This window comes from Meles meles, chromosome X, assembly GCF_922984935.1.
Source record: "Meles meles chromosome X, mMelMel3.1 paternal haplotype, whole genome shotgun sequence".
NCBI classification, from domain to species: domain Eukaryota; kingdom Metazoa; phylum Chordata; class Mammalia; order Carnivora; family Mustelidae; genus Meles; species Meles meles.
In genome coordinates, this window is record NC_060087.1 from 835,106 (window position 1) to 974,975 (window position 139,870).

General features: G+C 57.2%; 5 protein-coding genes and 1 long non-coding RNA gene across 10 annotated transcripts; 3 read left to right on the top strand and 3 right to left on the bottom strand.

The window, feature by feature from the left end:
• Positions 1 to 6,198: 6,198 nt before the first annotated feature.
• Positions 6,199 to 26,046, top strand: LOC123935128 (interleukin-3 receptor subunit alpha-like). 3 transcript variants are annotated; one of them, XM_045995611.1, is made up of 12 exons: positions 6,199 to 6,418; positions 8,657 to 8,750; positions 12,807 to 12,925; positions 15,880 to 16,000; positions 16,391 to 16,523; positions 16,610 to 16,785; positions 20,126 to 20,241; positions 21,774 to 21,800; positions 22,826 to 22,937; positions 24,441 to 24,546; positions 25,438 to 25,511; positions 25,793 to 26,046. In XM_045995611.1, the coding sequence occupies exons 2-11, from the start codon at positions 8,687 to 8,689 to the stop codon at positions 25,487 to 25,489; spliced, it is 1,026 nt and encodes a 341-aa protein (XP_045851567.1). In that variant the 5' UTR covers positions 6,199 to 6,418; positions 8,657 to 8,686; the 3' UTR covers positions 25,490 to 25,511; positions 25,793 to 26,046. The 3 variants fall into 3 exon arrangements, with proteins under 3 accessions (XP_045851567.1, XP_045851566.1, XP_045851565.1); XM_045995610.1 differs by having other exon boundaries at positions 6,201 to 6,418; positions 16,694 to 16,785; positions 25,430 to 25,511; XM_045995609.1 differs by having other exon boundaries at positions 6,202 to 6,418; positions 25,430 to 25,511.
• A 1,523-nt stretch (positions 26,047 to 27,569) lies between these two features.
• LOC123935384 (ADP/ATP translocase 3) lies at positions 27,570 to 30,943 on the bottom strand. Its single transcript, XM_045996139.1, has 4 exons — positions 30,731 to 30,943; positions 29,652 to 30,138; positions 28,685 to 28,825; positions 27,570 to 28,144 (listed from the first exon to the last, which is right to left on the bottom strand). Exons 1-4 carry the CDS (start codon positions 30,839 to 30,841, stop codon positions 27,987 to 27,989), a joined length of 897 nt encoding a protein of 298 aa, XP_045852095.1. The 5' UTR covers positions 30,842 to 30,943; the 3' UTR covers positions 27,570 to 27,986.
• A 1,882-nt stretch (positions 30,944 to 32,825) lies between these two features.
• LOC123934861 lies at positions 32,826 to 35,334 on the top strand. The gene is made up of 3 exons (XR_006816837.1): positions 32,826 to 33,335; positions 33,906 to 34,037; positions 35,248 to 35,334. It is a non-coding gene; the product is annotated as an uncharacterized LOC123934861 (long non-coding RNA).
• A 692-nt stretch (positions 35,335 to 36,026) lies between these two features.
• LOC123934859 (probable bifunctional dTTP/UTP pyrophosphatase/methyltransferase protein) lies at positions 36,027 to 57,691 on the bottom strand. Its single transcript, XM_045995002.1, has 13 exons — positions 57,502 to 57,691; positions 55,186 to 55,317; positions 53,712 to 53,759; positions 53,510 to 53,574; positions 52,763 to 52,824; positions 51,698 to 51,806; positions 50,343 to 50,739; positions 47,886 to 48,048; positions 45,500 to 45,675; positions 43,388 to 43,505; positions 42,374 to 42,517; positions 41,391 to 41,513; positions 36,027 to 37,645 (listed from the first exon to the last, which is right to left on the bottom strand). The coding sequence occupies exons 1-13, from the start codon at positions 57,592 to 57,594 to the stop codon at positions 37,425 to 37,427; spliced, it is 1,851 nt and encodes a 616-aa protein (XP_045850958.1). The 5' UTR covers positions 57,595 to 57,691; the 3' UTR covers positions 36,027 to 37,424.
• Positions 57,692 to 60,270: 2,579 nt separating this feature from the next.
• Positions 60,271 to 107,396, bottom strand: LOC123934860 (P2Y purinoceptor 8-like). 2 transcript variants are annotated; one of them, XM_045995003.1, is made up of 2 exons: positions 107,114 to 107,396; positions 60,271 to 66,517 (listed from the first exon to the last, which is right to left on the bottom strand). In XM_045995003.1, the coding sequence occupies exon 2, from the start codon at positions 66,483 to 66,485 to the stop codon at positions 65,409 to 65,411; it is 1,077 nt and encodes a 358-aa protein (XP_045850959.1). In that variant the 5' UTR covers positions 66,486 to 66,517; positions 107,114 to 107,396; the 3' UTR covers positions 60,271 to 65,408. The 2 variants fall into 2 exon arrangements, with proteins under 2 accessions (XP_045850959.1, XP_045850961.1); XM_045995005.1 differs by lacking the exon at positions 107,114 to 107,396 and adding an exon at positions 84,576 to 84,679.
• A 19,189-nt stretch (positions 107,397 to 126,585) lies between these two features.
• LOC123934866 (A-kinase anchor protein 17A-like) lies at positions 126,586 to 135,240 on the top strand. Of its 2 annotated transcripts, none has more exons than XM_045995019.1 (5): positions 126,586 to 126,718; positions 128,634 to 129,411; positions 129,875 to 130,023; positions 132,701 to 132,941; positions 134,161 to 135,240. In XM_045995019.1, the coding sequence occupies exons 2-5, from the start codon at positions 128,650 to 128,652 to the stop codon at positions 135,106 to 135,108; spliced, it is 2,100 nt and encodes a 699-aa protein (XP_045850975.1). In that variant the 5' UTR covers positions 126,586 to 126,718; positions 128,634 to 128,649; the 3' UTR covers positions 135,109 to 135,240. The 2 variants fall into 2 exon arrangements, with proteins under 2 accessions (XP_045850975.1, XP_045850974.1); XM_045995018.1 differs by having other exon boundaries at positions 126,595 to 126,664.
• Positions 135,241 to 139,870: the final 4,630 nt, after the last annotated feature.

Below are 139,870 nucleotides of genomic sequence, written 5' to 3' on the forward strand. Positions count from 1 at the left end.
CTTGGTGTCTACACTGCACGGTCGAGCCCCAGCGGCCCCGAGAGATCCAGACTCTGACCCCCAGGCCGCCTCTGACGCAGGGGGGCACTTGGAGAGGACCTGACTCCCTGGACTGGGCCCTCTGGACCCCGACGACCACACAGCCTCTGAGCTGCACAGATGACGTGACATTTAGTGACAACCCCAGGAACACGGACTCGGCTGCTAAACAATTAAAATAAAATAAAAAGCCAAGCAGGCTGGGGAACAGTGGGCCGGTGACGGCGGCAGGACCAGGATTCCGGCGGTGGCCGCAGACAGACCCGGGAGCTCCCAGGACCCGTTTCTGGGGGCGGCATCTGCCTCGGGACGGCCCCGCAGCATCTCAGCCGTTAACAGAAATTCTCCAAGGATCCCGCCGGCGACGCCTTCCGGACGCTGGGCAGACGCGTTGCCCGTTTGGGTACTCTGCGGAGTGGGGACAGGGAAACGCGTGTCCACATGTGTGGGAACACAGTCGGGGGGGGAAAGGGATGGGGGAAGACGGCCACCGGATGCCCACCCCCCAGGGGCAGACGCCAGGCAGTGGGACTCGGGGGGTGGCGCTTCCCGTCACCTTTCAGCTCGGGGCTCACGGGCGCAGAGGAGGGGGAAGGCGCGCGGTGAACTTAGCCCAGCGCCCGTCTGTGGGGCGCTGCATGGCCATTTACCAAACATCGGGCTTCGGCTGTGACCACTTCAGGAGCAAAATGCTGTCCCGGGCCGCGTGCGCTCATTCGAGGACGAGAGGAAGCCCACGGACAACGCTCACGCACATCCGGGTGGGGAGATGCTCGCTGTGATTACACAGAACAGCCCGATCCACTCAGAGTCTATACTGTGGGGCGCCTGGGGGGCTCCATCGGGGAAGCGTCTTCCTTCGGCTCAGGTCGTGATCCCGGGGTCCTGGGATCGAGCCCCGCATCAGGCTCCCCCTCAGCCCGGAGCCTGCTGCCTCCCCTCTCTCTGCCTCTCCCCCTCCCCCTGCTCATGCTCTGTCTCTCTCTCCTGCAAATAAATAAATAAAAGCCTTTAGAAAAGGGGGGAAAAAGTCTGCACCATGAAGAAACATGTTTCACAAGAGGCAGTGATGGCTGATAACGAAGGTTTGGTTGAAAAACATCCATATGGCTTGTATCGGGGCTTAAGTACACGGAGGAGGAGTCGGCATCTTTCGAAACCCGTGCACGCAGCGAGAAACAAAACCGAGTCGTCCCGGCAGAGGAAGCGGCCGCTTGCTATCGGCTGTCACCGCGGTCCCCGCGGTCGGCTCTCACGGCGGCCGAGATACCCGAGGGGCCCCGTCAAGGAGCCGCTCCGTCAAGGTGTCGGGGGTGATAAGCAGACAGGGCCCGAGATGACAGGAAGGACTTTGCAACCAGGGGGGCGCGGGCGTGGGAAGCAGGGAGAGAAGTTTCCGTCGTAAACACCTGGTCTGCTTCCGCCGATGAGCGCCACCCGGGAGCCTCCAGTTTCGGGCACGGATTTGAGTTAAAAACTGGAACCGGGGAATCCAGCCCTCGCCGGGTCGGGCGCCTGCGGGTTCTGGAGTGGACGGGTCATTTGCGTGTGCCTCTGTAGGTTTGGGACCCCAGGCAAGGCTTCCTGGGACTCAGGGGCAGAGTGAGGAGCCAGGGCTCACTGTTTAGGGTCGAGAGAAGAATAAGGAAGAACGTTATTATGATACGAGCTTAAAGCCACGGGGTTCATCCTCCCCCGGCTCTGGACACCAGAGTCTGAGATCCAGGCGGGGCAGGGATGCTGAGATCCAGGTGGGGCAGGGCTGTGCTCCCTCCTGAGGCTCCAGGGGAAGGTCCTTCCTGCCCCTTCCAGCTTCTGGGGCTCCAGGTGTCCAGGTGCTCCACCCATCTGTGCCTCCGTCCTCACGTGGCTTCTCCTCTGTGTCCGTGTCTCCTCTTCTGTCTCTTACAAGGACACATGTCATTGGATTCAGGGCCACCCCGATCCAAGATGAGCTCACGTCGGGTCCTTTATCATATCCGCAAAGACCCTATTTCCAAATAAGACCTCCTTCGCAGCCTCCAACGGGTATACCTTTGGGGAGGCACCATTCGGCCCAGCACGGTGACCGAAACTGCTTATTTTTGGGGGCGCCTGGGTGGACAGTCACTGAAGCTTCTGCCTCTTGATTCTGGATCGGGTCATGATCTAAGGTTGTGAGATGGAGCCTCGTGTCTCACAGCGGGGGCCTGGAGCCTGCTTGAGATTCTCTCTCTCCCTCTCCTTCTTCCCCACAACATGTAAGACAAAAATGCAGGTAAATGAAAAGAAAATGGAAAGAGTTTCTTTTGCTTGGTGAGCCATTCGCGGAAGAAACTGCAGAAAATTGCGGAAGAGATTTGCATCTCCTCGGGACAGCGTGCTGGTGGAGGGCACGCCCACGGCCTCCGCAGGAGAACCAGCGTCTGCACGGAGCAGAGGGCGAGCCTCAGTGACGCGGGCACAGTTGTCCCAGAGCAGCTGCCTGCACATCTCAGAGCAAGAAGCACCTTCCCCTCCGAGGTGAGGGGCAGAGCGTCTGGGGGTTCTGTTTTCAGCCAGGAAAGTGGACCAGCGAAGCCTCTTATTTAGGGGAAACCCCCTCAATGAGGACTGGGATCCTGCAACCAGGCCCACCGGGTCCCAGGGCAAGGCCATCCTCAAAGCAGAAAGTGGCTCTGAACGTCCCCATGGACGCCCAGGGGTCCTCGCGGCTGGGCGTCTGCGTGACCTCAGAGCCGACCAGGTGTCTCGGGTGAACATTTCGCCTCTGCTTCCCCGCTGGACTCTTGGAGAAGCAGGACTGGGGGTCTTCCCCAGTCCCCAGCACCGGGAGCGGAAAGGATGCCTCCATGCTGGGTCCCGGGTCCTGCTGCAGCTCCGGGGCACCAGGACCACCTGCTTCTCTCTGAGCGGCAGACCGTGACCCACGTGCGCACATTGAAGGGTGCCTCGAGGGGGGGCAGCCAGGAGTCCGAGACCCCCCCCCCCCAGGCCGAGTCCTCCCTCCGTAAGAAGCCCTCACGGTGCCCCGTTACATCCTGAATCAGGCTTCACAATGGTCCTGCCCAGAACCGACAGCCGACCCCCCAAATAATGGGACTTCTTGGTTCGGAGGTAGATGGTGCGAAGGAGGCATTGTCCTTTGCTAATCTGCAGGGAAGACGGGGTAAAATTCTCCCGCTCCCTCCAAGAATGAGGCTCCGGAAACACTCCTGAACACCAGGGGCGGCTGCTGTTTCTGTAACAGAGTCCGTGGGAACAGGGTCTGGGGTTGCCTGAGAAGGACTCACCTCCCGCCCCCTGGACAGAGCAAGTGAACTCGGAATAGTCCACACAGCTGGGCTACGGGGACGCTCGGACTATCCTGCTCCTTCCGGCGCCCCCCGCCCCCCGCCCCACTGGGAGCACGTGCCTGGCCCCAGCACGGCCGGTCGGGAAGACAGAGCCTTTCCTCCTAAATAAGCACATCGGCCGTATTAATGTGCGTGAACACAGTGGTCCATGCGTGTGAATTAATAACATTATTAAGAAATTCAGTCAAATAAAATGCTCGTGTTTATAGGTTAATGAATAGACATTCATTAATCTCAACATGAGTGTACACATTAATGTGTACGTCATATTGTAATAATGTACTATAATATACGTGGTTGATGTTATCTAGGATACATTTCAACATAATGCAATCATAGATGACAACATAATATAATAATACACCATGTGATACAGTAACATGTAACATGATAATGTATCACAACATAATATAATAATACACCATGTGATACAGTAACATGTAACATGATAATGTATCACAACATAATATAATAATACACCATGTGATACAGTAACATGTAACATGATAATGTATCACAACATAATATAATAATACACCATGTGATACAGTAACATGTAACATGATAATGTATAATAATATAATTAATATAAAGTTGGCGCACCTGCCGCCTGCATGGGCCCCTCGGAGGCACCCATCTGCCCCTCGCTGAGCACCCACCTGCGCCCAACAGCCATTAGGCTAGAGCTTTCATGTGCCATCCCTGGGGCTAGTGAACCCAAAAGTTTCTCTTGTCCTCCTGTCCTCCTCCCTGAGCTGACCACACCCCTGAGCGAGCATGCTGTATCCAGGGGCTCCGTGCACAGGTGCATCGTGCCGGGTGGAGGGACTACTCTGGGCTCCCGTGTGCAGGGGCTCCGTGCACAGGTGCGTCGTGCTGGTTGAGAGGCTCTACCCTGGGCTCCCGTGTGCATCGCTGGGTGGAGAAGGTCTATTCTGGGTCTACCCAGCCGGCATCTGTACCTCCTGCCTCACCCACTTTCCCTTCCCGCTTCCCGTCTTCTGTTCCTCTCTTCTCCAGGTGCAGACCCTGCCCTTGGAGGGGTGCCGTCTGAGCTCACGATGGACGCTCTCCCCACCCACACCCCACACCCCCATGGCTTGCTTTTGTCCTGCTTCTCCACTTCCTGAAACCTGGAAGTCTTTTGTCCTCTGGCCATTCGCCTGCCTGGGGGACAGGCCAGGTGTTTGGGAAGCGCAGAGCAGGCAGGTGGTGTAGAAACGGGTTCCCGAGAGCCACGGTAAAGACGGTCTAGACTCCAGAGGTCTTGCATTCACATGGACAGATGCCTTCCCGGCTGGTTTCTGGAAGGGACCACCGTCCTCAGCCCTGCCAGGATCCCCGGTCCAGGGACCCTAAACGTGCAGTTTTGTTCCAGGTTAGGGCGGACACTAGCCTGGCCGCCGGCCATGGGGAGGGCAGGACGGAGGGAGACGCCAACAGAGAAACGGACCCAGAGCCCTGCTCCGACTGTGGGAGCCGACGTCTGGCCCCTGCGGAGGGATCCGAATCCGTCCCTGTCGTGGCCACAGCGTGCTGACCAGAGTCCTGACCTGCAAGGAGGTCAGTGCGCTGTGACCCAGGGAGCACACTCCCGGTATCAGCTTTGCCTTCTTAATAACCCTGGGCAGCCTGCAGTTCTGCCCTCGGAGAACGCTTCTTCCCACAACACTCTCCGGCCCCCACAGACGCGGACGTCCCCCACCCCAGCCCTGTCTTTCTCTGGCCGCTCTGCCGCCGGCTCTGGACCTCTCTGCGACTCCTCTCCATGCCCGGACACCTGCCCAGCACATGCCGTGTGGGGCATCCTTGGGAGCGGGCTTGAAATGCCCCCACCCTGACCTCTGCATCTTTTTCAATATATATATATATATAATTTTTTTATTTGACAGAGAGAGAGCACAAGCAGGGGGAGCAGCAGGCCGAGGGAGAAGCCGGCTCCTCATGGAGTAAGGAGTCTGATGGGGGACTCCATCCCAGGACCTTGGGATCATGACCTGAGCCGAAGGCAAGAGGCTTAGTGGACCGAGCCTCCCAGGTGCCCGTCCAGATCCGTGCATCTAAGCTCCGTGCCCAGGTCATCTGGGTGCACGCTGCCCTGGAAAGGGGTCCACCCCGGGGCTCAGCGAGGGGAAGGTGGCCGTCCTCTCCTCTGCGTCTGTGTGTCGTCTTCTGTCTCCTGGAAGCACACCGGTCATTGCATTTAGGTCCCCCCTGATCCAGGATGAGCTCAGAGACGTGTCAGGGATCAGAGTGGGGTCGCGCCAGCCACACAGCCCATATCGCGGAATCCTGCGCCGCGGTCGTCACACTGGTGGTCACAGGTAGGAGTGGGGTCAAGCCAAGGGGTCAGTCCCTGTCCCTGAGCGGGTTCCTTCCAGCAGGGGCTGAGCCCAGGTCCACTGCAGTGGGAAACAAAGCCGGAGGCCGCTCCCCCCTGGAGGACTGCGTTTGACCCTGGGTGGCGTCCTCCGTGGGGACCCAGGGTCCTCCCCAGGGTCTGTGTCCCGGGGGCACGGGGCAGAGCGTGTCCCCGGGGACCCAGCGGGAAGACGGCGGAGGCGCCGTCCACCCGGCCCATGGCGGAGCACGGCGTATCACCAACGATGCCAGGAAGTTGCCCAAGCCCGCCCGGGATGGCGCGCGCCGCAATCAGGGTTCTAACAAAGAGGAACACGCGAGCAGAAATGAGAACAGGAAAAGAGCAATTTTGAAAGAAAGGGGACTCATTCCAGGGAAAGTACAGGGCGGCTGACCCCGGCTTCGAGGGAAGACATGCAGAGAGACACGGGGACGGCGTGGTCGCCTGGGTCTCTGACCTCTCCCCTCCCTGGCCCACCCGAGCCTCATTGGGTCTGGGTTTTAGGGGCGGGGCCCCTGGCCGTGGCCATAAAGCTGCTAAGAAGGGAGAGGCACCTTTGGTTTCTCTTTGGGGACACTTCCTGGAGCACAGCTGGGAACAGGACTCGGAGAGAGGAGTCTGGGGTCTTGATTCCGCCCAGGGCCGGGTGCCTTTCCCACGTGGGACCTTCCTCAACACCCAGGTAAGACCTCCGACCCCGGGAGGGACGAGGGGTATCAGAGTGGGGCTCGTTCCAGCTGCGGTGCATCTGCCTTGGGCACCGCACGGGGATCCGGAGGGTTTAGGGCATGGAAGGATGCTGGGGACGGCACGGGGAGCCAGCGGGGACCGTGAGCCCAGGCTCTCACGCTGGCGGGCTGGAGGGGCTGAGCGGCCCAGGACAGAAGATGAGAATGGCCGTCGTCTACCTCACTGTCCCCGTGTTTTTTGGAAAAGCGTGAGCACACGCGTGAGGCTGCCATGCCGAGTCTTGCACAGAAGCTCGGGTCCGAGGTGGGCACGGCGGCTGGTTCCCGACGTCTGGCGCGGCCTGGCGGGGAGCTGCTGGGAGCTCGGATGGACCATGACGCACCGATCCCTTGCAGGTGCCTGACACACACGGGCCCAGATGTGCGCAAAACGTGGTCCATCCACGCAGGGGACTAGGACTCAGCTCCGGAAAGGAGCTTGAGAACACGATACACGGGGACACAAGCAGACACACGAGGGCTCCTCGTGCGTGATCCCGTTTCTGGAAAAATGGGCACGACGGGGAAATGCGTGGACGGCACGTGGCTTAGGGGCTGCCCGGTGCCGGGGAGGGGACGGAGAGTGAGCGCTCATGCTGATGGGGTTTCCTTTCTCTGGATGGAATGTTCTGGAGACAGAGAGGTACGGAGAATGCCCCAGATGGTCCCTGAGTTGCATTTTATTTCATTTTAAGATTTTATTACTTTATTTCTCAGAGAGAGACAGAGCACGAGGGGGGACCAGGGCAGCGGGGGAAGCCGGCTGAGCACGAGCAAAAAGCGTGACTTTGATGCAACGTGCGTTTCGTTTCCACGCAGAGTTAATGAACCGATACATTATATGTTTATAAAAAATAAAATAAAATAAATGCAGATGCCTGAGAGTCTCCCCAGGATCCCCTCTGGGCAGGTCCTGTCGGGATCAAGGTCTTATAGGGGATGACGCCAGGCAGGGCACACGCCTCGCTCCTCTCCTCTGGGCCAGCTGCGGGCTCCAGCCGAATGCGGGCTCCAGACCCCTGGACATTCGTGTCCACCGTGGCGCCCGCCGTGTCCGACCGCCTGCAGTCCCATACCGGCTGTAACTAGCGGCGAGTCCCAGTCCCCACCGTGGACTTCCCGCTCTGACCTCTGAGGCGCACGGTATGCGGTGAATACGGGTTGGGGACCCCCAGCAAAGTTTGAGCCTCCTGCCTCCCTGCCCTCACCGGCGTCCCTGCATTACGACGCCGAGACACCTGTCCCGGGTGCCTCCCACCCAAAGGCGATCCTGGATCTTTCCATCCCCCTGTCCCGGGGAAGGGGTCTCTCGGGCGTGTTCCCCGAGGTTGGCAAGAGCCACTTTCACTGTCCGATTGTACAAAAGTGCACATTTGCTGGAAATTGCCCCCAGTCCTGCTGTCGAGACGGGAAACCGGCTTGGAGCCCCACGGCTGGACCAGGGGAGCAGGTGAGACCCCCGCTGGGGTCCTCATTGGGTCCTGTGCTGGGGGCTGTGAATGCCCAGGACTGACGGGGAAATCTGAGGTCCCACTCCTCAATCCCGGCTGAGATTTTCCAGATGGGATAGTGCAAAGGGGGCACGTTTTGTGGACAGTTCTGAGGGGCACAGAGTGCTGGTCCCAGACCACGAATGCTGTTTGCCAACGGTGACACGGTGTGGAGGACGGGGGCCCGTCAGGAGACCGAGTTGCTGAGAGTCCGGGTGGGGGAAGGAGGCTGGCCACGCAGGCGAGGGTCCTGGAGAACCAGCCTGAAGCCGGGGCTTCCTGGAGACCCCGAGAAGGTCCTGGCTGGGGCGCTGGGACCGTGCAGGGTTTAGTTACCGTAACTCTGCCCGTTCAGGAAATTCGATGTGGGCCGGCTTCATAGTTTTAATGACACTTCCTTCCCACGCTTTGTCATGGCCGCGCTTCCCGGCACCGTGCGCGGCGTGTGCTTTCCCGACTTCTGCCTCAGGCTGGAGCCAAGAGCACGCTCCGACCTCAGGGTGCGAGTGTCTCCAGGCGACGGGCATGCACACGGGGACGCCCACACCAGCACACACACGCGGGACGTGAACGCACGCACTGGGCATAGGCAAATGCACATACCCAGAGCCTGTCCTCCTGCAAAGACCCCGTGCTCACCAGCAGGACCTCCCCGAAGTCACCCTCCTCCGTCCCACACGCTAAGCGTCCCTTCTTTTCCAGCGCGCGGCCTGACGTGGGAGCTGCCTCGCTATGGCCGTGCTGTGGCTCGCCGTGTTTCTGACGTCCGCGTCCGGTCTGTCGCCGTCAGAGGAAGGTAGGACCGAACCCCAGGTGCGGTCTCAGGGTGTGTCCGGTGTTCTGCTGTTCCGTTGAACTCGACGTCCCGTGCGTGACGGATGCGGTGGGAGCGGTGAGCGGGGATACAGAGAGTGCCCGTGTGCCCCCCACCCCGATGCTGCCAGCGGGATCGTCCGGCAGGCCTGTCTCGGCCCAACCTCACAGCCAGGACGCGGGGTGGCTGAGGGCCGACGTGCTGAGCATTTCGATGGCGCTTGAATGCAAGGACCCATCGCCTACTTGGGTTCTGAGTCATTTTTCCAGGGCGAAACCGCGTTGACCCGTATGTCCCTTTCCTGGATAGGGTCGTGGGCAAGGCCATGGTTAGGGGCTAACTTGTGTCCCCACTAAACTCCTCCCTAGAACCCCTCGCACCCAGACCCTATAAATGTGACTGTGTTTGGAGACGGAGTTTGCTGAGATGAGCCCGTCCAGGTTGGCTCGTAACGCAACAGGACTGGCGTCCTTATAGGGAGGGACCTGTGGCCACGGACGTGAGCCCGCGGGGAAGACCACGTGAGACGAGTATGGTCTCCTTGCCCTCCGTGTGGCTCGTATGCTGGGAATGAGATCCCAGAGGAACCAGAGTCGATGAGAGGAGAAGAGGCTGATGATGATCCCGAGCCTTCCGTGCCCACTTTTGTCACCGTCCGGTCAGCCTCAGGGGACGGGGGCGGCCAATGAGTGTGCCGCAGGGAACGTCCTGGGGAACCCGTCGGCTGCTGGAGAAGGCATGGCTACCAGAGATGCCCACGCCTCCGACTCTGGTCCGGGACACGGCGTGTTAACCGAGCCCGGGGGTGGCCCCGAATGCACCAAGGCCACGAGGAAGACGGGATTGGTAATGTCTCGCCGTCAAGAATTTTCTGAGTAATCAGCGGACCCCCGAGAGGGCCATCTGCGTGTTTTCCACATCGGGTTCCCGGGTTCACGGCACAGGGTTGTGGGGCGAAGGCCGGGCCGCAGGCATGACAGGTCCGGCAGGAGTGCCGGAGACTACCCACCTGGGGGTTGCATCCGTCCGCTGTCAGCTGCGGTGACACCCACAAGATTTCACAACCCGCTAGATGTTGATTCCTTCCTCAAATAGGGGCGGAATTCAGATGCTTTTGTCGGGGAGGGAGAAGGAGGTTTTGGTCTCCTGAAGGCTGCTGCTTGAGTCTGCGTGGGCGGACAGAACAAAGTACCGTCGCCTGGGGGGCGCAGTCTATGTCTCCCAGCTCTGGAGACCGGACCTCTGAGATCCAGGGGGCAGGGATGCTGAGATCCAGGGGGCAGGGATGCTGAGATCCAGGCGGGGCAGGGATGCTGAGATCCAGGCGGGGCAGGGATGCTGAGATCCAGGCGGGGCAGGGATGGGCTCCCTCCTGGGGCTCCAGGAGAGGGTCCCTCCTGCCTCTTCCAACTTCTGGGGCTCCAAGCGTCCCTGGGCTTATGGCTACGTCCCTCCCATCTCTGCGTCTGTCCTCACCTGTAGCCTTTTCTGTGTCTGTTCGTGTCCAAATGTCCTCCCCTATGTCTTTTCGTGTCCAAATGTCCTCTCCTAATAAGGACACCGGACACATCGTGTTAGAGAGGTCCACTCTATTCAAGGATGACCCCATCTCAATTAACATAATGGGACCCATTTCCAGGTCCCATTGTGAAGTCCTGGGAGTTGGGACTCCAGCATGAATTTTGAGGGGACAGAGGAGGGCTCACGACAGGTGGTTCTGCCCCAAATATTTATCCTGAGATCCAATGTCCTCCGGCTCCCCCAGGAGCATTTATGGGTGAGAACTGGAAATACCGCCATGTGTCGTGTTGAATTTCATGGACTAGAACCCAGTGATGTGGCCACACCTCCCCGTCCAGGGGGCCGGGAGATGGTGGGATGTCAGGAAAGGGAAGGTGCCTCGTCCACTTCAGCTGGCCACCCTCAGGTCTGAGCATGATCTGGTCTCGTCTCCCAGTTCCCACCTTGGTTTGCCCGTCTTGGCTGGGGACAAAGCCTGCCGCTGCCTTTGTGGTCACTTCAGGCCTGAGAGTGCTCTGGGATGCCTGACCACAGGTTGGAAGTGAGCTGCTTTCTAGGAACAGAAGGCTCCTAGAAGGAGGCAGCTGACGCAATCCGAAATTTTCTCATCTTCCCTCGTAAGCGGGACGCCCCCTAAGACTTCAGCGTTGGCCAGACTGCATTACGAGGGGCCATTGGTACACACGGTGGAACAGAAGCGTTGAAACCAGATGCCTTGCCTTGTTCTGGTCTTAAGGAGAAGTGGTTAGTCTTTCACCATTGAGTCTGAATTAGCTCAAAGATTTTCATAGATTTATCGGGGTAAGGACGATCTCTTCCTTTCCTAGTTTACTAAGATTTTTAAAATTCCAAATGGGTGTAAGTTGGTCAGTTTCTTTTTTCCTGCTTCTATGGAGATGATTAGTTTCTTGTTAATGGGGGTGAATTACATCCACGGTTAAAGAAAACTTGCATTCCCAGAATAAATCTCTTGGGTCATGAGATATTACCAGGTCTATGTGTATTCCTGGATTTTGTTGACTAATACTTTCTGAAGGGATTTTGCGTCTATGTTGATAAGGGGTGTTGGCCTCGAGTTTACTTTTAATATCTTTGATTTTTGATAATTGGGATAATGCTGGCCTCCTAAAGTGAATCAGGTAATATTTCCCATCGTCCCCCCCCCCTTTTTTTTGACTTTTGTGCCCATGATACTGTTTCTTCCTTAAATATCTGATAATTTATATATATTATTAGTTATAAAAATAAAATATGATAAAATATGTTAACATTAGTATTTCCTACTTTTTCTCTCATATCTGCTTTAACGATATTTAATGTTGTGTTGGCAGAACTGAGCGTAAATTTTGAGGCATAAGAATCTGTTAAGAGAGGGACGTCTGGATGGCTCAGTGGGTTAAGCCTTTGCCTTCAGCTCTGGTTATGATCCCGGGTGCTGGGATCAAGTCCCGCATCGGGCTCCCTGCTCAGCGTGGAGCCTGCTTCTCCCTCTCTCTCTCTGCTGCTCCCCCTGCTTGAGCTCTCGCTCTCTCTCAGGCAAATAAATGAATATAATCTTTAAAAAAAGAATTTATTAAGAGAATGTCCATAAATTATTGAACAGTACATCTGAAACTAATGATGTACGGCATGTTGGCTAATTGAATTTAAATTTTAAAAACTCTTAAGAAGTACATGTTCGATGTCTAAGAAATTTGCCTCAATGCCTTTTTTTTTTATTATTACCATGAAGGAATACATTGTCCTTATATGGTAGAAGAAAATAATGGCAGAAACCAAGGTGTTGATACGGTTTGGTCTTGCTTATGAAACTAAGGCTGTTGATCTTGATACGGAATCACGATACTGACAGCTTATCAACTCGGTGAACGTTTATTAAAGTCACACCCTGCAAGTCCTCGAAAGGGGTCACAGATGAAATCTCACCGAGTGTCCGTTGTAGCTTTACAGACGGACGGTATTGGAAAACATGACTCAGTAGCGCCTTGTACCTGGGCAAACAAGTCTTGGATGAGATATGCTGAGCCCTGTGGTCTACCGCTGGAGACCCCCTTTCCCAGCAACTTGTAACGGGAATGCGTGACCTTCGATTCTGTCTCAAAACAGAACCTGATGTGCTTGGGGAGCTTCTCCAGCAATGTAGAACTGCTCCAACCGCCCGTGAGCCGTGAAAGGCCATGCATATCAATCTAATGACCATGCCTTGTATTTTCAAAATAAAGCAAAAAAAAAAAAAAAAAAAGCAAGTTTGATGGCTATTGGCAACCAGTCCCAGAAACCCAGACCTTGAGAGACTTATGCAAGCCAGATCTGTTCCCGGTTTCTCCACAACGGGGATGGCAGGCTAAGGAGAGGAACAGGGCGCTGTTGATGGAAGGTTTCTTCCTGTGCTCAGCAATTCCTCGCCCGTGCTTCCCAAGGTCGTCGGTGAACTCGGAGGGAAGAGGAAGCTCCCACGGCAATAAGGGTTCAAGCTCCTGCAGTACTTCTCCTAACTCTGACCTCTACCCATTTCAGATCCTGACTCACTGATTAAGAACCTAAGGATAGAGCCGGTGGAAAGGAGACTGACCTGGGACCTCCATGGAAATGTTTCGGAAATTATGTGTTTCATAAATTCAAAATTTATCACTAAGGTAAACCATCTTCCCCGTACTTGGCATAGTTGAGGTTTCCATGACGTTTGGCGACTTAAGAGCCAGCAGAGCCCAAAGGCCAAGACAGGTTCTGGCATCACAGAAGCGGAAATTCTACTCTGGGGTTGGCTGTGGAAGGTGGGATGAAAGACTACTGCAGACACCACAGCTCAGGGTTCACCTTCTGTACGATGTCCAAGATGGTGTCCCTGGAGAACCTTGGTGAGAACATGTCCTCAGGGATCCGGGTGGAGAGCCAAGCCCAGAAGAAAGTGAGCTTGCTTTCCCACCATCACCCGCCCCTCACCCAAATCCTATACTGTGTCATCTTCTGAGCTTGAGAGGTCTTGAGAACTGTGACAGATCCCATGGGTGGGCCATAATGAGAATATAAGATGTTCACAGCTCATAGTGTCTCATGAGGAAGAGGCACCTGTCAACTTCCTTGACAATAAATTTGGTGTTTTAAGATTATTCTTGATTGAATACAGCACAGGTCACCACCTGGGCCCCCATTACAAATATTCCTCCCAGTCCTGGAGGCTGGGAGTCGGAGATCCAGGCGGGGCTGAGAGTGGGACTGTGAGATCCAGGCGGGGCTGTGGCTGGTTCTCCTGAGCCCTCTCTCTTGGGTGTGTAGACACTCTGTTCTTTCTCTGTCCTCATGTGGTCATCCCTTGATGTGTGTCTGTGTCCTGATGTCCTCTTCTTCTAAGGACTCCAGTCCTACGGGATCAGGGCCCACCTTACTGACCTCATTTTACCTTAATCCCCTCTTGAAAGACCCAATGTCCAAATACAACCACTTTCTGAGGTCCTGGGGATGAGGGTTTCACCATACGAATGTGGGGGGACACACCAGTTCATGATGAGCCTAGGTGGGATTTCACTGGGACGTGTCCAGATGACTCTAAACTCTATCTGGAACAATGCAGGCTACAAAAAGAACCAAGAAATGTTGATAGAGAACACTAGTGATCAGGAATTTGCCTTTCCATGACGTCTCCAAATGTACCAAGAAGCTATGATTATCCAGGGTTGGGTTGATGGAATGCGTGGATAGATAGATTAAAGAAATGGAACAATCCAGAAGCAGAAGCATGCATTGGTGGCGCGTTGGGTAAGGAGGGTTTTCTACACCACCAAGGTGCTATTTCAAATCGTTGAAGAAGACATGGATGGTTGTTCGCATGGAGCCAGCACAATTTCCAAAATGCACTAAAGTTAAGTTGGGTTCCTTCTTCCCAACGTCCATGCACATAAATCATATGTAGGAGAGATATAGAGATTTGTCTGGATCCTGAAGATGTAGAAGGAATTGCTAGAAGGTCTAGTTCAAGATACTGGACCCTGTTGTCATTCCCTCATCCACTGTTGGTTTTCCCTAAATTGAATTTATTTCCGTTTTGTTCATGGGTCTTTGTGTGTGTGTGTCCTGTTTTCCCCATGTATCTACGCTACTTCAACATTACACTCTTGGCCAAGTGGGTAAATATTGGGTTGAACCATCCGGTTGGTGTGTTTGTCCTCAGCGGAGACGGGTTCTCCTTCTCAGGGGGTGAGTCTCTTCCTTCCCTGTTTCCATGTCTGCCTACGTGAGGACCCCCAACCTTGGGCTGCGTGTGGTGTTCAGAGGCAGCACTCAGCACGGTGATGGCTGGTTTGGGAAAACACCCATCAACCCCGCATTCTGTTGTTCTTTTCGAACTTCCTTTGAGAGGCATTTATGGAACTCGTGTTCCTCGGACGAGAGACAGTGACCAAGTTTACGAGTCTCACCTGAATCACCCAAGGAAGCTTTAGATCAGTGCCCAGAAATGCCCAAAGATGCACATTTTCCCAGAGCCTCGAGATTTGTTGTGTTAACATGTATTTAGCAACTAGTCTGGTTGAATCTGTTATAGACATGATTAATTAGACAGACGTCTTCTTCCTTTACAATTACAATTTCCACCTGTTGGGGATGCTGGCTGGCTCAACTGGTTCAGAGCGTGAAACTCTTGACATCAGGGTGTCATGAGTTTGAGCTCCGTGTTGGGCATGGAGAGGACTTAAAACCTTAAAAAAACACAATCTTCTCCTTATTAAACCATTTGGGGCTCCACATCGTTAACTTATTATATAATGCAAGTAAAAAGTCAAAATTCATCATGAGCTTGATAAATATCTTCCTCTCGTTTTTGTTTCATGTGACAACTTTTATTTTATTTTTATGTGACATTTTATTTCCCCATTTTCCCAGCTTTTCTGTCCCAATTTCTCTTATCACTCGATCCTCAGAAAAGGATTGATTTATTCACCATGGAATTCATAAACGGAATATTTGTTTATAAGCTGATTATTTATTTATTCATACTTGGAATTATTTTATATAAATTTTTGTACAGTTTTTAGAAAATGAATAAATTTCCCTTTTTTCCCAGAGCAGTGTGGGGTTTATATACAGTAAAATTGAGAGGAAGGTATAGGGATTTCCTGTATGGCCCACAGTCCCCAGCCCCTGCACGCGCACGGCCTTCCCACTAGGAACCCTCCGACCAGACGGCACAGTCCATACCACGGATGAATGTGCTTGAACACGTCATCTCACCCAGAGCACACAGATGACCAGATGGGTCACTCTCGGAGTGTGTGTTTGGTGACTTTAGACAAATGGAGAATGGTAAATGTAGTACACAGGACAAAGTCACTGCCCTAAAAAAAAAAAAAAATGCTGTGTTTCATCTGTTCCCCTCTCCCTCCCTCTCCACCAACTAGTAATTTATACACCATCTCTGGTCTGTCGATTGCCACAAAATAAGTGGTTGGGGTTTTGATGAAGATTGCTCGGACTCTGTAGAGACTTACGGTTTTTTGCCGCTGTTATGGTTATCGTTGTTATTCAATCTGGATGTCATCACCAAGGCACCACGTGTGTTCTCTCAACAATGACTCCATGGTTCTTTCCCTCTCAGGCCGTCAACAACAACCGTTACTGCCAGTTCCACGTCCTTCCCTCGTGTGAAGTGAAATACTTCAGCATCTCCTTGACCAAAGGTCCGCCGTTCTTGATGGGGATTCAGTATCCTCTGCAAGGTGAGGGGAATGTGTTCCTTATTGGGTTTTGTTTGCTCTCAGTCGCGGGCTGGTCGTAGGGATACAAAAACCATGAGTTTTAGCTTGGGTGGACCTGCAGGGAGTAGGGGGAAAAAAGCATAGGACCCTAGGACATCACATATGCAGGAGGATGTCATTCATAAGACTTTCTTGAGTTGATGATATGTGCAAAGGCAGAACAGATCAGTGGTTGGCACGGGTGAGAAAAGAAAAGGAACATCTGGAGGGTTCTTGGGGGATGAGACCACACTGTATCCTGACATTATGGACGTTGACCTCTGCAACTGCGTGTGAACCCACAAGAACTGGAGATCCTCACGTCCCTCTTAAAGGTGACTTGCTTTTCTTCTCGTCTCCTTGGAAACGCAGAAGGAAACCCTGAGGCAGCCGCACGAGGTCTGGACTGCTGGGTGCACGACGTGGACTTCCTGACGTGCAGCTGGGAGGTGGGCAGGGAGGCCCCCCGCGACGTCCAGTACCACATGTACTGGCAGGAGCTGAGGTGGGTGTGGTCGCCGGCACATCCGGGCTCTCCCTGGGCACGTGGGGCCGTTGGGTCATTGCTGGGTGCCCCCCTCCTTGCCGCAGGACCCACAGGGAGTACGAGTGCCCGAATTACAAAATGGATAATCGGGGGAAACTTGTTCGGTGTCATTTCAATGATGTCTCCAGATTGCCGAAACACCTCCAGATCCTGGTGAGGGGCACAAGCCAAGGTGCCAGGATCCCCTGCTCCGACCGTACTGTCGAATTATCCGAAATTGGTGAGTACGGGTCGAGGACACGGCTCTCAGGCTGCACCCTGGGCTCTGGGATGCTGGTGTCTGAGCGCGGGGGACCGTAAGAAAATAACCCCAAGCGGTCGGCTGAAAGGACGCGCTGATTTCTCATGGCTCTGGAGGCTGGAAGCCCGACCTCAAGGGGCCGGCAGGTTGGGTTCCTGGTGAGGGTCCCTCTTCCCGGCTTGCACATGGCAGCCTTCTCACTGTGACCTCACCCAGGGGTCGAGGGAGAGAAAGAGCGCTCCCTTCTCTTCTTCTGGTGCCGTCCATATCCCCTCATGGGTTCCCACGTAATTACCTCGCTTCGAACGCCATCCCACTGAGAGTCAGGGTGTGTGCTTTGGGGAAGACACGCGTGCAGCTCCAAGCAGTGGCTGTGAGTTCACAGCAGCTCAGGAAGTAACCCGCTTGCTTCTGGAGCATTCCGGCAACACACGGGACACGTGGCTCCCTCACGAGTCTCGGGGAGGGGGTGAGAGTCGTGCTCGCACCCCCTGTCAAGGCCCTGTGTTCTTACCACTCATCGGCCGCCCCCGTCCCCTGAGGCTTAGGGTTAGGGTTAGGGTTAGGGCCTGCTTTGTCTGTGGCTTCCCCCTCCTGAGCTGACATGCTGTGTTTTATGGGCACGGGTTGGACGCTGCTCCCTGAGACAGGGGGCCCCCACCGGTACATCCAGACCGTGTGTAAGGCCGCCTGCAACTCCGTGCATGCTCCCCCCTGGACCCCTGTGTCCTCAGCCCCACTGCCAGCAGGGGTGGGAGGACACAGCGGTCAGGACAGTGGGGTGGTGGGTGTCGGAGAGCCCGGGGGGGACGCATGGAGGGGTCAAATGGGAACCGGGGGCTCTGTGCCCCCAATGCATGCTTCATTATCCCGTCGGGAACACAAATTCAAAAACGCCTGCTGTGCCCCAAAGATCTGTCCACGTCTTGCACCTGTGAAGGCCGCCTTGTGTGGAAGCAGGATCTTTGTACTCGTTGCAGGGAGGGTCTAATCCAATGTGGTGGTTCCCGTAGAAGAAACGGAGGAGACGCAGAGGCCAACCCAAAGACAGACGGGGAAGCCATGGGAGCCCATAGGGTGGTGTGTGTACAGCCCAGGAACGCCAGCGATGGCCGGCAGCCGCCCGGGGTGGGAAATGAATTCGATAGCATTAGTGGCATTTCGACATGTCGCCGGGAGTGCAGGGACCCAAGCCTGGGGCCATGTGCAAGGGCATCAGGCCCCCACGGCTCTGCGCTGGGACGGGCCAGGTTCAGGCGTGCAGGGGTGACTGCTGGAGAGTGTCACTGAGGGTGCTCCATGACACCAAGAGACTCGGGGAGCTTATTAGCTCCCAATTGCTGTCTTAATAAATGAGCCTAAACCGTGAGGCTTAAAGCACAGGAATTAATCGCCCAGCCCTGGAGAGCAGTCTGAGATCAGGACGGGGCAGGGATGCTGAGATCCAGGCGGGGCAGAGTCACGGTCATTCCCGAGCCTCCAGGGGAGGGTCCTTCCTGCCTCTTCCAGCTTCTGGGGCTCCAAACCTCCCCAGGCTTATGGCCGTGTCCCTCCCATCTCTGCCTGCATTTTCCCGTGGCTTGTCTTCTATCTCTTACAAGGACGCCTGTCATTGGATTTAGGGACCCCCTGAGGTAGGAGGATATCATCTCAGGATCCTTCACGTATTATACCTGCAAAAACCCTATTTTTAGAAAAGAGATTTTGTTGATTTATTTGACAGAGAGAGACACAGCCAGGAGAGGGAACACAAGCAGGGGGAGCGGGAGAGGGAGAAGCAGGCTTCCTGCAGATGTGGGGCTCGATCCCAGGACCCTGGGATCAGGACCTGAGCCAAAGGCAGACGCTTAAGGGCTGAGCCACCCAGGTGCCCCTAAAGACCCTATTTTTAAACGAGATTCCATTCCCATGTTTTAGAGATTTGACAGGGAGACGCCGTTTGGGGGTGACCATTCCCCTCACTGCAGCTCTTTAGAAAGTGCCTCACGTTTCGCGCTGGCCCGGCCCTTCCTCCCAGGAGGAGCGTCTCCAAGAGGAGGCTGCCTGTGGGTGTTACACTGTAACGGGGCCTTTCCGACAGGCAGGCGGGACATGGGCTCTGCCCCAAGCTGGAGGGGCTGGTGGTAACCCTCTGCCCTCACCTGGGCTGGGTGGCTCCTAGCAGGAGAGTTCTGGGCTGTCTCCAGGGCTGTTGCCCAGTAGGACTAACCCACTTGTCCCTTGGGGTGTCCCTACCTTCCTGGCCTCACTCTCCATCCCTGCCAATGGACACATCCTCCCAAGCAGGCTTCTTGGAGAGGCCATTTGTGGGGTGCAGGTCCCATGACAACCGATGGGCAGGGTCTGGGTGGCTACAGGGAGGAGGGCGCCAGGAGGGCTGGTTTTGAGGCTATTTCTCAGGACAGGATTGTCCTTGTAGGTAGAGTCGGGGACAGAGGGAGCCTGGGGGCAGGGTGACGTCATTGATAGGGGAGGGGGAGCAGGAGGGAGCAGGAGAAGAGGAGGGAGAGGACGGGAGGAGGAGGGGACCCAAACAGAGCTGGGGACCGCCACCCAGGGGCCCTGGAGGAACACAGGTGCAGGCAGGCAGGTGAGGACCCAGGGCTGGGCTCCCAGTGGAGGTCAGACCCGGGTGTCTCTATTCAGACGTGGTCACATGCGAAGCTGGAGAAGCCACGGAGTCAGGGGACGCTGAATGCCCGGAGCGAGGGCAGAGGGCCGAGCACAGCCCAGAGGGTCCCAGCACCCAGAAGGGAGGACAGGACGTCCGGGGAGGAGCTGGCTGCAGCAGGCAGGGTCTGGGGGAGGCGTGCAGGCAGGGGCAGATGTTTCCGGGAGCGCGGCTGGCCTGCCGAGAGCCCTGGCGTTGGGACTGACCCTGTGCAGGGCGGGGAGCGGGCCAGGCTGCCAGACGCCCAGACTGGCCGGTGGAAAGGAAGGACTCCATGGGCACAGGACGCCGTCCTCCCTCTGCTGGCGGACGGTGGAATTAGGGCCAAGGGAAAGCGTCGGTCTAGTCCTGGGGACGTCTGTGGCACAGACCTTGCTTTCCAGGAGGATCTCGGGGTGGGCGGGGGTCTCTCACCGTCCGGTGTCTGCGTAGCTAGACCTATGGCTGATCCAAACCGACAGACATCCTAACGTATCTTGTCATGCATCTGTATGGATGTTTCGCCCATTCTCTAACCTCGGAATGACATGTTCCTCGGCCTCTTGTCACCTTAAAGTTCCACGAAGCCTGTTTTGAAGTATATTCTGGGGGGCGGGGGTGTTGATTGGTTTTACTCATAAAAGTTGTTTTTTTTTTTTCCTGTCCTAGAGATATTAAATCCACCCAATATCACTGGGACGTGTAATACATCCCATTTGCTGATGGAGTGGGAAGCGTCCAGCCACTTTAATAACAGATTTGAGTATGAACTGCAACTACAAAAGGTAAATGCTTGTCCTTGCTGGCAGTTCCAAATTCTGTAGAATCTGGACCCCCAAGGCTTTGGAGGCGGATAAAACATACACACACACAAATATGAATAAAAAATTTTTTTTTTTACTTTTTTAAAAATGAACATCAATAAAGTAAAAAGAAAAAAAACTAAAGTCAAATTGAAAATAAATAAAAACATGAACTAAACTCTACATAAAAATGAAGAATGTTAACACACAAAAAACCTGAGAAAAATGCACGATCATTTAACCTTTCGTGTGTGAAAATTGTCCAGAGAAAATATACAAACCCTAAAAAAAAAAATTGAGCCTTAACCAAAGTAACAATGTTGGCTGTTCGAAAGAGAAGAGGTAAAATTGAAAAGCCAGGCCACCCACAGAAGAAACCAGGTGTCTATTTATCTGTCGAAGGACTGGTATTTGGGCTGGATAAGAAAGGTTTGCAAGTCGATAACAAGAAGACCAATAACTGTATGAAAAAAAACAAAAGGCACGAAGTGGAAACAGCCATTTCCCCAAGGAAGACATACTCGTGCCCCGTAAGCACATGGAAAGGTGCCACGGAAATGCAAACCACAGGGAGAGGCCCCTCGGCACCCCTGACATCGGCTAAGGGGACAGTCTGGCCAAAGCGAGGAGGGGAGGGGCGGCTGCCACGCCGCTGATTGCAACAGTTGCTTGCGACTCAACCGGTGGCCATTTAAAATGATACACGTGGCTCCTTCTTCTCTCCGATGTCCCTTGTGGACGAACCGTCTCCCGATTGTTAAGACCCAGGGTAAAATCATATTTTTTAAGGAAAAACATGATGCAGGCACTTTGGAACCAGCTTTGGTCGTATCTCGTGGAGGCAGCCATGCTCGTGCTGGTCTGGCTCCGAGAATCATGAACACCTAAGTCCCACCAACGTGGGGACCTGCGTGTTCATCGCAGCCGAGTTCATCCCCCCCCCCGGGAAGGTCCGCCCGACTCAACGTCTGGCTTCGACCCCACTGATGCACAGAAGCGTAGAACATGCAGAACGATCTCTAGTGGGTGTGTGCGGGGACCAAACCGTGGCGGAGGGGCACAAGGAGTGTGCTTTTGAGGTGTGGTTTGCTCAAGCAAATTACGCCGGGATCAAGTTTCCTTAAAAAATGATCAAGTGGGGGGTGCCCGGTGGGCTCGGTCAGAGCGCGCGAGTCTTAACCTCAGGGTTGTGAGTTCAAGCCCCACGCTGGGCATAGAGACTAAATAAATAGACTTAAAAAAAACAAAAAACTGTAAGTCTATAAATGAAAATGACCACATGTTTTGAGCTGAGATAAAGGTTATTAATTCTATCTCCCCCACCCCAAAAAGACCAGGTGTTTTTTAGTTAATGCCTCCTTCATACCCAGATTTATTTATATATGATATGGATCATTTAGGCTCAACCCGATTATTTTGTACTCAGTTTCCGCATAAACCTAAAAGGGCTCGAATAAGGGCGTCTGTCGGGGGACAGCACCAGATACCCACAGCTTTCCCCTCTTGTTTTGTAGGGCAGTGATCCCGCCTACACGGAGAAGGTGAGCGTCCCCCACCCTCCCTGAACTGGACATCACAAACCTGTTTCCTTACTGTCCAGACACTCTGCGGTGCCCGACTCTGCCCGCTCACCCATCCGGTGATCTCCAGGAGTTCGTGCTGAGGGGAAACAGCTCGGAGATGACGCTCTGCCCTGCTCTGGCTTCTCCTCTGTGTCTGTGTCTCCTTTCCTGTCCCTTGTTAGGCCCCTGTCATGGACGTAGGGCTACCCCGATCCAGGACGAATTCATCCTGAGATCCTCCAAGTAAGCACATCGGCAAAGACCCTACTTTCAAGGAAGGTCCGGACCACAGACCCCGGGGGTGACGGGGAATGACACATCTTTCTTGGGGAGCACAGGGACGTCATATTCAAGACTCTGTAGCGCCCCATGCCGTGTGCAACACCCACACACGGCACCATGGGCTTGGCCTCTTTGGGGGTGGCCATGGCTCCTTTTCCTCCCAGTGCTTGGTGTCTTGGACACCAAGAGCCTGGGCTGAGAAGGGTGGGGGGCTCCAGTATCCAGGCCCCTCTGAACAGCAGGCATCTTCCCTGATGGAGGCTGGTCGGGTTCGCGCTCTTGGGATGGGGGGGGGCTTGTATACAACGAGTGTCCCAGGTTGAGGCCTTTAAAACACAACTCTATGCTCTTGGGGTCCTGGAGACCCGATGTCCAAGATATAGATGGGGGAGGACCTCATTCTCCTCGGGGAGGCTCCAGGGAACGTCTGTTGCAGCTGCTGGGGCTCCTTGGCGTGTGGCTGTCTCCCTCTGTCATGCACATGGTCTTCCCCGTGTGTGTGTGTGTCCCCAAATTCCCCCTTTTTGTAAGCCCACCAGTGGTCATGGATCCCAGACCCCTAACCCAAGCTGCCCTCTTCTTCTCCGACTGCATCTGCTCCAACCCCGTTGCCAGAGGAGGTCCGCGTCCGAGGCACCGCGGGGCCAGAACGCTCACACCCGGGCCCCACTGTCTCCCCGCCAACTGGGAACAGCCTTTCCTTCTTCCCTTCTCAACCTCAGCTCCAGGAGAAGTTCTTTGAGCTTCACAATCCCAGAAACTATGCGGCGAGACTAAGGGCCAAAGGTTTCTACCGCAAAAGCTGGAGCGAGTGGAGCGCCCCCCAACGCTTCGGTGAGTGAGGCGCCCTTCCATCTGTCCCCTGTGCGCGCTGGACACTGCGGGCACCACCCCCGGTCAGCACGGACCCCTCACGCTCCACCCCTGCTCTTGGATGCTCTGCCACGGAAGGGGCAGGGATCCAGCCCTACTGGCTTCTGCGTCCTCAGAGAGGGCTCTGAAGACACCTGACCCTGTACCTTGTGCCCACCCCATGGGGGAGCAGAGAGGAACAGGAACAAGACCCCCAGTTAGAGCCCCCATGGCGTGTCAATAACAACGCTGTCTGCAGGCACACGGGTTCCTTTCATCCGACATGGACCCTGGCATGGCTCCTGGGCCTGATTAGAAGGATTTGCCCCAAACAAGAGCCGCGGTTTCTCCCTGACCTGTTCGGAAACCAGACCCTCCTCACAGGCTCTCCTAGAATGTCCCATTCCAGAGGTGTCGCGTAGGAAAGCTTGGTCACGAGGGTCCTGGGGCTGCTGCAATAAATGACCGCACGTGGTGGGGGACAGGCTTAAAACCACAGGAATCCATCCTCTCCCAGCTCTGGAGACCAGAGTCTGAGATCCAGGTGGGGCAGGACCACGGAGATCCAGGCGGGGCAGGGCTCCCTCCTGGGGCTGCAGGGGAGAGTCCTTCCTGCCTCTTCCAGCTTCTGGGGCTCTACGTGTCCCTGGGCTTGTGGCAGTGTCTCTCATCTCTGTCTCCATCTTCATGTGGCCTCTCTGTGTGTCTCTATGTCCAAATTTCTTCTTTGTATAAAGACACTAGTCATTGGGTTAGGGTCCATCCTGTTCCACTGGGACCTCACATTTACCTAATTAGTTCTGCAAAGACCCTCTGCTGTGGGCTCAAATGTGTCCCCCCAAATTCACATATTGAAGTCCTCACCCCCAGGACCTCTGAATGGGACTATATTTGGAGATGGGGTCGTTAAAAAGGGGATTAAGGTGAAATGAGGTCATTAAGGTGGTCTTGATCCCATGAGAGGAAGGGGTGCGGACACGGACAGGCACAGAAGGACGAACACGTGGGGACACGGGGAGAACACAGAGTCTGCCTGCCGAGGGGAGAGGCCTCAGGAGGAACCGGCCTCAGCCCCGTGTGGATCTCGGACTTCCAGCCTCTAGGACCGTGAAAGCAGAGTATCGGCCATCTCAGCCACCCAGTGTGTGGGACTTGGTTGCCGCAGCCCCGGCAAACTCACACCCTCCCCACGGGGCCCCGCAGTCCCGAGGGGAGATGGAGGTCTTTGCACAGCAGCGCGCCCGGTGCTCGCCCTACCGGCCAGCTGTAGGGAACCGCCCGCCGTCTAGGACGCCCCCACGGGCTCCAGGAGGTGCTGGGCATACAATGGGGGCCTCCGTCTTCTGGCCAGGGGCGGCCCCCCACTGTTCCCTTCGGGACACGCCCGAGTGCCCACTGCCTCTCCGGGGTCCCCGGAGGGAACACCGGGGGCTGGGTGCCAGCACCACCGGGGACCTGATGTGCCCTGTGCGCCCTCTTCCGCAGCGTGCGATGTCGGGGAGGACTCGCCGCGGCCCGACTGGCTGCTGTCCGCGCTGGTCCTGCTGGCCACCATGCTGGTCCTGGGGCTGGTGATCCTGCTGTGTGGAAGGTGAGTGCCACCTCCTGCCCCCGTTGGCCTCCGCCCTGCAGGGTGCTCCTCCCTGTCCCCACCCTCCCGCCACCGCACGCGGGACACCCCCAGGGATCGGGCGGCCGCCTCACGTGACCCCAGGGTCCTCCTGAGACTTGACCCTGCTCTGCTGCCTGCCGCCGTGAAAATCCAGAAGGTCCCTCCCTCTTAGCTTGAGCCCTGGGGTGCAGCCAGGCTCGCCTGCGTGTCCTCTTGTGTCCCCGCTGTTCAGCCACCGACCCCTCGTGCAGAGTCCCCATTTCCCGACATCCCTGGGGTGACTGGGAGCCGCCCTCCCCCTCCTCTTCCTCCTCTTTCCCCTCCCCCTTCCCCTTTCCGTCCTCTCCCCTCTCTCCAGCAGGCAACAGGCCGGCAACAGGCCAGCGACAGGGTCACGCTGACCTTGCCCATCTGATAGCAAGTCCTGCCCTTGGGGTGTCTCCCAAATGCCTCTGTGCAGAGCCCCGCCAGGCCTTGCCCTGCGGGCCTTGGGGTCTGTCCCTGGGGGCTCAGGCCTCTCTCTGGTTTCACCCACGCCCCTCCCAGACCTTCAGGCTGAGCCGCCCTGCCCAGGGGCTCGGCCTTGGGTATGGATGGGCCAGCGGCTCAGGTAGGGGACTCTGGTCTGTAAGCCGTGGGGAGCGGCGTGGCGGGGTCCGCGGGGGGTGCCAGGAGCTCGGGCCCCAGCAGCAGATGCCGGGCTCTGCCCCTGCCTGCCGGGATTGCTCGGGGCTGTCGGGCTGGGCGCAGGGGCCCGCCATGGAGACCAGCTCCCCACCCCCACCCGGGGACTGAGCTGGAGCTCTAACTCCATCCCGGTCCCCGAGTTCTGGACTCAGAGCCCGTGTCTCTGTCCTCCGAGGTACTCAGTGTTGCAGAAACTCTTCCCCCCCATCCCGCACATGAAAGACTCCATCACTGACAACCTGCAGAGCGGCAAGCTGGTACGTCCGGCCCTTGCTGGGGGTGACGCTGGGACGGGGCGGCCACAGCCCCGCCGGGGCAGCAGGATGCTTGCGTGTGGGTCCTGGCGGGAGGCAGGGGACGCTGCGGGGGTGACGGTCACGTCAGGAGCTGCAGGGTCACCCCCAAGCGCTCCTGCAGGCACACCAGGCCTGGAGCCCCAGTGATCCAGGCGCCCAAGACTAGCCACGCCCTTGCACATCCTTGCACTCTCCGGGAAATCTGCAGCTCTGCGGCTCAGCCTGACCCTTGTCGCCCGCAGGTGGCCTGGGAGGGCAGCAGAGCAAGCCGGGAGGACTGCCCGGTGGCGGAGGTGCAGGTTTTGGGGGAGACATGACGAGGGACCTGAGACCTTCTCGGCATGGCCAGACGCCCACACAGCCTGGCTGCGGTTGGACCGAGGGACGACTGTGTGGGGTGGGGGGCGGGGGCAGGCACTGCCTGGAGCGTGCTCCACGGGGCGGCCACCGGCAAGGAAGCACGGCTGTGTCGGGCTCATTTCGTAAATAAACGCTGTTTGCACTGAAGCACGGCTGTGTCGGGCTCATTTCGTAAATAAACGCTGTTTGCACCCAGTGCCTCTACGTGGGGGTGGGTACGGCCCATCACACTGGCCCCCGGGCCCCCGCTCTGGCCTCCCCAAACGGGCCCCACCCGGGATGCTGCTCACAAGTTGGCTGGACGGTTTGGTCCCTGCAACGGCCGCGCCGGGTTCTTGGAGCCCTCAATACGTTTACAGCCGGGCCGTCAGGCACCCCGCCATGGGGAGGCGGCATCTGGGAAACCCCAGGGGCCCCGCTGGTTCGTCGCCTCTGCCCCCAACAGCACAGCGTGTGTGCGGATGCTTAGGCGCGGACTTCCCCCACAGAGCCCCAGACAGGGACCTGCGTCCGGACACGGCCTGCCGCCAGGGGGCCAGGGCCCTTTGGAAACCCCGGGCTCGGCCTGCTCACTCACAAAGGGACCTCTAACCGTTTAGAACGTTCCATGCACGGTAGCCAGCCAGCACCCCACATCGCTGAAGGGGCCGTGCTGAAAACCACCCCAGCGTTACTGCGGAAACACTGTAGTCACAAACTATACTATGCCACCAGCAATGCCGCTATCTGGGGACCTGCCAGCTGACAGAACAGGGCATGGCTGCTGAGTGACCGGACTGTTCTGAACCAGCTGAAGGGGAACAGGGCGGGTGGAAGCAGGTCTCCAAACCCAGCCATCAACACGGTCATTCCACTCAGAACACCAGGGCTCCCGTGGGTCAGAAGCGGAGGTCCCCAGTCAGACTCCTCTGGAGTCGGGCAGGGTTAACACGGGTGCAAGGACGCATGCTTCTGTCCCCTCCCCTTTCAACCTGCCTGGGAACCCTAGGCAGAGCCCAGAGCTCTAAGGGGGACGCCACACAGGGGCAGAAATGTGCATTTACACCCGCCCAGTCTTGAAGAGGAAACCTGCCATCCACTGCAGGGTGTCCCAGCCCCAGAAGGTTCTAGAACCCCCCGGGGGCCTTCCTAGTCCAGGTCAATGCAGAGCCAGGACCCAACACTCAGGCCGGAGTCTCTCCTGCAGGGTGTTGTGGTTTGTACAGAGAAGGCTCCAGAGGACATGGACCTGTCCCGGGACCTGCTCCTGTGCATTCTTGCGTAAGAGACCAGGGCTGACGTTGGTCACAGGATGTGGCTGCTTGTGGTCTTTCTCCAGCAGGAAAACTAGCTACGCCGCATTGCTCAGGTGGGGGGATGAAGGGCCTCAAAAGCTCACAGCAGAAGGAAGTCTGTCTCCTCAAAGACCCCCTGGAGCAGGGGCGCTCAGACGCCGCGGGTCCCTCACACTGGGTTCTTTCCCGCCCAAGGCTGGTCTCTCCAAGCGGCAAACGAGCCACCAGTGGGCTGGTCTGAACTCCCCTACCCTGCAAGGCCTCTGCAGGACGTGCCCTGTAGCCTCCCTGACCCCCCGCATCTCCCACCCCACCCCGCTGCCCACCAGCCCCAAACCCAGGGCAGCCCCAAACCCACGCCGCTCAGCTGAAAACAAACACCAGCCTGTGTCCCGATTTTTTATGGTTTTGCAGCAGAATGCCCGACATGAAACATAATTGCAAATATTCGGCTGTGCAAAAGAGAATAGTGCTTAAGTACAAATGTAGACATGATTTTTTTTTAAATAAATACTTAAACACACCTCGGGTCCCACAAGCACCTGGGCTCTAAGGTCTGTGCCAGGGAGCTGCTGGCCTGTGGACCCACGAAGACCTCGTGATTCCCCTCCCCCCCATAATCAGTACATGGAATCTGGTGCCAATGGTAGATCACGGTGAGCCCCCTTTGGAACCTTCCCCAAGCCTCTGCGCGTGATCTGGCCGGGACAAGGACACTGGAATTTCTCGAAGATCAATGGTCCATAACGCTTACAAGTATTCTACAGGATTCCCTTGGTCCCCGCGTCTGCAGGAGGAATGTCTAGATGACTTTCTTCAGCTCGTCGTACAGGACCAGCACGAACGCGCCCCCCATGCCCCTCAGGACGTTGGACCATGCGCCCTTGAAGAAGGCCTTGCCTCCTTCGTCCTTGAAGATCTTCCGCCAACAATCGACGGTCCCCTTGTACATGATGTCCGCTGCAAGAGAAACAGGAGAGCTGACGGAGAGGCTTTTCTGGCACAGGGCACAAAGGGAACCACGAAAAACACAGCACACTGAAACTGGACGGTGCTCTGTGGGGGAGCTGTGCTTTTGACCACAGGCACACTGTGAGCCCTGGCTCATGGCCGTTCCCCAGCCCCCTGTAGTGGGTGGGGGTAGATAAGGACAATACATCCAGAAACTCACACCCCCCCGCCCCCCCAGTCACCAAGGAGCACCACCTCCAACCCTGGGATCAATGCAAGGCCCCTGGGCCATGCTGGAAAGACAAGTCAAGAAAGGGCAGGACCAAGAGCTTGGGCAGGCACCTGCCAAGCTGTGGGGGTCTAGAGCAGCGTGGAGACGTTGACCTGGGGGCCCCCTACCCTGTGAAGCCAGCCCACAAAGCTTTGCCCCCAAGCTTGCAGATAAGTGTGTCATCTGCTGGCTCAAAGCTCCCGAGGCTGAGGCCAGAGAACCACCCCACTCAGGGACATCTAGGAGGAGCCGCTGTCACCAGGACTGAGACACGATACCTCCTTTGCGGCCCGACTGCATCATCATCCGTCGCCGCACGGTGTCGAAGGGGTAGGAGACCACGCCCGCCACGGCCGTCACGGTCTGCGCGATCATCCAGCTCACCACGATATGGGTGTTCTTGGGGTCCGGGAGCATGCCTGCGGGGCCACCCGCCAGCGTTAGGCCCTAGCGCTGCACACTGGTACAGCAACAGTCCTGCCCACCCTGGCTCCACGTGGAGCTCCCCACGCCCAGTACCAACAGGGCGGCAGACAGACCACCTGCTGGCCAGAGGACCCGACTCAGTGCCCAGGAATGGCGGCTCCGTACAACAGGGGCCAGACCAGCGCCGGGAAGTGGGCACACCACACGCGAGCACGTTCTGTTGCAGACAACCCAGCCCCGACGCTAGCAGGCCCACGCTTGCTTCCAGAGTGTGAACGGTGCAACCTAAAATTCACTCGAGACCCCAACCTCCAGTATCTAATCGAAAGACTCTTTTAAAAGAGAACTCTTTTAAAAGGTTAAAAGGAGCTCATCAGGGTCCCACCTAAGCCGACCCCACCAATACCCTTTAAAAAATAAAGACCCAGGGCGCCTGGGTGGCTTAGGGGTTAAAGGCTCTGCCTTCGACAGGAGTCATGATCCCCGGGTCCTGGGATGCAGCCGCACACCGGGAATCTGTGATCAGCAGGGAGCCTGCTTCCGCCACCCCACCCCACCGCCTATTTGTGATCTCTGTCAAATGAATAAATAGAAAAAAACCTTGAGAAAAAGAAAAAAAAGAGACCCAGGGACACAAAAGAGAAGCACATGAGAACGCAGAGAAAAACGGTTGCCCGCCCTCCAAGGACAGCTCAGGAACGGCAGCAACCCTGGGCACAGCTGGACCTCTTTGCACTCCGGACCGCCAGAACCGCGAAACCCCGAGGTCCGTGACTGAACCCCCACCCGTGCGCAGCCCCAGCGCAAGGACCCACGCACCCTTGGCGGTGTCGTACACGCCGAAGTAGGCCGCCCGGTAGATGATGATGCCCTGCACGGAGACGTTGAAGCCCTGGTACAGGCCTCGGATGCCGTCGGACTTGGTGATCTTCACCAGACAGTCTCCCAGGCCCTTGAACTCCCGCTCGGTGCCGGACTTGCCCACATCGGCAGCCAGACGGGTTCTGGCGAAATCCAGGGGGTAGACGAAGCAGAGCGAGGTGGCTCCGGCGGCGCCACCCGAGGCCAGGTTCCCGGCGAAATACCTCCAGAACTGCGTGTGCTTGTCCACGCCGCCCAGGAAGATCTGCTTGTACTTATCCTTGAAGGCGAAGTTGAGGGCTTGCGTGGGGAAGTAGCGGATGACGTTGGCCAGGTTGCCCCTCCAGAAGGAGAGCACGCCCTGCTCCTTGGGGATCCGCACGATGCAGTCCACGATGCCCTTGTACTGCTTGTCCGCGGCGATCTGCTTGCTGGCGTGCTGCACCTGCAGGGCGGACGGACGCACGGACAGGCTCGGAAGACGGGCTCCCCCGCTCCCGCAGCCGCGCCGAGTCCAGGCGTGTCCCTAGGGAGGCCCCAGCGCCTCTGAACGCGCGGGCGCATCGCGAGAGCCGGGAGCGCGGTTTCGGGAGCTCGCGAACTGCAGCGCGGTTGCAACAATGTTGCTGCTGGACGTTGCAACAATGTTGCCGGCGCCGCGAGGGGCCCAAGCCCGTCCCGGCGGAGCGCGGCGCCGTCCGGTCTGCAGCCGCACGGAGCGGAGACAACACCGGCCGCGGCCAGCAGGAAACCCGCGGTCCGCTCGGGACGTCCTCCCCCCGCCCCGGGAGGGAGTTTGGGGGCTTCCGACCCGGCGCACGCGCCCAGGCTGCCTGCCAGCGCGGACGGCGCATGCGCGGCCGCGGCCCCACCCACGTGACGCGCGGCCGGCCCCGGATCCCGGCGGCGCGCGGACAAAGCGGCGCGGCCTCGCGCTTCCGGTGCACGCGGCCGGCGCGGCCCGCTCTGCCCCCGGCGCCCCTGCATGCCCCGCGCCGCGGCCCCGGCGCCCCCTCCCCGCGCCGCCCGCCCCGCACCTGCAGCAGCAGCTTGACGCGCTCGATCGGGGCCACGGCCGTCTTGGAGATGGCGGCGGCGATGCCCCCGGCCAGGAAGTCCTTGGCGAAGGAGATGGCCTGCTCCGTCATGGTGGCGGCGCGGCGGGCGGACGGCGCGGTGCGGGCGCGGGGAGCCGGAGGGTGGGCGCCGAGGGCTCAGCGCTGCCGCCGCCGGGACCGAAAGGACGGGGCGGCCAGCGCGCAGCCGCTAAGGGCCCCACGCCCCGCCCCGCGCCCCCGCCCGTCGCGCCCATTGGCTGCACCGCGCCCCCGCGGGCTGCCGGGAGCCGCGCCGCGCCCCGCCCCGCGCCCGCCAGCGCCGCGCCCATTGGCCGCGTCCCTGCCGCGGCCCCGCCCCTTCCCGCGCGCCGCGCCCCGGGGCACGGCGGGAGCGGGGCCCCGCCCCTGCGCCGTGCCGGCCGGGGGGGTGGGGGCGTCTCGGCCGCCGCCGTGACCTTGTCAAGGTCACCGTCTGGCCGGGGCGCTCGATGCGGACCGGCAAGGCCGCGCGTCCTCGGGTCCCTGCCCCCCGGCTCCGTCCAGACCGCGGAAGGGCTCGGCCGCTGCCTCCGAGGCCTGGCTGTCACGGCCGGGCCCACCCCGGAGACCCCTGACCCCGACCCCCGGCCCGTCTGGCTGACTGATGCCCGATCGCGACCCCCGGGCCCGCCCCGGAGACCCCCGACCCCCAGCCCCGGCCCGTCTGGCTGACCGACGCCCGATCGCGACCCCCGGCCCGCCCCGGAGACCCCCGACCCCCAGCCCCGGCCCGTCTGGCTGACCGATGCGCGATCGCGACCTCCGGGATCGACCCGGAGACCCCCGACCCCCAGCCCCGGCCCGTCTGCCTGACCGATGCGCGATCGCGACCTCCGGGATCGACCCGGAGACCCCCGACCCCCAGCCCCGGCCCGTCTGCCTGACCGACGCCCGATCGCGACCCCGGGCTCGCCCCGGAGACCCCCGACCCCCAGCCCCGGCCCGTCTGGCTGACCGATGCGCGATCGCGACCTCCGGGATCGACCCGGAGACCCCCGACCCCCAGCCCCGGCCCGTCTGCCTGACCGACGCCCGATCGCGACCCCGGGCTCGCCCCGGAGACCCCCGACCCCCAGCCCCGGCCCGTCTGGCTGACCGATGCGCGATCGCGACCTCCGGGATCGACCCGGAGACCCCCGACCCCCAGCCCCGGCCCGTCTGCCTGACCGATGCGCGATCGCGACCTCCGGGATCGACCCGGAGACCCCCGACCCCCAGCCCCGGCCCGTCTGGCTGACCGACGCCCGATCGCGACCCCGGGCTCGCCCCGGAGACCCCCGACCCCCAGCCCCGGCCCGTCTGGCTGACCGACGCGTGACCGCGACCCCTGAACTTGCCCCAAACACCACGCCCCACCTTCCCCCAGATTCTCAACCGCGACCACTTGACTCTTCCTGCTGACACCCCCACCCCCCGGGTCGCCCCGAAGGCCCCTCCCCTCGTCCCGTGACCCCTCGGCTGCCCCTGCTCTACCCTGAGTTCAAGTCGGCCCCGCCCCGAAGACCCCCCAAACCCCAGTCCCTGGCGCATCGCGGTGACCCGCGCCCGACCGCCACTCCCGAGCTCGCCCCGATCTCCCCCACCCCCTGCCGTCCCCAGCCGCGACCCTTTAGCTGTTCCTGCTGACCCTCGAGGTCAGGTCACAACCTTTGGGCTCGCCCTGAAGACGCCCGAGGTTAGGTCACCACCCACCCCCGCGCTCACCCAAAGACCCCCGGACCAGTCCTTCCCGTAGACCTCCAGAGCGATGGGAGCCTGACCCCGCTTCCCTCCAAATTGACACATCTCGAGACACGCCCCCTGCCCAGAGACTCAGATCATCCCAGGTCTGGTCGGCCCCGCTGGAGGACCCCACCCCGACATGGGGTCCCGCAACCCATTATGGGTTGGTGATCCATGGGGGCCCTCAGCGCACAGGGCCTGTGTTCACCCAGATGCTCACGTGTGCACATTTACACGCGTGCACTTGCACGCACAGGTGGAAACCCACTCCTTGCACGTGCGCACTTGCACACACGTGCACACCCAGTCCTTGCACGCGTGCACTCGCACACACGTGCACATCCACTCCTTGCACGCGTGCACTTACACACACGTGCACACCCACTCCTTGCACAAGCGCACTTGCACACACGTGCACACCCACTCCATGCCCCCCCGGAACTCATGAAACTCACCAAGCCTGGAGGTCTGCATCCTGAGTTGTAACCAAACTACAGGAGTCGCAAGTGTGTCATTAGCTGCATTTTGCAGCGGTGTGGACCCGGGGCTCAGAACACCATCTTCAAGTGCGGTCCCCAGCCAAGGCTTCTTGGTGTTTCTCCCTCCCTGTCTCTTCTCCTCTTCCTTCCTTTTTGCCTCTGCACCTGCCGCACTTCTGTGTGGTTTCCTGTGTCCATAGCAGTAGGTAGAAAACCCTTGTGCCGGATGGATGCCGGCAAAGCATCCAGGAGAGCCCCGGGCACCCCGAGTCTGTGATTTCGCCGGTCCCCGGTGTCCTTGCAAATGCCTGCCTCCATCCTGACCTGACCTCCAGGAGAGGCAGGTAAGGCTCCTGGCGCGTGAGGCCGGCAGGGCACAGAGGCCGATCCAGCTGTAGGGGGGAATGGGGGGGGGGGCACTGAAAAGTCACTTAAATGCTTAGAGAGTCTGGGCTTATGAGGAGGGTTGTGGGGAGGGCCTTGGAGGTTCTGGCACATTCCTGAGCTTCACTGGGACGGGAAGTGGAGAAGGTCCCTGGAGGGTCCGGTTCCACTCTGGCCGGAGCAGCCATGGACTTTGAGGGAGAGGAGAGGGGGCTGCTCTGGCTGTGGGGTGGGGATGACGAGCTCGTTCAGAGGCCCAGATCTGGGCACTCCCAGGTGAGAACTGGATCAGCCTGTCTGGGCTGGAAGGGGCCCTGGAAATGATGATCATCGCCCCGGGCCGGGTGTGGGGGGGAACCTCAGAGCCCAACCACCTCCTCATCCAGGATGAAGCTGGTTGGGGTCTGGTCAGACTGGGACTCCATGCCTGGGACTTGGAACGAGGGGCTTCCGCAGAGTGACCCCTTCTGTAGGTGGGGACGGTTAACCTGGGAGTGGTCTGCTCCCCTTCCTGTGCTCTCAATTCCCAGTGGCCACCCCAGCAGCGGTCAGCATGGCACCCCAGGGGCCCTGGAGAACGATTCTGAAAGGAAGGAAGAAAGGGAGGGAGGAAGGAAGTCACTTGTGTCAAGAACACGTTTTTCCTTGGAGGTTAGACTGAGGTACCCACCTGTTCATCCTTGGTGTGTGTGTGTGTTGAGGGGATGGGGGACATGGCCCCTGTGCTCCATAGGGGCTGACCAAGAGGGCAGCAGGCTCTCTCCAACCCAGACACCGAGAACCCCGTGTACCTAGGAAAGGATGGTCTAGACAGATGCCCCCCACCCCGAGGCAGGAAATGGGGAGAGGATGCTTGAGAGGGGATGGTGGGAGGGGGGGGTAGGAAAAAAGGTGGGTGGGATCCTCCAAAGGGTCAAGTTTCCAGTCCCCACGGGGACTATGAGAAGGATCCCACGTTCCTAAGACGAGACGGCGACTTGGGTGCCGCTGGAGGTCAGCTGCTACCTGGCCAGCAGGTGCTGAAATACGCATCCCCCCAGTTTCTGAGCAATGGGGGTGTGAACTGAAAAAGAGGTTGTAAGAATCCGTTTTGAAAGTTGTGCATTTTAGCTAATGGCCGAGCACAGGGCCGTGCAGTGAGGCAACTGGGCCACCGGGTGCGGTTGTGAGCCACTGGGTGGGTGAGTCCGTCCCCAGGCGGGGGTGGGGGCCTTCCCCGAGGCCCTGCCTTTGAGTCACCGGGTCTGGTGAGTGCTGGGGAGGCTGGCCAGGAATGGTTAGGATACTCCCACACGCGACCTTGGGAGGGAACCACGGGAGGGAGCCGGGGGATGTCTTGTAGGGTGTCCTCTTGACGGCTTCCTGTCCATCCCCACCCTCAAATGTCTGGAGGACAGATTTCATCTAGCGATGCGGTCAGACGGGGCAGACACCTGCTGGAGGAGAGCATGTGTGTGTCAGGGAACGACTATCCCCCGGAGCAGGGAGGGGGCTTTGGTCAGGGACGGAATCGCAACCGGGGAAGCCCTCTTGGTTCCTCAACAGTGAAGACCCTATATATATATTTTTAAAAATATTTTCCATACTTATTTGACAGAGAGCACAAGCAGGGGGAGGAGCAAAGGGAGAAGCAGGCTCCCCAGCGAGCAGGGAGCCCTATGTGGGGCTCGATCCCAATCGTGACCAGCAACACGTAACAACTGAGCCACCCAGGCGCCCCGAGTAAAAACCCTTTAAAGACATATACCCGCGTGTGCACGCATAGTCTACGTTCTTTCTCAGACTCCCCTAAAGACAGCTTGAACATGGTTCCTAATAAATGAGAAGGCAGATCTTAATAGTACAGAAATCCCGGTTTCTCATTTTTCTGAGGTTTGGCTACGAAAAGTTCCTGCGGACAGAAACGCGCCAGCGAGGGGAATAAGGAACCCACAGAACCTTTGTGGGATTCTCTAATGGTATCTGGCTGGTGCTCTCCACCCTGGGTCTCCCTCGGGCGGGTCCGGGGTTTCAGGGCACAGTTGTGGGTGTGCAAACTCAGGGTCAGCCCGTCCTGGGGTCCTGGGGCTGGGTCCCTGTGTGCAGCCGGTACAGGGCAGCTGGGATCCACGGGGGCTTGGGTGTTCCAAGTGACGCCGGCAGGCACCGGCCGTGGTGAGAGGCACAGTGGATTCTAACAAATCCCATGTCCTTGAGGCAGCTCACGGGCCAGCCCAGCCGGCCGGGGAACAGGTGTACGGGAACACCCACTGCAGAGGCCTCAGCTTTCCACCTAATACAAAAGGTCCTGCAGGAAACGCCCTGTTTTCCCAACTGGGGAAGGACGTGACCGGCGTGGACCAAGGTGACCATGTCAGTATCACCCGGCTCCCCCCTGCTGGGGCTAGTCCATGGCGGATGTGAGCACCGGCCAGTGGGTGTGGGGACTGTGTGGGGTGGAGGATGCGACCCAGGGGGAGGAGCACCTCTGCCCAGCACTAGCCCAGGGCCAGGGGACAGAGGAGCCTTGAGCCTTTAACCTTTGTTCTTTGCACAGGGCAGCCGCGGGCACCCCGGAGCACTGCACAGCCCCTTAGATCAGCGTCTCATTTCCTTCTCCCAGTCCGGCCTCCTACGGAGACACACACCGTGTGACTGAAAAAAAAAAAAAATTCAGACTTCAACCAGAAGTATGCATTTATGTCTGCGTGGAACGGATCCGTACACAGAAAATACACAATGTGTAGAATTTGCACTGTAAGTACAGCCTACAGAACTGCACAGAAAAGGCACACAACGCTCGGTTCTAGAAAACAGCTTCCTCTACAGGGAGCAGTGATCTGCATGGATTTTCTATGACGGCTGTACAGTGGTTTATTTCTTCTCTTCTTACGTTTCAATATTCATTTTTTTAAAAAAGACTTTATTCACTTATTTGACACAGAGAGAGGCGGACAGCGCCCGTACAGGACTGAGGGAGAAGCAGACGGTGTGTGGGGCAGGGAGCCCGACGCGGGACCCGATCCCAGGACCGCAGGATCATGACCGGAGCTGAAGGCAGATGCTTCACCGACGGGGCCCCCTGGGTGCCCCTGTTGTTAGCATTTCTTAAAAAGATTTATTTGGGAGCGACAGAGAGAGCGCCGGTGCATGGGGGGGACGGGAGGGACAGGATCCCAACAGACTCCCCGCTGAGCACAGAGCCAGACACCAGGCTCCATCCCACCACCCTGAGGTGGCGAGCTGAGTCCAAACCAAGAGCGGAGCGCTCGGCCGACTGAGCCCGCCAGGCGCCCCGGAAGGTGGCCGTTGGCCGGCAAGCACAGGCAGAGAACGCCGCCAAGCTGGCCTCGCCGAACACGGCCCCGTCTGACCGGCCGGGCCGTTTCTCGAATCATCCCGCGATGTCAACCGACAGACGGCTCGCGGGTCGTACGCGTTTGCTGGTGCCCCACGCGAGAGAACAGAGACGCACCTGCCCTCTTTCAGACAACGGCGTAACTCAGGGAACGTACACGAGAGACGTGCGCGAGAAATCGGTCGGCTGGGGATGCGGGATGGACGCCGTCCTCTTGCCCGGATCGACGGCGGCCCGCGGGGGTAACCAGCTTCTTAAAGACGTGAGCTGGGCAAGGCCATGGGGGGAGGACGCGGCCCTGCTCCCAGCATCCGGGGGGAGAGGGTAGGGGACGGGGCGCCCCAGGAACCCGGCACATGGCAGGCATCTCGCGGTGCCGAGCGGCCGGGAGTCACACGGACGAACATGTTTAGAACAGGCGTGAAGGACGCGGCAGCCCAAGGCTGACACCTGCTGCAGAGGCAGCCATGTGGGCAGGTCCTGGGGCGGACAGGGCCTCGGGCGAGCACCTGGCTGGTGCTGCCCACCTCCGGGCACGGCCTGCCCCATCTCGGGACCCACAGACGAGCTTGGAGCAGGTGCATTTTGCTGCCTTCATCGGTGCGGTTCACAGCTGGCGAGATGCTGTCGGTTCTGTGGTACCTGCCGGCCGACGCTGGGGACGGGGACGCCCGTCGGCCTCCTGGGAGAGCAGCGTCTCGTGCCGGGGGCCTCAGGGTGGCGAGGCTCTGGTGCCCAGCATCACGTCCAGCCTGTCCCCCGCGTGTGCGCGCCGCACGTCCCGGAAGCCGTGGCGCTCCAGCAGCCCCCGGTACTCAGGAAGGCCGCGCTCCGTCCCCTGGGTCCGCACCAGCAGGTTCAAGGACGCCGGCAGGCTGCCCCGCGCCGCTGGCTTGTCCCCCAGGACCTTCTCAGCCACCAAGATGCCACCGCCTGCAAAGGACACAGTCAACTAGAGTCACACGCAAGATTTCAGCGGGGAGCCCTGCGGGGGTGGCCAGTCTCGAGCGGGACGGGAGCTCGGGTTGACTTGCAGGGAGGCTGAGGACACTGCCCACCGGCCTGGGGAACCAGAACCGCAGGGGGACAGACATAGACAGAGAGACACGGAGGGGAGAACACACAGATAGGGAGGGGTCTCACGGGCCAGGCTGGACGGGGGCTCAGGGCACCCAGACGCAGCCCAGGGCTCCCCTGAGGGTTCACCGTGTGGGGACACAAGCCAGAAACACTGGGTGCAGGGTGCGGTGGTCCCAGCAGGGAGCACGCGTTCACCCTGGAAATCCCATGAGCAAGCGGGACGGGCACCTGCTTTGGGACACGGCTAGGACCAGCCCCGCCAGACCCAGGAACGATTGCATTATTGATGCACAAAGCATGAGAACTTCAAGAACAAAGTGTGTGTGTGTGTGTGTGTGTGTGTGTGCGCCCCATACACGTCTGTCCGCGTCTCTCCGTGCAACGGCGTTCATGAAGGACGGAGAAACCAAGCTGCCGGAACTCAGCTCCCTGGGGACGCACAGGAGCCCGGCAGGAAGTGGTTCCTGTTTGCCTTTTGTGGTCATTGTCCTTCCTGCTGAGATCCACAGGCCAGGGGCAGAGGGGAGAGGAAGGGCCCAGCGGTGGCCGCCGCCGGGACAATTCTGCGGCGTCTTCTCCTGCTGGCTCCAGGCATGCAAGCGAACGCAGGCTAACAGAACCGGGATCGGAACATTTCTCTAGCGTATGAATCTTGGTGTTTCTCAGAGAAACGCACACATGCGACTAATGCTAAAGGCTCCAGAAGACTCAGGTTAAACCGGGCACTTTCCGCTCAGTCCTGCGGCCCCCAGGACCCCCCACTCGGCCCCGGGTGCTGCGAACCACCAAACCCCCAGCTCTGGGGGTGGACGGGAACTCCCGGTTCCTAGCGGCTGCCAGGGCCTGTGTTGTAAGGTCGTCTCTCTCAAGGCCAAGTTCAAGCTAACAACCGGGCGGGATGGCGGCCTTCCAGGGGGTGGGGGAGAAGCCTCGGTGCACCCAGGCATGCCCCCCGCGCCCGCAGCCAACCCCGCACAGTGTAAGCTCTCCGTCTAGCCTGTCTCCCCGGGCAGGTGAAGATTCATTCGCCCAGCGGTCAGTCACCACACTTTTACGATTGTTTCGTTCGCAGCTTTGAGGACATCCGCTCTGGGCTGGGCTCCGTTCCAGGGCTTGGGAACGCTGCAGGGAAGAGACAGGTGGAAACCCGTCCTCCCAGGGCCACGCTCTCCACGCAGAGCAGCCCGACTGTCCATGTGACATGGGGATGGCCGCGGGAATGCCTGCCTCTCCCGGACAGCATGCGTGTCCTGTGGCTGCGGCAACAGATGACCACAGGCTGGTTATTTATTCTCTTCAAGCTCTGGAAGCCAGAGTCTCAGACCCAGGCGGGGCAGGGCTGCGGAGATCCAGGCGGGGCAGGGCCAAGCTCCCTCCCAAGGCTCCGGGGAAGGGTCCTTCCTGCCTCTTCCAGCTTCTGGAGCTCCAGGCATCCCAGGGGTGGTGGCCACGTCCTTCCCATCTCTGCCTCCATCTTCCCGTGTCTTCTCCCTGCATCTGTCTCTCCTCTTTTGTCTCTTACAAGGACCCCTGTCATTGCATTCAGGACCACCCTGACCCAGGATGAGCTCATCTCAGATCCTTCCTTTCGTTACTCTGCAAAGACCGTTTCCAAACAAGATCCGGTTCACATGTTCCAAGTGGACACGACCTCGGAGCGGGGCGAGGGCGGGCAGGTTGCACAAGTCATCCAGCTGCACGGTCCACCAAGGATGCCCAAATGACGCCGCCTTTCTGGGCACCGGACTTGGCTCATTTAAAAGCAGTTGCTTCGGGGCGTCTGGGTGGCTCAGTGGGTTAAAGCCTCTGCCTTCAGCTCAGGTCATGATCCCAGGGTCCCAGGGTCCTGGGATCGAGCCCCGCATCGGGCTCTCTGCTCGGCGGGGAGCCTGCTTCCCTTCCTCTCTCTGCCTGCCTCTCTGCCTACTTGTGATCTCTGTCTGTCAAATGAATAAATAAAAATCTTTAAAAAAATAAATAAATAAAAGCAGTTGCTTCATTTTCTCTGCGGCGCTTGTTGACATGTCCCCAAATGCTCCCGGGCCCAGATGTTCCGGGAGAGTGGTCAACACGTAGCAATACTGTTTCCAAACCCTCCGACGTGTGACGTCCCTCACCTGTGTCCGGGTCTCTGCGAGTCTGGCCCACGGGCCTCTCCCCACTCATCGTCCCCGCCTGGACCGTCACCTGGGGCCCCTCAGCGTTGTCCCGAGGTGGGAGCACCGTCGTGTCCCGCTCCTGGGCGTCTGTGTGTACTTCACTCCAGAACGTCTCCAGGAGCCTCCTCGGAACGGCAGGTAAGGGGGTGGGAGACTCAGCGTTTTGGGTCCACAAAGGCCGGTGGGACTTTCTGTCTATAGCTGTGAACTGGTAATTCACCGTCCCTACTGCTTTTTTTTTTCTTCTTTTTTATAAAGATTTTATTTATTTATTGGACACAGAGATCACAAGTAGGCAGAGAGGCAGGCAGAGAGAGAGGAGGAAGCAGACTCCCCGCTGAGCAGAGAGCCCGATGCGGGGCTCGATCCCAGGACCCTGAGATCAGGACCTGAGCCTGGATGCCTGCTCGCCTGTGCGGTGTGGGGGCACCGCGTGGACCTAGGAGACCCTCCATGCTTCACCGACTCTGCTCTGGAGGATGGGCGTGGGGGGTACCCAGAGCGGCCAGCACGTGGAGGGACGCCCTGGAGAAGGTGGACGGGAGACATCGAGAATGCTAGCTGAGCATCATTCCGGGGGTTTCTGTGAAGGTTCTTGGGGATGAGATTCACGGTTCGGTCCGCAGAAGCAGGGTGCTGCACCGTGTGGGTGGGCCTTGTCTAATCAGTTGACGGTCTCGAAAGAAAAGAGACTCTCCTCCTGCAGGAAGAGGGAATTCTGCCTCCCGACTGTGTGCAGACTTGAGCCTCAGCGTGAGCCTGTCCCCGGGTCTCCGGCGGCCTGGTCCACCGTGCAGGCGTTGGACGTCCCAGGCTACACGATCACATGAATTGATTCCTTGCAACAAAGCCGTCTCTCTCTCTATCTATCCACACATACCTTGTTGCACTTCACCTTTGCTTTCTTTGGGTGCGAAAGAGGAGCTCAAACACGTGGGGCGTTTCCCGGCCGCCGTGGAGCGGAAGGACCCGTGAGTTCCTATATTGTTTTTCTTCCCTAAGCGGATCAGGCACAGGACAAGGGAGGGAGGGCTGTGCTTTGAGGGACTGGGGACCTCGAGGGCCTGGGAAGGGGACCCGGGAGCTGGGCGTGGCCCCGTTTGTGGCCTGATGGGCCATGACGGCCCTGAGTGGTTGGACATGGTGAGGGGGACAAGGAGCGCCCAGGACAGCAATCAGAGAAGCCACGGCCTGCATCCACAGAGGGACACGGCCGGGGAGCATCCAGGAGACTCTGGGACCTCAGACCACAGATGCCGTCACTGGCTTTATGGGGCCCAGACGAGGGGATCCAGGGAGACGTCCCCAAACCTCCCTCCACCCCCTTGTGGATCAAGCACGGCGCCAGGGACATGGTTCTCTATCCACGTCTTTGTTTCTTTGTCAGTGGAAATGGTGTTTACGTTTGCAAGAAGGACCCGGTCGCGGCCCAGACTCACCCGGCTTACAGCGGCCCGAGACGCGGCTCAGCAACTCGCAGACTTTGTCGTCCGGCCACTCGTGCAGAATTCTGGAAAGGATGTACAGGTCTGCCTCCGGGAGGTCGTCCTTGAAGAAGTCACCTGGTGTGACAACAAGATGTCAGGAGCCCGTCAGGGATGGCAGACCGGGTCCTGCCCCTGATGGACACGGGGGTTGTGCCGCTCCCCAGAGCTGCTGGAGTAGAAAGGAGACTGCTTGTGGGGGGAGAACTGTGTCCCGAACCCCACAACCTACAGGGCCGGAGCCCTGGGCTCGTCTGTCCTGGATCTGGGTGTTCCCAAGATCCGCGGCGGGAACGGTTTCATTTCCAGCTGCCCCCACATCGATGGCTGCCCCTCCTGGGAGTTCTCCCTCACGTCGAACTCAAGGCCTTCCAGCTCCAGCTTTTGTGGAACTTGCTTTTGGGGTTTTGGTGGGTTGTAGACACCTGGACGTGCTCACGTCTGCCATTCCACATCCCACCTGCCCTCCCGCCGCGATGGCTTCCAATCCTACTGCCACTCACGCTCCCGTTTGCAGGATTTGGAGATGCACATGGGTGCGCACACACAGAGACCCATACGCACACACACACAGACAATACAGAGATCCGCGCAGAGACACATACACAACTGCACGGACACGCAGACAACACACGCATGGGTCTATGCACGCCCAGGCACACAAACAGAGACATATACACAGGCACACGTTTGCATCCAGACAGACAACAGGCTTGTATATGCAGACACACACAACAAACACGAGTGCACACACACGCAGACCACACACACATGCAGAGACAACACACGAATTTGCGTGCACACAGACACAGCACACACGCACACACACACACATGCACACCCAGACACGGTCACACACGCTGACACGCACCCGCCTCTGTACAAACAAATGAGACCTGCCGAACACTGGCTCACGGCAAAGACCCAGACGCATCTACCTGGCATGAAGCTGATCCGGTCCGACCGCCGTCCTTCGGGCTGAAAACACGGGATGTGCTCGATGACCTCCGGGAGGTCAAACACGGTCACCTTCAGACGCGGGTACTCCTGGGTGAGCGCTCGGGCCAGGGCACCTGTGCAGCCTGCGGGAATGCAAACACAGACTTTGTGACCCGACCCACCGGCGCTGATGAAACCCTCGCCCGTCTCCCAAATTCAACCTTGGTAAAACCAAAACGATGCCTGAGCACACAGACTGAGGTCAGCACCGGGAAAGCAAGCCAGCCCGTCGGCAGAGATCTGTGTGGTCTCACGTAAGCCTCGCACCCTCTCAAGGTCAGGACCTCACTTGCTGGTGCGAGAGCCGGTGCTGGTCCAGCACCAATGAGCAGGGGTGGGCACGGACTCATGGAGGGAGAGCAGAGCCCAGCTGTGCCAGGGTGGGGGGGCGGGAAGGGGCTGCACCTTATCTCCTTTTTGGTGCAAGACGGTAGATGTGATGGCTGGTGCCCCAGCAGACACTCTAGGCCAGCAGGAAGAAAGGTATGCAGCTGACAGGGAAATGAAAGCTGGTACCTCCGGGCTCCCCCTGGGACCCCAATCCCACTGGACCCCTTAGGCAGGCATCTGCTCGTCCCGGGTGCTGTCCCTGGGCTAGGGAGTGGGTTGGGATGGGGTGGAAAGTGTATGAGGCACAATTAGACCTGATGGGATGGGGGCAGATGGGGTCTGCGATCCTCTCCCCACCATTCAGCAGCCACCAGAAAGGGCCCTATAACTTCTGTGGGGGTCCTTGCCCATCGCTAGAGCCTCCTAGCACTTGGGAACTTCTGCCCCAGCCCCAGCCCCAGCTCCCGCCATAGCCGGATTCAGGCCTCAGATGCTTCCTCAAGAGGTAGATGCATCTTGGACATCTTAATAGCAAACGAGGTGGGCATGACTCCACACAAGAAATGCACAGAGTCCTCTGCCCCCGATTCCTGGTGGGGACAGGCAGGGGGTGCGCTACGCACCTCCCAGGTCACAGGCGGAGGCGAACCGGGACAGGTCGAAGGCGGTGGCAACCTGGCGTGCCGCCAGCATGGTGAGGCCGTGCATGGCCGTCATGAACTGCAGCTTCTTGCGCTTGCTCTGGAAGAGAACGGGGTTGAGGAGAGCCGCCATGGGGGCCCGGGGAGCTCCTGCACTCTGGCTGGGGGCTACCAGGCGTTTCTGCAGGTGGGAGCTCAGGCGGGGAGCATTCGGGCAGAGCTGCACCGGGGAAAGGGTCTGGTGGGGGAGCTGGGCCAGGAAGGGGGACCAGTGGGGCAGAGCTGGGTCGGGAGGGGGTTGGGGGGACACAGTGAGGCCTGGGTGGGGGGTTCCTTCAGGGCAGAGCTGGGCAGGGAGGGGGTTGGGTACAGCAGAGGGTGTTGGGAGGGGATGGGTGGTGCAGAGCCAGCAGGGGAGGGGCAGGAGGGTCCTGGGAGGCACAGCTGTGGGGGAGGGGCTGGTGGGGCAGGTGGGGCAGGTTGGGGTTAGGTGGGGCAGAAGCAGACTGAGGGGGGGTCTGGTGGGGGCAGGGCCTTGTCCAGCCAGTGCTGTGGCTGTGGGTTGGGGGTCCGGCAGTACTGGAATCCCCCTTTCCCATCCTAACAGATGCCCCCGTCTCAAAATCTGAAGTCAGTCATCGGGGACGGTCACCCTGGAGGCCCCAGACCCCCACAAAGGGTCTCCGTGGACAACAGCAGGAGGGGTACAGGGTGGGGTCCCCCAGTGGCCCTGCAGCCGGCCCCGTGCTGCTGACTGTCTGAGCACAAGTCAGACCACGGCCTCTCACCCAGCTCCCCTGTTGGGTCCCCGTGGGGTCGGGGCCTCGGCAGGGCGGGAGGCAGGATGGGGTCCCCCTGTTGGGGAAGGTGGCCTGTGGGGGGGCAGGGTGCCTCCTGGAGCCCCCAGCGCTGCCGGGTGGGCCACAGTGGGGAGGTGCAGGACGTGTCTCCGATCCCACAGGGACAGACGGGGCCACAGGGAGCCCACGCGAGCCAGCCCACCTCACAGGGGTCCCTCCCTTCCTCCCGACTTCACCCCTGCCCCACTCTGTTCCCAGGGAGCCCCGTCTGTGGCTTCTCCGTCTCCACCTGACTGTGGGTCTCTCTGCTAAGTCTGACTACCCCCCCCTTGCCATGTCAAAGCCTAACCCCCACGGGGATGGCGTTTGGAGGCGGGCATCTAGCAGGAGAGATGGGGTCATGAGGGTGCCAAGACCCCTGCCCCTGCCACCCCGTGAGGACCCAGAGAGAAGACAGTCAAGTATGAGCCAAGAGACCATGACTCCGCAGGCGCCTTGACCTTGGACGCTACCTCCCCGGTTCTTAGGTTCAACGCCAGGAGGGACGTTGCTGTGAAGTGTTTTGACATCTATAAGTACAGGCGACCATGGGCAACGTGGGTGGGTCGCATCTAATCAGTTGAAGGTGTCACCAGCAGGGATGATGTTTTGCTGAGCAAGAAGGAATTCTGCCTCAAGACTTCAGGGCCACTGTGTACTGTACCAGAAGGAAAGGTCTGTTGTCCGTAAGCCCCCGGTCTGCGCCCTCCCGAGACTGTCTGTCTCCGTCCCTGTCGCCCAGGCTGGGTACAGGTCCCGTGTTCTCACGGTCAGTTCTGCATCCCGCAGACAGCCCGGGTCAGTGCCACAGGTGTCTACCCTCAGCCAATGCTGCACCCCAAGCCCCCCAAAGCATTCTGGAAGGGGAGAGGGGAACAAGGGAGAGACACGGTAGAAGGCTCTGCAGACCATGAGCTCGAATGACAGGGTCCCTCCGATTTAACCACAAGAAGGAAACATGGTGTGTTAATTCCGTGCAGGCCCAAGTCCGGTCCTACAAGCATTGTCTCTTCTCAGGCACCGCCTGGCCCTGGTGGTCACGGGACCACCTGGCCCCCATCTCCCTGCCCGGCCCCCGCCCACCCCAGCCAGCCGCGGCCTCCCCGCACGGCTCCTGAGGTCCCGCAAGCCAACGTTTGTGGTTTTCTAACAGGTCCCTGTTAACCCACTGGCAGGACAAGGGTTCTGCACCCGTCGTCGGTCCTTTTGGAAGATACGCCCACGATATGACAACTAACGTTCCGAGTCACGGTACCTGAATGGGCTCTTCCGGCTTCCTCCCAAAAGCCGCGCTGGCTCCCTCCCGCACGGCGAGCTCCAGGTCCGTGAAGAGGTTCCAAAAGTGGTCGTTGTTGTGCATGACCAAGCCGTGCAGGGAATACTCGCTGTCCGACGCCAGGTGCACGTCCGCCAGCTCCGTGTTGCGGTAACCTGACGTGACAAGGCATTGTGGGGGCTCCTAGCGGGGACGCCGCAACGGACCCCACAGCGGGGGTCTTGACATGGGGGCACAAAGCTCACCTGCCTGACTGGGGCACAGGGCACCCGCTCAGGAGCGGCTCCATGGGGAAACAGCCCAGACCCAGCATGCAGGTGGACGCCTGTGTTAACCAAGCAGGTGGACATTCCCAGGGGTGATGTCCCCAAACCCTCTAGGATGGTCACTTGGCTGGGCCACGGTCCCCAGTTCTTAGGTGTGATGCCAGGAGGGACGCTGCTGTGGAGTGTTTTGACGTCTATAAGTACAGACGAACTTGGGCAACGCAGGTGGGCCGCATCTAATCAGTTGAAGGTGTCCAGGCCAGGGATGACGTTTTGCTGAGGAGGAAGGAATTCTGCCTCAAGACTTCAGGGCCACTGTGTACTGATTTTCAACCACCCCACTAGCACAGCTGGAGGAGCCATTTCCTTGCTATACATCTGCATATCTACAGACCACCGGTTCTGATTCTCTGGAGAGCCTGGACTGCTGGTGATGCTCTTCCTGTCTCCACCCTCTTCATGCCCAGCCGGGCTGTCTGTAAGACCTGGCCCGCAGGAGCCCGTTCGGGACACCTGAATCTGGAGAATGGGAGACGGGATACAGGTGTTGGTGGGGGAGACCCTATCTCTCCGTGGAAGGTCGCACTGGCCGAAATCATCAGAAATAAAGAACAGCACTGAATCGATTTTAACACCTCAGTGTTGTTCTTCTGAGGCCTTTGGAAGAGCAGCAGTGTCCCCTGTGTTCATGTGGGTTCACGGGGTTCACCTGCAGAACCCTGCAAGGCATCGGTGAAAACATGTGGGAAGAAGGTCCTGGTGATCAGAAGTTTGGACACCCAGAACTTTCTCAAAGTTCAATCGTTATTTTGGACAGAGGAGAAGATCATTCCAATGATCTGGGTGAGGAGAAAGTTCTGCTTTCAATGCTCCAAATCGTACTCACACATCTGTATGACTTTTGTACAAAGGGCAGGTTCTGGGGCCTTTGCCAGTACCCCGCTTTCCTCCTCATCACGGAAGGGAAGCTGCCTCTCCTGCCCGGGGCCCTCGACCCCGCCTCCCCCCACCATCACTCCCAAGGTTTCCACAGAGACCATCCGGAGGATCGTCTGCTCTGAGGCCATGCTCGACAGTCCGGTTCATTTCAGCAAACACTGTCACCCACATGTCCATCTGTCCACCCGTCCATCCTCCTACCTATCCATCTATCCATGCATCCATCCATCTTCTGACCTATCCATCTATCCCTCCTTCCACTCATCCATCTACCTACTTACCTACTGTCCATCCACCCAACCGCCCATCCATCTACCTACCTATCCATTCACACATCCATTCTCCTGTCCATCTACCCAACTGTCTATCCACCCATCCATCTACCTACCTATCCACCCATCCATCCACCTTCCTACCTATCCACCCATCCATCCATGCATCCATCCATCTTCTGACCTATCCATCCATTCCTCCTTCCATTCATCCATCTACCTACTTACCTACTATCCATTAACCCATCCATGCACCTGTCTACCTATCCATCTGCCCTTCCTTCCTTCCATGCATCCAGCCATTCATCTACCCACCCATGCATTCATCCATCTACTTCCCTACCTATCCATTTATCCACCCTTTCTTCCATGCCACCTTCCCTCCTTCTTTCCTGCCTTCTGTCCATCCATCCAACCATCCTTCCTTCTTGCCATCTGTCCTTCCATCCATCCATCCATCCATCAGTCTATCCATCAAAATCTCCTGTTATTTACCTAGATATGTTTTATCTCTATTATCAAGCTATTATCTGTCTAGGTGTACTCACCCATTCGTCTCATTTGTCTAGATAAGTAAAAACAAACACGTATCTATGTTTTGCACACACATATATATACCACTGGTTTTGTTTCTCTGGTGAACGCTTACTGATACAGGTCATTTGAGAGCAGAGCCCATAGAGAAGTCACTCTCCTAACACACACACGCACACACCCACGCACACTCATGTCTCCTTTCTTTCAACCTCTGCTTCTCACCCAGAATGTGGGGAAAAGCCATATTCTGATGGTCTCGTCCTCCCTGTCTTGACCTAGAAACCACCTTCACTCGGTGACTTACTTCCACCTGCAAAGATTCTCAGCAAGACACCTTGGATGTCCTCTTACCTCTGTCTGTCTTCTCCAGCAATCCCAGGGCCACACAGACATCCAGGAGCCGTTCAGTTCCACACACAGAGGCATCGATTTTGCCTGCAATATCCACGGCCTTCAGTGGGGCGTCATCTTTTAGCACATCAAACACATTCAGCTTGCAAGCCACGAACAGGGCCTATCCGTTAGAAACAACTACAGTTAGACTTACTCCGTGACTTGTCAAGGACTTTTGACTCCTGTAGACCCAAAACATGGAGGTCAAAGCTGTGAAATGTATTTAAATTGCCAACAGAAACTCCTCCTCCAGAGAACAGTGGATTTAGGCGCCAGCTGATGCCAGGTTTGCACAAGGCAAAAGCACATCAGTGAATACCAAGCAGAAAAACAGTGCCATGGGAGAAAAAGAACAGTGTGTTGTGGCTTCAGGCTGAATGGTGTTTCCCCCCACGATCTGTATGCTGAAGCCCTAACTCCCAGGACCTCAGGATGTGACCGTATTTGGAGGCAAAGGGCTGTCCTCAGGTGCAGAGTCTCTACAAAGCTCAGAACAGATGCCCTCCGGTGACAGCGATAACCTTCGCTCACACTGCCCTCACCTTGTGATGCCAAAACCATCAGTGACGACTGATGCACGTTCCCAAGGGCGCAACTCGGAGCTGCTTCTAGAACTAACTGTAATGGACCTGCCGAGGTGACGCGCTCCCAGGCTCCCTCCTGCCCCTCGGCTTGGTCGGCTCACCTGACCACTGGGAGATCTTTGTGAAAGACAGCGATGTAGTAAGCGGGCAGACAGATACAGAGGTGGCTAGGTGGACAGATACTAGATCGGCTAGATCGACGACAGACAGGCAGATAATTGATCTTTGATCACAGGTACATAGATACATAGATAACAGACGATAGTTTGATGAACGGTAGATAAGTAGGTAGACTGACAGGAAGAGGGAGATGCTGGGACCACGAATACGTCCATCAGGTGATGGTCCAGTGCACTATCACTTAACTATCATTTTGCAGAGAAACTTGACATTTTGATGTACAACACAGAACAACCACCTCTCCTAATCAGGAGAGCTTCTGCCCCGGACAAGGCCAGGGAAGTGGCCAGGGCCGGAGCGTGGGAAGGGGTGGTCTCCAGTCTCCCACCCAGCACCCCCAGAGCCACTGACGTGGTCCCTGCAGAGCCCAGGCACGGGGAGGGCCGCGTCCCAGCTCTTCTGAAGCCCAGAACTGCTCAGAGGGCTGGAAGGTCGGCCGAGTGGGACAGCAGAAGGCTGGAGAGATGTAACAGCCGCGTGGACATGGATGATGGAGGGCAGTGATGGCCAAGCCAGCCCTGTCCCTGACGGAGGTGGCGGGAGACTACCCGGTGGGCTTCTGCCTCAGATGCCGTCCAGTGTGGCGTGGGTACCCGGGTGTTTCTGGGAAGTGTCTATGACCTCGCAGGAAGGACTGGGGAGGCCACAGCCACAGGCACCAGCTGGCTCCAGCGAGCACCCAGTGGCCTGCAGGTTCTCTCACTGCCTGGGACACCCTCTGGCTGGGACAGCTGTCTGGGATCCCAAAGCCACAGTACAAAGACGTCACAGGTCCCTCTAGGCAGCTGGTGACCTGGTGCTAGAGTCCACCCGGCCAGGGGCATGCTGGCACCCCAAGGCTGCTGCACGGTCAGCATTCTGGCCTCGTCGTCCTGGGCTGGGGAGAGGCTGGTCAGCGATGCCCTGTGTGCCCTGTGCTGGGGTCATGAGACCGCTGCTCACCTTTAAATAGCCACACACACCTCGCCCAGCTGGGCACCGGACTCGGCCACCACAGCCCTGAGCACAAGTCTCACACATCAGGGTGTGAGCCCCAGCAAATCAGGTCACAGCCTCTGTGACCCCCAAAGTCACTCTCTGCCAAGCCATTTCAGGAAGGCAGGAAATCAGCTGGGGACACTTGACAAAAAGATATGCCAAAGTCCTGACCCCTGGAACCTGAAAAGGGAGATCTTATTTGGAAATAGGGTCTTCGTAGAGGTGATGAAAGGAAGGATCTGGGAGGAGCTCATTCTGGATCAGGGTGGCCCTGAATCCAATGACAGGTGTCCTTGTAAGAGACAGAAGATGAGACACAGATACAGAGGAGAAGCCACGTGAGGACAGAGGCACAGATGGGAGGGACACGGCCACCAGCCTGGGGATGCCTGGAGCCTCAGAAGCTGGAAGAGGCAGGAAGGACCCTCTCCAAGAGGTTCAGGAAGGAGTACAACCCTGCCCCGCCTGGATCTCCGCATCCCTGCCCCGCCTGAATCTCAGGATCCCTGCCCCGCCTGGATCTCCACATCCCTGCCCCATCTGGATCTTAGATCTGGTCTTCAGAGTTGAGACAGGATGAAACTCTGGGGTTTTAAACCCGCAGTCTGCAGTCATTTGTCATTTAAACCCGCAGTCATTTGTTACGGCTGCCGCAGGACACTCAGACAGGTACCTTTGATGCTTTAAAGCCGTCTATGAGTTCTAGAAGGCCCGCTGGGAACGGGGGCGGGCTCTCCCCTGCACCGTTAGAGTCTGTTCCCTGCGGGCCAGCCGGAGCCTGTCTCCTGTCACCGTCTGCCTCTGCCCGTCCGTGGCCTCCACCGTCACCGCCCTGAGCGGGGTCTGAGCTGCTCCCTTCCACGTCGCTCAGGTTCTCGAAGGTGTCGACGGGGGGGATGGAGTCGTGCTTGACGCGCTGCAGGTGCTCGCGGCGGGGTGGGTAGTACAGCTCCATCAGCTTCTTGCAGAAGCGGTTCAGGGGGAAGCCCACGACGTTGAGGAAGTCCCCGCGCACGTGCTCCACCAGCATGCCGCCCAGCGCCTGGATCCCGTAGCCGCCGGCCTTGTCCCTGAGCGGGGAGGAAGGAAGCAGGACGGGCGGCAGGGAGAGGAGGGGGCGGTTGTAGGAGAAATCAAAGTCTCAAGGGTCAAAAGTCGGGTGGCTGGGGGATGGCTTCACTCCACCTGATCAGATGGGATGGCGGGCAGGAGCCCAGCGACCACCCCGGGCTGCTTCAGGGACGAGTCTAGTCCCATCCTGGGCGATGACACAGTGTCCCAGATGGTCCCTTGGGGACACCGCCTCCCACACCAGGCCTGGGGCAGTAGTCTCAGGGGTAGTACAGTGAGGACGCCCGACCCAGGCCATGCTCTTGGGCATGTCTGCATGTCTGGTCCAGCAGCTTCTGCCGAGACCTCCATCGGGACAGAAGAGGGCACTTCAAAGGCCCTTTCCTGGACCCAGACTTTGGCATCTAGCACATTCTACCTCCATTGTCTGCTTCCCCTGAACCCGGTCCCTAAAATGGCAGGAGGAGTCGGTTCGGGGCGTCCTCAGCACTGGGACCGTCCCCTCTCATCTGTACTCATGCACCTGTCCCCCACCCGGCCCCGTTCCATGGGGGAATGGAACCGGGAGCAGGTGAGCTCGGCCGTGTACTCACCTGCTTGCCGGACCGCAGCCCAAGACTGCTTCTCACACTTGGGGTGATTCGCACTCACTGTCCCAGCCCAGGAGAGTTGAGATCCTGACACAGGCCCTGCCTACAGCCCCTGACCCCCGCTGTTCCTCCAGCAAGCGCATCACCCAGGTCCCTGCTGTGCCTGCCTGAGCCCAGCCCCCGTTATAACCGAGACAGTAACACGATGACCACGCACCAGACGTCTGTGTCCCCCGCACCCCAAATTCATATATTGAGACCCAGCCTCCAAGGTGACGGTGGCAGGAGGTGGGGCGTTTGGAGGGATCCTGTTATGAGGGTGGCCCGCCCACGCATGGGAATAAGTATCCTCGTCTGAGGGACTCACATGGGCTCCCCGCTGTTGATGTATTCCCACAGGAGCTCCTCCGACAGCTCGGAGAACTTCACCGTGGTCTCCTCGTGGAACTCGGACACCTCCATGTCCAGCCGGGTGTCTGCAACACAGGGCTGCCGGTCAGGGTGCGCAGCCTCAGGGCCCCACCGCTGGGCTCTGGGCACCTGGGGGACATCTGTCCCGGCTCTGAGTTCTTAATCAGGGGCGGGAGGAGGCTTCAGGCAGGAAAAAGGGAGTTGCAAACTCAAGCAAGCAAAACCAGACAGGAATAAAAAGTTGCAACCTGCAGGGGTGGGGTTTGGGGGATACAAAGTTGCAATCCAAGACCCGGAGCAGTGGGGGGGGGGGGGGGCGGACAAGGGAGTTTGGGGGATAAAAAGTTGCAACCTGCAGACCCAGACCTGGGTTTTGGGGAATGAACAACGTTGCAAGCTGAAGGGGGGGGGCTTGGGGGCTTGGGTTTTCCTGCAGAACTAGAACCTCCGGGTGGGAGTGGGGTGTCGCCTGGGAGCTCAGTCATTAAGCGTCAGCCTTCAGCTCAGCTGATCCCAGGGTCCTGGGATAGAGCCCTCCATCCGGCTCCCTGCTCAGAGGAAGCCTGCTTCTCCCTCTCCCACTCCCCCTGCTTGTGTTCCCTCCCTCAATGCATCTCTCTGTCAAATAAATACAATCTTTAAAAAAAAAAAAGAAATAGAACTTCGGGGCTGGCCCAGAGGTCTTGGCTGTGGGGCTGGAAAGCCCCCGTATGGCCCGCCGGGCACATTATGCAAAGCAGCTTTTGCAGACAATCCTTGGGGTTTCAGTCCTTTTTAAAAAAGAACTTCTTTGTCCAGCTGTGATTTCAGGGTGGCCAGCGTGAACCGGCCCCCTGCCTTCCGGAGTGGAGGGTCTGGAGGGAAGCACCTGCGTGGGTCACACCGGGCGGGCGAGCCCATCTCTGTCAGGTGCTCCGAGGCCTCTGTGCAGCCCCGACTTCCGCAGGCAGGAGGGAGGGCACGGGTCTGCAGGGACCCCCGCTCGGCCCGCAGTGGCGCAGGGCCTGGGGAGGTGCTGTACCTGTGGTGCAACATTGGACGATGGCGACGCCCGTGAACACGCTGTGCTCTTTCCCGTTCAACCTGCAAGACGCAATCGGCACGACCGTGTCCCCCTCGCCAGAGCCGTGCTCTGCGGCACATTTCTGCCACCCTGCTCTCAGCCCCCGTCCATCTGCTGTCCCGCAGCAAACTGAGACACCCGTGCACTGCGCACGGTACGGCCCCGGGGCTGAGACGCCCTGAGGTTGGGGCTGAGCATGCCCGGCCTGGAGGGAGACTGACCGCCCATCTGCCTGTTGCCTGAGCTCGTGTGAGAGCCGAGCACACGGAGGTGGCATGCGGAGACCACCACTCCGAAGTAGAGCAAGAGACCAGGACACACGGACAGCCAGGAGGGTGGCCAGGGACGCTGTGCAGAGACCCCTCCTCAGGCACGGACCCCACTGAACCTGAACTCTGCCCCAGGAGCAGACCCTGCCCAGGGCCCTAGACTGGGGACCTGACCCCACCCTGGACATTATCCCCACCCCAGGTGCAGACCCTGCCTGGGACCCTAACCTGGGGACCTGACCCCACTGTGGACATTATTCCCACCCCAGGCACAGAGCCTGCCCAGGACCCTAACCCAGGGACCTGACCCCACCCAGGCATTATCCTGTCCACCCTAAGCCCCAACCCCGTGCCAGGCCCTGACCTGCCCCACGTAGGGGCCCTGCCCCAGACCTGCCTCAGTGCTGTTCCCAGGGGGACGACCGTCTGCACCCACCTGGAAAGCATCCTATATGCGTCCTGCTTGTCCACCGGCTTCTCCAGAATCAGCCCCCCGATGGTCTGCAAGAGAACCAGGAAGGGATCCACTCTCATCCAGATCTCAGCTGGATCTCACTGTCCGCACCGCGACTTCGGTCACCAAGCACACACGAACCAAACTGGAGGCCAGAACGGGGAGCCCCGAGGGGGGGACTCACCACAATGGTATCCGCTCCGATGACGACGTCGGGGGCCCGAAGGTCCTTCTGCAAGAAATCCCAACCCAGCTTTAGAAACGGCGTCCCCGGCGTCTTCCACAAATACCCTAGTGCAGTGACGGGTGGGCACGAGGCCACTCTCACTTCAGAAACTGAGATGTGGGTGTCCTCAGTGTCCCCAGCAAGGACACGAGCGTGACCCCAAATCCTCCCCAAGCTATCCCGAATTAAGGACAAAGCCGGTGTTTTCTGGCCCGCTCAACGTTAAGTTGAAACTTGGACAATACACTGGACAATAAAACAAATCCCAGTAGAAAATTCAGGCTTGGGGCTGAACACGCTCATCGGGGACCTGTATGGAACCTTGAACTCAGCTTGTACGTAAATACTAACTTTTCCACTGTCGAAAATCGATTGATCAACACTTGCTTATTTATATCAATACTTCTTATAGCATTCAGTACCGTGTGTTTATGTGACGTTAATTGCAACAGGATATTATCATAACACTTAGCAATAACAATGTACATTAGTTCTGTATCCTAAATGATGCTGTTTTTGTCACGAACAGCGTATCATATAGTAACGTACAGTAATAGCTAAGGTACGTTCGTTCTTTGTCGTAAGTGATACTGTTGTTATCGTTGTAATAGCATATAGTAACAGCGATAGTTCAGGTCTGTTAATTTTGTATCCTAAATAATAACATCACAGTCACTGCAACAATGTATCATATAGTTTTGTATAATAACAGCTTAGGTCCGTTAATTCTGTACCGGGAGTGATGCTCTTACACTCATCGCAACAGTGTATTACATAGTAACACATAAGAATAGTTCAGGTCTGTTAATTTATTTTGAGGGATGCTGTTACGTTACCCACAAGATTCCTTATATAGTAATACAAAGTAGTAGGAAATCTATATTCATTCTTTATTATAAACGATATTATTATGTTAATTGTAATAGTATTTTACATAGTAGCCCATATAATAGATGAGCTACGTTATTTTTTTTTATAGATTTTATCTATTTATTTGACAAAGAGATCACAAGTAGACAGAGAGGCAGGCAGAGAGAGAGAGGGGGAAGCAGGCTCCCCGCTGAGCAGAGAGCCCGATGCGGGCCTCGATCCCAGGACCCTGGGATCATGACCTGAGCCGAAAGCAGAGGCTCAACCCACTGAGCCACCCAGGCGCCCCAAGCTATGTTAAATTTTTACGGTAAATGATACCACTCTGTTAATCCCAACAGCACGGTACAGAGTAACAGACGGATATGAACCTCGTTATATCAAAGATACTGTTACATTAATTGTAAGAGCACGTTACATTGGAATACTCATTGGTAGATGAGCTACCGTAACTGCATACGATCCAGTAAATGGCATTTATTGACGGCATGTCCACGGAGACCCCGAGACCGCCCTCCCAGCAAGAGAATTCTGTCAAGATGCAGGAGCAGGGGCCCCTTGCCTGGTGCATCCTTCTGGCCACCTCCAGGGCCTTCTGCTTGGCTGTTTCGGTGGCGTAGGCATAAGGCGTGGGGAAGGACGCTTTGTCAAGCTTCTCTTTGAACCTGGAAGGAACCACCTCGAACCGGAGACCCTGGAAAAGGGGAGATCGGAGTCTTGAGGGTTGGCAGGAAGAACCCAAGGACGCAGAGCAGCAGGGCGCCTGACTTACAGTAGAGGTGGCCTTTGCCACGTGCCGGGAAGATGCCAAATGCTGACTAGCACCAGCTCCCAGCTGGCTGGGGAGGCGCGGGGGCTGGCTGGGGCCCAGCGGACCTGCCGGGAAGACATCAGTACACAGAAGCCAGCAGGAAGGTTTGGTTCGGGCACTGGGTTGTGAGGTTCTGTGGGGTCAAAGGGCTCCCAGAGTGTCCGAGGCCGGTATTTCATCCCCACGGTGGACAAACAGCTGAAAACATCCACCTGCACAAAATGCCACAGAGGACTGACCGCAGTCCCCAAACACGTGCAGACAGACAAGGCCATCACCCGTGGGGAGCTGGTCCTGCAGTGACACCCGGAGTTTGTGGGGACAGGAACGTGGGCCTCGAACGCAGAGGGTCAAACTCCCCCGCCCCCTGGGCCGTGCCCTCCCGACAGAGCTCCCCTGAGTGAGGCTCCCGTCATCCCTCCCCGCACCTCTCTGAGGGCCCCCCCTTGGTCCTCGACTTCCTACTCCCTGTTTTCCCTGGATCGCCTTGTGAGCCGCCTTCTGTTCTGTACCTACTTCAACCGCTCCTCCTGTCTCCAGAACCCTTGCCCCCCAGACAGGGTGTCCCCATGGAGACCACGTCCCCTCCACTCGGGCTCTGTCCCTCCCCCACTACCAGCTCCAGGATGGACCCAGGTCAGGCACAGACATGGCCTTGGCCCGGCAGCCCCCACCCCCCTGGCCAATAGGTCCTTGGCCACTCAGGCTGGCAGGAAGACTCTGTTCCTAATAGGTCCTTGGCCGCTCAACCTGGCCTGAAGACTCTGTTCCCAGACTATGCAGACTGTCACTACCGTCAGTCCTGGGACCCACGATCAGTACTCCACAGCTCTGACAAAGACACCCGTCTGCGGGGCCCTGCTCCCCGTCACAGTCCCGCTCCCCGTCACACAGAGTCCCGCTTTCCCCAGGCTGCAGCCCCCAGCTCCTGGCCTGAGCCACAGGTCACTAGACCCCAGTCACTGGATCCCAGGGTCACCAGGGCCCCTGGCACTAGCCCAGCTGGTCTGGTCAGGAAGCCCCCAGCACCAGGCCCTCCTGGGTTACCAGGGCCCTTGGCCCCAGGGACCGGTGACCAGACCACCAGCCTGGGTCACCAGGTCCCTGGTCACCATGAGCCTGGACACCAGACCCCCTGGCACCAGTCCCTTCCTTTCACTAGGCTCCTGGTCCCCAAGCCCCTGGGAACAGGCCCCCAGGCACCAGGCTCCCAATCACTCGATCCCCCAGTTACCAAGACCTCCCCCCTTCCATCCCTCCCCCCACAGTTGCCCCCGACCTCCCCACCTCGCAGGTATCCAGACCCCTGCCCCAAGCCCCCGGTCCCCAGGTCAATAGGTCTCTGGCTTCCCAAACCCCCTCCCATGCCTCCAGAGCAGAACCAAAAGCCCCAGTCACCAGAGCTCCAATCACCAGGTGCCCCACTCCCCCAGATCACCAGAGTCCCGGGGCCCAGTTCCTCAGTGACTAGAGCCCCAGATCACCAGATCCCAGCTCCAGACCCCCGGATCCCCCAGTCCCCCGATCACCAGGTCCCCAGCTCCAGGCCCCCTGGATCACCAGGTCCCCATATCACCACCAGATCCCAGCTCCAGACGCGCCCCCCGGGGATCACCAGATCCCCAGCTCCAGACCCCCGAAACCCCAGGCCCCCGGATCGCCGGGTCCCTGGATCACCAGATCCCCAGCTCCAGACCCCCAGGTCCCCAGGTCCCAGGATCACCAGGTCCCCAGCTCCAGGCCCCCAGATCACTAGGTCCCCAGATCACCAGGTCCCGGGATCACTAGATCTCCAGCTACAGACCCCCTTGATCACCAGGTCCCCAGTGAGCAGAGCCCCAGGTCACCAGACCTCCCCGCCCAGGCCCCAGGTGTCCCAGATCGCCAGGCCCTCAGGCTCCAGGCCCCCCAGGTGCCCTGGTCAGTAGGCGCCTGGCCCCAGGCCCCCCACCCCCCTCCTCCGCACGGCTCCAGTCCCGCAGGTCCGCAGACCCGGAGGCAGCAGACTCCCGGCCCCCAGCCCCGCCGCACACCCAGCCCCAGGCCCGGCCCAGGCCGCTCGCTCACCGCGTGGCTGAGGATCTCCCGGCGGCGCGGGGAGGCGCTGGCCAGCACCACGCGCTTGTGCAGCAGCTTCCCGATGACCGGGCTCAGCACCATGGCGCCCCGACCCCGCCGCGCACCCGGCCCGCAGCCCGACCTGCAGCCCGACCCGCAGCCGGATCCCGCCGCCCGCGCAGCGCGCTCCCGACCCAGCGCGGCCCCGCCCCCGACCCAGCGCGGCCTCGCCCCGGACGCAGGGCGGCCCCGCCCCCAACGCGGCCCCGGCCCGCTCGACGCCCCGCCCATTCCCCGCCCCGCCCGCCGAAGCCCCGCCCCTGCCTTCCGGGTCCGGACCCCAGGCTGCGCGTCCCCTTGGCCCGCGCCCCACAACCAGCTGCGCCCGCCAAGGGGCTGGGGGGGAGGTCGTTGCGGACAATCTCCGGGAACCCGATGTCCCGGCACCCCTTGGGGGCAGTGGGGGGCGGGCGCAGAGATGGGGTGTCTCCGGGAGGCGGTGGAGGGTGCGGAGATGGGGGTCCCCCAGGGCACAGTGGGGCATGGAGGTGAGGGTCCCTGAGAGCGCGGCACGGGGTGCGGAGATGGGGGTGTCTCCGGGAGGCGGTGGAGCGGGTGCGGAGATGGGGGTCCCCAGGGCACCGCGGAGGGTGCGGAGATGGGGATCCCCGGGACAGGGCGGAGGGTGAGGACATGGGGTCCCCGAGAGCACAGTGGGGCATGGAGGTGAGGGTCCCTGAGAGCGCGGCACGGGGTGCGGAGATGGGGGTGACTCCGGGAGGCGGTGGAGGGGGTGCGGAGATGGGGGTCCCCAGGGCACCAAGGAGGGTGCGGAGATGGGGATCCCCGGGACAGGGCGGAGGGTGCGGACATGGGGTCCCCGAGAGCACAGTGGGGCGTGGAGGTGAGGGTCCCTGAGAGACAGCTGTTCCCCGAGAGGCGGTGGGCAGAGATGGGGGTCCCGGGGCGGGGAGCGTTGCAGAATGGCCCCTGGTCGACAGCCCTGCCGCGTACAGGTAAACAGGTAGTAGATAGGGAGAGAGACAGAGGGAGGCTCTGTCCTGCGAACTGTGGGGGGCTTCTCAGCCTCGGCACTACTGACATTTGGGGGGCGGGATGATTGGTTTCTGTCCCGGCGACCTGCGCGCTCCCGGGTGTCCAGCGGCATGCCCAGTTTCCGCCGCTAGATGGCAGTGGCTTGCCTTCGTGTCGTGAGCACCCCAGGTCTCTCCAGACGTTGCCGCGGGGTCCCCTGCGGACAGAATAGCCCTTACTTGACAACCCTGATCGTAGACTTGATAGGCAGGTAGGTAGGTAGATAGATAGATAGATGATAGATAGATAGATGATAGATAGATAGATAGATAGATGAATGATAGATTAGATAGATGATAGATAGATAGATAGATGGATGGATAGGATGGATAGATACGGATGGATGGATGGTCAGACGGACAGACAGGTAGATATGATAGGTGGGTATGGATAGATAAGATGGACCGATGGATTGATAGATGGTTGGATGGATGGATAGATGGGTGATGGGTAGATAGATACGATGAATGGATGGATGGATGGATGGATGGATAGATAAATGGATATAGATGGTTGGATGGATGGATGGATGGATGGATGCATAGATGACAGATGGATGATAGATGGTTGGATGGATAGATGGATGGATGGATAGTCTCTCTTGCCTGGTCCAGGCTTCTCAGCCTGGGCACTGTTGACATCTTGGGCTGGATGACTCTCTGACATGGGGCTTCCTGGGCAGTGCAGGTGCTACGCTGTAGGTGTCCCTATCTCTATCTCCCACATGCCAGTCGCGCCCACCCCCCCGTCGTGACCCCCATAAGTGTCCCGGAAGAGTGTGAAGACGTGCATATAAACCCATATTGCACACATATATGGCATGTATGTGCTGTGTCTGTATATATGTGGCACACACTTACTGCAACGTGACAGCCTGTGACATATTTTGATGGCATTGTTACTTCTCATTTTTCCCCCTTCATGTTCTGTGCTGGTTGATCTCCGGTGAGGCATGGGATCGGGGCTCAAAGGAGGTTTAGATGCCCATAGCCCGTGTCGTGATACAGACGCAAGGACCCAGAATCCTCAGTGCAGCTGGGGGCTGGGGTGCTGGGCACGGACCCAGACCCTTCTTTGTTGGGACAGCTGACGACGAGTAGGGGGAACAGGATGGTTGGTGTTTGATGGTTTTTCACTTGCACTGAGGGTGATCTTCCTGGCAGAAGCGTGGACACAAGGAAGAGCTGCTGGGTGGGCCAGACTATGCTTTGGGCTAGGGGATTTGCCATGGACTCTCGGTGGGAGTTACTAACCCAGCCTGGGCTCCCGCGGACGTGGGATGAGCCTCTGGCTTCAAACCCGGGGTGTCCCCCTTGCCAGCTCTGGGACCCCAGAAAAGTCCTTCTACCTCTCTTTGCCTCAGTTTGCTCCTCTGCAAAATGGACCCAACACCTACCCCATTGCAGTGCGATGAATGAAGGAGCTCAGCCGTGTGATAGACCAGGGGACGCCCTGGTGTGGGGTTTATCCTCTGATGGCTGTCCATTGTGTGGGGGGGTTTATCCATGAGTCCCGAAAACTAGCGTCCCCATTACACGGCTTATCCTCGTCTGGAGACCCTCTCCCTGGGCCCTCACTTGGATTGAATCCTACCCTAGAGGTATTTTCATGACAGTTAAAAAAAAAAACAAAAAACGAAAAACCCTTCACGGACACTTGCAGCATCGCACAGATTTCCAAAGATCAGATTTCAAAAAGGAAAGAGAGAGAGAGAGAGAGAGAGCGAGCGAGCCAAGGTCAAATACGGAAGTTTTTTTAACCAAGTCATTCTGAATCTGAATAATTTCTATGTTGACCAAATAACGATGATATTCTCAAGTCTTGGTTAACGGCGGGATGCGTTTTCCTGGCGGTCGTTTCCAGAAAGAGCAAAAAGGGCGGGGTAGAAGTAGGTTCCCAGCACCTCGTGACAGGGGCACAGTTCTCGATGTCCTGGCTACTCCAGCCCCATTGTTTCGGGTATTTCGATTGGACCCTTTGTTGGAGGTTGAGGTCAAAGTCTGCCTAAGGGGGGCTCTTTGGATTCTGTCTGGCATGATGGACACGAGGCGCTCCCCCAGCCCGGATCAAGGACAGAGGAATAGGGTAAGTGTTACCCCACGGAGGAACCCCGAAATGCCCTGTTGAGAAAGAGCCAGTATGGCAGCACCCCACGTGCCCTTTGATCCCACTGTTGTCACAGGGGCAGGAAGGACAAGTCCAGAGAAGCAGAAACAGTAGTGGGCACTGGTTTGGGGCTGGCCGTAGGGATGGAGAGAAAACGGGCATCGGGCATCTTTTGGGGGCGACGGAAATGTCCCATAGCTGCACTGCGGTGTCTCTGGGAGGCCTCTACAAACGTACTACCAACCGCTGAACCGTGCGGGGGTAAATGGTGCCTTGATTCGGCGGTGACGTGGGCGACGCTGGAGGACATGATGGTCAGTGACTTAAGTCAGACACAAACGGACAAATACTTTGTGATCCCACGCGTACAAGAGGCCCCTGGAGGCATCGCCTTTATAGGGACAGCCAGCAGATGGTGGGGGATGGGAAGGGGTTTCCTTGTTCAGTGGGGTCAGAGCTCCCGCTGTACTCGATGAGGGATTCTGGGCACGGACGTTGGGGACGGTGGCGAAGTTCCATGAATGTGTTTGATACGACTGACCTGCACACTTAAATGTGTATAAAATGGTGAGTTTTGTGTGTATCTGTTTTTCCACAATATAATTGGGAGAAAAAGAAAAAAAAAAACAAAACACAGAACAGCTGGGTTGGGAACGTTGGCTCCTTCCACGTTCAGCAGCTTGGAGACGTGACCCTGGGCAGAAGTCGATGTCTCTGTGTGGCATTTCCCGAGATACCTCGTGTTTCAAAGGACAGATATTGTCAAATGTGCTTAAAGGACCGAGCATTGTAGAATGGAAGCCCCAGGCCCTTCACCCAGCTTCGGGCATCACCAGGGATCAGCATTCTGCCATTTTCTCCCACATGTATGCACGCCCGTGGGCAGGCATGTGTATGTAGGCAAGTGTGTGCGTGCATGGATGCCTGCTTCTGCATGTGGGCCCTGTGTGTGCCCGCCAGCGTGTGTTTGCATCTTTTGTTCTCGTATTTCAAGCGAAGCATCAGACGCCACCATCCGACACGCGAGTCTTTACACACGTATGTCTTACCAAAAAGGATTTCTTTTCAAAGCACCGTCCTCCGAGGCAACAAATCCTCGATTCCATCCCACGTCCCGTCCGTGTTGTGCTGCCCCGATTCGTGCCGTGTGCTTCCACGTAACCCGAATCCACGCGCCGTGGAGAGTCTTCTCATTGCAGACCCCGGGGTCTGGCTGGAGGGCACGTGTCTCTGCAAAGCAGGGGGCTCAGAGGCCGGAATGAGACGTGCAGTCCCCTTCTGCGTGGGGAAACATCAGGGTTGGCATCCCGGGTCCCATGTGTCAGGGTGCCTCTGGCTCTCCACATGCAGCCAGCAGCCGAATCCCGGAACCACATCTTTCTAAAAAGTTCACAGCTGTATGTACCCACACACGCATCTACTTTTATTTGCTCCTTCACAGGTGAACAGGGCGGGTTTCTGGGGAACGCGCGCACACAGACGCACGCACGCACGCACACAGCACACAACATTATTTGCGTGTGGACCTAGAAGCAAGGCCAGCCCTGGGATTTCAGTCGATAGGACAGACACAGTAGCATAAGCGGGGACCTGGGCGCTGGGATTCCGGCAACGGGAAGGACCCGGGGAGATCGCACCCCCCATTGTCCCGCTAACACCGCACGCTGAGATCTGCCTGCTTGCTGGGCAGTGACCCCGGCGACGGTCCCCTCTGTCCCCCCGAGAGCCCAGGGGCCTGACATCCTGCGGGGGTGGTTATTATGTAGACAGGCTTCCTCCAGAATCGGGGTGTGCGGCTTCTCACGGGCCGCCGACGTGTTCTGTGCGGCTGGTTGGAGGTTTTCACAGCTTTTGTGCACCAGACGCACCGAGGCCCACGGCCCGAGTGCGGCTGGGGGCGTCTCGCTGGCTCAGGATTTCCAATTCTGGACGCTGCTGCGGCCTCGACGTTGCTTTCGAGGGTTTGGGTTTGGGAGCGTCGGAAAGAGCGTCGGGATGGGGCTCCTTCCCCGCAGAGTTCGGGTCCCTCGCGCCAGCCTTCTTGGAACCACCTGTGGCTCCCCCAGGCAAATCCTTCTCCAGGTGAGTCTCAAGGCGTCTCTCGGAAGGGTCCTATGGTGGCTTTGAGTTCCATGCACCCACCTGGGCATTCAGGACTCATGTGCTCAGGCGCTGTCCCCTGTGGGGACGTTCCAGCTGCAAGGCGGTGGCAATGACTATGTGTAACCCCGGCGTGGCGTGGAGGGTGTCGAGGGGACCCCGAAGGCTGACTCTCCGTTCCCAAGGGCGAGCACAGCACGCACTCACCCGCTTTCCCCCTGCACGTGCCTCCGCACGCCCCAGACAAGCACGGGCACGAGGCAAACCTAGGAACCTGGGATCGATTCTAAGACCACGCATGGGCGGGGGTGGGGGAGCTGGAGTCTCCAGAGGCTGGTGTTGGGGTCCCCAATTTATACACTGATCTCTGGAGTCCGCAGCACGTAATGGGCATCTGGAACCGGGGAGTTTCTCCCCAGAGCAGGCGTCTCTGTGAAGGGTGGCCTCCCGCGTCTTTTTCAGATTCCACGCGTGGACGTCACTCTGTACGTGGAAGAGGGGAGAAGTCACCACCCGGCCACGTGGTCTTGAGGACTGAGGAGCCTGTGGGTTTCTCTATGCAAGACGCCTTGGGGAGCCTTTGGATTTGGGGCCCCGGAGATGGCATCACCAGCCCCGAGGGCCTGGCAGGCCCGTTCCGGAACTAAAATCTGGAGACGCTGTGCGGAAAGGCGTTGGCGGCGTTGGAAATCTCTGACGCCGTGTGTTGGGGACTCTCGGGGCGGCTCCGTGGCATCACGAGGGCGGACCTGCAGGGGGTCCCGAGAGCCCTGCATGCCAGAGGATTGGGTCCCATGATCCAACTGGCAATTTCAGAGTGACCCAGATGGTGCGTCCTGGGGAGACCATCACAAACCGGAGACTTAAAACCACGGGGATTCATCCTCTCCCAGCTCTGGAGACCAGAGTCTGAGATCCAAGCGGGGCAGGGCTGGGCTCCCTCCTGAGGCTCCCGGGCAGGGTCCTTCTTGCTTCTTGCAGCTTCTGGGGCTCCAGGCGGGCGTCCCTGGGCTGGTGTCCGCGTCCCTCCCATCTCTGCCTCCGTCCTCACCTGCCTTCTCCTCTGCATGTCTCTCTTCTGTCTCTTACAAGGACAGCTGTCCTTGGATTTAGGGTCGCCCCCATCCAGCAGGTCACATTCTGAGGTCCTGGGTGGACACGGGCTTGGGGTCACTCTTTGCTCTGGGACAGCTGTGTCTGTTTTCCTTCCGAAGCAGTGACACCAGGAGCAGGTCCCCCCCCCCCCCCAGGGGCCCCCGGATGGCAGCTATCACTGTCCATCTGCACATCGAACCTGCCATGGGAGGCTGCCTGTCATGTAGCCGTTCCTCCCCGGAGGTCCCGGAGTCCGAGGCCGTGCATCCCCTTTGTGACGAATAAAGCATCAAACTTTGCTGTTTCCGGCAAATCCCGGGCTCCTGGAAACCCCCTGTTTTGGCACCCCAGACCCCCCCGGGGATGGGGTTCCTTGTCTTCCTGAAGCAGCACGCGTGTTGGGGCTGGTCCAGTTTTCCCTGGGGCTCAGGAAGAGAAAAGGATGCCCCCCGCCCATGTGCAGAGGCGGCCAGCAGGCACAAAGGGGCCTTGGGCGCTGATCCTTCCCCAGGCTTCTGTGCTCCATGGTCTTGCGGGGTGTCTGGGTCCCAGAGGGTGCCATGGGTCAGGATAGGTGGGCGAGGCCACCTCACACCCTGGGAGGCCTTGCTTGTGACTCAGGGGCTCTCAGCTGGGAGCAGGAGGCCGAGAACTAGCCAGAGGGCACCTCGGAGCCAGCTGGACCCGGAAGCATGTCCGGGAGCCCAGGGGAAGGTGCGGACGCCCATCGTCCATCACTGCTCAGCCTCAGCAGCATCTCATGGGTCTGGAGACCCTCCACCCGCGTGGGGGCCCTGACTTACACCTTCAGGTCAGATGTCCTTCCCGTGTGGACCTTATAAGTTGTGACATTTTTGTAGATTGTGCAGCTGGAACAACCAGAGTGACCAACCGCTTTGCAACCCTTGCAATGGTTGCTCCTGGGGGGCCTGGGTGACACGGGGTGGAGGGGAGCCTGTGAGCTCTGGGAGAACAGAAGCCAGAGGGGCCGTTGGCCCTCGTCGGGGTGCGTTCCAGCACGCACAGTGACCGAGGTTGGTCTGCCAGTCTGGGGAGCAGCAGGTGTCCTCGGCGTCCCCGAGCAGGAGGCACAGAGAACAAGGCAGACGGATGCTGGGGGTCGATGGGGTGTCAGCTGGGCTGGCTAGATGTTTGGTCAGCTTGGGTCGTCATCCTCAGGGAGCAGGGCCAGTCGGCCTGGCCCACTGTGCCCTGTCCCGTTAAACCACGGGGTGTTCTGTCTTGTTGCTCTGTGGCCGTGTTGGGACACTGGACTCGAGCCCACCTGGGGACCCTCTCCGTGCGCACCGGGCGGATGCGTCACCAGGAGCAGGCCCATCTGGGGACCCTCCCCGTGCGCACCGGGCGGATGCGTCATAGGAGCCGCAGGCCGATCTGGGGACCTCCTCCGCGTGCACCGTGGCGGATGCGTCATAGGAGCAGCACGCAAGCCGGCGAGGAAGGGTCGTCCCCTCCGTCCCCAGCCATCCCCCACTGCCCCCACTCGGGCGGTGCGGGGCTCAGAACACGCTCTCCTGCCTCTGGAGGCAGGGCCGGCTGGGGCCGTCGGGCCCCTCGCCGTGGCCGCTGGACACGGAGCGCGCCGACAGCGTCCGGGCGGAGAACAGGGTGTCCCTGCGCGCGTCCCGGCCGCAGGCCGGCAGCCGCCCGTAGCCCAGATAGCGCCGCAGCCGCAGCTGGAACTCGCGGGACGCGAAGTAGTACACGAAGGGGTCCAGGCAGTTGTTCACGCAGCTGAGGCAGAGCGTGAGCTTGTACACGTGGTAGTAGCTGCCGCCCAGGAAGAGGCGGCTCACCATGTGCACCAGCAGCACGAAGTTGTTGGGCGCGAAGCAGGTGACGAAGGCCAGCAGCACCACGACGGCCAGGCCGACGGCGCGGCGCCGCTGGCCGCGGCCGTGCGGGTCGGACGTGCGCAGCAGCGTCAGGATGGTGGCGGTGTAGCAGGCCACGGTGACCACGAAGGGGATGAAGAAGAGCACGATGAACAGCGTGAAGAGGAAGATGGCCCACATGGCCACGCTGGGCAGCATGGTGGACTTGAGCACGTCGAAGCACGTGACGATGCCCAGCGCCTCCACGGTGTAGGTGAGGTCGGTGCGCGCCAGCGGGGACAGCGCGCCCAGCAGCAGCAGCCAGACGCAGGCGCAGGCGGCCACGGCGTAGCGGCGCCGGCGCCAGCGCGCGGAGGCCAGCGGGTACACGACGCCCAGAAAGCGCTCCACGCTGATGCACGTCATGGTCAGGATGGACGAGTACATGTTGGCGTAGAAGGCCACGGTGACCACGTTGCACAGCACCTCCCCAAAGACCCAGTGGTTCCCGTTGCAGTGGTAGTAGATCTGGAACGGCAGCACGCTGGCCAGCATCAGGTCCGTGACGCTCAGGTTGATCATGAAGATGACCGACGGGGACTTGGGCCCGATGTGGCAGCACAGGACCCACAGGGAGAAGAGGTTGCCCGGGATGCTGACCAGCGCCACCAGCGAGTACACGACGGGCAGGACCACCGCGATGGTCGGGTCGCGCAGCATCACGATGGTGGCGTTGTCCGGACGCGTCATGTTCATATCCATCCTGGCGCTGCTGCTCCCGCGAGCGCGCGGCTCTGGAAGGCAAGGGGCGGTCGGGTGAAGAGGGGAGCAGGACGGGACTCCCTGGGGCCGCCCTCTCTGGCCTCCCCAGCAGCCCCGCACCCTTGTGCGCGCCGGCCGCGAGCCCCCTGGGTCACGGAACTGAGCTGATGCGCGCTACATCCTGCCAAGGCGCGTCCCACCCGGACGCCTCCCTTGTTTGGACAGTCCCTCTGGTCCTGCTACTGGGACGCACAGGGAGCGCGCTGCAAGCTGTGGCGCAGCGGCTTCATCGTTGGGGCCAGGAGGACGCGAGGGGAGGCGCGTCACGCAGTTGGGGGTTACAGACTTACGGAGACGCAAACCGGGCTTCCAGCTGCGGAAGTTTCTCTGGGACCCCTGGACGGTGGAGGAGGCGACCCCGGGCCCTCCTGACTCTCGCTGGTGCTCTACCTGGCCACACGAGGGCTCTGTGCCGTCACCACGGACGTCCCAGCATCTCCACCCAAGTCAGCTGTTCTGGCCTCCTGCTTTCTTCTGTTTTGTGCTTGGACACCCCGGGTCTGCTCACCTCCATCTGGGACCCTAATCTTGGGGTGTCCACTACGGGGGCGGACTTTGGAGGCTCTGATGAGGGCTCTGGGAGGGCTCCATGCAGACCAGGCAGGAAGTCCCCTGCTCCCTCACCAAAGGCCCCGCAGCCCCCGCTCCCCATCCATTTAAGGGCATGGCCACGGGTGGAGAGAAGAGTGTGCCCACTCGTCACACAGCTGTTTCACATCTCCGCCTCAAGGTAGCAACACCCACGCTCTTGTTTCGAGATACAGCGGGTCTGCCCTGTCCCCACGACCAGACACACGCGCCTCTGGTGTGGTTTCAAAACCCCAGCGCCCTCCCAGCCTCCGAAGTCCGGGAAGCCAGATGCCCAGGGGGGAAGCCTTGTCCGGCTGGGGCAGACGGAGTGCCTGACTGGTGCCACGTTACCTTCTGGGTCTTACCTCTGCTCTGGTCTCTTGATTTCTCGACTTAGGTCCTGTGCCTTTCCCCGGGCTATGGGCTGTGGGGTGGATAAGCATTTTGCTTATCCAAGTTTTCCAAAAACAGGGATTTGGTTTCTTTATTTTGGTCTGGGGCCAGGGGACCCCGGTCAGGTCCCGTCTGTGCCCTATCTGTGACCCGGGGCCGATCAGGCAAGGCTGAATGGGGTGGAGGTCTGGCTATGGGAAGTACAGGTTGTTTGTGCCATGGGTCCCCACTTATCCCGCTGGGCATGCATGCGAGGGTTTCTGCGAAGGGGTTTCCTAGGTGCGGCTCTGGAGCCAAGCAGCTGCCTTGAAGTAAAGACATGATGCTCTGTCCTGTGGTGGGCCTTGTCTAATCAGGGGAAGGCCTGGAAAAGGAAACACTGAGGTTTCTGCGGGGTCAGGTCTCTCCTGAGTCTCCTGCCTGCCCTCCTGCCTTGCAGATTCCAGGCTCACCAGCCCCGCTTTCCTGGGAGCCCAAGTCCTTGGTGTACATTTTTTGGTACCTCTATCCATACACGCATGTGTGTTTATACACATGTATACGTCCATGCTCTATTACACAGATTTATGCACGTGTGTGTGTGTTCAACCATGTCCAATCATGTATGCAATGCACTGCGTGTATGTGTTGTGTATGTCCCTATCTACGGGACCGTCCCGTTACATGTGTGTGCTGTTGTGTAAGTATATGGTCCTTCTGTAACACGTGAATCCTGCACCCTAAAAATACATGCCTGTATTCACACGTACACGCTGTCCTATGTGCGTCCTATTGCATGGCACACGCGTGTTTTCTACGACATATATGTGCACACACAGTATCCTGCTGGACGTGCGTGTTTGCGTGTAGACACACCCGCGCCATCGTGTGTGCTCTGTGCCATACACGTGTGTACATCCATGCACACACGCAGGGTGTCCCTTGTGCACAGGTCTCCCTGCGTGTGTACACATGCTCATACGGATTCACGCACACGTACCTGGTCATGTGTGTGTGCGTGCACACGCGTGTATATCCTGTGTCCACGCCCTGCACGTGGAGATGCTCACACCACGCACACGCGTGTTCTGTGACATGACGTCCCTTGTGCACGCCCACATGAATGAAGGTGCTAAGCGCAGATGTGTGCATGCGTGGTCATATCATGTGTGTATTGTTTGTACGTGCGCGTGCATGTTCTGTGGCGCACACCCTGCTGCGTTCATCCATGTGGAGTGCAGACCCTGCTGCGTTCATCCATGGACATCTAGATGATGTGCCTAGATGTGTCCACAGGTCAACGTAGGTCTCCATCCTTTTGTGCCCGATTCTCGGCAGAACGCTCGCTCATACAGGGATGATGGACGGACCACCGAGGGGCCTCATGGCAGCGGGGAGGTCACTATTAGCTGTTCCTTATGTTTGTGCCGATTCTTGTCTTAAGAGACTGGAGGCCCCTCACACGTGCGCCCACAGGCAGGGTCGTGGGTGGAGCACCAGCTCCCGCCTCTGACCTCCATCCCCAGGTGTGTGCAGAGGCCCAGCCCGTGGCCTGCTCCTTGTCAGGACACGGGTGCTGCTCCTGGGAGACGGGGTCTCCTCTGATGGTGCATTTGGCTCCAGGCGCCGCGCAGCCCCCAGGGACCTCTGCAATCGCGGTGCCTGCCCCACGCGGCCCGATCTCTGTCCCTCATTTGCATGAGGCTCAGACGTCTGCTGCCTTCCACGACGGCCTCCCTGTTTGTCCTCGTGCAGACATTTTCTCTGACGAAAACCCCTGCGTGCTTCACCCCGCTCGGCCCTGCCCCTTGGAGAGTCCGGAGAGACATAGGTGGAGACGGACCCGGGGGATTCTCTGCAGACGGCGCTCTCGGCCCTGCAGGAACATCATGATGCGTGAGCGGAATGTGGGAGCCCCTTCCCACGTCTTGGTTATCTGCGTCCATGTCTGCAAGCAGGGCCTGGCGCAGCGGGACCTGGTATAGAGAGACGTGGCTTGGCGTTGCATACACCCACAAACGGGGGCTGGAATCCCCGCGGGGGACCCTGGAAACCCGCTCCCCTGCCCCCTTTGCAGCTGGTTTGCCTTTTACGTTTCACAGCCTGATGAATATGGAAACCACCTTGGACGCAGCAGGTGAGAACCGGCTCCCGCTGCTGCTGGAACTGAACTCGCGTTTCTTCTGCGGACCTCCAAGCCCGGGCTCTTCCGCTCCCACGGAGAAGTGTGCAAAGCTGTACACCTCGCTGCTGGCCGCCCGTCCCTCGCACCCCTCGCCGAAAGTCGAGCTGTTTCCTTTGGTTTCAACAGTCTGGGGGGATTGCTTTCGCGGTTTCCTTCTCCCCTGCATCCGCCCGGACCGTATCTGGCTTCTCCACCTTCGAGTGCTGGAAAAAAGTCGTCAAACATTGAAAGTCGGGGGGAAAGAGAGAGCACCGTGTGTGCCTTTTCTGGGTTTCGGAGACCATGCCTGCATGGGGCAGCCCGGCGTGGCGTCCGCTGAGGACGTTTAGTGGGGGCTTGAGGACACATCTTTAGGGTGTCTTCCGAGAGGATGACAGGGGACGTTGGTTTGACGGTGCAGTCGGCACGCCATGACTCCTTGGGGACATGGGGCCGTCTGCAGGCCAAGAAGAGAGGGCCTCCCAGAACCTGTCCATCTACAAGAAATGAGCGTCAGGAAGCCGCCCTGTCCGTCAGTGCGGTTCTGTGATAGTGGCTTGAGCTGAGCCGTCCAGTATACTGATGGCCTCAGACCATAGCTGCTGGCCATGCCCCAGCTACCCTGATGGCCTTAGTCCATTGCGACTGGCCCCTCCAGTCATTATACTGATGGCCTCAGGCCATTGCTGCTGGTCCCACCACCCATTATACTGGTGACTTCAGGCCATTTCTGCCGGCCCCTCCAGTCATTATACTGATGGCCTCAGGCCATTGCTGCTGGCCCCACCACCTGTTATACTGATGGCCTCTGGCCATTGCTGCTGGCCCCACCACCTGTTATACTGATGGCCTCAGGCAGTTGCTGCTGGCCCCGCTCACACTGTGACCGCGCAGGAGCTCTTGTAATCCCATGGGTCATACCAGCTCCTCTACGGGGCCGGCACCCACGACACAGTGCCCCTCGCCCATTCCGTGGTCCTGCCACCATGCCCGGAGGTGGTGAGGTGGGCAACAGGGTCAAATCTTACAGACAGCGGCTCAGAGGTTGTGAGAGGGACTCGTTAGAGCAGGGGTTCGGATGGGCCCAGCACGTGAGCCTCTCCACCATGATACTGACTGATGGCCTCAGGCCTGCACGCCTAGCAAGCTGTTCCGGTTCTGACCGGTTCTATCCTCAGGAGCCCGGGCCTGCCGCTTCCGTGCAGAACGTCTCAAGTAAAAATCAGTGGGTCTTTTCCTGGAAGCTGGACAGTCTCTGCAGAAGGAGGGCCTGGGACTCGGGCTGCTGGGGCCGAGGTCAGTTTCCCTGACCTTGCAGGCTTGTGGTCTGGACGTGGATTCCTGTTTGCTGTTCTGCAGGACGCTGAGGCTGTGGGCTCCCCACTTGCAGGATGTGGGGGCTCCTGAGAGCAGGGTGTGGGGCTCAGGGTGGCCTCTCGGTAGCTCAGGCCTCCCTCCCGTGGACCGGAGCCCCGAAGATGCTCTTGGCTCCCCGAGTGGGCCCTGCAGCAAGGACACCAGCTAGCCTGGGTGTCAGCCATTTCGTCCTAGGGGATGCCGTTCTGGGGGTGTCCACCAGCAGGACACGCAGGGTCCTTGTTCCAGAGAGGCCGACAAGCCGCCTTCAAAGCCTTTGCAGATCTCAACCCGCTGGCCCGAGCGGGCGTTTCTTCCTGCCTCGGGGTCCTGCCATCTGCCACCGGCATCCGGGAGGTTCCTCAAGCCGGTTTATTCCACGTCGAGTGCGCTGCTTCTGGCTCTCCTCAGGTAGGCTCAGGTGAGCAATGCACAGTCACCCCGGGGCCGCCTGGGTCCACGCAGGACGTCAGGAGACAGAGGGACACGTGCTCCTTGGGGGATCTCCAGGGAGAGACACACGTGGGGGAGGGCAGACACCCAGAACATGCCGGGTGCAAAGCGTGAGTGAGGACGTTGCTGTGTACTCGGGGGACGTGTCCACGGAGCTGCACTGGGTGAAACTGTTTCCTGTTCCGCTTACAGACCAAGGGACGTGGGTGTCCATTGTCCCCCGTCCAGGTGGCTGCTTGTTACCGTGCGTATTTGCATGGTGTGCATCAGGGTGGAAAGCAGACAAGCGCGGCAGGGGATGGCAGGGGCAGACGCTCCACGGCGCAGCCCCCGGAGCCCGTCGGCCCCCGCGTCCCCGTGAGTCACCCCGGGAGGGCACTCAGCCCCCTCTGCGCTCCTCGAGCCCCGTGGCGGCCCCCCGGGGGCGTCTGGGCCGTGTGGCCGCCCGCTGAGCGCCACGGGTGATTAATAAAGAAATCAGGTCTGGTAGACCGGGCTGCTCTGAAACACGCGCTTGTGGTTTGAACGGAGGAGTCATGAGAGGGACGCGGCCGGGGCGGCCCGTCGCCCTCCGCCTCCTAGGAAGCGCGGGCTGGTCCAAGGGCACGGCGGGCCACTGCTCACCGCCCCGGGACGGCTCCTCACCGCTTTTCTGACACATGATTTACATATTGTCAAGTTCAGCCGTTTAAAGTGGACAGTTCTGTGGTTTCTGAAGACACTCAGAGATGTGCAAACGTCGGCGTAAAGCCGTCCCACGGCGTTCTGAGCAGCCTTAGGGGAAACCCTGCGTGCCGCAGGACCGTCGCCCCGTTCCCACAGGCCCCCGGCCCCACGCCTCCCCGATCTGAGACCCCGGGTGACCGTGGGACACCCGTGAGACACCCAGTTCCTCTCTCTGCGGACGAGCCTGTCGGGAACATTTCAGGGACCCGGGATCGCACCGTCTGTGGCCTTCGGCGCCTGCCTGGCCACCGTGACTTCAAGTTCCACTCACAGGTCTTAGGCCTTTGGTCCTTTTCATGGCTGAGTCCTATTCCCCCCTGGGATGGACCCCATGTGGTTCCTCCGTCCCTCCGTGGACGGACACTTGGGTTGTTTCTGCTTTTTCACGATTGGGAACAATGCTATATATTTTGCACCCAGCTTTGGACCCCCCACTTGAAGGCTGAGCACGGGGGTCCTTCTGGGTCCCTGGCATCTTCTCTCAGGGTCATGACTCCTGTTTCCTGCGTGCTGGGGGCTGTCCCAGGTGCTGAGGTCACTGTGGGGACAGGAGACCATGAGCCAGCCCCCGGCACTGTGGGCTGGTCTCCCTTCTGGGTGTCTTTCTTGGGCTTTCGTGGTGCTTTGTTATGGCGGCCCTGGGAGACTCCGGCAGCCCCCACAGAACGCCACGGCTTTGGAGACACGTGCTGTTGGACAATGCAGATAGAAAGTGCCTTTTGTCACGTAGGAGAACGTTTAGTCATCGGGCACACACGGGCTGAGCTCCCGGCAGCTCTGCCCAAATGAGCATGGCACGGGCGAGGCTCTGCGCCTCTTGGGGTCTTGGTCACCAGACTCCGATCCTGGGCCGAGCTGAGCTCGGTGCAGCTGCCACCAGACGTGGGAAGCACTGGTGCCTCGCAGCACGCAGAGGGCCCAGAGTGGTGTCCCCACCTGGGCCTCCAGTCTCCTCCTCGACTGTTCTCCTCAGAGGCTTGCCGTGATGTGGTGTGACCCAGGGAAGAGGAAACACGTTGTAAGCTGTGCTGTGCTCTGTCCAAGTTGTTAGCTGGGTCCGTAATGGCCCGCGTGGCCTGGAGCCGTCCTAATAAGTGACCACAGGCGGGGGAGGTAAAGTCACAAGGATGCATCCTTCCCCAGCTCTGCAGACCAGACGTCTGAGATCCAGGCGGGGCAGGACCACTGAGATCCAGGCGGGGCAGGACCACTGCAGGTGGGGCAGAGCCGTGCTCCCTCCAGAGGCGCCAGGAGAGGGTCCTTCCTACCTCTTCCAGCTTTGGGGGCTCCAGGCATCCCTGGGCTGGCGGCCGTGTCCCTCCCATCCCTGCCTCCATCCTCATATGGCTTCTCCGTTGTGTCTGTGTCTCCTCTTCTTCACCTTATAAGGACACCTGTCATTGGATTTAGGGCCACCCTGATCCAGGATGAATGCATCTCGGATCCTTCATGAATCCCATCTGCCAAGACCCTATTTCCAGGCAAATCAGTTCTGGGGGACATGTGTTTTGCGGACCCCCATTCAGCCCACTGCAGGAGGTGTCCAGGAGGAGAACATTCGTAAGAGCTGTTTGTAGCATTTTCTGGGCCCCCCATCTTCAGTGAACAAACAGGAGCCATTAAGCATCCACGAGGAGTGCCTTGTCTTGGGGTGTCATCAGCAAGAGCGCCACCCCCCCGAGGCCCTCCCTCTAGCCAGCTGCTGCCAACCCTCCGTGCATCCCAGGGCAATGCTCCCGAGTCCAGGGATATCCCCGCTAGTGCCGAGGGATCTTCTTGGAGAGAGGACTCCCCAGAATGCCCAGCCTGCCGACGTAGAGGAAGCAAGACTACGGTTTGACGTCTGACCATGACACCCAGAAGTTCTGGCCATTGACACATAAGCTCCAGGGAGCTGTGCAGCCCCATCGCCAGCCTGGTCTGAGAGACCGCCCTCTTGCCCACAGCCCCAGGACGTGAGCAGTGTTTGTGAGGCGACCCAGACAGGAAGCTGCATTGGGTTTTCTGGTCAACTGTGGGCAGCTCACCAAAGACACAAGAAAGTGTGTGGTTGCTACGGGCTGAGATGTGCCTCCCCCAAATTTGTATGTTGTTCCAAGTCCCCATACCTCAGAATGTGACCTCAGTTAGAAATAGAGACTGCGCAGGTTGTTAAATTAAGAAGCGGTTTCTGGAGCAGGACGGGACCTGACTCCAGTATGCCTGGCGTCCTTACAACAAGGAGACATTTGGATATAGCAAGGCACATGGGGAGGAGGCCACATGGAGATGGAGACAGAGACAGAGACAAAGGTGATGTTCCTACAAGTCAAGGAACACCCCGGATTGCCAGCAACCACCCGAAGACAGAAGAGGTATGGAACAGACTCTGCCCGAGATGCTCTGGAGGGAACCAGTCCTGCTGGCACCTTGGTCTCAGACTCTGGTCCCCAGAGATAAGAGAAAATACATTTATCCTGTCTCAGCCCCCAGTTTGGGTTAATTTGATACAGAAAATTTCTGGGACGCTAATATGCAAAAAAGGAGGGAAGGGGTTTCATTGACACACTCCATCAAGCTAAAGAAATGATAGGAACCATGGTCATTCTACATGAAAGAAAGGGAAGAGCCTCCCAGAAAAGATAAGGCATGGAAAGTGTAGGAGTCAAGGGAAACAGAGAGACGTGAGGAGCCACCAACAGGCTCAGGAACTGCATGGCACAAGACAGAAACATTTTGATTATTGATTCAGAAAAAGGACAGGTCATCTAGATGGTACTGGGGGGGGGTGACAATATACATAACCTGGGGGTAAGCGTTCTCACCTGGGATACTTCTCTAGACCCACCAGGAGACATTTGATGACATCTGGAGACAGTTTTGGTGGTCACCAGTGGGTGGGGATGGTAATGATACTGCTATCTGGTGTACGGAGACCAGGGGTGCTGCTCAACCTCCTGCGGGGCATAGGACGTCCCACCTCAAGGTCATCTATCTATCTATCATCCATCCATCCACCCGTCCATCCATTCATCCATCTGACAATCCCTGTCTCTCTTCTTCTCTCCATCCATCCATCCATCCATCCATCCATCCATCCATCCATCCTCCCATCTGTCCATCCATCCATCCATCCATCCATCCATCCATCCATCCATCCACTCATCCATCCATCCATCCATTCATCCATCCATTTATCCATCCATTCATCCCTCCATCGATCCTACTGTCCATCTATGTCTGTTGTGTATCTATCTATCTATCTATCCATCCATCCATCCATTCACCCATCCATTCATCCATCTGACAATCCCTGTCTTCCTTCTTCTCTCCATCCATCCATCCATCTGTCCATCCATCCATCCATCCATCTGTCCATCCATCCATCCATCCATCCATCCCTCCATCTGTCCTACTGTCCATCTATGTCTGTTGTCTGTCTGTCTATCTATCTATCTATCCATCCATCATCTCTCTATGTATCTATGTATGTATCTATCCATCCATTCACCCATTTATCTATGTCTTCCCATCTGTATCAGTTTATCTATGTGTTCATCCATTATCTATCATCTATCAATCATCCATCCATCCACCCATCCATCATATGTATCTATTTATCTATATCTATCTATCCATCCATGCATCTACTTATCCATCCATCTGTCTGTCTGTCCATCTGTCCATCCATGCATCCATCATATCTATCTATATCTACCCACCCATCCATCTACTTATACATCTGTCTGTCCATCCGTCCATCCATCCATCCATCCATCCATCCTTGCCTTCCTTCCTCTCTCCCTCCATCCCTCCATCTGTATCTTCCATATCTTCTATCTATCATTCATCTACCCATCCACCTACTCATCCATCCATCCACCCACCCAAGTTTTAATTTTGTTGGTGGTGTTCCATGTTGCATTAATATTTTGTGTCTTTATGCCACAAGGTCTTTCCCATGATGTGTTCTGTATTTTCACACCCCACTTAGGTATAAACAACCTTCTATCTTTTCCACGCTGTAACTATAACACATTCTCTCCCCTCTTTTTGGAGCGTTTTCACAGTTTTTTAGTTTCCAGTTGTCATCCTCAGGCTGTTGCCCAAGCCGTCCCATAATTATCATGACAATCATGTCATCATGCCTGCGCTTAACCCAAGCCTGCTGTCCGCTGAGTGAATGTATGAGCGATGGGATCTCAGAAAACACAACGTAAAATCGGAAAGTAATGGTAACCGAGAGATCCCCGACCTCACTCACCCATCAGAGCTTGACTGTTCCCCCAACAGGGGTTCCAAGCCATCGCCTTACTATGTCATGACATGTGTGGGTTAGGGGAGAGATATCTCCAATCCCAACACCTCCTGAGGAGATGTGGATGTTGACCAACTGCTCCGAGAGTTGATGTAGAGGGTCACAAGATGAGAATAATCAACACACTACTGAAGGAGAAGAACGAGGTTATAGGGTTGACTAACTCGAGTGGGATTCATGACTTTCTATAAAGTTACAGCAATGAAGACAGCACGGTATTAGTTGAACAGTGGAGAAATGGACCCATGGGATGGCATGAGAGCCCAGGAACAGCCCCGTAAGTGTAGTCAACTGAACTTTGACAAAAAAGGCAAGGTCAATAAACTGGACCAAAGATAATTTCCTCAACAGATGCTGCTAGAACAACTAGACATCCATATACAAAACCCCCCAAAACCAACCAACCAACAAAAAAAACCCCAGAACCCCAAATACCAAGAATCTAGACACAGACTCAAAAGAACTCCAAATGGGTCACAGACCTTAGTGTAAAACGTGAAACTATAAAACGTCTCCCAATTAACATAGAACAGCATCTAGATAACCTTGGGCACATGGAAAACTTCTTATATCACCAAAGGCACGATGCATGAAAAAATAATGGATACGTCGGAATTCATCAACCTTAAAAACTTCCGCTCTGGAAAAGACAATGTCGAGAGCACATGAGTACAAGCCACAGAGTGAGAGGAGGTATCTGCCGGAGACATAGCTAAAAAAATATGGATATTTGTATAAAGACACACACACACACACACACATATGCACACACATCTATATATCTGAAATTCACAAAGAATTGTTAAAACTCAACTATACGAGAACAACCAGCCCCATCTCAATCGTGGGCTAAAGATGGGAACCCGTAGCTCACCAAAGAAGACATATGGATGTCACGAAGCCTACTGAAAGGTCCCACCCGTGGCGTGTCATCAGGGAAATGCACGTTAGCCCCACAGTGAGATGCCACGAATCAGGTATCGAAATGACTGGGATCTAAAAACACCGCCAACAGCAAAGTCAGGAGAGGCTGGGGAAAGGTTCTCCATCCACGAGGGGCCTTCCTAAGTGGGCGTTTGCATGACCGGGGGCCTCCTGGACACTTTGCACCTGTCACTGCGTCTTCAAGGGTGACAGGGTACCGCCAATACCTCCACGCTTCAAGGTCCCTGATCTCTGCAGACCCGAGTCTCACGTCTCAGAGGCTGCATCGCCTCTGAGCGAACACTGTGTTCTCAGACTTCAGAGAGGGGGCTGAGCCGCAGTCATGGGGACAGCTGCTGGGCGAGGCTGGCGGTGGAAGACGGGGGGCCGTGGGTCTGCTCAGATCACAGTGCAAGAACCCTTCCCACTAAGCACACATGGGCACGTGACGGTCTTATCGCTCTCCGTGCTCTCCGTTCTGTTTCCCTCTGCATTGCACAACCCAGGTGCGCCTTAAATTATGGGTGATTTGCATGCCATTGTCTGTCTAAACGCCGGTGGGGTGTGGGCAGATTTTAATCTCCGCCTCCTGCCAGACGGCAGCTTTGTTCGTGGTTCCTTGCCTTGTCTGTCTTTTCCCAGAGCGGGGCACAAGCAAAGGGCTCCCTCCCCAACCAGAGACCAGAATCTCTGAAATGCAACAAGCCCCTTGCTTTCTGTTTGCATGACATTGTTGGTTGTTCTTGTTGTTGTTGTTGTTGTTGTGTTTTTTTCCATTATTCAAGCTGCACCCCACCCTACGCACATGTTCCTGAGCAGTTCTGTCTGAGGGGCGCCTGCCAAAGCAGGCTCCGTCTGTAAGGCAGGAAGTGACCACATGCATGCATTAATTAACGCGAACAGCCATTCTGTGAAAGAAAACCCAGCCGGCCTGGGGGTTGGGGACCTGCCGGGAAATAGCAGTTTGCAGGCGGCACATAACAGGAATTTCAGGCCCCTCCACCACGATGGAACCAGAACGGCAGCCGCATGAATACGTTGGAGAGATTTGCAGAAGGAGTGGAAGGAGGGAGGGGTGAGCGGGTCCACAGGCAACGGACTAAAGCTCTCCTCTATTCAAAGACTGTGATTCAGATCCCTTCTCTAGGTCAATAGACTGAGATGTCACGTAAGAGTTGAAGCACCACGGGGTTCGTGGTGCCCATCCCATTTCTACCAATGTGTCCTGCAAAGCTACCAAAGCAAAAATGGTTCAAGGAATGTCTGAGGAGAAGCCAAGGCATCGTGATGGTCTCACACCTGCTTGAACTTGATGAGCACTTTCCCTCGTCCTCTTGATTGAAACCCCCAGGGACGGGAGCCCTTCGGTGGGACATGCCCTGGGTATGCACATTTCCCCACTTTCCAGACGGTGTTTAAGCCTCTCTCTTGTGGATGGGAAGAACTCCCCTAACATGCTGATGAAGACAGACAGAGGAGCATCTCCAGGTCATGCTAGGAAGGGCCTGAGCTCCAGAGAAGGGTCTTTTAAAAAAGGAGCTGTGTATGTGTGCAGATAATAGAGACACGTAGATGGCTGATGGAGTATAGGGTTAGACAGATTGGTAAATGGATGATAGATACAGTTATATGGATGGATGCATAGACAGAAGATTGATGGGTGGTAGACAAATGGACAGATGGTAGATACATATATGGGTAGGTAGATGCATGATAGATGATAGATGATACATCATGGATACACAGATAAGTAGATACAGATGAGCAGATGGATATATAAATGGATGGATGGATAGACAGACTGATTGATGATAGATTGATAGATAGATAGAAAAGAGATGTAGATGGATGGATGGATGGATGGATGGATGATGGATGGATAGATAGATAACAGATACAAATATATGGACAGATGGATGGATGAATGGATGATGGATGGATAAATAAATAACAGATATATATGGACAGATGCAGAGATGAATGGATGGATGATGGACGGATGGATGATGGGTAGATGGATAGATGATGGATGGATGGATGATAGATGGATGGATAGATAACAGATATATATGGACAGATGGATGGATGGATGGATACATATGATAGATGGATAGATACATGATAGCTATGGATAAATAGATAAGAGATAGAGATGGGCAGAAGGATAGTTGAACGGATGGATGGATAGATCGGTAGATATACATAGACAGATGGACAGATGGATGGATGGACAGATGGATAGAAAGATGATGGATGGATGATGGGGATAGCTAGATATGTAGATGATAGATACAGATGGATAGGTGGATGGATGGTCTAGATACATGGATGAGAAGGGGAAGCACATTTGCCTCAAATATTTCCCTTTGTTTGCCTTGTTTCAATGCAAAATTCATGATCTTGCTCAAGAAAGACATTGCTTGTTAACTGAAATTCATCCTCCACGGTTAAAATTGATATGAAGTTAGATGTTTACTTTATTGTTTCATCAAAGAGGCAGTGTCTTGAAATGAATGAAGGGAAACTGGGGAGGGAGGAGGAAATCCCCTAAATGGACCCATTTACATTTTTTTTCCATGTGAAATTGATGGCCTGCCCTACAGTGTGTCCATGGAGGCGTGATGGCCTGGTGATGAGCAGCCTAGCCTTGGTGGTGGTGGTGGGGGGGTTGGTTAGCAAGATCTGAGTTCAAGTCCCAGCTCCTTTAGTGAGAGATGGATGGCCCGATCCAGGGACCTCCCTCTGTAAGCCCAGTTTCCACCATGAGAGATGGGACAGTATTGCTTTCCTATGGCTCCGACAACACGTGACCACAAACTGGGGACTTAAAACAATGGAAACTTTCTCTGTCCCAGCTCTGGAGGCCAATAGTCCCGTATGAAGGTGTCAGCGTGGCTGGTTCCTTCTGAAGGAGGCTACAATGAACAAGTGAGTTCTTCCTCAAGTAGGATGGTGAACCGTGCATTGAAATGAGGCAATAGAGGGGGAAATATACCATGTGATGTTCCCACCCACCTATTTAGACTGTCCATGCTCCTATCCATTTATATCTGTTATCTATCTATCTATCTATCATCTATCTATCTATCATCTATCTCTACCCACCCATCCATCACCCATCCATCCAACCACCCATCCATCCATCCATCCACCCATCTATGTGTCTGTGTGTCTACATATCTATCATCTCCATCCACCCATCATTCATCATCCTATCTATGTATCATCCATCTATCTATCTACCATCTATCTATCTCTATACCCATCCATCCATCATCCATCCATCCATTCAACCACCCAGCTATGTGTCTGTGTATCTATGTATCCATCTCCACCCACCCATCCATCGATCTATATATCTATCATCTATCATATCCATCCATCCATCCATCCATCCATCCATCCATCCATCCATCCATTATCTGTTCATCTATATGTATCCATTTACCTATCATCTATCTTATCTATCATCTATCTATCTCTGCCCATCCATCCATCATCCATCCATCCAACCACTCATCCATTCATCCATCCATCCACCCACCCAATCTATGTGTCTGTGTATCTATGTATCCATCTCCATCCACCCATCATTCATCATTCCATCTATCCATCCATCTATCTATCATCTTATTATCTATCATATCCATCCATCCATCCATCCATCCATCCATCCATCCATCCATTTATCTGTTCATCTATATGTATCTGTTCATCTCTCTGTCTCTCACTTAGCAGTTCTGTCCCGGGTAAATCCCAAGAGAAACGAAGATACATGTCCACACACAAGCATATACATGCATGTGCATAACAGAACTATTAAAAGCAGCCAAACGGTAGAGACAACCCAAATTTCTATCGACTGGTAGATGCAGAAGCAGAAGACGGTCCATGCATACGATGGAATATTACTCAACCATGAAAAAGGAGTGACGTTCCAACACCTGCCACCACGTAATCGGACCTTGAAACACGATGGTCACGGAGAGACGCAGACACCAAAGGCCACATTCTGTGTGACTCTATTTACATGAAACATCCAGAATGGGAAACCCACAGAGAGAAAGCCAATTGCTGGTCTCCTGGGGCTGCAGAGAAAGCACGGGAAGGGACTGCCTTGTGGGGTTGGGATCTCCTTGTGGGGCGACCAGAGTCTTCTGGAACCAGGTAGAGACAGTCGTCACATGAGATGGTGAATGGACCAAATACCCCCGAATTATTTACTTGCTTGTGTGCTATGTGAATTATATCTCCATAAAAACGAAGGCCTCAGGGACCCCGGCGGGAGAAAGCCTGAAGACGTTTCTGCTGAACTTCCCCATGTCCTACCGGGCTCTCACGCCCTCACGTCCTCCCAGCTGCCTGCTCACCCCACCTTCGGAGACTTCTCTCCTTTGTCTCCGGCGTCTCCGCCCTTCAGGTCACTGGTGGGGTGTCTGGAGCCGGCCAGCCACGTCTGCTGGCCTGTGGTTGCTGCGGCCATTTACGCCCGCAGCGCGACCTGAGTAAAGAGGAAGGGGTGATAGCTGCCGCCTTCACTCATGACATAACACTTTCCCCGGGAAGCCGGCGTTTGTGGGTTCAGGGTTCCCAGGGGGCTCTCTGTTTTCATTTCCTTCTGTCCCAAGGCCGCAGACAGTTTCTCCCTGGCTCGCATCCCCGGGGGGACGGGAAGGCTTGGGCCGAGCATCCCTGAGCCCTCAGACCGTGTCTGCGGTGTTCCTGGGTGAGCCTGGCTCCTGCCCTGGGTCTAGCTGTCCCATCTCAGCATCGGCTGTCCCCGTGTCTGGGGCCATGCTGTGTGCTGAGGAGCAGAGGGGGCTGCCCCAAGACCCTGGCCTGCACCACGTATGACCAGTCATGGTTTTCCCTCATGCAGGGAGCTGTCCTCACTGGAGACCGTCGGCCGTGACCCCGCAGGCGAGTTCACACCTGCTGTTTGGGGCTGTGAGTCTCGGGCGTGGGCACACGTCAGAACACAGGGACAGAAGAGAGAGAGGGTGTCGGCCACGTCCCCTGTCTGGGGAGCCCCCCAGGAGCCCCTCGGTTCATGCGGAAGCAGAATGGCTTGGCCGAGCCCGCCTGATCCCCGAGTGCCCTCGTGACCCGTCTGTGTCTGCCCACGCAGCCCCTGCCCCTCGGACTGGCGGGGGCCTGCGGGATCGCGCCCACGTTGCTGGTCTTTGCCCACTGACCAGCAAGCACCCAGGCCTCTCGGAGCGGCCGTGTGCATCACAGGGCAGGGCACCGTGACCGCTGGCTGGGGTCGGTGAGGGCCCCGGTCCTCCAGGCCAAGCTTGGGAGACGTGCAGCTCTGTCCTGCGCTCAGACCCAGACACGCGGGCGTCCTCCCGCAATGCACACGGAGGGAGTGAACGGCACACGGGTTCCCGTCCACGGACAGAGAGGGACGCGTGGGCCCATGGATGAGCGAGAGGATGGACGGAGGACGGAGGACGCGGTCCGTAAAGGCCATGTGGACGTGTGGACGTGTGAACGGGAGTAAGGAGGGGTCGGTATGCTTGTTCGCCCAGACCCCCTCCTGCCCCCTGGGGTTCCTGCCCAGCTCCTCTGACGTGGCCTGCCGTCCCCCTGGTGGAGAAGCCTGCAGTATCTGCTCCCCTGTGCTGTCCCCTGTATTGTCCAACCCCTTCCCTGCAGTGTCCAACCTGCCCTGCTGTCCCCTGCTGTCCCCTGCAGTGTCCAACCTGCCCTGCTGTCCCCTGCTGTCCCCTGCAGTGTCCAACCTGCCCTGCTGTCCCCTGCTGTCCCCTGCAGTGTCCAACCTGCCCTGCTGTCCCCTGCTGTCCCCTGCAGTGTCCAACCTGCCCTGCTGTCCCCTGCTGTCCCCTGCAGTGTCCAGCTCCCCCCGCCATCCCCCTGCTGCAGCAGAGCCTGGTGCCCAGCCCCCTTTCCTCCCCTGTGGTCAGTCCCACTCTGAGCTTCGTGGTCCACAAGACTGTCCGTCCCACATGAGTGAGATGCGGCCCAAGTGTGTCCCGTCCCAGAGTCCCAGCACTGCGCTCCTGGGGACTTCCCCAAGACTTAGCCTCATCTGACCCTAGAGTGAGCAACACAACCATCAAGACAGGCTGGTCCCTTTGAGTTTTGCTTTCCAAAGAGGGGGTTCAGCCTGCCAGGCAATCTCTTTCCTTGCACACAGGGCAAACAGAGTTCCTCAAGAGACCCTAAACCCTACAGCCGAGGGGTGGGGGGAGCCGAGGAAGGCAGAGCGGACTGGAGAGAGAGAGCGAGAGCGAGCAGGAGCAGACAACCTTTACGCGCCTGGATCCAGCTGTGCCTGAAGCTGTCATGAAATCCCTAGCTACCCAGTTAGACAATTTCCACCTTGAGTCAAGTGTCTATTGTTTGCCACCCCGAGAGGTGCTCCTCACCTGTTAGGAGCCAGCGTGCACCCTGTTGGGGGACAGAATGGAAGAGGAGGCAGATTCCACCCAGGGAGACCACGGCTCCTGCCTCGGCCGACACACAGTCATTCTACGGTAGCCCCACACAACAGCGCCTGCCTTGTTGGAGGTCACAGAGTCCCTGCACAGAACCGTGGTGACAGGGGCCCGCGTGGCCGTCAGGCCTCCGTCCGTGCCAACGACAACGCGTTCAAACCGAGAACAACAGGCCTCCACCCCCATGAAACCGTTACCGAAAAAAGAAAAGAAAAAGAAAGCACCGAAGGCAGGTGCGCAGCTCCAATGTCTCCAGGATGAGACGTTGAAGATGGCGAGCTCGCGGGTCCGGAGGGACGGAGCAGCCTCGGCGAGCGGGCTGGACCACAGCGGCCGGCGGAGGGCGTGGGGTGCCAGAACCCACGAGACACTGAGCCATTGCCTGGTTCGCGTGTCCCGAGATGTGCAAGGATGAGGGTGTCTGGGAGCCCTGACGCCCGCCGGCCCTCCACCCGAGGCCTGGGACACTGAGGCAGGCTCTGCTCTCCCCCCGTGCACCCCATGAACCATGCGGAGGACACTGGGACGGCCAAGTTCTCGCAGCACACGCCCCCAAGGGAGCTGACCACCAGCCCACCATGCAGCAGCATCTTCAGGAGGACGGCTGCATCCCCTCGCCCGCGGTCTGCCTGCCTCCCTGGGGGGCGGGGGCCCCTCAGCGCGACCCAGGCTTGCGTGCCCCCTCCTCGGGTCCCGTGACTTACGGCGACGGTCCTGGGCGAGCTGTCCCCGCGGAGCTGGTCTGACCGGCACGCGGCGGGGACGCTTACGCTGGTGCACGGGCGGCTGTCCCTTTAGAGAAAGGACCCCGTGGCGGTCCGTCCGCGCCACCCACCCCCCCCAGCAAAGTCGACGCGGTCCCCAGCCCCCAAGGGGACCCAGCCGCCTGCTCGTAACGGCAACCTGTCCTCTGCAGATTTAATTAAACACACAAAGGTTCTGCAAGGTTCCTCTTTTTCACAGCGGGCTCCCTGGCAGGGAGGGGGCAGGGCGCTGTCCCTCCGTGCTGGGGATTTCACAGATTTTTTTTAAAAGTTTACATTTTAAAAAATGGTATTGAAGAAACAACAACAAAAAAAAGCGTTGCCGGAATGTAGTCAGGGCCGGACTGGCGGAGGCTGAGTTGGTGGTGAGGACAGGGGACACGTTGCCGTGTGGTTTCCTCTGGATACATTGTATACGATTTTATTTTACTTTGTAAACAGCTGTTCCCGGTAACGATACAATCTGAACACATAGAAACGATCCCAACACTTACTCCGACGGCTCCTTAATGCCAAGGAAGCCGCTGGACTATGGTCCATTTTCAGAGTTTTTTTCTATTATGAGCTGAATTGTGTGCCCCCCTCCCCCAACTCACACGCTCGAACCCTTACCCCCAGGAACTCAGAATGTCACTGTATTTGCACGTGGGGTCGCTAAGGAGGTAAAGCCTGGATCTCAGCCTCCGAGCCTCTGCCCTGCCTGGATCTCAGCCTCCCAGCCTCTGCCCTGCCTAGATCTCAGCCTCCCAGCCTCAGCCCTGCCTGGATCTCAGCCTCCCAGCCTCAGCCCTGCCTGGATCTCAGCCTCCCAGCCTCAGCCCTGCCTGGATCTCAGCCTCCCAGCCTCAGCCCTGTCTGGATCTCAGCCTCCCAGCCTCAGCCCTGCCTGGATCTCAGCCCCCCAGCCTCAGCCCTGCCTGGATCTCACACTCTCTGCCTCAGCCCTGCCTAGATCTCAGACCCCCAGTCTCTGCCCTGCCTGGATCTCAGACTCCTGGCCTCTGCCCTGCCTGGATCTCAACCTCCCGGCCTCTGCCCTGCCTGGATCTCAGCCTCCCAGCCTCTGCCCTGCCTAGATCTCAGACCCCCAGTCTCTGCCCTGCCTGGATCTCAGACTCCCGGCCTCTGCCCTGCCTGGATCTCAACCTCCCAGCCTCAGTCCTGCCTGGATCTCAGCCTCCCAGCCTCAGTCCTGCCTGGATCTCAGCCTCCCGGCCTCAGCCCTGCCTGGATCTCAGCCTCCCAGCTTCAGCCCTGCCTGGATCTCAGCCTCCCAGCCTCAGCCCTGCCTGGATCTCACACTCTCTGCCTCAGCCCTGCCTAGATCTCAGACCCCCAGCCTCAGCCCAGCCTGGATCTCAGCCTCCCAGCCTTAGCCCTGCCTGGATCTCAGCCTCCCAGCCTCAGCCCTGCCTGGATCTCACACTCTCTGCCTCAGCCCTGCCTAGATCTCAGACCCCCAGTCTCTGCCCTGCCTGGATCTCAGACTCCTGGCCTCTGCCCCGCCTGGATCTCAGCCTCCCAGCCTCTGCCCTGCCTAGATCTCAGCCTCCCAGCCTCAGCCCTGCCTGGATCTCAGCCTCCCAGCTTCAGCCCTGCCTGGATCTCAGCCTCCCAGCCTCAGCCCTGTCTGGATCTCAGCCTCCCAGTCTCTGCCCTGTCTGGATCTCAGCCTCCCAGCCTCAGCCCTGCCTGGATCTCAGCCCCCCAGCCTCAGCCCTGCCTGGATCTCACACTCTCTGCCTCAGTCCTGCCTAGATCTCAGACCCCCAGTCTCTGCCCTGCCTGGATCTCAGACTCCCGGCCTCTGCCCTGCCTGGATCTCAACCTCCCAGCCTCAGTCCTGCCTGGATCTCAGCCTCCCAGCCTCAGTCCTGCCTGGATCTCAGCCTCCCGGCCTCAGCCCTGCCTGGATCTCAACCTCCCAGCTTCAGTCCTGCCTGGATCTCAGCCTCCCAGCCTCAGTCCTGCCTGGATCTCAGCCTCCCGGCCTCAGCCCTGCCTGGATCTCAACCTCCCAGCCTCAGTCCTGCCTGGATCTCAGCCTCCCAGCCTCAGCCCTGCCTGGATCTCACACTCTCTGCCTCAGCCCTGCGTAGATCTCAGACCCCAGCCTCTGCCCTGCCTGGATCTCAGACTCCTGGCCTCTGCCCTGCCTGGATCTCAACCTCCCAGCCTCTGCCCTGCCTGGATCTCAGCCTCCCAGCCTCAGCCCTGCCTGGATCTCAGCCTTCCAGCCTCAGCCCTACCTGGATCTCAGCCTCCCAGCCTCCAGGACCGGGATCGATAAATGTCTGTAGCTAACGTTGCCCCATGTGGGGTGTTCGCGACGCCATCCCTGAGCACACTGTTATGTTCCCTTCCCAGAAGGCAGGTTGGGGGCAGCAGGGGGACCGACTGGGGTTTTAAACAGAAACGCGCCAGGTGCAAGCCATTCCAGGTATCTCAGAAGCATGGGACGGATGCACGGATGGAAGGACACGTGCTTGCAATCTCACCGTCCACCCTCAAGCACCCTGGAAACCAATCCCGGGGCAGCGGGCCTTGCATTCTGGCTCGTGGTTTGGCTGGAAGTTGGCTTGTGATGCTGCAGGTGGGGGGAAGAGGAGCAGAGCCACGGGGAGGGATTCTGCAGCTGTGGTTCGGGGAGTCCCCCAAGAGGGCCTCGCACCTGGGCTGCAGCCCCCGAGACGGATACATCATGATGCTGGTGCTGCCCCATCCTGAGACTTGTTTCCTCCCTCTTCAAGCCCTTCCCATGGCCCCCAAACCCTCCTCCTGGGGCCTTTGCCCGCTGCCATTCTGCGGAGGAACAGGCTGGGAGGACGACCCTTCAACTCAGTGTGTCCTGCGAGCGGCGGCCCGAGGCCTCGTGCACGAAGCCAGAGCATGCATCTCATGCAACGCGGCGTGAACCCTTGATCGCGGCTTCCCCGCAAGCTTGGCCCTATCAGCGTTTTAGGAACAAAGACCCTGGAGACCCCGCCCCAGGGATGGATGGCAATTATTTGCCATTTCCTAGTTTCAGAGTCTGATGTTCCCGTCGCAAAATGCATGGGGGAATTCGGCTGGGAGAGAGGTTTGTGGGAGGCCAGTTCCCTGCGGGGACGCCGTGGCCGGACGCAGCTCCTGGAGGCCTGTGACCATAGGCTTGGGGTCTTTCCCCACATCTGCAAAGCCTGCTGTGCACCCTTGTGTCTCTTGCCCGACGTCCTCTATCTTGCTGCTGTCTTCTGCGTCGAAGGACCCATCCTGCATTGGATACACCCCCACGGGACAGCCCCGGGTCACCTGCCCACCTCCATCCCGCTCTGCCGATGACCAGCCTTCACGCCATTGACAAACTCCAACCTGCTGTTTGCAAAGCCAACAACAGGACATATGCCCAGGGTCTGAGGATTCGGACGTGGACCTGCTTGGGGGTGGGATCAGGGGTCTGCCTTCCTTGGGGCGGGGGGTTTGCAGAAATCGTTTCTGGATCCGCACCGCTGGGTCAGATACGCGTCCGTGATGGTTGGTGGTGAGTGTGCATGGGGGGGGAGTTGTGCGGCAGAGAGAGAGGGTGCGGGGCTGAGCTCAGGCATGTCTCCTAACGCTGGGCTCCTCCTGGGTCTGGTGAGGCTTTTGAGAGGCCACCGTGAGGACGATGAGGGGGAAATAGGCAGGTAGCATCCAGGGGAGCAGCAAGAACTAAGCAGAGCTGTGGTAGGGGCGAGTGTCTCGGGGTCATAGTGAGAAGGAAGGACACAGAGGTTAGGGGCGTTTGAGGCTAGCGTTGGAGAAACAGCCACCATTTCCTCACGGCCTGGGCTTGGGGTCCAGCCTGCCTACATTCCCGCAACTTTGTAGGACCAGAAATGGGGCTTATGGTCCTGTGCAAAGAGCCCAGGGATGGCCCAGCCCTGCATGGGCTCGTCCCCAGTCATCACTTGGCTTGTTCTCTCATCTCAGGGACGGGTCCTAACGCTGCTGTGGTGGTGTGGGCGCCGACATGCCTTCGAGGTCCTGCCCTCGCTCCTCCTGGGCACCGCCGCACCGTACGGCATCTCTGTGCAATCGCTTGGGCATGTGATGAGCAGAACGTGGTTCCCGCACACGCAGGCTTGTAGATGCAGGACGGCGGCAGCCGCGTGGACATGGACAGACCTTGAGGACACGGGGCTCGGCGACATCAGCGAGATACCGGCGGACAAATCCTATGTCACTTCCCATACACCGGGATCCCAGAGCCATCAGACGCAGAGGCAGTGGGTGTCGGGGCGCGGAGAGGAGGACCCGGCGTGAGCGTCTCCTGGGGACAGACGTCCAGCTTTGCAAGATGAAAACGTCCTTGAGGGACGCCCGGGTGGTTCCGTCGGTGAAACATCAGCTTTGGGATCAGGGTCCTGGGATCGAGCCCCGCGTCGGGCTCCCGGCTCAGCGGGGAGTCTGCTTCTCCCTCTCCAGCTCCCCCTGCTTGTGCTCTCTCTCTCTCTCTCCCCCAAACAAACAGATAATCTTTAAAAAATTTAAAAATAAGGATTTAGGGAGCAGCCGGACACCATGGTGCGTGCAGAGATGGGCTGAGAAGGCAGGTCTCCTACGAAGCCTTCTTACCACACACACAGAGATGAAACAAAAAAAGATAAAATACGTAAAGACAGAAGGACCATAAAATAGCAAAGTTATTTCCCCGCGGGTGCGGGCACCCGGGACATTGCTGAGTCATCTCGGGGCTGCCGTGGGCGAGGTCTGATCACGGGACTCTGCCGGTCGGGTGTGGGTCTTTGGCGCTCAGCGATGTCCTACGGGGGAAGGGGATCCTTGGTTCGCCAGGGGCCAGTCCTTGCACGCAGGACGGAAAAAAACCCTAAATGCTGTGGGTGCTGTTTTGGTTTTTGTTTTTTGGTTTTAGGGTTAGGAGCAGCTTGGAGTTCCCAGATCAAAGCAGGGTACCAGGGGGCAGCTGAGGCGACGGCGACGTCAGCAGGTGTCACCCAGCGCTGGCCTCCCAGACCAGCGTCACCACTGACCTCCACGCTCCGGAGTCTGGTCCTCCGAGGGGCCAGCCTGGGTTCCCGGCTGTGGCCACCAACTGGCCCAGTGAGTGGGGACCCCCGGGGCTTCCCGGGAAGAGGGGTTTTTGGGGCAAAGCCGGGAGAGTCCCCTGCAGCACGCCGAGCTGGACGCCCCCCTGAGGGGGATGGTGGAGACTCACACGCACACACACACACATGCACCAGGAGGGAAGTGATTCCTGTGCACAGCCTGGGCGCGGTTCCAGGCTTCCGTCCCTCGTCCCTCTCGGCCGCGGCGAGGCCGAAGTCTCGGTTCTGCCCTGCGGGAGGTGGGGATTTTCAACCCTGACCTTTTCACCGGCCCCGGGGGCTGGGCAGGGCCCCGGCGTGGCTGAGGGCGTGTGTGCTGGGGCTGGCTGAGCGCTGGGGGCCCCCTCCGCTCCCACGCCTTGTGGGGGGGTTGCACGGGGATTCCCGGGACGAGACAGCAGGAGGCGGAGATGTGGGAGCCCGGGGGACAGCGGCAGCGTCCCTGGAAGGGACGTTCAGGCATTTGTCCATGTTTCTGTTTGGCTTTCCTGTCCGTGTTTGGATGTCAAGCCCTGTCTAGGGTCGTGGTGGGTGGAAGGTGTCCCCAAGGCAGACTGAAAGCGAGTGGGTTTAAGCGTCCCTGTTCTCTCCTGCGACATGTCAGCTGGGCTGCCCTCCCTCCCCCATAGCGAACTCTGCGTTGGGGTTTCTGACAACTGGCCGGGGGCTGGCCCCACCTGGGGCTGCTTCCTCTTTGCGCTCACCTTCAGGGGCACAAGGTTTCCCCCCGACGTGCCCTGCTGAGGGCTCTGTGCCCGCTGCTCTGCCCACCTCTTGTCCCCAACCGGCCCTCTTCCCCTCCCCGCCCCTGGCCGTACAGGAACGAGACCACGCTGACCGCCTCCCCCGAGCCAGCAAACCCTGCTCCGTGGCCTGTCATGGTGTCGGGCGAGGGAGACAGGAAACGTGACCCCAAAAGGATATGTCCTCATCCTGACCCCCGGAGCCTGGAAATGGGGCTTTCGTGGGGGAAATTAGGTCTTTGCAGATGTGATTAAATGAAGGATCTGATGTGAGACCATCCTGGACCAGGTTGCCCTAAACCCAGGGACGGGGTCCTTGTAAGAGCCAGAGGACAAGAGACACAGACAGAGGAGAAGCCACATGAGGACGGAGGCCGAGATGGGAGGGCTGCGGCCACCAGCCCAGGGACACCTGGAGCTCCAGAAGCTGGAACAGGCAGGAAGGACCCTCCCCTGGAGCCTCAGGAGGGGTCACGGCCCTGTCCTGCGTGGATCTCCGGGTCCCTGCCCCGCCTGGATCTCCGCATCCCTGCCCCGCCTGGATCTCCGCATCCCTGCCCCGCCTGGATCTCAGACTTCTGGCCTAGACTTGGGAGGTTAAGAATTTCTGTTGTTTTCAGTCACCCGTGTGCAGTCCTCGGTGATGGCTGCCCCAGGAAATGACCACCACTGTCTTCCTCTGTGCAGCCTAAAACAAGGTGGACGTTAGCAGCCAACGCCGTCCGTTTTAACAGATGCAAACCATTCCGGACCCACCGCGAACGTGGCTGTTTAAGGACACAACGGGGAGGCAGCCGTTTTGAAGGCGTCTCTGACGGTATCAGCGTTATATACCGTATCATGCCTGTCACCGACCGAGGAAGGGACTCTTGGAAGATTGGGCAATGTCACACGATTTTTTTTCTCTCTCTTTCTCCTCAAACTGCCGTTTTGTTATCACCGTTCTTGCAGATTCTGAGTGTCTCAGCGACATGTTCGAAATTCTTTGGTCTGCGATCCCGTCCAAGTCACGACAACAAAAATAGGTGTGCGCGTCGTAACGCACACGTGGGTTTCACTTCCCCTCCGTCCGGCCTTCGGTGCTGAAAGGCTTGTTCGGAGTCATTGTGGTCAAATCGGTGCAAGAAACATGACTATATCACACGCCTTGATACACCTAACAGTGGGGAAAAAAATGTATGGGACACGGCTTCCCGAATGAGGTGGACTGTGGTCAAGATTTTCCCACACGTTGAAAAAAAACAGAACATTCATGCACCGAAAGAAACATGTATCCTCTCATTTTCACTTTCAACAGGCATTGAATTCACCACACCTCTTGCAAGGTCCCCCAGGAGGACGTCTCAGTGTCCCCCAAGCCGATAGGCTCTGATTCGGTTCCAGCGAGGGCTTGCTAACTCACAGAGTAGCAGATTCGGAGGAAATGGTGCAACGGTTTCATCCGTGGGATTCCCACCCATGAATCTTGAAACTAGTGGGAGGGGATCCCGCCGTGTTGAAAAGTCTCCATGAGTCTGACGGCCAACTCTGGCGTCCTTAGGGCGTGGAGGAAGGAAGGGGACAAACTTGACATGTGAGCATTGTCTCTGCTCCACGGAATTCAGACCGTCCCCTGCATGGGCCCCGTGCACCTGCTTTGTGAGTGAGTCACCTTCCCGGCCATCGACACAGGTGCGACCAGGTGGGGGACACGGGACCCTTCAGGACGGTGATATCTGGGTTGGAATATTAAGAAGGTGAGCATCTCCTTTGGGGCCACTGGGGACATGCATCATAGCAGGTTCTATCCTGGAGGAGGGCTTGCTTTCCCTTGTTCACCAAGGATTCTAGAACTTTCTTGAACTTGCATTTGAGTTGAACATTGACTGGAAAAGAAACAACCTTATTTCTGTGGTCATGCGTTGATTCTTTTAAAATTAAGTGCATTCAGGGACCCTCCTCTGCCCCTGAGCGGTCTCTGGTCCCTCAGGCATCTTAGTTTGAAGGACCCCATTGCTCTCAGTCTTCACGCATGGAGAGGGAGAGGTCACCTGGGACTTGGGGGGAGGGGGCAGTGTGCAAAATGAATTCTGAGTGAAACCACTTTTGATTCGGAGGTGATTGTATATGGGCGTCGAAACCTTCAACACCTTGGCATGGAGGAACGATCTCTCTGCTTTTCTGAGAAGGGGATCGGGGTCACAAGAGGTGACAAGGCTGTGCTCCCAGATTGACAGTCTCTGTGAGAACACAACACGCACACCCATCCCCGCAAGAAACGGTACCTTCCGGGAGAGGGGGAAGCATCTTACAGGGACTGAGCCCACCGCCAACCTCCCGACTCCAGTCCCCACAGACCGTGGGAGCCGTTCCACCAACAACGGTCCCAAACTGGCTTTCCTACGTACAACAAAGCTGGGTGCCTTGACGTCATGGTCGTACTAAGCACGGTGAAAACACAAATACATTAAGCAGTGAATGAATCAAGAAAATGAACCGTTGGGCTTGGATCTCGCCGATGTTTCGAGAGTTGTTTGTGTTTTTTCTCTTCCTGGTTGAGATGGATACAGTCAGGAGGCCCATATGTCACAGCCAAGCTGTTAGTGACAAATGTACGTTACTTTCCGAGGGTGTTTCTGCAAAGCAAGGTGTCACTTGCTTGGGAGTGTCTGGTTGTAAATTGTGGGGGGTTACCGGACATTTCCAGCCAGCCAGCCTTTGGCTGACGCGTCATATTCAACCCTAAGAGCAACCCTATTTTGGGACCTAAACTCTGGGTCCCACAGGCATAAGGATAAGCTCTGTACATTTTCCTCCTACACCCCACCCCTGTACATTGTCCCCTTCTGTTCTACTGATCTCTTCATTTCATCATTTCCCTTCCTTCTACCTTACTTTGGTTTCAGCTAGCTCTTTCTAGATACTTAAGATGGAATCTTGGGCCGTGGGCATGCAGTTTTTCTTCTCATCTCATCCACAGATTCAAGGCTATGAATTTGCCTGTTTTCACTACTTTGGTCCCATCTTATGTACTTTGAGGCGTTGTGTCCTAATCATCGTTTGCATGAGCGTCCTACTGTGACAAAGCACCACAAGCTTTAGACAACTGAGTTCTGCTTTCTTACTGCCCAGGTGGCCAGAGGCCCCAAATCTGTTTTCCCAGTTAAAAGTCAAAATAGTGGCAAAATTGGCTCCTTGTGGCGACCCTAGGGGAAAATCTTGTCTTTTCCGGATTCTGGAAGCAGCTGCATTATCCTGCTTAGCCCATGGGGATTAGGGTGTGGGCATTTGGGAGAGAGGACGTGGGCATCTCTGAGGCTGTGTCTACCAGCAACATCGTTCATTCAAAGTCTTTTCTGTTTTCATCGCCATCATCGTCCCATGGGTTATTTGGAAGGGTCCAACTGTGAATAAATCTCTGGTCAGCTGTTTGTTATTGTTTCCAGCTCAATTATTTTGAGTTCAGAGAGCAGCATCAGGAATGCACCCAATCCTCTGAAACACGTGAGGCTTGGTTCTGTTTGGTGACTCTGCAGAGATGATCCTTATGCCTGTGGGGTCCAGAGTTGAGACAGAGAAATCTGGAGTGGCCTGAAGTGAAGGCCTATCCATATATTCTCTCTCATGGCCTCTGACCCGCAGGGTACCTGCTTAGATAGCTGTGAGAGAGACCACCATGGGGCAGTGCATGTCCATCCATCTGTTCCAGACAAAGCTCCAGCTCGGGGTGGCCATGGATATAAAGAATCCCTCCTGAAAGCCATCCACAGACCACGCTCGGGTACATAGGCCAGCAAGGGTTGCAGTGCAGACAAGCCACCCTTGACCAGGCAATGGTGTTGTTCTCTCCTTTGTGGGATTGTTCTCCATTTCTGAGAAATAGCAGCTTAGGGCAGGAAGCAGAGAAGAAAACCACAATGGTTGGAGTCCTAATGCTGTGTAAGAAATTGTCCCAACTGTTGACGGTATGGGTTTCCTATGGTTGCTGTAACAGAGCACCAAGTCTGCAAATTTGTTTTCTCACAGAATAATAAATAGATATTTCTGTTTCCCAGTCCTGGAGGATGGGAGTCTGAGATCCAGGCGGGGCTGAGACTGTGGGTCTGAGATCCAGGTGGGGCTGAGGCTGTGCCCCTCCTTGGTGCAAAGACCCCATCTTCTTTCTGTTTCCTGACCTGGTTGTCCTTCTGCGAGTGTGTGTAGGACCCACCCTACTCCAGGGTGACTTCATTTTGCCTAACTACGTCTGCAAAAATCCTATTTCCAGTTCAAGTCGTATTCTGAGGTCTTGGGGTGAGGACTCCAACAGGTGAGTTTTGCGGGGAGGGAATTCAGCCCATCATAATGCAATCCTGTATCTACATGGGAAACCTTTTTGCATTCACACATAGCCCTGGGACCTCTCTAACAAGGTCCCTTGTTGTTCTGTGGGCTCTCAACTTTATGAATTACACACAACTTGCCCATGCGCACGCAACCTTTTGCTCTGCTGTTGGTTGTTAGCCAGGGAGGCATGTGGTCCTACAGATGCAGAACCCCATGCCCCACCTCCCACCATGAACTGCACGGGCTTCTGGAGGCAGGAGAAGGGCTGGGTTTCCTGGGTGGTGTAGAGGCCATTGGGCTGAGGGTTGTGAAACTTCGAAGATCATGAGAAGCAGATTTTTATCTTTGTGTGAAGATCGGGACAAGGATCCCACAGTGGGATCTCTTCATCTTTGGGGTCTTCATGACACGCATGCTACCCACTTGCTGGATTTCAGAACGTTCACCCCATGGAAGAGAATTGAAAGTTTGAGCTACCCTGTCCTGAGGCATCTGATAAGTCTTTGCAGACGTCATGAAGGATGTCACTTAGTTTCTAGTGACAAAGCTCTGAGGGTTATCAGATCAAGAAAACGCAAGAGGACAAGTTTGCCAGTGAAGTGGTTCTAACTCTTCTCTGTTTCACCATGTAAAGCGTCTGGGGTGTTCTTTCGTATCCCCTCCTAAAACTTCAAACAGAAAACTGTGTTTATGGATTCAAACAAAACTTCTTCATTTCCTTTTGAAACCATGCTCCTGTATACACGTATCCCATGCTGTATTATGATGCTGTGCCCCTGCAGCTCATGGAAAGCTCTATGTCAATTATATCTCAATAAAACTGGGGAACAAAGAAAGGAGAAGATACGTCCGCACAAACATTAACGCAAAAACCAAAACACAGCAAACTGCCCTCCCTTGTGCCCTTCTTTGCTGTAAGATGAGCCACAAGGTCTGTGGCACAAAGGGAGAAAGAAGCTCAACAACTCGATTGGGAGCTATGGGGATGCCTTGGAAGAGTCCCCTTTGCATTGCTGCCATGAGAGAGTAAGCATTATGTTGTCCACTTGGCGGTACCACAGTGTCCAGATCCGTGGTCACACATGAGTCAACATGCTGCCATGTGTATTTCTTTTGGATTAACATTTCAATCAGCGGACTTTAGGTGGGCCTCGTCTGATCAGTTGAAGGCTTTAAGAGGAAACAGACTGACCCCCTCTGAGGAAGCGGGAATTCTGTGTCTCCAGAGAGTGTTCACACTCAAAATGCAGCATCACCGCTTCCCTGGGCCTCAGCAGGCTAGTCAACCCTGCAGATTTCGGACTTGCTGGCCTCCAGTTATAAGACTCATTTCCTTAAAATAAATCTCTTTCTCACTTTCCCTGTCTCTGTCTCTCCTAGGTAGACATAGATCTTTCCATGTATCATCTATATATCTATGTATTAATGTATGTGTCCATCCATCCATCCATCCATCCATCCATCCATCCATCCATCCATTCATGCATCCATCCAATCATCTATCCACCCATACGTCCATCCATCCATCCATCCATCTATCCATGTATCCCTACATCCATCCATCCATCCACCCATCCATGCGTCCATCCATCCATCCTACCTATCTACCTACCCATTGAGTCTATCTATCTATCTATCTATCTATCTATCTATCTATCTTCCATCCATCCATCCATCCATCCATCCATCCGTCCATCCGTCCATCCATCCATCCATCCATGTATCCCTATGTCCATCCATCCTACCTACCTACCCACTAATACTATCTATCTATCATCATCTAGCTATCATCTACCTATCATCTTTCCATCTTTCTGGTTCTTGCATGAGTCAGCATTGTGCAGAGAAACAAAAGCAGTAACATATATACACATACACATACATATAAAGAGAATTATTAAAGGAATTGGCTCACATGGTTATGGAGGGTGAAACATCCCACGGTCTCCTGTCTGCAGGTTGGAGGCCCAGGGAAGCTGTCTGTGATACATCCCCGTCAGAAGGCAGGAGAAGACATATATCCTGGCTCAGAGACAGTGAGGCAGAGGGAGCTGATTCTTCTTTACCCACTGTCTGTTCTCCTTAGGCCAGGAAAGGATTGCCGGCTTGCCTGAGGACCACCCGCACTGGGAGGGCATCTGCTTTACTGGGTCCACTGACGCAATGCTCATCTCACACAGACACACCCAGAGGCCTATTGGCTGAAATATATGGGCGCCCCGAGGTCCAGCCACATTCACACATAAAACTAACCACCACAGTCTGCTTCTGTTGAGAACCTTGATCAATACAGAAACCCTCAGAGAAGCAAGACCCTATGTGATGATCCTAATTTTTCCCTGTGCAGAAGAAGGTGAATGCATTTTTCTCTCTGAACTGTGAGACCCCTGCTTTCCAAAAACAGGACCTATTTTGCATTTGAACTGGCATGTTCCCCTCCAACCAGACCCTAGGATTTTCGATGACAAGACTCTCCATGGATGGCAGAATCAGGTAACTTGGAAACACCCACGATGAACCAGGACAGCTCAACACGGATGCGGCATGGGGAGAACGTGAGAGGCAATTTGGCCAGAAGCATCAGAGACTTGGGTCCCAAGGCGGGTGGGCAAGGCTAAGGAGGTAGACAGCTTAGTTTTGGGGAAAGTTCAAGGAAGCGGGTCCATCAGTGTGCTTATCAGAAGCCAAGTGGGTCCCGCAACTCTGTCCCACGACCAAGAATGTCTGTGAGTCCTCTTTCCAGGTACACCTGCCACTGACCGGAGCCAGGAGGGTCCAGAAGGTGGGAAGATGGAGGGAGCCCTTGGCATGTCCTGGAGGCCATGACGGATTTACCTTGACTCAGTTCCTGAGTCCCGCAGAGCGTCAACCCCCATTGCTCTTGGATTGGGTGGTCATGTGAAAACACTGGGCCCCCACCCAGCTTTGACGAGGGAACACCACCATGGACCTCATAATGCATGCTTTCTAACCGTGTTTTCCCGTGACACAGGCGTGCAGCTGAGTGAACTCACAAAACCCCACGGAGTGATAGACCGTCATACAGATCACTAAGCTGAGGCTGAGTAAGCCCGAAACCGCCGAGCCGAATCCCTTCTTGTTGACATTCCTACTGCTCAAGGGCTTCTCATTTCTGGGGTCAGCTCCTTGTACCCAAGCAGGCTTATATCCCCTCCAGCCTGAGTGTTAGCCCAGCATCCTCAAGAGGACGGAAGAGAAAATAGTGTTTTTGTCACGTCGCAGAAGAGGAAATAGAGGTTAAGCGTTAGGTCAGAGTGTGGCCGCGGTCAGACTCATAGCCCGTGGCTTCGGAAGAAGTGCACGGAAGACACAAATGCACATCAGGCCCCATCTTACATGCTCACGGTGAGACCACACAGTGTTTGGTGCATGTTGGGACCCTCCAGGACCTGCCACATCCTGGTCTTCACATGGAATCAGAGACTGGGCCTGATGGGGCCCCAGGCAGGCACCCTGTGCTTTGGGGGAGGAAACCCCCGGGGCTGGCCTTGGTACTAATACACTGCGTTCCATACAATGTATGTGGATTTTCTGGTCAATATAATTGGGTACTCCTTGAGACCCCAAGGAGAGCCTAGTGTCCCTCAACCCCGTAGGTGTTTGGCCCATGAGACGTAGGGAATGTTCCTGCCCAACAGGCTCAGTGTTGGTGAAGGAATTTCTACCTGGGGGTGACTGGGCCCCCAGGGGATGCCCCACAATGCCCAGGGCTGTTTCTGTTGGTCACACTAGAGTAGGGGGTCGTTCCTTGCATGTGGTGGGTGGAGACCAGAGATGATGCTCAGCACCCTACAGGGCCCAGGACGCCCTGCCTCAGAGCCATCCAGCACCAGATGTCAGTAGTGCTGAGGCTGAGAAGTCCTGGTCTAACATGAGAGACTCTCTCTGTCTGTCTGTCTGTCTGTCTATCTATCCATCTATCTATCTATCATCATCTGCTTACCTACCTACCTATCCATCCATCTCTACATCTATCTACCTACCATCTGCATGATCGTCCATCCATCTATCCATCCACCCATTCATCCATCCCTATATCTATGTGTCTATGTATCTATGTATCTATCTATCCACAAGACCATCCATCCATTCATGCATCCCTATATCTATCTATCTACCTACCTATCTATCTACCTATCTATTATCTACCTATCTCTATCATCTCTCTACTTATCTATCCATCCATCCATCCATCCATCCATCCATCCATCCATCCATCCCTATATCTATGTGTCTGTCTGTCTATCTATCTATCTACAAGACCATCCATCCATCCATCCATCCATCCATCCATCCAAGCATCTATCTACCTATCATCTGCACAACCATCCATCTCTCCATCCATCCATCCATCCCTATTTATTTCTATCATCTATCATCTATCCATCTATCATCATCTGCTTACCTACCTACCTATCCATTCATCTCTATATCTATCAACCTACCATCTGCATGACCATCCAACCATGCATGCATCCATCAATTCATCTATCCCTATATCTATCTATCATCAACTGCTTACCTACTTACCTATCCATCCATCCCTATATCTATCATCTATCCATCATCTATCTATCTCTATCATCTCCCTCCCTACCTACCTATCCATCCATCCATCCATGCATCTATCTACCTATCATCTGGACAACCATCCATCTCTCTATCCATCCATCCCTCCATCCCTCCATCCCCATTTCTTTCTATCTATCAATCTAATCTATCTATCCATCCATTCATCTGTCTATATCTAGCTATTATCTCAGTATCTATCCAATCTTATCCTGTATCTACACTTCCTACCTCTGGCTCCATCATCATGTGGCTTCTCCCATGTGTCTGTGTTTCCTCTTCTGCATCTTACAAGGACACCTGTCATTGGACTTAGGGCCACACTGATCCAGGATGAGCTCATCTCTGATCTACATCATCACATCTACAAAGACCCTATGTCCACATAAGCTCCACAGGCGGGCTGATTAAGACATGGGCATATATTTTAGGGGTCCACCATTCAACACACTATACCTGTTTTGCCTGGACTACCGCCATTTTGGTTCCTGAAGTCCTGCTTCTCAGGACACCTGGCTTCCCAGGCAAATCTACATGGCAAATCACCCTACCCGTAATATTTGTACCATTCTTTTAATCCCCAAGCCAAGTCAGGCCACCAAATGGTGCTTTCTGTGGATACCCGAGGTCTCCACTCCTTCCCTCTGCAGGGACCATGGAAGTCTCTGCTGACCAGGAGGTGAGCTCCCCCCAGACACAGAGTCGCCACCTCAATGGACTAAGACATTCCTGTCCTCATTACTGGCACCTCCCACTGGCACCAATAATCTGGTTTTCGTCACTGGATTTTCCAGGTTTGCTGTACACAGAAATGTTCTGCATATTTCCTGTAAAGAGAATCGCATACCGTGTGACCGTGTGTGTCCACACATGTGTACCATGTGTGGCATGTGTGTCCCGGAGCATCACGTCCTCAAGGTGCATGTGTCATGTGGCCACTGCGTTTGAGCAGGGACCTGTTGTGGAGTGTGCCATCCAGGTGCAGGAAGCGTTACCCGGTGGGTTGTACCCCAGCGTGTTACTACTGCACACTCTCATTTTCAGAAGTGGTCATGGAGCCAGAGGATGGCGTGGAGATCCTGCTGGGCTGCTAGGGGAGTGCAGAGAAGGTGGGATGGGGTGTTCGGTCCACACCTGGTGGACAGGTAGGCATGGCAATGTGAAGCCAGGACTGGGTCGTGCTTGGAGGGTGTGAAGCTGAACATTCAGGGCAGTGGGGAGCATCCAAGGAGAAGCTCTGAGCATGACACGCAGATGTCACCCAACACGTGGAGGGCAGCACTGGGCGGGGGCGCAGGAGCCACCCAGCCTGTGCCCCCCCAAGCGCCCTATGGGAAGTCCCAGGCGCCTGACCTGGGGTTGATGTTCTGCCTCTCAGTGTCCGAGGACAAGTATAAGGCACTACGGAAGTTGTCTGATGTGCTGAGCAAGATGGAAACTACTTTTAGTGGGAAAGAGGATCTAGGGGTAATTCTTGTGTTGGGCTGGGGTACAGGTCAAGTGCTCTGAGTGGGGTCACTGTGCCTGAGCCCACGTGGCCTGTTAACATGTTAGGGCAAAGTGGGCTCAGCTGGTCCCTGTGACCTCAGTGGGTTTCACAGTGTGGATCACAGGGCCACGATCTTTGGCATGCACATCCAATAAGCTCTGTTCCCCCAAAGTTTGTGTCCCTAAAATTTTCTCTGATACCTCAATGATCTCTCTGCTCTCCCATTGTTTCTCCCCTACAATCTGTTTTCACCACTGACAGTATGCACGGGGCCTGGCATCCATACGCAGGTACCAGCATGGAACCCAGCGGTGAGGAAGGTCACTGTGGTGCTGGTGTGAGCTGGAAATCAAAGCCACGGCTGGGAGGATGCTCTGCACACAGGGGGCTGCCCACACCGGGCTATGCATGGCTCTGCAGGCGACGGTTCAGCTTGTCTGCTGCTTGCATGCCTGTTTACAAGTGGGGACGGCCGTGTTTCCTTAGGAGGGAGTCTTGGTCAGGGAAGGAAACCGACCAGCCCTTGCTCGGGACAGGCATCTTGTGGCGGGGTTTCAGGAACGCCCTTCAGCGGCTTCCTGTGAGTGTGACTCAGAATCTGTGGCACCCGGCTCACGGGCAACGTGTCCTGCAGACAGTGTTTATAGCCCGGGGTGAGGAAGTAAGAGCACGGGCATCGGACGGCCGTTTGTTTCCGCTCTCTCTGCTTTACACTAACATACAATTCACCATTTTAAGGTGAACGCTGCAGTGGCCTTGGGCTCATTCACCATGGTGTGTGACCACCGCCTCTGTGTAGCTCCAGAGCCTCTCCAACATCCTTGCCACCAGTTGTGGCCACTGCTTACAATCTGTTAAGGAACAGATCTGGAGGGAAGGATGGGCAACCTGCCTCTTTTCTTGTTTTATTGGTCCATATGTACAGCACCTTCCATTTCTTCCTTGCATCCATGCATCCATGCATCCATGAATCTATGCGTCCATCCATCCATCCATCCATCCATCCACTAACCTCTCCACCCATCCATCCATCCATCCATCCATCCATCCATCCATCCATCCATCCATGCATCCATTGACTAACCTCTCCATCCATCCATCCATCCATCCATCCATCCATCCATCCATCCATCCATGCATCCATTGACTAACCTCTCCATCCATCCATCCATCCATCCATCCATCCATCCATCCATCTACCCACTAACCTTTCCATCCATCCATTCATGCATCCATCCATCCATCCATCCATCCATCCATCCATCCATCCACTAACCTTTCCATCCATCCATCCATCCATCCACTAACCTCTCCATCCATCCATCCATCTTTCCATCCATCCATCCACCCACCATGCATCCATCCACCTGCTCACCCACCGTGCAACCATGCATCCATCCCTCCATCCATTCACCCACCCATTCATTCATCCATCAATCATCCATCCTCCTACCCATGTACCCATGCCTTTCTCCATCTATCCATCCATCTGTCACTAACCCATCCATCAATTACTAAACTCTTGGTGATTTTTTCTGGGGTTGTCTACAAAGCCGCAGCTTATGCACTCACCCTATGCATTGATTGCCTATGGCCATGACTACTGGGCTCTCTCCCATCCCATCCCACATGTGTGCCTGCTGGTCTGTCCCTGTCCTGAGTGCAGGGGGGGCCTTGCTCCATTCCCTTCTCCCACCAGCACATACATGGAGACTCCATGCCTCCAACTGCAGAGTATTTGGAGGAGACAGCATCTCCTGGTGGATGGGACACATCCAAGACAGTGAGTGACCAGGCTGGCCAGAAGCCAGGCTCCCTAATCCACATATTTCCCCCTGTTCTCTTTGTGGTGCAGAATATTACAAAAGTTTTCCTATTGTTCCTGCTTTATTCGTAAAAATGCCACTTGTTCAAGCCAAGGTCTTGTTCTTGGTCAGATCATCTTGTGCTATAGGATAGCACAGACACGCCACAGGGACCTTCCTGGGGAACAGAGCAGAGTAAACCTTGGCTCATTTCTTCCTGGGTGTGGCCTGCGTCTGCTTATTCTGTAATGATCTCTGTGCTCTATCACCCCTATAATTTCATCACAGAAACAAAAACATGTGGCAGATTATTAAGAAATGGGAGAAAGTGTCCCCCAGCACCCTGGGCCCAGCCAGTCCTTTCCCTGAGACGCAGAGAATGTGACATGGTCTTGCTGTTCCTCCCAGGCCTCTGGCTGTGTTATCTCTTGTTCCTTCTCTTCCTCTCCCTTGCCAGTTCTGAATCAGGGGTGATTCTGCCCCATAGAAGACACTTGGTGATGTCTGGGGACAGTTCAGGGTGTCATAGCTTGTGGGGATGCTGCTGATATCGGGTGGGTGAAGACCAGAGACACTGAGCACTCTGCAGTTTCTGGGATATCCCATATCAGAGGAGGGATCCAGCCACAGATGTCAGCAGTGCAGAGGCAGAGACACCTTGGTCTACATGAGAGACTCTGTTTCTCCATCTATGTAACTATGTATCTATCTATATCTATCATCTATCTATCTATCTATCATCTATCCATTCTTCCATCCATCCATCCATCCATATCTATCATCTATCAATCAATCAATCTATCTATCATCTCCCTATCATCTATCTATATCTATCATCTATCATCCATCCATTCTTCCTTCCGTCTATCCATCCATCCATAGGTATCTATCTATCTCTACCATCTATCTGTCTATATCTACCATCTATCATCTATCTATCTATCTATCTATCTATCTATCTATCATTTATCCATTCTTCCTTCCATCTATCCATCCATCCACCTATCCATCCATCTATCCATCCATATCTCTATCTATATCATCTATCTATATCTATCATCTATCTATCATCTATCCATTCTTCCATCCATCCATCCATATCTATCATCTATCAATCAATCAATCTATCTATCTATCATCTCCCTATCATCTATCTATATCTATCATCTATCTATCATCCATCCATTCTTCCTTCCATCTATCCATCCATCCATATCTATCTATCTCTACCATCTATCTGTCTATATCTACCATCTATCATCTATCTATCTATCTATCTATCTATCTATCTATCATTTATCCATTCTTCCTTCCATCTATCCATCCATCCACCTATCCAACCATCTATCCATCCATATCTATCTATCATCTATCTATATCTATCATCTATCTATCGTCTATCTATCATCTATCCATTCTTCCTTCCATCCATCCACCCATCCATCCATCTATCCATCCATATCTATTATCTATGTATCTATCATTCGTCTATTTATTATCTCTCCATTCATCTATCCATCCATCTCTATATCCATCTGTCTATCCATATCTACCTGTTGTCTGTCTGTCTGTCTGTCTGTCTATCTATCTATCTATCGTCTCTCTTTCTATCTTTCTACCTATTCATCCATCCATCCAACTATCATCTGTACATCCCTATCTATCTGTTGTCTGTCTGTCTGTCTATCTATCCATCCATCCATCTATCCATCCATATCTATGTATCTATCATTCATCTATTTATTACCTCTCCATTCATCTATCCATCCATATCTACCTGTTATCTATCATCTATCTATCTATCTATCTATCTATCATCTATCATCTATCTTTCTACCTATTCATCATCCATCCAATCTATCATCTGTCCATCCCTATCTATCTGTTGTCTGTCTGTCTGTCTATCTATCCATCCATCCACCCATCATCTATCTATCTCACTGCTTCACAACCAGCCTTGACTTTGCCCCTCCCCCCAGGGAACATTTCTGGACATTCCAGTTTTGGGGGGAGGAAATGGGACTGGCATCTGGTGGGAACAGACTGCAGGTTGCACCCAATGCCTGTGCCATAGCGGAGAGATCGTGGCCTCGCCCTGCACACCTGACACTTGATTCTGTCCCAAGACACCCTCCCTTTGCCCTTGTCTTCCTACAGCCCGTCTCTCTGTCAGGGGTCCCCCCATAAACATCATTGAGGTCACCCAGGGTCCCTGCCATCAGGCCCGCACTCATTCGTGAGGCTCTCTGGGGGTCCAGTCAGCACCAGCGTCTGCACAAAGGCACCATCTTCAACAGACACCATGGTCCTACGTCGGTCCATGCCTCATTGCCTGCCAGCCATAGGGCGTCACAGGGGACAGCCCATCCTCTGGTCCAGCCGCCCTCTGCCCCAGCTAATAAACCACACATTCCCTCTGCGTGGGCACCGCCCTCCCGTCTCTCATCCCCATGCTCAGACCAGGGCCCCAACCCAATCTCCTTGCAAAGCTCAGCTCCGCAATGTCCAGCAGGGCCGGAAGCATCCTTGGCTTTTCTGGGCTGGGTGCTAACATGTCACCTGCCTCCTGGGGTCGTCCCCAGCCCTCACCCAGAACACATCCAGCCCAGACACAACACCCTTGGTGCTACACTGACCCGGTGATCACCGCCTCTGCCAGGAAGCCCTCCTAGATTTCTTCTCACCCCCAAATGCTTGCAACCTGCAGCCCAGGTCAACATCTCAATATTTTGAGTTCTCTCCCCTGCCCCTACCGAGAAGCACAGCCCTGAGCCCGGAATGTGACGACTTCGTCAGCGTCTGGATCGATGGGATGGGAGGCTAGTGGACGGGCAGCAGGTTAAGGAGAGGACCCTGGAGGCAGAAAGTCTGGGTCTGGTGTGCTTGGGCGACCTCCTTTGCCTCTTCTGGCCTCAGTTTCCCCATGTGGAGTAGGGGGATGTTGGGGACACAGCCGCCCCCCACCCCCGAAATCCCTGCTTGGCTCTGAGGCGTCCACACGGTTGCGAGATCTGTTCGTTGGTCCGGAGAGATGGTGCGCCCCGTGTCCGTCCGTGTGGCCAACGAGGGTATGGACACACACGGCTGGGGGAGCCCAGTGCTGCCCCTGGGGACGTCCCCGCAGCTGCTCTCTGAGCTTGGTCACGGGCTCACGATTCCCTATGATGTTGCTGGCCCCGGGGAGAAGAGAGAGGGGCCCTGACTGGTGTGGGTCCCCTCCCGGAGGCCCTGTCCTCAGTAGGGGTGGCAGAGTGAGCGGGCAGGTGCATGTCCGGCTCCCCATATCCTGCCCGCCCACCTCGCTGCCTCCAGGGACCTGAAGGGGATGTGAAAGGGAGGGCCCAGCTGCGATGGCTTGCCGGCCGGTGGTGACAGCAAGGAGGAGGTACGGACGGAGGGGCTGGACGGGAGAGCAGCACCCCAGTTGGGGGTCCACGGCAGGGCTCCTCTGCCCTAACCCTAACCCTTTCTCCATGTCCCCTTGTCCTGAACATGACCACCCAGGGTGTGGTTAGGTCTGGGGTCCCGGGTGAGCCTTACATACTGTCTGGCTGCGGCACGCACGACCCTGGGCTGCGGCTAAGCAGTGGTATTTCTGACGGCCAGCAGACCCTCACATGCTTCCCCAAGCACCATGCGGAGATCACATCCATCCTCCGGATTCCTCCCGAGACCTGGGTCCCATCGGCCTCCCCAGACACAATCAGCAGGATTTGGGGGCCACCGTCCTGGAGACATACCCGCCCTTCCCTGCACCAGGGCTGGCAATGGCCATGCCCCGATGACCCGCCGTTCCTCCAGCGGGCAAACGTCCAAGGACAAAACAACAAACGCTCGTGTCTGGTGTCGTGGGGACAGTCCCCAGCACGGCCACCGGCTTCTTCCTGGGCCAATGCCGTTTCTTAGCACCCGGTGCCGGGGCCCTGCTTCTGACCATCCCCGCTGCACAGACACGACGGGGACGCAGAGAAACTGTGTTTGCTTTGCACGCAGAAGCACGTGGCCCAGGGTTCCGCCTCCTTACTACCAGCGAGGCTGACCGCCCGCCGTGCCGACAACCGTGTCCAGACGGGTGCTCCAGCCGGGGTCACACACTCCCTTCCGCCCAGACGCAGCTTGGCACATGCTCCAAGGCCCCGTGTTCTCACATGATCTGGCACCCGTGAGCTCGTCTCTGGGGGTTCACGGCCCCCGTCCTCTCCCCGTGGCCATCAGGGTGTTGGTCCCATACGCCCGCCCAGTGCGGGGCTCGGCTCCGCCGGCATGGGTGCCTTTTACCGGATGAACGTTTGCAGGCGAGTTTCCCTGCTGGGCATCTCTGCAAGGTCTCTCTGGGGGTTTGCCCGGCTGTGTGGGCAGCCCTCCTTTTTGCCCACATCTGCACCCCTGCAGCCCTGTCCCCGTTGGACCTCCCTGATTCCCGACAATGCACGGACGCAGCACCGGGCAGAGGGCTCACCTGGAGTCTCAGAGGGCTGCCTGCAGCTCTGTCTCAGAGCCTGGTGTCCGGAGGGTGGCGGTCCTCATTCTAGAAGCTGGCGGCCATCAGACGTGCCTCGGAACGGTCCGTGTGCACAGAGGGCCTGCCCGAGTCCCGGCGGCTGTCCTGTGGCTGCTCCAGCAGGTCTCACGGGGGCATGGCCCGGCCGTTGCGAAATGCAAATTTGCCAGGGTCCACCTCCGAGCCTGGCAGCCACGGTTGGGTGGCAGGGTGGGGAGAGAGGAAACCCGTGTTGAAATTTCCTGTGTAGCTAACTGTCTGCTCCCTCGCTCTCTCGCTCCGGCGCCGGCGAAGCCTGTGGGGCCGCCTGCCTCCTGTGAGGCTTGCTGCAGCCCTGCATGGGGTGGGGTGCCTGCGTCACAGCCTCCCACCTCAGGGCTGCTTTCAAGAGGCCGCAGGGAGACCCTGCCCGCCTGGCCAGGGTCGCCTGCAGGATGCAATCCCGTGCTCACGGGCGGGGAGCTAGGACCATCCTCCTAACTTAAGAGGCAGAGAAACAAGCGCCCCCTCCCAGCCAGACAGAGCTAATTCCTGTTTTGTTTTGTTTTTTAATTAAAAATTGCCGGCAGAACGTATTTCCTTTTGCATCCTAAAGCTGTGTGCATTGCGACATCTTTCGTCCTGTGGCCAGAACGGCCAGGCCACCGGGCAGGGACGGCCCACGCCTGCCCTCGGTGGGGAGTGGGGGCCCCTGGCTCACTCCCTCTACATCCCGTGGCGGCGGGGGTGGGAGCCGTTGGCATCCACAGCGGCGTTGGGCTGGAGGGCAGAGGCAGACATTTCCACGAGGCAACGGGGTCAAAGAGACAGGCAGGAGAGATGCGGAAGCTGCTAGAGAGCCAAGCTCCGCAAGCTCCCGCACCCATGTCCTGTGGATGGTGAGTCACTTCTGGGGACCTGGGGATGATGTCACCGGGCCATCCTTCCACAGGGAAATGCAGGGTTAGCCATCTATCTGCGTTGTATAGACGTTCCACTTATCTGTATTGATCTGCTATCGATAGATGATCTGTAGACTGTCTCTATCTGTCATCTTCTGTGTTTTCCACCATCCCACGTATTTCTACGCATCCTTCATCTAAGTACCCTCCAACTATTTTCTGTCAACTACTTATCGATGCGTACCTGTCATCTTAATCGACATATGAATTCTATCATCTGTGTATCCATACGCATTGATAACGTGTAACCATTGATATCTACCAATATCTAGCTATACCAATTAATATCTACCTGTACATCTATCGAGATCTGTCAATATTTATCCAACCATCATCTGTGTATCTATGTATTATGAACTTATCAATCATCTATTACCCATTATGTTTATCTATATTTATCTTTTCTATCATCTATCTATCTATGCATCTACCTGTCTTTCCATCCATCCATCCATCCATCCATCCATCCATCCATCCATCATATCTGTTTATGTACCATCTATCTATCTATTCATCCTGTCTATCTATCCATCCATCCACTTCTCCATCCATCCATCCATCCATCCATCCATCCATCATATCTGTTTATCTATCATCTATCATCTACCATCTATCCAACCATCCATCCATCCAGCCAACCATCCAGCCATCCAGCCATCCAACCATCCATCCATCCATCCAATCCATCCATCCATCCATCCATCCATCCATCCATCCATCCATCCATCCATCATATCTGTTTATCTATCATCTATCCAACCATCCATCCATTCATCCAATCATCCAGCCAACCATCCATCCATCCATCCATCCATCCATCCATCCATCCCTCCATCCATCCCTCCATCCATCCACCATATCTATCTATGTATCTATGTATCTATCTCTCTATCCACCCATCATATCTATCCATCCATCTATCTATCTATCTATCATGTTTCTATTAACAACATCCACCCACTTCTCCATCCATCCACCCTCCCATCCACCCTTCTATCTACTTACACATGTCATGCTTCTGTAGACTGTGGTGCTCCTATGCTGGACGTTCACACTCATGGTGGAGGGGTTGGCCCACACAGAGGATGTGGTTCTGAGATGCTGCAGAAAGTGTGGGCACATGTATCCCACAACACCGTTGACGGTTGCCCGTTGACAGTCCAGGCTGCCGGGCCCCTGGGGGATGGTCATATTTATCAATAGGATCTTTATCAGAGGATCTATTAAATCCTGGCTCTGTAGGGACTATGGGTCTTACCCAAGACCCCTGAGCCCCAGCTGGGCATCTGCACCTGCTAAAGGGGCCGTCACATCAGTCATATGGCTCCACTGACCGATGGACAGCAGAGTCATCCTCTTACACACATCCCCCTGTCCCCAGTATGTACCCAGTATGCAAGCCCCCAGAAGCAGCCCCTTCCAGCCCCTAGAAGGTGCCATGGACAAGGATGTGGAGGAGGGAAGTGTGGCTGAGGAGGGGTCAGAGAGAACCTGCCCTTGGAGGGGGACACGTTTACCTGTTCTTGTGCCTGGGATGGAGTCTCCAGAAGCACCTGGTTCTTCTGGGTGACAGTTTCTCTCAGGGGGAAACAAAGTGGGGGGTGACAAAGATCCTTCCACATCTTGTAGGGCACTCAAGTGTCTTGTACGGGACTGATGTTTCAATGCCTGGGACCTGCCGACAAAAGGGCAGGGACCTGGTGTCCTCATGCATCTCCAGAACAATCACACACCCTACAGTGCCTTCTGAAAGCTGAGAGTGTCTCTAGACAGGTACTGTTTCTCAGATCCTAAGTGGTACCAGCGGACCCCATGTCCTCGGGCATTGGGAGGGGTCTTTGCACCTACGTGCGACACTCAGTGAGAGCTGGAGGAGCATGTCCCTCCTCTCTGCACAAAGAATGACTCGTTAAAACGCTTCCAGCAGCAAGTCCTGGAAGCTGGTGGCCAAAAGCATGAGATTAGTCGTATTTTTTTCTTTACTTAATAAGAAATCTAGAGAAGAGCCCTCCAGGGTGTGTTTGACAGTTTCATGATGTCATCAAGAGCCCCTCTCTTTTTATCCTTCTCCACCACCCTTCTTAGCAAGCTGGCAGCCTTGCCTCGTGGCTCAAAGTGGCTGCCACGGCACCGGGCATCCCATCTGCATCCAGGGCAGGAGAAAGGAAAAGCGCTGTGCCAGCTCTCTCTCCTCTGAGTCCAGCCGCGTGGTAGGAAAGCGGCATCTTGGTCAGAATCTCCGTGGCCGACTTCGTCTTCCATCACCGCGGTCAGAAGTGGGTTTTGTGGCAATGTCCAGTTGCCAGGGACAAAAGCCAGGAGTGACGTGAGGGCAGACTGGGGCTGCGTGCAGGAAGCCATGATCAGGCCTGGCTTCTGTCGGAGCCCGGGGCCATCGCTGAGGTCACGGGGCCCCAGACGGTCTGCAGAAGGATGGACATCAGGCAGAAGGACCGTCTGTCCGGCCAGAACTACTTCCTGTCCAGGATGCACTGCCTTCCTGCCTGCATTGGCTTCAGCACGAAGCCTGCTTGTCCCCGGTCACCACAGGTGACGAGCCCAGGGATGTCTGGAGCCCTAGAAGCTGGAAGACAGAGGAAGGATCCTCTCCTGGACCCTCTGGGTGAGAAGCAGTCACTGCCCCACCTGGATCTCAGACTTCTGGTCTCCAGAGGTGGGACAGGATGGATCCCTTGGGAGGGGGCATGGCAGGGAGCAGGTGGACAGACGTACAAGGTGGCTCGGAGTGCAGTCCAGGGAACCCAGAGCTGAGCCGTGTCGTGCAACCTTCATCTCTGTCTGCTTCGGGAACATGTACATCCCCATGAAGGAGACCCCATCCCCGTGAGCGGTGACTCCCCATCCCCCCTGCAGCCGCCGGCCACCAGGCCTCTGCTCTCTGTCTCTGCATTTGCTGATTCCACACGTTTTCTGTAAATGGCATCGGGCAGGGTTTGTCCTGTACGTCCGGGTCTCACAGGAGACATGGGATTTTTAGATCTGTCCACGGGGCAGCGGGCATCAGAATTGCCTTCCTTTTCGTGGCCGAATCCTAATTCCCTGTGTGGATGGACCCGGTTCTGTTGGTCCCTTCCCCGTGCTGGGGACGAGGCCCTCGGGCAGGAATGGTCTGATATCACCTCAGGCTCAAAGAGCCTGGGGACACCAGTTTCCACCAAGAGATCAGGAACCCTCTGTTCAGATGCCGCTGTGCACCTGTCATGAGTCTGCCAAGACCCCCTCTGACCCCCAGCCCCCCCTGCAGACTCGGTTCCAGGCTCGGGGTGGCTAAAAGCCATCCTCACTGCTGGCGAATCCCACATTTGCAAATCCGTGCCCTCGTGACCCTATATTTGTAGCCGCACCCCCTCAAATCAACACTCGGGGTGATATTTGGTCTTTTGCCAACATGCACAAGGCATCCAATCATGGGAGTCCCCGCAGGGCACGTCCCCAGGTGGGCCTGACCGAGGGGATGCCCTGTCTTCTCTTTCCGGCTCACGCTGCCGAAAAGTGTCCTTTCTGCCGTTGACTTAGGACGATGTTCTTGGGTTTTTTTATTCAGTAAGTGTTTACACAGAAGCAGCATAAAAGGGGTTACGTACGGACGGGTGGAGGGGAACGTGGTGACCACAGGCTCCCAGGAGCGTGAGGTCCTCTCTGGAGATGCTGCTCCCGTATGTGCTGATTTAGGGTTCCCGAGGACTCTGCGGGACATCACTACCGTGAATCCCGACGCCCGGCCGTGCGCGGGGTCCGTTCAGACCCAGGGTGAGCACTGAAGCGTCCTGAGGTGGTGCCCCTGGATCCGTCCTCCAGGCGGCAGACCACAGGGACGGGACACGGGGGAGTGTGCGTGCACCCTGCCTCCTCTTAGCCACTAGCCCTTGCTCCCCAGCAGGGTCGCCAAAGGCAGGTGCTGTGCACAGGTGTCTGTCTACGGGCGACGGGGACCCCAAGAACCCTCTGCGTGCACGGGTCCTTCTGCTGCAAGGTGTGCGTGAAACGGAGAAGTGTGCATTGGGTGAGCCCCTGCAGGGACCAGCCTGGGGGGGCCCTGACCAGCTCGTTTTCTGCCCAGTTCCCACGATGCGTGCACGCCCGGCGGTTGGAGGGGAGAAGTCAGGGCTCCGTGCCGTTCTGACGGTCCCGGGGTTGCAGGCATCCTTTTGGGATGTCCGGGAGCGAGTGTGCCCGCAGCCCTGCCCTGTCGGTCCCCAGACCCCAAGTCCTGTGCATGTGGGCTTTGCTGCAGGAGCACGGTCTGCTCATTACTTCAGGCAGATGGCATCGTCCGGCACCGAGGAGGGGGGCGCGTGTGCGGGAATCAAGATGCCCACTCTCCCAGACCAGAGCCACGGGCCCGCCCAGGACCCCGTGCCCTGCACACCGGGCGAGAGGCGGCCGCCATGCCGAGCCCCCCGTGTGGGTTTTCAGGAGCCGCACGTGGTGCTGTCCTGCCATCCTGTCCGGCCACCTCCCTCCAGGTCTGCAGCTCTGGGGGGATCCCGTCCTCATTGAAAGCTGGGCGAGGACACGGCAGGGAAGCCACCCAGACCCTCCCCTCGCCCTGCGGCTCGCTATCTGGCCGCCCCATCTGGTCGTGGCCGTTTGTCTCCAGGGCTGGCATCGGAGAGACGGTGCAACGAAACGAGCTCGCGGGCGCAGGAGGCCCAGCACTCGGGGCCCCTTCCCCGAAGACCTGGAGCAGGGCCAGCCCGCAGGGTGTGGCCATGTCAGCCACCCCCAGGCTCTTAGGAGCAGGCGACGAAGAAAAGCCAGCGTCCCCGTGTCCCGCAGCCCAGGGGGTGTGTTGCGCTCTCTGCTTTGTGGGTCAACGCGGGGCATGTCCAGCAGCCCGGCAGCGGCGTCCACAGATGGACGGAGAACGGCCCCGGGTCCCTGCGTGGATGGGAGAGGACTGACCACGAACCGGACCGGAGCTCTGACACCTGCTGCCCCGGGGAGGGACTGTGAGGAATCGATGGTCACGAGGGAAGCCAGACGCACGGGACACGTCGCGCACGGTCGTGCGGAAAAGGCAAATCCACGGAGACGGGAAAGCAAACGGGCCGTTCTCACCGGCGGCGGACGGGGCTGGCGTGTGGCCGCGCAGGGGGACGGGGTCCGCTCTGGGGATGGAAGATTCTGGAAGTGGAGGTGGTCATTGTACAATGTTGTGAATGTGCTCTCGGCCCCGAGCTTCTATGTGTTAAATGGGTGAATTGGGGGCACGTGGGGGGCTCAGTGGGTTAAAGCCTCTGCCTTCGGCTCAGGTCATGATCCCAGGGTCCTGGGATCGAGCCCCGTGTCAGGCTCTCTGCTCAGCGGGGAGCCTGCTTCTCCCTCTCCTGCTCCCCCTGCTTGAGCTCTCTCTCTGTCAAATAAATAAATTAAAATCTCTAAAAAATAATAAATCAACACGTGAATAATATGTCAATGAAAATCCCTCTGTGCCTCTCAGCCTAGCACGCAGCCCCGCACCAGACCAGCCCCGGGGTGGCCACACCTGTCCGTTCCCGCCAGGTGTCCAGGGCCCTCCCACTTCTCCCCACGCACAAAGGACTCAAAACCTCCCCCATGTTACTGTTCGCTTTTATTTATGAATCCGTTAATTTAGATAGATGTTTATAAACGCGTTAATTTACATTTTTAAACATATAATATACAATTTATGTAAAAATATAATATATATATAAAATTTAAATATACAAAATTATGTATAATATACACTATATATTATATGTAGTATTATACTATATTATATATAATAATTGCATAATATAATTTATAATGTATGAATTATATTTATATGTCAAAATTATATTTATGATTTATAATAATACAAAATATTATATGATATATAACATGTAATCATAATACATCATATATAATATAATAGATTTTTGTAATTTTATAGTGTATATTGTATATAGTAGAATCCAGATTATAATTATTACATATAATTATTACATATAATTATATGTATATGTATATGTATATATGTATATATATGTATATATGTATATGTATACATATATACATATGTATATACTATACATAGTATATAATTATATATAATCAAATATGATCTATATATAATAATCGATATAGAATAATAGTGCATACAATGATATATAATCGAATATAATCTACTTATAATATATGATGTATATGATTTAATCTATATATAATAACCTATATGTAACATAAAATATGTTACACATATAATCAAGGATGATCTATGTATACTATATGATATAATGTACACATAATGTAATTATGTTATACATAATTATGTTATATATAATCAAGGATGATCTATGTATACTATATGATATAATGTACACATAATGTAATTATGTTATATATAATTATGTTATATATAATCAAGGATGATCTATGTATACTATATGACATAATGTATATACAATGTAACATAGCATAATATACAATATAATATAATACAATATACTATAATATATAACATGACACAATATATATTGACCACATTTCCGTCATCCTCTCGTCTGCCGATACTTACAGAATAGCCCTGTGTGTGCCCGCATTCCTGGGGCTGTGATGGCCGCCATGCACAGAACACAGACTCGGGACATAGTCACAGTGTCGGGCCGACAGAGACACAGCCCGCACAGAGCCTGGACGCCATTGGTGACTGTGGAGGTCGACCCTTGGAACATCCTTTACATATGGGATTTCTACGTGCTCGCCCCCGGCATCCACTGTGGGGCCCACCTGGGCCAGCAAGAGGGAGCAGACAGGGCAGGGCGTGTCTGGGCCAGAAACGTCAGGAGGGTTCAGCAAGCAGATGGGACCCAATGAGTCAGGTCACTCTTCTATCTTTGATTTGGGGATTCTTTACCTCGGGTCTCTTCTTGTCTTGCTTGGACATGGGGTTCATTAAACTGTCTCTTGTTCATAGGCCAGTTCGTTAAGGCTTTAAGAACTACCTCATCGACACCAAAGGAATGAATCTCTAATGTGGAATTCCAGGTGGTATGGGAAATGGGAGGACTCGGCTGGGTATGTGGGCTGTTCCCTCCCACTGCAGGTGTCCCAAGCTAGCCCTTGTGCTTGGACTACTCATGTGGCCTCTAAGCAAACTTTCAGCAGACCATGCGGAAGGTGGAATGGAGACAGAACTCGGAGCAGAGGGCCCAGGTGGCGTGACGATGTGTGGTAAGGTTATGACTTCTACTCACCTCAATCCCCACCCCTGAGTGTGGGCTGCTTCCAAAGAGCAGAGAACCCAAGGAAAGGAAGTCGTGACCTCACAGTGGAGACGCCTGTCAGACACACCGTGGGGAGGTGCTTGAGGTCGACGTCCACAGGGATGAGCAGGCTGAGAGCAGGTGCCCTTGACGTGATGTGACCACAAGCCATATCACCTCTGGCGCTTGCTCCCCAAAACCCAAAACCGCAGTCTAAACCCCAGAATAGACCCCAACAGAGGCACATCCTACAAAGTCCCCCACCAGCATGCCTCATAACTGCCAAAAAGTCACCGGGAACGACGTGAGTCTGAGAAAACGTCACAGCCCAAAGGAGCCCCTTGAGGTCATACGGTGTCCTGGATGGCGTCCTGGGGCACAAGGGGGACTTATGGGAAATGGACTCTCCTCTGTGCTCACCCCTGCATCAGCCAGACTTCTCAGCATAAGTCTCCAGGATAGAATGTGGGATCTTCCCTGGGCCCCCGATGCAGCCCCCGGAACTGTGGGATGGCCCAGCTGTGAGCTGGCCTTCTGAGGGGCTGTCCCCCCAGCCCTGCACCTTCCCTGAGAGGCTTCCGGAAACTCTCAGCTCCCCCAGGGGGCTCGCCTGCAGGGCAGGGGGCGTGGTGACTTTCACTCACTTTTGCAACAATGAAGGGCTTGATCCTGTGGCACCTGGTGGTTGTGGGTCTGCCCACAGAGAGCACCCACCTCCATGTGGCTTGGGGTTTTCCTCTGGGGTCTGCGTGAGGCCGCCCCTCGTCTGATGTCCCGTCATCACAGTGAAGATAGACCTCCTCAGGGTGAGGGACCCTTCTTCCCTGCTTCTCAGACTTTCGAATTTTCCAGAGCTCAGAAACCGGGCAAAGAGCCTCATCTGACTCTCCATGTTTGTATGTGTGTGTGCGTCACCTGTACTCATCCATCATCTATACCTGCCAATCATTTCTATGTGTCCATCCATCCATCCACCCCCATCATCTGTCTATCCATCTATCCATCCATCCATCCATCTATCCATAATGTACCTATATATGATTGATCTATCACTTACCATTCATCATCTATGTATCTACATACATAGGCCTCTGTCTATCCATCCAACCATTCATCACTTATCTCTCATCCATGTCCATCATATCTATCCTTCCATCCATCCATCCATCCACCTATCATCTATCCATCTACCTGCCCATCTATCCATTATCTATCCATCCATCCATCTATCATCTATCCATCTACCTATCTATCCATTATTTACCTATCCACCCATCCATCTATATATCTAACCATCCAATCTATCCATCATCTATGTGTTCATCCATCCATCCATCCATCCATCCATCCATCCATCCATCCATCCACCTATCATCTATCCATCTACCTGTTCATCTATCCATTATCTATCCATCCATCCATCTATCATCTATCCATCTACCTATCCATTATTTACCTATCCACCCATCCATCTATATATCTAACCATCCAATCTATCCATCATCTATGTGTTCATCCATCCATCTATCCACCCATCCATCCATCCACCTATCATCTATCCATCTACCTGTCCATCTATCCATTATCCATCCATCCACCTATCATGTACCTATCTATCCATCTATCCATTATCTACCTATCCATCCATCCATCTATATATCTAACCCACCAATCTATCCATCATCTATGTGTTCTCCAACATCTATCTATCCACCCATACATCCATCCATCCACCTACCCACCCATCTATCCATCATCTTTCTAGGCATCCATCCATCTAACTACATATCCATCCATCCATCTATCCATCATCTATGTATCTATGTGTTTGTCATTTATATATTGGTCATCTTATGTATCTACATATGTAGGAATCTATCCATCCATCCATCCATCCATCCATCCATCCATCCATCCATCCATTTATCTGTCCATTCATCCATCCACTCATCTATCTATGCATCTATTATCTACCTATCTATGAACGATCCATCCATGTATCCATAATCTATCTATCCATCTATTATTGATCTACCTATTTATCCATCTATCAATTGTCTGTCTGTCTATCTATCATCTATCTATCTATCTATCTATCTATCTATCTATCTATCTATCTATGGCAGTGGTTTATAGCCAAGGATAATTCTGCCCCCAGGGGACATTTCTGGCAGTCACACTGAGGAGGACATCCTACTGGCAAGCAGTGGGTGGAGACCAGGGACACTGCTCCACACCCTACAGGTGCCAGGATGCCCTACACCAGAAAATGACCCATCCCACATGTCACTAGTGCCAAGGCTGAGAAACTGTGTCCTAAAAGGAGTCCATCCACGCTGTCCCTCCTGGGTCCATGTCCAGCTAACCTTCCTGACAACAGACTTTTGGGGATGCTCAGCTGTTGTGTGACACTCATGCATATATGATAACATCTGTGTACATTATATGTTCACCCGATTTTCCACATTATTTTTCTCTCTTTATCCTTTTACCCCTATATTCTCCCAGTGTTTGCCTTTTCCTGGTGGCTTCGATATTGGATGACACTCCATTTTTTCCTCGCCACCTTCACCATTGCTTAGTAAGTCAGTCAGAGGAAGTTAAATACCATGCAATCTTGCTTTAAATTTTTCTCGAAGAATTCCTTGTGCCATCCTTCCTACTCCCGAATTTTACCTGTTAAAAGGTAATTCTCCACTCCAGTCCCCATCTGGAGTTTGAGCTCTGGCGAGCTGGTGAAGGCACCAGGGTGGATACTGGATTCAGACACCTGATTCGAGCTTTGCCCATCAGACGATAGATATATAGACATTTGTTTTAAGGGACTGGCTCATACGCTTGTGCAGGTCCAAGTCTAAAATCTGCCAGTTGGACCTGCAGCCTAGGGACCTGGTGAAGGCTTAGACTTTGAGTCTGAATACTTCTGCAGGCTGAATTCCTTCTTGCTTCCGGGGGGTGGGGGGAAGCGGGGAGGAGCTTAGTATCTTTTTGTGTAGATCCTTCAACTGATTGGACGTGGCCCACCAATGTCAAGGAAGGCAATGTCCTCTACTCAAAACCCTGATTTCAGCGTGCATCTCACTCACAAATTAACATCACAGAAATACCCGGAAGAGTATTTGGCCACATATCTGAGCACCGTGGCCCAGCCAAGCTGACACATAAAATTACCCGTCACAGATGGATGGCCTCATGAGCCATGAAGAGGAGGACTCCCCTCTTTGCTTGTATGATTCATGGAGACCAGAGAAAATCTATCTGCAGGGAGCTGACCACCAGAGGACCCAAGAGAGGCAACAGGCATGCAAGGCAAGAACAAACACTGGGTGCTCCCCTAACACCTTCCAATGTCTATGCCTAAACCATTGGACCATAAAACCAATGGTTTATGCCTAAACCATTTCTTTTCTTGCAGGCAGTGGAACGTTCGTGGATTCTAAGGATGGTAGCATAACCCAAGCTCGGTCCTATCACTTATTCACCGACATCATTAATACAACACGCCGGTTTCTATGTCTTGAGAGATTGAACAGGTATTTGGGTACATGCTAGCTGGCCGTCGGCAGGCGGATGCCGTTGGCTTCACACCTGCTCCCAGCACGTGTGCTGAGGACACACCCAGTTTACAAGGTCAGCAGAATGCCCTGTTGCTTCCTTTCAAAGCTAAAATAACAGGGTTTCTCTCCTTGTGGGGCAGGAGGGTGGGACTTACAAGGGAATATGACTCAGCCATGAACAAGGACCAAAGGTCTGACACCTGCTACCACATGGATGGACCTTGAGCAGATGATGCTTGTGGGAGAAGGAGACGTGTGAAGGGCTGCACACTGGGCGATTCTATCTATATAAAGTCCAGATTTGGGCAAATTCTATTTGATTCTATTTATGTGAAATGTCCAGAATGGTCAAATCCACTGACAGTGAGTTAGTGACTGCCACGTGCTGGGGAGGAGAACAGGGAGGGACTGCTTTATGGGGATGGGGTCTCCTTTGGGGAAATGAGAACGTTCTAGAATTATATAGAGCTGGTATTTGCACAACCCAGCGGGCGTACTAAATGTCACCGAACCGTTCATTTTTAAATGGTGAATTTTATGGGATGTGAGCTTCACCTCAATGAAGAAAAATACCCGTTTTTCTTCCACTGAGCTTGGGACCAGAGTCCGGGGAGGAGGGCTCCTGTTTGCACTGCTCATATATCTTTTGAATGTTCCCCAATACGCAAAAGTGTTCCCCAAAATGGTGAACGGGCCAAGTGTTCCTGCAAAGCCACAGAGGTGGCACATGTTTGATAAAACGCACCGTGACAATGGGACAGGTGGTTGAGTTATTTCTGCTGCCTTCATGAGAAGACCTGTGGTTGTCTGTTTGGCACTGAGCGACCTTCAGAGCCTTCACAGAGGGCCCCACACTTCTGTGGACCAGTGTTCCAGGGGAAAGATCGTGCTCATGCCTGGTTTTGCTGACCAGATGATCCGCCATCATCCCTTTGTGCAAGCCAGCCTTACCCTCACAGGGCAAGTCTCCACTGGTCTTCCATGCACAAGGGAAAAGCAACAAGGTTAGCTTCTGTTTCTCTAGCTGCCCAGGACAGGAGAGTCTTGCACTGAGGACTAGGAGACTCGCCATGATATGGAGGGACCTGGGAAATGAGTCTTGGCCATGGTGGCTTGCTGAGCCCCTCCGGATAGAAGGGCAGAGGGGGAAACATGGTGGCTAATCCCCCCTCCACCGCCAGCTCCCCAGAGTTCTGCACGGGAGTCTTCTCATGGTGGCCACACAATGCCTGGTGAGTGATAAGGTGAAATGCAACCGGAAGAAGGCAGGAAATGAACCAGCCCCGCCTTCCCTCCTCACGCTAGGGAGCGGAAGTCCCACGGAAGCCCCACCTTGAATGTTGGGGCACCTGGGGTCCTGCAAGCCTCAGTGACGAGCATGGGATAGCAACCTGGCTGCTGTGGAAAACAAATAAACACCAGAGGCTTTCTCTGGGTGTGCTGATTGCCTCTCAGCGATGTAAACATGTGCCCCAAACATAGTGACCAACGTGATGATAATTCTGTCAGGCACCACGTAAGAACAAGAAACACAGATGTGAACATCCACCATGAGCTAAACGTTACTGTTTGAGATAAGGACGGGACCAGTGAGGTGAACTAATTAAACATCACGAGAGGTTGAGGGGTCATCTGGTCAAGAGGAATTGTCCAATGCGGCAACACTTTCAGTTGAAAAATGAAATAAGCGACGAAGGAGGATTTGAGAATATTTGTGATGAGCATGCTTCCGTTAAAGCCAAGAGGGTAGAAATATGAAAAGAATAGGTAGGTGGCTGGAAGGACGGAAGGACGGACAGACGGACGGATGGATGGATGGAAAGATGGATGTATTTATGCATGGATGATGGATGGATAGGTGGATGGATGGATGGATGGTTGGGTGGATGGATAGGTAGATGGATGGATGGATGGATGGATGGACAGACGGACGAGTGGACAGAGAAGACAGAGGATGGATGGTTGGGGGGATGGATAGGTAGATGGATGGATGGATAGATGGACAGACGGACGAGTGGATAGAGAAGACAGAGGATGGATGGTTGGGTGGATGGATAGGTAGATGGATGAATGGACGGATGGACAGACGGACGAGTGGATGGAGAAGACAGAGGATGGATGGTTGGGGGGATGGATAGGTAGATGGATGGATGGATGGATGGACAGACAGATGAGTGGATAGAGAAGACAGAGGATGGATGGTTGGGTGGATGGATAGGTAGATGGATGGATGGATGGATGGACAGATGGACGAGTGGATAGAGAAGACAGAGGTTGCCGATGCCTTGACATTAGATCCTAGTTCAGTGAACTGGTCACGGGAATTCTCAGTGATGTCTCAGGACTGGACACTGCCCGTGGGTCTCTCTGGCAGGCCTTACTTGTTGGAGGCCCCATAATGGGGCAACTACCCTGGGCCTCCCCCAACTGTCATTTGTCATTTCCATCCAGGTGGCCTATCCCTGCACAGTTTTGTGCTCCTTCCTGGTTCAGTTCTTCGTGGCCAGGCATCTTTTTTTTTTCCCCCTATGGCCAGACATATTACAGACTATTCTGAACCATACCCCAATTACCCTACAAAGAAAAGGGAAGCCCAGCATTTTGGTAAAAAAGTACAAGGATGTCATTTCCCTCAAAGAATGGGACAATTCTGTATCTTGGTTTTGCATCTTTATTTCCTGTTCTGAAGCTGCTCTTTGATCTGATATCTACAACATCCGATTTTCTGCTCTTCTTGTTGAGAAATCCCAGAGAGGGCACTAAACCCATGTTTGAACCCATGTTTATAAACCCAAGGTGGTAAGATACTAAACCCATATCTCTAAAGGAGGAACAAGCCATGCAGAAAATATAGTCAGTCTGAGAATGAACAGAAGAGGATACTCTACAAACCAACAATACAGCTCCTGGAAATGCCACGTTTCTCTGTACGATCTGGACAGGCCATGAAGGAGAGGGGATGTAGAGGATAAAATTGATCTTATCCCAGCAAGACAACTACAGGCACCACCTGGATGATGACAGCTGCTTGTGGGGTTCAGCTTTGTCCCTACACCCACAAGAGTTCCATTCTGCTTGGGAGCCCACAGGACGTTGGTATGATCTCTCTCATGGAAAGTCCCACAAGCACATTCTACCTCTTTCCACTCCCAGGACCTGGCTAGATGTAGGGGAGATCACTCTGCACTGAGAGACCAGGATCCCCTCAACTTCCTTCAACAAGCCCTGCACATCTGCCCTTAGGGCTTCCACCATGATCTCCTGAGGAGACCCCGCCCTTGACCTGACCATGCTTTATATCACCAGTTCACGTCTGCCTTCAAACCGCCTACCAGAAATTGTAGCACTTTTGCGCTTTGTTTTCCTGTGGTGAAGACTCAACCTGACATAAAAAGAGGTCTGGCCTCTGCTCCTGGCTCCTAGGAGGTGACATCCAGACCATGACATGACCTGTCCTGTCTTTGTTTGCCTGGAGGCTGTGGTCACTTGACCATTTAGTGGTTTATGAGGAAGCTTTTGGGACATGCTTTATTAGTTGCAACCTCTGAGAGGGGATGAAGACTAAAGGTATTATTCGGAGCCTCCAGAAGGAGGTGGAGACTAAAGTTAGCCACAAGGAAATTATGTCATCAAGTATCAGTAAAAACTGGATGGCAAGGCTCAGTGAGCTCCTTGGTTTGCAATATTCCATGCATCTTGTCACACATGGACACTGGCATAGGTGGATGGATGGGTGGATGGATGGACGGACAGATGGATGGACAGATGGATGGATGAGTTGATGGATGGATGAGTGGTGGATGGATGGGTGGATGTAAGGATGGATTGGTGGATGGATGGATGGACGGACGAGTTGGTGGGTGGATGGATGGATGGATGGATGGATGGATGGATGGATGAGTTGGTGGATGGATGGGTAGATGGAAGGATGGATTGGTGGATGGATGGATGGACGGACAAGTTGGTGGGTGGATGGATGGATGGATGGATGGATGAACTGGTAGATGGAAGGTTGGAGGGATAGAGGGAGGGAGGAGTTGGTAGATGGATGGGTGGATGGATGGATGGATGGATGGATGGATGGACTGGTAGATGGAAGGTTGGATGGATAGAGGGAGGGAGGAGTTGGTAGATGGATGGATGGATGGATGGATGGATGGATGGATGGATGGATTGTTTACAGATTCTTCTCCTTGTGTCCCATGGTTGCAGCTCTGATGTCATGGTTCTTCCTCCTCCTGGACTCACTCAGAGCTCTGGATCTTACTGGGCAGCTCCATCAGGGCTGCAGGCATCCCCAAACCAGCATCCTCCAAACCAGGACCCACCTGCCTCCTTCCTGCCCCAAACTGAGCCTCCTCCTAATTGATTTTCCCATGGAGTTTAAGTCATCAACCTCACCCAGTGGCCAGAACTGGGGACCTCCGGGTCATTCTTGTCCCTCTTACTCCTGATCCCTGCAATTTAGCTGGACACACTTGATTTGGTTGTGAATGGTGTGGTCTGGCCTGAAGCCAAGGACTAAAAAGACAAAACTCCCGCCAGCGTTCATGAGGGTGGTGGGCGCGCCACCTGCTGGAAAGGAGTTGTCTTGAGTAAAGGCTTCCAAGGCACAAATTGATGAGGTGGAGGGATGGGGAGAGGGATGGCTGGATGTCTAGTTTGTTCGATGGGGGGATGGAGAAGTGGGTGAGGAAGTGGATGGTGGAGAAGTGGGTAGATGAGCTGATGGATGGATAGATGCGTAGATGGGTGGTGGGTGGAGGGATTGAGTGGGTAGGTGGACGGACGGATGCATACACACAAGGATGGATGGACGGTGGATGAGTGGATGGATGGGTAACAGAATGGATAAGTGGATAAATTGATGAGTACATAGGTGGTTGGATAGATGGATAGAGGGATGGAGAGAGATGAGAGAGAGAGAGATAGATAGATGATGGATAGATAGATATTAGATAGATTCATAGGTATTCATATATGCACCCATTTACAGATCTACACATTTACATCCTCAAGCACTTTTCTTGTAGGAACAGATTAATGGAATCTCTGAATCTGGGTCAAAGGGAAAGATATCAATATAGAGGAGGAGGTGTGTAGCTTGGAGGGAAGTGTGCAATCTCGAGGGAAGCCAGAATTGGATTGGTTCCGCATTTAGACCGGTTGGCTGGCCCCCGTTCTTGTGGTGCCTCCTCGAATACCAGCATCTAGCAAGGGGCTGGGTACCGCTGTGTGTCGGCCCTCGTCAGTTAAATGAGGTCATGGCGGACTATGGTGAGCTTTTAACCCAACGTGACTGGTGTCCTAACGAGAAGGGGAGACATGAGACAGACACACACACGGGGGGAAGGTGTTTGTGTGATGGCGGGCATTGGGGTCATGGGGCCACAAGCAAGGAACAGCAAGGATTTCGGGCCACCACCAGGAGCTGGGAGACAGGCTTGGAACAGAGAGTGGAGTTTTGCAAGCAACCAATCCTGCTGACATCTTGATTTCAGACCTTCTCCAGCACTAGAAAGGATACATTTTTGTTATTCCCGTCCTCCCCCTTACATACACCATATGTGATAGAAACGCGATAGACACATTTTAAAACATCCCACAGTTTCTGTTAAGTCTGGAGTCCAGGCATGAGTTAACTGCATCTCTACTCAGGGACTCACTAGGCTGAAAGCAGGTGTCGGCCACCAGTAAGGGGGAGGTGGGTCTCCTCTGAGACTTGGGGTGTCTTAGAAGGTAACTGGTTATTTGCAGAATTTAATTCTCTGAGGTTGAAGCAGTAAAAACCACTAATTCCTGCCAAGGGATCTTCTCCGAAAGGCAGTTTGCTTCTTTTTGCGGGCCACCAGGCTGTGTCTCTGCTGCCTCAAGTCTCATGCCCTTCTTAATGCTGATGTCCACGCCTGATTAGGCCAGGCCCACCCACGGTTCATTTTTCCTTTTGATTCGCTTAAATGAACAGATTAGGTACTTTGATTACAACTGCAGAATTCCTTCCCCTTTGCCACAGAATCCTGGGAGCAAATCCCATCATCCCCTCCCCCAGACTTCATTCACAGTCAATAAGAGTGATTTATACAGCCATGCCCAGGCCATACAAGGGCATAAGATTCGGGCTCTAGATATACCGGAGTTTGTTGTTTTTCTATTTCTGAGATGTATCCAGAAGAGGAATATCTTGCTCAAACACGTAAAAGGATTTTCCTTGAACGTTTTTCAAGTTGTTATGACTGCCTCTCAGAGGTGTGCAGATTCCGAAAGAGTATCTCATCCCTTAATTTGTGCTGCAAAATGCTTCAGAGAGCAGAGTGGAAAAACAGCTTCCAAATTTAACAGTTCCCCAGGGAAACGGCGCCATCGCCTTGCAAGCAGCCCTGGGGACAAGGTTTAACGAGAACCCCAAACAAGTCTCTGTTTCACAAAGCCGAAGTTAAATAAAGACGGCAGAGACGCCGGCCCAGGTTCAAAGAGTGGTCCCGTTCGTGGGGGACCCCAGACCCTCTGTTGCCTCCTTGTCAGGAGATCATGATCATATTTGCTTTCATGGGCGGTTTATTAACAGGACACCATGACTCACACACAACAGACCCCCAGATGCTCAGGAGCCCCACATGACACCTGGGTCCCATCACCCACTCCTGTCCCCTCTGAAGGTAACGTTTTGGCACCTTGTGTTGAACAACACAGATCTGTGTTCTCCTACCCTGGATTTTCACTTTGCAGACATGTGACATACTTTCGTTTCTTTTCTTTCTTTCTTTCGTTTTTTAAGGATTTTAACTCTTAAAAAAAAAAGATTTTAAATCTTTAATAAACGGAGCCTGACGGGGGCTGTGGGAGGGGAAACCCTCCATCCTATGACCCCTGAGATCGTGACACCAGCAGAAATCCACAGTCTGAGGCTTGACTAACGGAGCCACCCAGGCGCCCCCAGAATTATGACCTATTTGGGGCATGAGAAACACATGCCTTACGCAGCGTCTGCCATAACTTGGGGTTTAATAAATGGTGTTGCTGGCGTGTAATTAATGTCGTTATGGGATTATACGCAGGCACCGTAGTAGGCAAGAGCTATTGTTACATATTCACGTACAATGTATCTCCTGGGGCTCCTTAAATGTTACGTAATTTGAGATTAACGACCTGAAAAGAGGAGAGGCGGAATGGGCAAAGATTCTACGTATTTTGAGATTAATGGATACAGATGAAGATTAGAAGACAATGGTAAAGACGGAGACTGCCCCCCACTTTGCGTGTTGAGTAACCGTCCCCAGGCACGTGCGTCGTAAGTACAAGTGACCCGTGGTAACTGAGTGACTTACAGACCAGCGCTATGGTCGTGCTGTGTGCGCTGCGCGGTCCCGACAGCGATGCGACGTACGCGCAGGCTCCGCACCTGCCGGGCTTCCGGCCGGTGAGCGCATGCGCGCGCCCGCAGGTGAGGCCCGCGGTTAGACCCCCCGCGCGCGCAGGTGGCGCCTGAGGGGTGGTGGGGGCGGGGCGGACTGGCGCACGCGCAGTGCAAAGCTTCAGCCGTCCTCCGCCCCCCCCCCCGGGCGGAGTCCTCCCGGAAGTCCCGCCTAGAGGCGGAGCCAGAACTGGCAGACGAAACAGGGAGCCGCCGCGCGGCCGCTTCCGCGGGCCCAGGCGCCGGAAGCGGAAATGCGTCACAGGGGCGGGCGGCGGCGACGGCGGGTGGCGTCGGGGGCGCCTGCGGCGGACGGTGGCGGCGCCGGGCGGGGAGGCCGCGGCGGCCGGGGTCGTCGGGGGACGGCGGTGAGCTCGGGCCTGGGCGGCGGTGGCCGGGGGCGCAGGCGGAGCCCCGCGCCGGTGAGCGAGTCCCCGGGACCACGCCTTTCCGCGGGCCGGGCCGGGGCCGCGGGGGCCGGGCGCTGGGGGGGTCCCGAGGCTCCGGGGCTGCGGGGGCGGCGGAGGGTCGGGGTCTGAGGGCCGGGAGCCCCGGAGGTGCGGGGGCTGCGGGGGGCTGCGGGGGGTCGGGGGCTGCGAGGGCCGCGGCTCCGGGGGCGCAGGGGCCGGGTCTGTCCGGGCTGGGGTCGGGGTCTGTCCGCGCTGGGAGGGCCGGCGTCCCTGCAGACCGCGAGCTCTGGCGAGCGGGGGCACGACAGGGCTGCGGATGCCGCTGGGGGCCGGCGGCCAGGGACCGGGCTGAGCAGGCGGGGGCGGCAGCGAGCTGGGGTCCAGGAGGGCCAGGGCTCTCTGAGGGCCGGGGACCCCCGGGGCTGGCGGGCGCTGCTGCCTGCGGGGTCTTTGGACCAGTGCGCGGGGATGGCGGACTTGGAGCCGGAGATGGGGCGGCTGCGGTCTGCTGGGGGCGGGGGTCCCAGGGGGCGGGGCACGGGGTGCTGGGGCTCTGGGCGCTGGGGCCTGTGCGGTCTCTGGGACGCGGCCCCGGGTAGGCGGCTGGGGGCCGGGGGCTCCTGCGGGCTCGGGTCCCTGACGGTGAGGGGCTGCAAGCACAGGGGCGTGGAGTGTCCAGGGCCAGGTCCTGGGGGGCTGGGGACCGCAGGGATCCTGGGCGTGGAAGCAGAGGCCTTCCCGGGCAGAGGGATCTGGGGCTCCTGGGGGCACAGAGAGCACGAGAGACCCCGGGCGGTCGTGGGGGCTGCTGCGGGGTATGGAGGGTGAACGGGTGGGGGGCTGCGGCGGTCCCTGGGCTGGGGGAAGCTGACGGTGCCCAGGGCTGTGGAGAGCCCTGGCCTGTGGAGGCCAGACCCTGGGGCCAGGAGCAGCTGCCGGGGCTGGAGGTCATCGGGCCTGGGTACTCCGGGGTATGACGCCATGGGGACCTCGCTCGGGGTGGTCTTGGGTCACAAGTAGGCCCAGAGTCCCTCAGGCCCTTAAATTGGGCTCAGGGGATCTCCTGCCCCGCGCCACCGCCGTCTGGGGGACCCCCACCCCTCCACCCACTCGGCTGCGTCTTCTGCCCTGTAGCAGGCTCCTGTCTGGGGCCCCTCACCCGCAACCCCAGCCAGGTGCCCCTTCTGCCCCGCACTGGCCCCAGGTTGAGCCTCAGCCCTGATGGAAGGCTCCCGGCGGGGGCGGGGGTGGCAGCTGCCCGTGTTGTCTGGGCTCCTGCTGGAGCTGGGCTTTCCGGAACTGGCACTGGTCGGACCAGTAGGAGGTGCTGCCTCGGAGGACGCAGGGCAGGGCGGGGGAGGGCGGGGAGAGGACGGAGGAGTCAGGGAAGGACAGGGGGACAGCAGGGGGAGGATGGGGGACGGCAGGGGGAGGACAGGTGCGCCCGGGAGCGAGCGCACAGGCCCTTTTCCGCTTGTTACTTTGTGGCAGACGCAGAGGCTACGTGAGCTGTTGAAGCAGACACTGTGGCCAGAAACTTCCTGTTTCCTCAGGGCCGCTGCCTCCGCAGACCCACCGGCGTGTGCAGACGCCGAGTTCCTTCCTGTCCCGAGTCCTCGCTCGCCGTCTCTCTCTCTCCTGCAGGGGAGTGGGAGCCGCCAGCTGCGCTCCCTCCGTGGCCCTGGGAGGGCTGCTGCCCGCACTGGGTGCCCCAAGCCTCGTCCTGGAAGTTTTCTCCAGCCCGGGCTTCTTTTCTCTCTGATTCAAGAGAAAAAACAAAACAAAACCAAAAAACCCACAGCTGCACAGAACACGGGGTCGGGAAATGGTGGCATCTTGTGAGCTCGAGCCCCGCTCCTGCAGTGACGCGGACAGGCACCCTCGTCTCCCCGGCCCGCTGCCCTGACCACCCGTGTTTGTGTTCCAGGCCCAAGGTCCCGGCTATGGCCGCGGCGACCATCGTGCACGACACGTCTGAGGCGGTGGAGCTGTGCCCCCCGTACGGCCTGTACCTGAAGCCCATCACGAAGATGACCATCAGCGTGGCGCTGCCGCAGCTGAAGCAGCCGGGCAAGTCCATCTCCAACTGGGAGGTGATGGAGCGGCTGAAGGGCATGGTGCACAACCACCAGTTCTCCACGCTGCGCATCTCCAAGAGCACCATGGACTTCATCCGCTTCGAGGGCGAGGTGGAGAACAAGAGCCTGGTCAAGTCCTTCCTGGCCTGCCTGGACGGCAAGACCATCAAGCTCAGCGGCTTCTCCGACATCCTCAAGGTGCGCGCCGCCGAGTTCAAGATCGACTTCCCTACGCGCCACGACTGGGACTCCTTCTTCCGCGACGCCAAGGACATGAACGAGACGCTGCCCGGGGAGCGGCCCGACACCATCCACCTCGAGGGCCTGCCCTGCCGATGGTTCGCCCTCAAGGAGTCGGGCTCCGAGAAGCCCAGCGAGGAGGTGCTGGTCAAGGTGTTCGAGAAGTTCGGGGAGATCCGCAATGTGGACATCCCCATGCTGGACCCCTACCGGGAGGAGATGACCGGCCGCAACTTCCACACCTTCAGTTTCGGGGGACACTTGAACTTCGAGGCCTACGTGCAGTACCGCGAGTACGTGGGCTTCATCCAGGCCATGAGCGCTCTGCGTGGCATGAAGCTCATGTACAAGGGGGAGGACGGCAAGGCCGTGGCCTGCAACATCAAGGTGAGCCTGGCCCAGCGCCTGCCCTGGCCTGGGGCACCGTCGGGGGCAGGTCCCGTGGCTGGTTTGGGGGCCACGGGACCGCGGGCAGCCCTTGTTCGTGCAGTGCAGGCCCCGTGGTGGCCGGCCTGGTGGCATCAGTCTACAGGGACAGTGGGGTCCTGCTCGCGGGACGGAACACGCTCTCTTGAATAATGGGGACCTTCTTTCTAGACAGTCGGGGCAGGCAGTTGCCTCTGTGTCGCTGCGCGCTCCCCCCGGATCGTCCTGGAAGCTCCGTGTTGAGCCACCAAGTGGCACTGAGCGCTCCGACGCTTCCCAGGGGTCCAGTCCCCATGTCCCGGGTGCCCCCACCGTTGAGTGCGGGGTCTGTGGAACGCGGGCGTCCTGGGCCGTCCTGCAGCGCCTGCCGCGGGTCTGAAGCGTGCTCGCGGGTCACTGTGCTCTGTGCTGTTCGCCCCCGAAGGTCTCCTTTGACTCCACCAAGCACCTGAGCGACGCGTCCATTAAGAAGCGGCAGCTGGAGAGGCAGAAGCTGCAGGAGCTGGAGCAGCAGAGGGAGGAGCAGAAGCGCCGCGAGAAGGAGGCGGAGGAGCGGCAGCGCGCGGAGGAGAGGTCGGTGTGCGCGCGCGGGCCCGGGCGTGCGTGCGTGCGTCTGAGTGCGCGCTTCTCTGTGCGCGCGTCTCCGTGCGCGTCCAGGACGTCTGTCTCCCAGTCCTGCTGTGCGTCCATGCGTCGCCGCCAGGGACCTGGGCCGCGCCGTCCCCGCACAGCGTCCCGTGTCTGCGCCACCGTGCACTCGGGGCGAAGCGCCGCTCGCAATGGGGACGGGACGCCTGGTGACCTCGGCCGCGTTCCAGGAGAAGCGGTTTCCGTGGTCAGGCTGTCGTCGCTGGGTTCTCCGGCCGGTCAGGCGTGGGGGGCGCACCCGGTCACCGTCGCTGTCCGTCCACGTTCCTGTGCTGTGGAAGGACTCTGAGCCGTGGCGCCCCTCGTTTCGGGGCATTTCTCCACCTTCCGCCAGCCCTCCTGCTCTTCACACATCTGTTCGCAGGTTTTGGGGTGTTTCCCTCGAGCGGTTTCCGTTCCGTGTGCTGCCGGCTGTCCGGGCAGGGCGCGTCTAATGGGGCCGCGTTCCCCGCCAGCGCTCTTGGGGTTTGCGTGTGCGTGGAGGGCTGTCTGCCTTCCCCTGCCGCCCGGGCGCCTTCACTCGGACCCCGTTGCGGAGGCGACTCGACGGATGTTTTGCTCCCGAGTCCAGCTGTGGGAACGTGGGTGCACACCACGTGCGTTACTCCTGCCCTGGCTCCGTGTCCTTTGCCAGGGAGAGGCGCCTTGCTGGCTCTGCAGGACGTGCAGGGCCGCTTGTGGGGTTGTGGCTGGGACCGGAGATTGAGCCGCAGAGTGCGGCCAACACCTGGGGCTCATGGTGCAGACGCTGCACCAGGCCGGTGGTGGGGGTCTTACCCTGAGCCCCGTCCCTGTGTCCGTGGGCTCCCGGGGCGGAGCGGGAAAGGCCGAGGCGGGAGGCTCCATCAGACCTCTGATGTGTGGCACGCACGGCAGCCAGCCCTTGTCCCCCAGCACGGACTGTGACCCCCACACCCGGGCCCCTCCCCACACCTGGGCCCCTCCCCACACCTCTCAGGAGGCACCCGGGGTCTCACTAGAGCCGCCGTGTCCTGGACCTTTACCCCAGGAAGAAGCAGGGACTTGGCCCTGGAGGACAGGCTGCTCTGTCTGGGCTGGAGGCGTGAGGACAGACGGTGCCGGCTGAGGGGCAGGGAGGGCGGCTCCGGGCCTCTGCTGAGGTCACCGAGTGCTCGTTAGAGGTGAGGACTGGGAGGGGAGGGGGCCAGGATGGCCCCACGGAGCCCCCTGCTGCCGCCCTCCGGGGCTCTTTCCCAGCCTGAGTGTGCAGGCCAGCCTTGGGCAGCCTTGGCGCCCGTCCAGCCTTGGTCACTGGCGCGTGTTCACTTGGCCGCTTGCGAGTCTCAGACGGGTAGAGCGTGACGGGTGGCTGTCCCGCTCTGGCAGGCGGCCAGTCCCGGGCCTCCCGCTTGGCCTCTGCTCAGATATGTGCTCGCCGGCGGACGCCCCAGGCTACTTGGACCCGTGGGTCTCGGAGGTCTCCCTCCCTGCGTCCCGTCCCCCCAGAGCAGTTTTCCCCACTGTCCGGCGTCTCAGTTATTTGACCAACTTTGAATCCGCGTGCGGGTGAGGTTGCCGTGGAAACATACCCCACGGTTTGCAGACTTTCCCTGTAGGTCTCTGCGGCTCTCCTGGTTGCATTTTGATCCTCATTTTGGGGACCCCTCCCCCCGCCGGAAAGAAAAGATTTAATCCGTGGCGCTGGGCGTGGGTTTGGTTCGTGACAACCTGCCGTGTCCGGGTGGTATCTCTCAGCGACATGACTGTTTCCCTACCGGAGAGCGTGCTCTTAGGTACCCCCGGTTCGGGAGAGACACCGCCCGGCATGCTGTCTTCGGCCTCCGTCATTGTGGCCCTGTCCTTCCTGGAATGTCACACAGACGGGATCCCAGGGTACACGGTTTTCTGCGCTTAGTCCTTTCTTTAGCAAAATGCTTCCAGAACTCTCTATGGGACTGTGCATGCGTGCCTCCCGCTGTTTCCGTGCGCCCCACGGCCTGCGGAGCCCCAGCGGTGGGCTTTGTGCCCGTGGGAGCACCTGCCTGCAGGGCGTGTGCGCTGAGCCCTTCTGTCCTGAGCCGACGGCGGTATCTGAGCTGACGGCCGTGTGCAGGGAGTCTGCGGCGTGTGCCCCGCGGTGTCCGATGGGCTGGCGTGCTGCAGGCGCTGGACCGTGTCCTGACGGCCCTGTCCACCCCCTGCCCTTTCCCTGGGAATGGGCTTTGCCCCCGTGTCCGCTCATGTGCCGCCTCCCCTGTGTGGCAGGAGCACTGTGTATGGGGGCCCCAGGGGTCAGTCCTGTCTAGCCGTCCGGCTGGCGCTGTGTCAGGAGGTTCTCAGGCCGCCGGGGTCTCGTTGAAACCCAGAGTTTTTCTGTCCGACCCCCTTGTTTCCTTGTGGCTGCAGCCTGGTCGGCAGGACCGCCCCTCGGAAGGTTCTGAAAACCCGTGGTCTGCGTGCGTGTCCGCTCCTCCGGTTCCCGGGTTGAGCGGAGCCCGCGTGGGGGATACGGGTTAAAGCGTCCGCGCATGCCTGCGCTGGCACGTCCGCGCCGTCCCCTGGCGCGCAGCCCCCGCATGGCCGGTCCCGCGCGCCGCCGCGGCTGCTCCGTGCTCAGGGGAGCGGCCGGCTGTCCCCGCAGGAAGCAGAAGCAGCTGGAGGAGCTGGAGCGGGAGCGCAAGCGCGAGGAGAAGCTGCGCCGGCGGGAGCAGAAGCAGCGGGACCGCGAGCTGCGTCGCAGCCAGAAGAAGCTGGAGAAGCTGCAGGCGCAGGAGCAGAAGCAGCTGCAGGAGAAGATCCGGCTGGAGGAGCGCAAGCTGCTGCTGGCCCAGCGCAACCTGCAGTCCATCCGGCTCGTCGCTGAGCTGCTCAGCAGGGCCAAGGTGCGCGGCGCGCGGGGCGGGCGCGGGCGGGCTTGTGGGGCAGCCTGGGCGCCGCATCCCTGACGGGGGCTGGCGTCACCGCCCCGTTCCCGCTGCCGCCAGGGTGACGTCGAGCGTCGGTACGGGCGGGGACCCTGTCTCCTCGGGGTCGGGGGCCTTCCTGCCTCGGCCCAGGTTCTAGAAGATTCCCGTCTGGCAGAGCTCGGAGAGCTTTGAGTCCGTGTGCCGTGCGTGCTCGTCTCTGGCACGTCCGGAGAGCCCTCGGGGAGCAGGGGCAGAGGGTTCCGGTTTCCTCGTTGACCGAGGGGGCAGCCGAGGTCAGCGAGGGTCCCCGGCCCGGCGGCTCTCCTCCCGTTGCCGGTGCTCTGCTCGGGGCTGGCAGGCCGGCAGGCTTTCCTGCGACCCCGCAAGCCAGTGGCCCGGAGCGGCGGGAGGGCAAGGGCTGAGCCTGGGGACAGAGGGGCCCCGTGGGACTGTGGGGAGCTGAGGGCGCACGACGGAACCCGGGTGGGCTGTGTCCCTCCTCCGCAGCCCTGGACCGCGCAGGTCTCCATGGGTGCCCCATGGAAGAGGGCCTCAGAGCTGAGCGCCTGCTCGTTCCTCCTGCCCGCTCCACTCCTTCTGGAGGCCCAGCCGGTGACTCCTGCGAGCCGGGGGCCAGGGGCCACGCGGGGACCTCGCCCAGCGCTGCTTGCGCTCGGGCAGCCCTCGTGCCCCCGCGGAGTGCGGCGCGGGGCGACCCCGTAACCTGTTGTCTAATTACAGTTGTGATCAGTCCCCGGGAAGGAGACTGGCAGGCGCGCTGAGACGCGGCAGCTCAGCTCCTGTTTCATGGTGAATATTGAAGACGCGCACCCAGGCCGGGCCCCGCACCTCCCGCGGCGGCCGCGGCAGCGTGTGTCCATATCACCTCAGCTCCCCGTAGCTGGTGACCGCGTGCGACTTCCCAGCAGGCCCCATGTGCGCCTCGGAGGGGTCTGGCCCCACCCGAAATGCCTGCCCCCCTGGGCTGTGCCGTGTGGCTTCGCCACGGGGTTCCTTCTCGCTCGGACGCACGGCGGCCTGGGCGCTGTCGGGACGGGCGGGCCGCACGCCGGCCGGAGCGTCCAGCCGCTTCCCCCAGGCCTCGGGGCTCCTGCAAACCCAGCGCCTCCTCGGAGCGCGGGGTGGGGAGGGGGCGTCCAGAGGTCCACGTGCCGCCTTCCCCTTTGTGCCGCAGGCCGTGAAGCTGCAGGAGCAGGAGCGGAAGGACGCGTCGCTCCGGCGGCAACAGCTGGAGGAGCGGCGGCGGCGGCAGGAGGCGGAGCTGCGGCGTGTGGAGGAGGAGAAGGAGCGCGCTCTGGGGCTGCAGCGCAGGGAGCGCGAGCTGCGGGAGCGGCTGCTGAGCATCCTGCTGACCAAGAAGGCGGACGACCCCCGCGCGCGCGACGAGCTCGCGCTCTCCCACGCGCAGCTGCTGCAGCCGGTGCTGGACATCCTGCACACCGTGTCGGCCGGCTGCGTGGGCGCTGCCGCCCTGCACCCGCTGGGGGGCCAGCCGCCCCTCGACACGCCGAAGGACACCCCGCCGCGGCCGGAGAGCGACGACACGCCCAGGAATGGGACCGGGAGCGTCCCCGAGGAGGCCCCGTGCAAGGGAGGCCCCGATTCTCGCCTCGCCGCCACCGGGGACGCCTCCCCGGACAAGCGGTGCCCCGGCGTCCTCGCCTGCATTCCCGACAATAACCAGCAGCCCAAGGGCCTGCCCGCCACCTGGGACCAGAACGCGCCCAAAAAGGACATCCGTTCAGAGCAAGACAAGTGCAACCGGGAGCCCAGCGGGAGTCGAGGCCGGGCCAGCGGGGGCCGCGTGGACGACGAGCGGCACAAGCGGGAGAGGAGCCGGCCGCGGCGGGCGGGCAGTCGGGAGGACGGGAGGCAGCCGCGGAAGGAGCGGCGGCAGCACAAGAAGCGCTCGCGCCAGGACGACAGCCCTCCGCGGCGGAGCGCCAGCCCCGCGCGCAGCCGGGCCCGCAGGTCGCACAGCAGAGAGCGGTCCAGCCGCCGGGAGAGGAGCCGAGACCGCAGGGGCGGCTCGGGCCGGAAGCGGAGCCGCCATCGCCGCAGTGAGCGGGACAGGTCGCGCTCCGGGTCCCCCGGCCGGCACCGCAGCACCTGGAACAGGTAATGCGCGGTGTTGCCCCGTGCGGCCGCCGGGCAAAGATCCGGACCGTGGGGCTTCCCGGTCCCCTTCCGCCCGGCCTCCGCGCAGCTCTGCGCCCAGGAGCCCGCCTCGCAGGAGGGCCGCGCGTCCTGCGTCTCCTCGTCAACACCCGCTGGTCCTCTTCCAGCGTGCCGTCCGTACTCGCTACCTTTAGTTTTCCTTCGAAACTGTTGATCCGATAGCTTTAACGTCACCGCTCTGTCTCCAGCAGGAGACGCGCCCTGGCCGGTAGCGGTGACTTGTGCGCTCAGGCCGAGCGGCCTTTCTGTCCCGTCCAGGGACAGCCCCGCGTGCACTGACTGCATGGGACGCACGTGCCCATCGTCTGGGGACAGACTGTCAAGGACGGACAGCCGGGGTCCCAGAGGGCCCTGAAAATTTGAAAAAGTCGCGCCCTGGCGCTTTTGTTTCCTTTTCCTTTTGTAATTTTAAGTGATTGGGAAGCGCGGTTGGCCGTTGAAGCCGGCCGTCTGGAGCCTGCCCTCCCGCGTGGCGCCGGGCGAGTCCTCGCGGTCAGCGCTCACCGGTGCGGCCTCTCCATCCGCCGGGCGTGGGGCGCGGTCCGGCTCGGTGTCCCGCCCCTTCGCTCCGGACGCATCCGCGCTGCAAACTGGTCGTGACGCATCAAGGAAGTTCGGTGCGGAGCTTTGGTTTCTAGTCGAGGTGAGCGCGTGTGGTTTTTTTAAGAAGCCGTTTTGCTAAATTATTTTTACTTGGAACATTTCAAACAGATTTAAGGCTTAAAAACTTGTTAAATTTTATAATCATTTGCTTCTCCAAGTGAAGCTCAAGGAATCCTTAAAAATAGCTGTAATGTTGGCGTTAGGAAAGACGGTGTTTACTCCAGTTTGCATTTTTTGTGGAATAAAATCTTTTTCCAGTGAACTGACATTTTCCGCACTTTTTTGTTTGTTTGCGCTCTTTGGGCTGTCAGTGAGCGGAGCCTCATTTGGCGGATTGGAAACTGATAGAAACACGGGCTTTATTGAGAACCGCCGACAGGCAACGCCGCATTTCACGGCGCGGTTGTCGCTGTAAAATAACCCCGTGAACAGGGAGAGTTCTGGGTCCCGCGAAGCGACCCGTTTGTTTGAGCTCGACTTGGGCAGATTCACGGAAGCCGCCTTTGTAAAACCAGAGCCGGTTTGCCCGTGAGTGAAGGCACGGGTGGTCTTTCTCTCACCTAGACCTGTAGCAGGTAGGGGCCGGCACCGCTGTTGGGACCCCGCTCTGGAGCCGAGCGCCGGCCGGCCGTGTGTCACCCGCACGCAGGTCTCGTCTGCCCACGACGGCGGGTCGCGGGCCTCCTGCGCCCCAGCTCAGTTCCACGGCCCAGACCAGGATGGACTCTGCAGAAGCGCGTCTGCCTTTGTCTGGCGCGGCTTCCGTCTGGTCTGTGGCCTGCTGAGGCCAGGCAGCAAGTGTGCTCCGATGCTGAGGGATTGGACGGGCTTCCCAGACATCCCGTCACCACCCCTGTAGCCCAGCTCTGAGCGTTCACCGGTCAGGGGCTCAGCACATCCTGCGACCAGGTGTGGGGAAGTCTCAGAGGTCGGGGGGCAGGTCTCTGGGGCACGGGGAGCTTCTGCCTGAGCTCAGGGAGGTGGGTTCCCATGACCGATGTTCTCCAGGCCGAGGTCTGGACAGTGGGAACAGACGTGGTGCGTTCAGGGGTCAGGAGTCAGGGTGGCCGGGGAGGCGTTGGTATGGAAGGGCGGACGAGACGTACGCATGGACCGGGTCGCTTCCAACCTGGAAAGGACAGGTAGGACGGCTTTAAACTGGGCACGACGTGATAAAGGTTTGCAGAGAGCAAGGTTGGGGACGGGGCTTATGGCAACGGGTGTCGACCTGGAAGAAGCCGGTGTGTGGGGCAAGAGGTTATGGAGAGAGGGCAGGGGACGTGTCACCGGGCAGTGTGTGGCCTTCGGGGACCATGGATGTGTCCGTGGGGCGGTGCAGGCACGGGAGAACAGCAGGAAAGCTGGAGAATGCCAGCCCCAGACCTACAGGGTGGGGAAGACCTACCGGGAATCTGAGTTCTGATTACCCCCTCCCCTGCGGTTCGTGGACGTCCCAGCCCTGAGCGCCAGGGAAGGTAGACGCGTCACCGTGCTGTCCAGGCCGCATCTGTGTGTCACTGACCGTGGCTGCGCTGACGTCCCCGTGACCGCGCGGGAGCACTGTGTCCTCGCCGTCTGCTGGCATCCGCCTGGTGTGATTCAGCTCGCCGCGCGCGGGTGCCTGCACGTTAAGGATGGGCCTGTCTTGGGAGAATGGACTTGGGTCATTCATGACACTCCTTACTCTGGGTGGTTTTCCTTGTTCTCAAGTCTCTGTAGAGGCGGGTGGGGAACTGAGGAATGTGTTCGGGAAGGGGGGTCCGTTACGGTTGATGGTGGCGGGCTAGCCATCCCCCTGCCCCGCACACAGCATCACAGGGTGTCAGGAGGGGAAAGGTCGTGGCTTGAGGCTAGAGGGTGTCCCCAGGCCATGTTCTGCCCTTTGAAGGGCAGAGTTATTTTGTGGTGCTGTAGTACGCACCTTGGCAGGCCCCAAAGCGACACCACCCGAATGTGGATCAAGACCCGAGTGCCTGGTTTTGAGCTGCTCCTCCGCACACCTGTTCTGTGGAGAGAGAGGGTCACCGCAGACTGACACGTGGACAGCGTCTGGGCTCACCTGGGCTGGCACCCCTGTCCCCTGGAGGAGTCGGGGTGGGATTTCTCCAAGGTCCCCGTATTTCCACTTACATCCTAAGGAGCCTGGTTTCTGTAGGCGCTTTAGGGGCCAGTGATGGCTCATCGGCGGGAGTGGACACCCGTGGGAAGACACTGCCAGTCACCGATGAGATTTCGTCCTTGCGAAGGCACGTGGATTTTCTGTTTGTTGGGAGGCGACTGTTTGCACACGGGGTCAGCTGGGAATAGGGAGCACGTCCCGCGGGAATGGGGTGTTTCAGCCCCAGGAGCACTGTCCCGCCCGTAGCCTGGTGGGCAGGGTCGGAGGTGGGCATCTCCCTGTCCCTGGGTCCCTGTCATTTACAGCGTTCTGCCCCGAGCCTCTTCCTGGTGACCACCCCCATGCCGTCCCCACAATGGGGACCTAAAACCTGCCCCCTGGTCTGTTGTGCTTCTCCCTGGCTGGGTCTGACAAGAGGACAGTGTCCCTACTCTGACACCAGGGGAGACAGTAGACCCCGGTTGGCTCCCTCTTAGGGTGCGTGAGGTTCTGCGGGCATGCCCGGTCGTCGATGTCCCCGTGTCTGCAGTTGGGACCCTCGCCGGCCTCGGCCCGTTTGCCCAGAAGGTCCCCCGTACGGAGGGTGCGCCGCGTCATCCTGATCTCACGCCGTTGGTACTGGCTGTCCCTGCCTTGATGCCAAGGGCCGCCGGTGGGGGCACCGTTTCCCTCAGTCGTGCCCGGAGGGAGGAGCGGGGCAGGGATGTTCTCTAGACCTGAGGGCATCAGGGGTCACCGAGCGCGGTATGGGGGGTGGGATCGGGCCCGTTCTGAAGACGGCAGCCGGACTTCCGTTACAATGTTTCTCTGCTCGCGGTTTTGGGGAAACGAGATACAGTGCATGTTTGGGGACAGGTCGGATGGTACGAGCTGTGCGCAGGGGTGTCTGGGAGAGTCCCGCTCACAGGGGCCGAGCTGACGGTGCAGGCTCCCACCTGGCAGGTCTCAGGGTCCAGGCAGCGGCCTTCGCCTCTGCTTCCGCCCGGGGTACGCCTCGTCCCCCGCTGTGCAGGGTCACTGCCTGTCCCTGCCCCCCTCCCTCACCCTCCCTTCTTCCCACGGGGCTGGGGAAGGACAGGTGAACCGGGTGGGGGGTGGAACGGCCCCACTGCCCAGGCGTACAGCGAGGAGCCGGGCGTCCCACTTCCTCTTCCAGGCGGCCCCTATGCACCCGAGGACGCCACATCCTCAGGCCCCCATGGTCAGTGTGCCGGACACACAGGCCGCCACCGGCATCCTGCACAATGTAGACACCGAGTGTGTGTGTCCCCCCGACATTCACGTCTGAGTCCAGACCCCCAGAGGGGCGGTATTAGCAGGTGAGGCCTTGTGGGGGGGATTCGCTCAAGAGGGTGCGGCCCCACGAGCAGGATAACTGTCCTGGGAGACCGCAGGGGCCCCCGGGCCTCTCCCTGGGAGCGGACGCAGGATAGACGCCGTCCCCGGCCCAGGACGCAGGTCCTCCCCGGACCCCGAGTCCGCCTGCATCCTGGGTCGGGTACGTTCCCACCCGGGCCCGTGAGAAATGCACGACTGTGGTTCGTAAGCCCGAGCCCTGGCTTTAGTATTCCAGCGCCCGCAGCCTAGACACGGGGTCAGTGACCACCGGGTTGCTCAGGTGGGCGTCCATCCCCGGCTGGGCACTGATGCCGGCCAGGCGCCAGGCCTCCTCCCTGTCCTTCCCCCTCGCTCCCCAGCACCACACCGCTCTGGGCGTCACCGTTCCCTGCAGGAGCCCCTGTGACGATACCCCGTGCCGGGCTCCGGGGGTGCCATGTGGCCACGACCCGCCCAAACGCAGGTGCGGGCCCCGACCGGGACGTGTTGTAGCGTGTGCACCTGCTGGCAGGGCCCAGCACCTGTGCCTTCGCGTCTCGTCGGGGAGGCCACAGGGGACAAGGGAGGCCGTGAGGACCGTCCCGGGATGACGTGTGCCGCGGGGGTCCCTGCTGGCAACACTCCACTGGGCTCTGTCTCTGGTGGG

What these genes read in the sequence shown, in the direction of transcription:
- LOC123935384 (XM_045996139.1), bottom strand. Translation starts at nt 30,841, where the DNA reads ATGACGGAGCAGGCCATCTCCTTCGCCAAGGACTTCCTGGCCGGGGGC. An exon ending in GCGTCAAGCTGCTGCTGCAG is followed by an intron (nt 30,139 to 30,730) that starts GTGCGGGGCGGG and finishes TCCGCCCTGCAG; the next exon opens with GTGCAGCACGCCAGCAAGCA. An exon ending in GCAGTCGGGCCGCAAAGGAG is followed by an intron (nt 28,145 to 28,684) that starts GTATCGTGTCTC and finishes TTTCTCTTGCAG; the next exon opens with CGGACATCATGTACAAGGGG.
- LOC123934866 (XM_045995019.1), top strand. Translation starts at nt 128,650, where the DNA reads ATGGCCGCGGCGACCATCGTGCACGACACGTCTGAGGCGGTGGAGCTG. An exon ending in CCGTGGCCTGCAACATCAAG is followed by an intron (nt 129,412 to 129,874) that starts GTGAGCCTGGCC and finishes TCGCCCCCGAAG; the next exon opens with GTCTCCTTTGACTCCACCAA. An exon ending in AGCTGCTCAGCAGGGCCAAG is followed by an intron (nt 132,942 to 134,160) that starts GTGCGCGGCGCG and finishes TTTGTGCCGCAG; the next exon opens with GCCGTGAAGCTGCAGGAGCA.
- LOC123934859 (XM_045995002.1), bottom strand. Translation starts at nt 57,594, where the DNA reads ATGGTGCTGAGCCCGGTCATCGGGAAGCTGCTGCACAAGCGCGTGGTG. An exon ending in GCATATAGGATGCTTTCCAG is followed by an intron (nt 52,825 to 53,509) that starts GTGGGTGCAGAC and finishes TGCGTCTTGCAG; the next exon opens with GTTGAACGGGAAAGAGCACA. An exon ending in AGCCGGAAGAGCCCATTCAG is followed by an intron (nt 43,506 to 45,499) that starts GTACCGTGACTC and finishes GTTCTCTTCCAG; the next exon opens with AGCAAGCGCAAGAAGCTGCA.
- LOC123934860 (XM_045995003.1), bottom strand. Translation starts at nt 66,485, where the DNA reads ATGGATATGAACATGACGCGTCCGGACAACGCCACCATCGTGATGCTG.
- LOC123935128 (XM_045995609.1), top strand. Translation starts at nt 8,687, where the DNA reads ATGGCCGTGCTGTGGCTCGCCGTGTTTCTGACGTCCGCGTCCGGTCTG. An exon ending in ATGTACTGGCAGGAGCTGAG is followed by an intron (nt 16,524 to 16,609) that starts GTGGGTGTGGTC and finishes TCCTTGCCGCAG; the next exon opens with GACCCACAGGGAGTACGAGT. An exon ending in TGTCGAATTATCCGAAATTG is followed by an intron (nt 16,786 to 20,125) that starts GTGAGTACGGGT and finishes TTCCTGTCCTAG; the next exon opens with AGATATTAAATCCACCCAAT.